Source organism: Pogoniulus pusillus, chromosome Z (genome assembly GCF_015220805.1).
Source record: "Pogoniulus pusillus isolate bPogPus1 chromosome Z, bPogPus1.pri, whole genome shotgun sequence".
NCBI lineage: Eukaryota > Metazoa > Chordata > Aves > Piciformes > Lybiidae > Pogoniulus > Pogoniulus pusillus.
Window position 1 is genome coordinate 35,776,241 of NC_087309.1, and position 144,179 is coordinate 35,920,419.

Sequence of the window (144,179 nt, forward strand, 5' to 3'; positions counted from 1 at the left end):
AACATTATAAGCTAACCATGAAAAACCCAAGTGATGGCTAACAACTTAGAAAGTAACTTTTGCCAGATTGGTCTTGAAGTGCTTCACAAACAGAAAGTGCAAAATACACCCAAGTATTCTAAAGCATTCCCTTGGTTAGTCCTCCTTTCCTGTCCTATTGTCTTGCTCCCAGAATATGCCTATGGTCCAAAGAAAAAGAAAATTTTTGAGGCTGTTTAGAACCAGGACCTTCTCTTTCCTTCCTGCACAGGGCACTGGAAAATCTCCTTTCCTCTCCCCACCCCTGACTATTTGCAAGGGCAAAGGGGTTCCAAGGTGCTCACTCCCTTCCCTACTGATTTCTACTTATTTCTGTGGACTTACTCCAGGCAAAAATAAGGAGAGCAGCTGCTGCCTTCAGCAGTGCTTTCACCTCTCTCATACTGAAGAGAAACAGCATAGTTTCTTTTTAATTTTTTAAACATTTTTTTCTACTTTTTTATTTTCTTTGTCCTATTTTTTTTCATCTTCTCTCTTCCCCTCCCCTCCTCTCCTCTCCTCCTTTGCCCTCCTTTTTCCTTCCTTCCCTTCCTCTCCTCTCCTTTTTTATCTTTTCTGTTTTCTTTTATGTTCACTTTCCTTTTTCTTTTTTTACTTCCCCCTACTTACTTTTTCTCTTTTTTTTTTCTTTTATTTTTTCCCTGTTGACACCGCAGAGCCTTGAGTCCTCTTGTGTTCTCAGATTGCGAGTGCACACAATCTGACTGGTCCAATGTGACCAAAGCAGTAGGTCCCGAAGTTCAGCTGGCCTCAACACTTAGGGAAAGGCCCCAGAATTCTACAGATAGGGAATAACTTTTGAGATGCCCTCAGGAGAGGAGCTTCACCTCACCACAGCTGCAGGATGGTGGGGAGTCTGCCTGGGGAAAAGAACAACCCTCTCCCACTGCTAGGACATGTCTTCAAAACAAAAATTTAGAAAAATCAGATACTAACACATACAAGAAATAAACAAACAAACAAACTAATCAACAAACAAACAAACAAAAAAGGCAAACAAAACCCCACAAATAAAAAAAGACTACCCAAGAAAAAAAATCTATACAAACAACAGGAAAAAACCCAAACAGACAAACAAAATTATTAAAACATTAAAAAATTAAATAACAACCCCAAGAATAAGAGGAAACAGAAGCAAAGAGGAGGACAGAGGAGGGAGGATGCTGTGAAGTCTCTGACTCATTTTCCTAAAAGGTCCCACAGGCTCAGGAGCATCCTTCCCTTCTAAGCCACAACGGTCAGATTGGGAGGCCATGTTGGTGTCAAGCTAACAATAGCAGAGAAAACATGGGGTTTACTTATTTTAAAGCAGATGTTGTTGCTCATCTTACTTCAATCCACTTGAATCGGAAGGAGTTGCAAAAAAGAAGTTATTTTAATGTGAGATATTGCATTAATGGTTGTAAATGAAATAAAATTCTCTTTTGCTCTGAAGAAAGCTCTCTTTGCACAAAATATTTGGAGTATTAAAAAAACAGAGCTACACTGCCTGAATAATATCTGTGACCCCCATCCACAGAACAAAGTTCTGCTTTGTGGCATGTGCTACGTATGCAGACCACATCAAGTTTGAATTTCTTGGGGTTTTGATAATTGTTTTCATTTAACAATACAAGATATTTTCTAGGCCACAGATATTTCAGGTTTTATAAAAATAAGTCATTCCAATGAGAAAAATTGTGACATAAACCCCTGTATCTTTGTCTCTGAATTGTGGTAAATTAATAATGAAATACAGGTGTAAAAGACACTATAATCTTTTTTTCTTCTTAAAGAATAAGCTGTCACATAAACTGACCTGTTCTTTTTGCTATAATCCCTTTCAATTAAGGAAGATTAATTTAATTAAAACAGAGTTTATATATATTTTCCTCCAATTTGCTTTCACTTGAAATCTCATTAAGACATTTTACACTATTTTGGAACAGAATGCTTAAAAGCCCTTTCAAATATACTTAGAAGATAGTTAGCTTTTTAACACACAGAATAAACCTTACTTTTTTTTTTTTAATATACCAAAAACTGGCACATAGAACTTGTTAGTATAGCAAATATATTTATCTACACGTTTATAGTCATAGCAGAATGTAGAGTTTGCAATCAATCTTCATATTTAGCATTCAACACTGTCCCTCATGACATCCTGGTAAAATATGGGTTTGATGGATGGACAACTCAGCAGACTAAAAACTGGCTTGGTGGCCACACCCAAAGAGTGGCTGTCAATGGGTCCATATCCAAGTGGAAGAAGTGATAAGTGGAGTCCCTCAAGGATCACTACAGAGACCAGTCTCATTTAACATCTTTGTCAGTGACATGGACAATGGCATTGAGTGCACCCTCAGTAAGTTTGCCAGTGACACCAAGCTGTGTGGTGCAGTTGACAATGCTGGAGGGAAGGATCCACCCAGAGGGACCTTGGCAGGCTGGAGTATCATGGAGGGCCTGTAGGCCCGAACAGAGGCTTCTTTATGCCCCTACATGCCTGGACATGTTTTTCTGCCAGGACCCCTGACTGTGAACAGGTTGTATAAGACACACACACTCAGCTCATGTATCCCTGGGGCAAGCCCATGTGATCCCCATATTTGGGAGAGTCCAGGCAAACAGCTTCTACCTATTATGGTAAGGTTTGGCTAACTGCCAACCTGATTGGTCACTCTGGTGGCCAAAGGGCCCATTAATCTCGGCCCACAGTCCATAAAGATGGATGCACAGATGCACCATGTGCTCAGCTCTCTGACCCTGCCTGCAGCATAGCTCAGCCCTCCCTGACTCATCTGCAAGGCCCAGAGTCTGTCCCTCACTTGCAGTTCATTGAGGCTCATTGAGGCTCAGACCTCATGCTTTGATTCAATTTGCAGCTAACCTGACTGCGTACCTTAGATGCAGAGCTCATTCAAGCCTGCACACACATACATATATAATGAGACAATAGCCTCCTAAAACCCAGCTGTGCATATCTGCAAGCTATATTACTATCAAGACCTGATCCTGATCTTGCTTTATCTACTGAGCTCCTACTCCCAAGCCTATTAAGAGAACCAGAAAGCAGACTTCTGGATTGCCTGCACACATACACACGGCCTGCTACCCGTGTGAAGGAATCGTGCCAGAGACAGCACGGATATTCTTCTCCTATTCCTGGAATCCTGCCAAGCTGATAATCCCTGGACGCAGTATCCAGAAGAAGGCAGCAGCATCAAGGCAGAGATTATCCCACACCAGGAGAACAAAAGTTTAAAGAAACCTGTTTACCTCAGAGACTGGGAAGATTTACCACTTCCCCTCAAGCTGGGAAGATTCCAGCCTCACAGAGTCCACAGGCAGAGTCCCTGAAGTCTGGGCATTGGGCACAGGCTGTGACACAGCCCCAGGAAAATGATTAATAATTAATAACAACACTTATAAGTAAAGCTTTAATTCCTCTGTAATATAAGTTGTCTCTGCCTTAGAGTAGAAAGAGTTTCAGCCCCTCTGCTCTCAAGCGGCACTTAGCCAAAGGGAAAGTTCCTCTCTCTGTTTATAGTTTGAATGTTTTACTAGTTATTAACCAAATCCCTGCATATATTCTATCCTAATTGTTTTCCTAACTTTGCACAGAACTAAATATTATTACACAGTGGTTGGGGGTGACGAGAGTTCATAAATATTAATTTTAATAAATTATATTTTTATATAAAATTTATATTGCCTCAAATTAATTTCTCACTTCCGCCAAATAGACGTGGGCATAGAGAATCCCCTCCGCAACAAGGAGAGGTGGGCACAAGCCAACCTTATAAGGTTAACAAGACCAAGTGCAAGGTACTGCACCTGGGTAGGGACAATCCCAATTACTGATGTAGACTGGCTTGAGAGGAGCCCTGAGGAGGAGAACCTGGGGATGCTGGTGGATGAGAAGCTCAGCATGAGCCACTGATGTGCACTTGCAGCCGAGAAAGACAACTGTATCCTGGGCTGCTGTTACAGAGGGGAATTCTCAGTACCTACACCTATTTTAGCGAAGGGGAGAAAATAATTGGGGTGAGATAATTTTGTATAAAAATATATATTTATTAATATCAATATTCTGAACTCTCACCACCCCCAGCCACTGTATATTAATATTAAATTTCGATACACAGTTATGAAAACAATCTAGGATAAAATATGTACAGAAACTGGTTAATTAACTAGCAAACATTCAAACTATAAACAGAGAGAGGAGTTTTCCGCGTGGCTTAATGCCACTTGAGGTCATATGCTATTCACCCAGCAGAGCAGGCTGAAACTGATTATGCTCTACGGCAGAGACAACAGATATTTACAGAGGTATTAAAGCTTTCACTCACAATTCTTATTAATTATTAATCACCCTCCAGGGGTGCGTGACAGCCTGTGCCTAGTGTCCAGACTTCTGGGGAAATGGTGTTCTCTAACCTTGGTCTCCTTGGCGAAGAATGCTATGTCTGCCTGTAGTGCTGCTGCCTTCTTCTGGATTTTTCTGTCTGGGAGTTCTCAGTTGGCAGGATCTCAGGTATAGGAGAAGAATATTGTGCTGTCTCTGGCACGGTTCTTCACGGCTAGCAGGCCATGGGTGTGTGTGCAGACAATCCAGAATCTGATTCCTGGTTATCTCAGCAGCAGATATTTACCAGGCAATGATAGGCAGTGGGCATGCAAAGTGTGCGCGGCTGATGGGAGCTTGAGCTCCATAGGTAAATGCAGGATCTGGTCCTGATAACACCGTGGCATGCAGATGTGCACAGCTGGCTTAGGAGACTATAGGCTCCTCATATATATATATGTGCAGGCTTAAATGAGCACTGCATCTAAGGTATGCAGGCAGGTGAACTGTGAATGAGTCAGAGCAAGAGGTCTGGGCCTCTGAGCATAGAAACATAGAATTATAGAATCAACCAGGTTGGAAGAGATCATCCAGTACAACCTAACACCCAGCCCTAGCAAGTCAACTAGACCATGGCAGTAAGTCCCTCATCCAGTCTTTTGTTGAACACCTTCAGGGACGGTGCCTCCACCACCTCCCTGGGCAGCCCATTCCAATGGCAAATCACTCTCTCTGGAAAGAACTTCCTCCTAGCATCCAGCCTGTACTTTCCCCGGCACAACTTGAGACTGTGTCCCCTTGTTCTATTGATTGTTGCCTGGCAGAAGAGGTCACCCCCCACCTGGCTACAACCTCCCTTCAGGTAGTTGTAGACAGCAATGAGGTCACCCCTGAGCCTCCTCTTCTCCAGGCTAAACAGCCCCAGGTCCCTCAGCCTCTCCTCACAGGGTTTGTGTTCCCGGCCCTTCACCAGCTGAACCCTGCACTTGACCTTGTTCAATCTCATCCCATTGGCCTCTGCCCAACCATCCAGCCTGTCCAGGTCCCTCTGCAGGGCTCTCCTACCTTCCAACAGATCAACACCTGCTCGTAGCTTGGTGTCATCTGCAAACTTACTGATGCTGGACTCAATGCCCTCGTCCAGGTCATCAATAAAGATATTGAACAGGACTGGGCCCAACATTGATCCTTGGGGAACACCACTAGTGACTGGCTGCGAACTGGATGTGGCACCATTCACCACCACTCTCTGGGCTCTGCCATCCAGCCAGTTCCTGACCCAGCACAGAGTGAATCTGTCCAAACCATGAGATGCCAGCTTGGCTAGGAGCTTGTTGTGGCAGACAGTGTCAAAGGCTTTCCTGAAGTGCAGGTAGACTACATCAACAGCCTGCCCCACATTCACCAGGCAGGTAACCTGATCATAAAAGGAGATCAGGTTGGTGGGGCATCTGAGTGGCTGAGCATCTGAGCATGGGTCTGAGCTGCAAGTGAGGGTCAGAGCACTTTGTTTACCTGTGCACCTCTATTTATTGAATGCAGGCCAAGATTGATCGCCTCTTTGACCAGTGGAATGACTAACCAGGTTGGCAGTTAGCCAAATCTTACTATAATAGGCAGAAGAAAAGAAACCAAAGAAACCAAACAAAAAATGTGAAATGAAATAAACAAAAAAAAGACAAAAAAACCCCCAAACCAACAGAAACCTACCAAAAAACTCCTCAACAACTCCACAGACTCAAGTAAACAAAAAATGGCAACTACTGCAATGAAATATAGAAAAACCCTAACAAAACAAAAACCCACAAACCAACCAAAAACAGTAAAACAAACCCAAACAAAAAACATGTAAAAAAAAATCCCACACAAAAATGAATTAAAAAAACCAACAAAAAAACCCCAACAAAACTCCCAAAATAAAAAGCAAAAAGAATAAAAAACTTACCATAAAAATAAGTTTTAAAAAAAAACTATAAAAAAAAGAAAAACAAGAAGAAAAAAACTCCACACAAACAAAACAAAACAAAACAAAAGAACCAGCAAGCAAACTAATAGTATTAACACAAATATTAAAAGTATGAAAACAGTTAAAAGTATTAACACAATTAAATTAAATTGTCCTTCCTGCAATGTTGTGAAATTCTGTTGTGGGTCAGTAGAATCTTGTTCAAGCTAAAATAGAGCAGACAGTAGGGGTGGCCATCACACATGTAGACCATCAAAGTGATTGTTGATACTTCCATAGTAATTTTGTATGGTTTCAGGAAAATTCTCCAACAAGAATAGGTTCATCCACCCTGTCTTCCACATCAGCCAGAGGATGCATCACCACTCACACGGTGTTCTCAGCAGCCTTTGGGACAGATTCAGTTCAGTGGCAGGGATGTGGAGAGCCCTCTCATCCCCTAATTTGCTAAGAAATTGATTTTGTTATGTCGTGGAGGGCCTGTAGGCCCAAAAAGAAGCTTATTTATGCCTATTCTTGCCTGGACATATTTTTCTGCCAGGACCCCTGGTTGTAAACAGGTTGTGTAAGCCCCCACACACCCAGCTCGTGTCTCTCTGGGGTGAACCCATGTGATCCCCGTATCTAGGAAAGTTCAGGCAAACAGCTTCTGCCTATTATGGTAAGGTTTGGCTGACTGCCAACCTGATTGGTCATTCTACTGGCCAAAGAGGCCATTAATCTCGGCCCACATTCAATAAATACGGGTGCACAGGTAAAGAAAGTGCTTTGACGCTCACTTGCAGCTCAGACCCACACTCAGACACTCAGCCACTCAGATGCTCAGAGGCCCAGACCTCTTGCTCTGACTCATTCACAGTTCACCTGCCTGCGTACCTTAGATGCAGTGCTCATTTAAGCCTGCACATATATATATATGAGGAGCCTATAGTCTCCTAAGCCAGCTGTGCACATCTGCATGCCACGGTGTTATCAGGACCAGATCCTGCATTTACCTATGGAGCTCAAGTTCCCATCAGCCGCGCACACTTTGCATGCCCACTGCCTATCATTGCCTGGTAAATATCTGCTGCTGAGATAACCAGGAATCAGATTCTGGATTGTCTGCACACACACCCATGGCCCGCTAGCCGTGAAGAACCGTGCCAGAGACAGCACAATATTCTTCTCCTATACCTGAGATCCTGCCAGCTGAGAACTCCCAGACAGAAAAATCCAGAAGAAGGCAGCAGCACTACAGGCAGACATTCTGTCCCTCACCAGGAGACCAAGGTTAGAGAGCACCATTTCCCCACAAACTGAGAAGATTTATCCTTTCCCCTCAAGCTGGAAGGATTCCAGCCTCAGAGTCCACAGGTAGAGACCCTGGAGAATTGGACATTCGTATAGGCTGTGACGTATCACGGAGAGTGATTAATAATTAATAAGAATTGTGAGTGAAAGCTTTAATACCTCTGTAAATATCTGTTGTCTCTGCCATAGAGCATAATCAGTTTCAGCCTGCTCTGCTGGGTGAATAGCATATGACCTCAAGTGGCATTAAGCCACGCGGAAAACTCCTCTCTCTGTTTATAGTTTGAATGTTTGCTAGTTAATTAACCAGTTTCTGTACATATTTTATCCTAGATTGTTTTCATAACTGTGTATCGAAATTTAATATTAATATACAGTGGTTGGGGGTGGTGAGAGTTCAGAATATTGATATTAATAAATATATATATTTATATAAAATTATCTCACCCCAATTAATTTCTCCCCTTTGCCAAAATAGGTGTAGGTACTGAGAATCCCCCTCCGTAACATGCTAAAATAGAAACTTTATAGAAATATGTAACAACTGATCCTTTTTGTTTTCTTCATAGAAACATGTAAAGTCAGATCCATTTTCTTTACAGATGCTTTCCTTATAAATAACCTAACAGCTGGAAAGTTTACCTGCAGAAATCTTTCTAAGTTGGGAAAATCACTCTGCTGCAACAGTCCAGGGAGACTGCTGTGGATGCTCCCTCTGCATATTCTTCCTCCAGCAGTAAAACAAGTTTGCAGTTGTCTGTGGGATACCCAAATGTGGATCAAAATGAGCAAAGTATGAAGGTGTTTGTTTTGAGTGTCATTGCATGGCTGAGTTTACATCCTCAAGCCTTCTCTGCCCAGTTAGTGGAAACATAATGCTTTAGAATGTGAGGGGTATTCTGCATGCTAGCAGCTTGCAAAGCCAAGCTTTCACTTCATCTTTTTAGAAGTCATTGGTGCTACAAGCAAGAGCCTAAGCCAAAAAGAGAGAAGACTGGAGGAATCCTCCATCACTCTGCTCCAGCTCCTTTGCAGCCCCATGAGATGTGCCGTGATCATGATACAACCTGAGAAAAGAAACAAACCCATCAGTAAAAAACTGTTTGTTAATAATTGTCAAACATCAAAGTCAGCTAAGGAATAGCATAGCCTGTTGCCATGGTTAGCCCTGCAGGCAGCAGCAAAGCAAAGCCACAGATAGCAAAGCCTTCCTTCCCCCTCCTTTCATTCATTTTCAGAAGGGTTGTTAGTTTGCTTACTGCAGAGCTCACTTAGAGTCCATAGGAGTTGTTTCTTAAATTCATAAGCCTGTAACTGTGCAACAGTCTGAACTTATACAATTCAAAATAGCCAAGGAAATTTTTTTTGCTTTGGTGAGTCAGGCCTTGTTTGAAACTCCTTGTTAAACAGCTGATTAAAGGTATAGAAATACAAAGATCTTAATTATTTTATTCTCCCCAAATACCTTTGATTAGTCTGGAGAAAAGACATTTTCAGTTTATTAATTAAGGGTAATTAATTATGCTTTATTAAGGGTATTTCAATTAAGCACATTTAATTATGCTTAACACAAAACATATGAGTAATCTCATTGCCTTCATCATTTCTTATACTTAAGTCACTTGCAGGGGAATGGGGAGATGCTGCCATGGCATTTCCCCGTCAATTCCAAGAGAAACTGGAAGGACAATCAGGACTCTTGGTAGATACTTAACTCCTCTGGCCAAGGGACCCAAAATAAAAGCTGGTTGAATGTAGAGCAAAGTGTATATAATGTAGTGGCTGAAAATTATGTCAGCAACTTCAACTAGCTGAGAGTTTTATTCCAAGCACTACTATTTTTTGTTCTCTCTTAGAGAAACATAGGAACAGATTAAAATAACAATAACAATAATATAAACAATATAATAACAATAATGTAAACAATATAATAACAATATTATTAATATCAATAATAATAATAGCCCCTGCCTTTGGGCCACTGCTAGGATGACCACGTAGGTCTATTCTGTCATCCTGAGGTCTCATGAGTAATTCACATGCCATCCTGCAATGGTCTTTAAAACCAGGCTGGTCCTGCTACTTACAGCTCTGAGACTCCTTGTCAAAACAAAGATGTCATCTGTGCTTAAAGTATCTCGTCAAACTCTTTCCAAGAGTGCTTCCTAAAGCCACCCACAAGGAGCAGGCTATCAAAATTGATGCAGTTTTATGTTCTACATGAAGCATAAGGTTTCCAGATGACTTTCCTGTTAGCACTGTCATTTAAGCACAAAGATGTCAAAGCTGTAGTTCTCATTTTATTTCCCTCTTACTTGTATTATCTTTTTCATTCTCTGTTGCCAAAACAGCTTAGTGCCTCATGGCAACAGGGCCAAGCCAGACCTAAAATGGGCAGCACAGTAGTTATCTGCTATATCCACATCTCCAGGTGTGTGCTCTGGATCTCTCAAAAGCAGGTGCAGGGACTTAAATTATCTCATCTCAGATGCTGATGGCTCGCTCCTCATGCAAGGAGACATGTATACATTATCTAGGCACCACCAAGTGCATAACCATTGTGGAATAACTTAGTGGGGAAATAAGCATCTATCAATCAAATCCCACTGCTGAGGCTACAGCTCAGCAACTTCCAGAGGAGATTTCGAAGGAGGAATCTGACTAAAAACTCACTTGGATAATTTTGCAGGGAGATATATGAGGTGACAGCAGGTCTCTGCCTTCAGAGGGAGGATGGTAGGATGTGAAGAGAGGTGAGTCATTTTTCTGGCTGTGCTGTCCTCCCTGTAGTTTTTTCTTCTTTATACACACAACCCTACACATACATGTATATTGGAAAAGATCAGCCTCCAAGAGCAGGTGCAATAATAAGTGATAACCTGCAAGGGAGTGACTTGCTGTGGTCTCACAAGATGCAGGTTACTGCAATGAAGGGAGAAGAGCAGGGGTACTGATATCAGTGCTAGTTACTGCAGTAAAGAGAGAACAGCAGGGGTACTGACAGATAGTAGGCTGAAGATGAGGCGGCAGCGTGCCCAGGTGGCCAAGAGAGCCAATGACATCCTGGTCTGTATCAGGAACAGTGTGGCCAGTAGGACAAGGGAGGTTATTCTTCCCCTGTACTCAACACTGGTCAGGCCACACTTTGAGTGCTGTGTCCAATTCTGGGCTCCTCAATTCAAGAGAGATGTTGAGGTGCTGGAACATGTCCAGAGAAGGGCAACAAAGCTGGTGAGGGACCTGGAACACAAACCCTGTGAGGAGAGGCTGAGGGAGCTGAGGTTGTTTAGCCTGGAGAAGAGGAGGCTCAGAGGTGACCTCATTGCTGTCTACAACTACCTGAAGGGAGGTTGTAGCCAGGTGGGGGTTGGCCTCTTCTGCCAGGCAACCATCAATAGAACAAGGGGACACAGTCTCAAGTTGTGCCAGGGAAAGTATAGGCTGGATGTTAGGAGGAAGTGCTTCATAGGGAGAGTGATTTGCCATTGGAATGGGCTGCCCAGGGAGGTGGTGGAGGCACCGTCCCTGGAGGTGTTCAAGAAAAGACTGGGTAAGGCACTTGGTGCCATGGTCTAGTTGACTGGATAGGGCTGGGTGCTAGGTTGGACTGGCTGATCTTGGAGGTCTCTTCCAACCTGGTTGATTCTATGATTCTATGATGGAAACATCACTAGAGCAGGTAGATGCATCCCAAATGATAATGATGCTCTAAATAAATTAAAAAAAAAAAAAAAAAAAAAAACCCACAGCTCTGAAAGGAGTGCCCCTTGGGATGTGAACTTGAACAAGCTAGAGAAGTGGAAAATAATTTTGACAGAAGAGAGAAGTGACAGAAGAAGGTCCCATGAGGATGTAATTTGTACAAGCTGTAAAACTATATTGTTGGAAACTCCAAAAGGGACCTAAGGAGTAGGAATTGTTGACTTTTCAGGGTACAGATGAAGCTCTGAGACTGAAGCAGGACTTTGCAAGGTGTCTGCCCCCAGACCATGGGGGAAGAAAACATCTGCAGCATGCCTGATCATGCAGTACCTTGTTGCCACTTCTGATGAAGCCCTTCTTTTGCCATATTGCACAAATTCTCCCCTGGTCTCACATTACTTCTTTGTTTTATCATCGGGACTTGCATCCTCATTGTACTGCATCATGTTCCAACTATGCCCAGCACTAACAGTAAGGATGAGCACAGGGTGGGCACCTATAACTGAAAGTCTGCTTTACTTTGCCCACTGAGCAAACTGACTGAGCATGCACAATTGAGATTGCTAATCAAATCAAACTATTTTCATGCTGCTTTGCAAAATGAAGATTGAAATTGAGGGAAAGACATGATTTACAGTCAGAATGCCCGAATTATGTCATTGCATAATGGAACAGTTTCTCCACAATACCTAAGACTACTCTGAATGAGAAAGTAACTCCATGTCCATAAGAGTCAGCAAGAAAGTGATGCTTCAGTACTGTCTTCTTTAAGTGTGCTAGGATACTTTTCTTTAATAGCAAGCTTTTCCTGATCTTAGTTTAATTTAGTCCTTAAACATATCAGAGTGAAGTGCATCCTCTTTATCCACTGCAAGGAGCTGATGCATCTTTAACATGACTAACTTCACCATCAGTATCAGGATATTTTTATTACGGTATACCTGCAGTGCACTTCCTTCCTTTCACCTGGGCCAGGCTGAAGCTGTGTGGAGGATGAGGATGCTTCTGTGGAACAAAAATGTTGGTATTAGCAAAGGGAGCCTTAGGGGCAGCAGCACCAACATGCAGAAAGGGTAAAGGAAAAAAAAAAAAAAAGGAAAGGAAAATCTTGGGAAGATGACAAAAGCATTTATAGGTTGTGCATACTAGGATACTAAAAGCCCTACAAAACTTATACTACAAATTGAAGCACTTTACAGAATTTGTAGCTTTCCAGTAATTTTGAATTGCTCTAAAATGCTCTTGCTCCAAACCATAAAGTCGTTCTTAACCACTGCAGATGTATAAAAGGAGCATCATCAAAATGAGGGTAATCAACTCCTTCAATCTCAGGTGTGAAATTGTTCTCTATTTTTCCCTTGTCATTCTTGTTATTCACCAAGCACACACACACACACACAAAGTGGTCATAAGGACATAAGGGGGGAAAAAAAATCCCTTTTCTGGTTTCTTATTGTGATGACTTGGGTGTTACCCACCCACACACACTTTGAAAAATCACCCAGACTAGACTCAGTCAGCTCTGGAAATTGAATGAAGCTTATATTTACATCTTAGCACAATACACAAGCAGATATTTACAGTATATACAGTTATATACAGAAATATGCAAGGTAGAAGGTAATACAGAAACACAACAGCCCTCCCAAAAACCTGAGTCTCCAGGAGGGGCTCCCAGCCACCCTTCCACCTTCTCCCAGCCCTCTCTACCTTATCCCAGACATTGCCTTACGCCCAAGGAAGAATGGAGGGTCAGCCAGGGAGGTTAGGAAACAGGTGGATCAATCAGAGAGATGGAAGGTTAGGTTAGAGTGAGAAAGATGCAGCCCACAGCCTGGACAGAGAGTAATACCCTTGTCTATATTTGGATTCTTGCTCTTAAACATCTCAGCAAGCCTATGAGTGAAGTAGACATCACCCCTGTTTCCCTTTCACAGGCTGTAATCTGTTTTTTTCTCACCAAAACGTTCTGGTTAGCTTCAAACTAGCACACTTCTGCAAGAAAATTCAGAAAATCTTGTGGATAAAAGATATTTGGTTATCTTACACAATGTTGGCTAAGCAATCACAACCTTTTTGTTTTAATATTCACCCCTAAAAAAACAAAAAAAAAAGCAAACAAACCACAAAGCAAAACAAAACAAAAACATGAAGAAAATTAACCATCTCCAGAGATTTTCCTCTAGCAGTGAAAATATTTTATGGTCAGGAGAAGATGCATACTTTGGTAATGAAAACTTGTAAACATGTTAACAAAGGTGTTCAGATTAACATTATTTTCCCATAACCACAGCAGAGAGCAGCACTGCAGCACCTGCAGAGGCAGGTCAGGCACTCACAGCTAGGAAGCTGTGTGAATAATGGATACCTTGGTGTAGCCAAGAAAGCATAAGAACATTGGGGTGTGTGTGAGGGCAAATGTCAGAATAACTCAGTAGATCATGAAAATATAACTCAGATTCAATTAAAAAATATCAAACATCCAAATCTCCAACTTAAAGGGTTGGAACAAAAACCCAGAAAACCAAAATAAGTTTTTTCCACAGCTATTCACTTAATTCACAAGTATTACAGTATCTTGAACAGAACAAGATCTTTTTTCTTTTTTTTTTTTTTTCTTTTGTGCTAGTTTGAAGACAGCTAGAATGTTTTGGTGAGAAGGGCTAGATTACAGGCTGTGAAAGGAAAACAAGGGTGATGTCTACTGCCCTCATAGGCTTGCTGAGATGTATAACACCACGTAACACCATCCTTGGCTTGGAGAGACAAATCATGTGGAGACATGGAACTCCAGAGAGAATTGAGTCAGACAATGGTACTCATTTCAAGAACAATCTTGTGAAAAACTGGGCCAAAGTGCATGGTACTGAGTCGATCTATCATATACCCTACTATGCACCAGCTTCAGGGAAGATTGAGCACTACAACAGTTTGCTGAAAACCACCCTAAAAGCCATGGGGGGTGGAACTCTAAAAAACTGGGACAAACATTTAGCACAAGCTACCTGTTTGGTAAATAGTAGAGGTTCAGTAAACAGAGCAGGACCTGCACAATCAGATTTGGTCCAAACAGTAGACGGTGATAAAGTTCCTGTTGTGCATGAGAAGAATCTGTTAGGGAAAACTGTTTGGGTATTTTCTCCTTCGGGCGAGGGGAAACCTGTCCGAGGGGTGGTTTCTGCTGAAGGTCCTGGTCATACATACTGGGTAATGCAGGAGAATGGTGAAATCCAGTGTATTCCACAGAGAAATCTAACCTTAGCTGAGAGAGTTTAAATTAAGAGTGTATCATACAAGCTGTTAGGAGTTTTCTGTTCTAGGTAACATCAGCGTCCAACACTGGAAGAATCTCCAAGAGAATCTACAGTACATGAGCACGAACCCAATGTCACCTGGGAGTCCCTGTTCTGTGCTTTTGAATCACCTACATCTGAGATAACCGGATTGAAATGTGAACTGAACTTGTAATATTCATTAGTGTAAATATTGGTTTAGATTAGATCGGATAATTCTCAGCGATACTCTGAGTGAAGTAGACAGGGGTGGATTGTGCTAGTTTGAAGCAAGCTAGAATGTTTGGTGAAAAGAACTAGATAATTGGCTGAAAAAGGAAAACAATGGCTGTGTCGCCTTCTCTCACAGTCTCACTGAGAACTGTGGGAACAAGAAGGGTAAACATTAGATAACATTCTCCATTTTGTGTCATTCTGCTTTTGCCTTCAGACCAAGCCACATCTCCTTAACCTCACTGCCACTAACCTTCCTTCTTAACCTCTTGGCTGCACCTTTATTCCTTTCTCAGGATTTGGGGTAAGGTTGAGGGGGCAGGGGGAGGTGTTGGGGTGGTTTGAGAACCCCTCCTGGGGACTCAGGTTTCTGGGAGGGGAGTTGTGTTTCTGTATTACTTTTCCTTGTATATTTCTGTATATAACTGTACATACAGTAAATAGCTGCTTGTATATTGTGCTGCTGTAAATAAATAGCTTCATTCATATTCCTGGAGTCCCATCTGAGTTAGCTGGGGCAGTTACAAAAGTGGGGGGGGGGGGGGGCGGATAAGATCCAAACCATCACAAAGCCAGATTGGAAAATGCCTTGGGCAACCACATCCAGTTGAGAGATGTCCATGCCCATTGCAGGGTGGTTGGTGTAAGTAGTGTGTGAGGTCCCTTCCAACCTGAGGTATTCTATGACTTTGTAATCATGATTCTATGAACCCATTGTATCCTAGTGTCCTGGAGTCCTGTATACCCCTAAATTCCTCTCCCTCTGTGGCTTGAATGGGAGAGGAAAAGACACGAAAAGACCTATTTCCCCCCTCTGCCCTGCAGGCATGAAGAGGGTGAGCAAGGGGCCCTTCCGGCACGAGGGGTGCTCTGTGCAGTGCCTGCGCTGGAATTGGGCTGGGGATTGGCTGCGGTCTTCGTGCCTAGGAAGTGGTAACTCTGCTCTTTGTTTAGGAAAGGTGTAAATATTGGGGGACTTCCTGCCCTTGGGGTTCCCACCTTAGAGATTGTGCCTGATTGAGTGTTCATGTCTGCCTGAGACTTCTCCCCCCCCTCACCTGACCTGGATAAATTCTGCAGCAGGAGCCCCTGGAGCTCTGCTCTAAAGGACTGCTTCACCCATTAATGCCTATTAAGGTCTTAACGACTCTTCTGCGGCTTCTGAAAGAGAACCCGAGCGGACAAGCAGCTGGACCACCCTTTTCAGCCAGCCCAACTGTGAGTTGTTTGGCTCAGCTTTATTATTAAGAAAAAACGTTATAATTTAATAGCTAAAACTTCCAACTTCTGACTTCCAAAATAGTCAAATTATCTATAGCATCCTGTAGATTTTCTCAAACAAGCTGAATCTGCTAATTGAAACTAAATTAATTTCTGTATATAGTTTTGGGGGCGGGTTTTCGGGACAATAAAATAACTCTATTTTTATATAAATTCCTAACTCGGCTACATTAGTTGCCTGCCTCCACAACACCTGGATAGCTTTTCCTCCTGGGACCATTGCCCAGCCCTCACCTAAGAGTTGACTTTTCATGGGGAAAAAATAAACAAGAATCAAGCTGCATAGAGCTCAGTGCTATGACATCTAACTTCAGTATCAATTTGATAACCTTAGAGGTCTTTTCCATGAGTTACAAAAATGACCAAATTCAAAGGTCACAAGACCATGGCAGATTCATAGAGCTTACCTTGAGGTAGACAGAGTTGAAGACTTTGTCCTGTATGACTCCCTCTCTGTGCTTCTAACCAGACAGTGGTCTGGTATTTACCTACTAAACAAACCTTTTTATATTGCTAATTCAGATTCATTGCAATTTTGTTTGGCCAAAGAAACTTAATTTCAAAACCCTTTTAATTGAATGACCTCTTAGGAGTATATTAAAGTGATTTCATTATTTTAAAATTTCCTAAAGGAAAGGTCATTTGCATAGTGATCATTTTTTCACATGCACCAGCAGCAGCCATTTTTCAGCATTAAGCTTCCACCCAGTCCTCCCTCTCTGGCATTTAATTTTACACCAGATAGCAGACAGCCTAAACAGACACTGAAACCACAAAATCCACTCAATTCTTTTTAAAATAGAGTTTTAAATGGAGTTTAAAAGTTAATACTAGGTCATTCTTTGGCTTTGCTTTATGTTTTCTTCCCTTCACAGCATGAAACCACATCAGGTCAGAGTGCACTGGCTTACAAGGGAACTTAGAGGTCGTTTAGTCTATCCCCCATGCAATAAGCAGGGACAACCCCAACTAGATCAGGTTGCTCAGAGTCCCATCAAGCCTGACTTTGTTTCCAAGAATGGGGCCTCCACCCACCTTCCTGGGCAACCTGTTCCAGTGTTCCACCACCCTCATAGTAAAGAACTTCCTCCTAACATAAAAACTAAATTTACCCTTCTGTAGTTTAAAACCATTGCTGCTCGTCCTATTGCTGCATGCACTGGGAAACAATCCCTTCCCAGAGATTCTCAAAACTAAATAGGCCACAGAAAGATGGAGAAGAGTTTATGGAAAGCCTCAGAGGACTGGTAGACAAATCCCATGAGTAGGAGGCGTACTGGCTGAAATCAAGTGTCTGGGCGAGATGTGCTCATGTCCTAGGAAATTCATCCCCAGTTCTTTGCAGAGAAAACAGAACAGTAAGGTCATGGCTGCAGATACTTCAGCAGGTGAATTTAAGTCCACCTTTCCCATGCTCTTCATTACACAGGGAGCTTACCCTCAGATCACTTGTGCTCTTCAGCTTTTGGTTTTCTTATAGACAAAAGGTGCTTCATCCATGCTGCATTTTCACACCAATGCTGCCACCAGGCATTTTCATTTGAGTATAGAACAATGAAACCATCAATAAATACACACATTCAGTCTGTACCAGTTGCATTTTTATCTGTGGCAGAAAATGCTTTGAAACACATAAGCAATATCATTTCTTTCAATGTTTTGACAATCTTTTTTTTTTATTAAATATGTAGTCGTTTTCTCAGGTATAACAACCACCTCCTAGCACACAGCTTACAAAAAAACCCCAGCCTTTTACACTTTTATGCAGTTGAATAAAAAAAAACAGAAAGTGGAAGTAAAAGCAAGACTGAGGGGGTGGATGGAAATCCAGAAAGGTATTTTGTGTAAACAGCACATGCCCTGACCACTTCAGAAGTTATCTCACAGTGTTTTGGAGTGATGTTAACATAGTCTACTTTGTTAAAAAGTAGAAACACCACCAAATCCACTTCAGCAACAGCAGCTGCACTGCTTAATATATATCTGCATTAGAGACATCAACCACTGAATTTGGACATAGTCATTCCTATTTAATGCCTTCCATGGATGTTGCGAAGGGGATTTCTCTTATTCCTCCTCTGTTAGGGGGAGGTGAGAAATTAATTTGAGGCGGTATAAATTTTTTTATAAAATTATTTATTAAAATTAATATTTACAAATAATCAAGTTCTTTTGTGCAAAGTTACGAAAACAGTTGGGATATGATGTATTTACAGGGATTGAATTATTAATTATCAAATTAAAACAACTATAGACAGAGAGAAAGATTCCCTTAGGCTTAATGCCTCTTAACAACTATGCTGTCTGCCCAGCAAGGACTGAAACTGTGTCTGCTCTTAAGACAGAAATAACTTATTTTACAAAGGAATTAAAGCTTGCTTAAATGTGTTGCTCTTAAGCATTAATCATTAATCACCCTCCTGGGATTGTGTCACAGCGTGTGCCCAGTATTCGGGTCTTGGTGAAGCTGAAATCTGTCCTGGCTTGCAGGAGAATGATAAGTGTTCCCAGTCTCTGGGGTAAAACAGGATTTCTCTGACCTTCTCTCCTGGAGTGAAGTGGTCTCTGCCTCAGTGCTGCTGGTTCTTCTGGATGCCGTGTCCAGGGATGATCAGCTGGCAGGATTTCCAGGTGCAAGAGGAAGATTTGTCTGTGCAGCTTTTAACACGGTCGTCTGTACAGCTAGCAGGCTGTGTTTGTAGGTTTTGCAGACAGTCTGGAAAGTCTGCTGAGCCTGGACTCTCCAGGCTTACAGGGCAGCTGGCAAGCAGGGTTTGCAGGGCTGCAAGGAGACTTGAGCTCCATAGACAAAAGCAAGATAGCAAGCCAGTATGTACGGCTGCTCTAGGCTTAAGCAGGGGGCTCTCGGCTCCCCACATATGTCTCAAAGAGTTCACAGACAGCTTAACTGCGCCTTGAGATCAATGCAAGTGAGTGAGTAAGGGCCTGATCCTGTATCTAGGCCATGCAAGCAGGTCTGTGCTGCTATGTGGATCAGAGAGCTGAGCTTGAACCTCTGAACACTCTGAACACTCTGAACACGTGGTGCATCTTTGCACTCTTCTTTATAGACTCTGAGCCTAGATTCATGGCTCATTTGGCCATATAAAGTGACCAATCAGGCTGGCTGTAAGCCCAAACCTTACCTTAATAGGCAGGAGCTGTTTGCCTGGACCCTCCCAATAGGGGATCACCTGGGTGGACCCCGGGGATACACGGACTGGGCGTGTGTGTGTTACACAACCTGTTTACTGCCATGGGTCCAGCCAGAAAAACATGTCCAGGCATGTAGAGGCATAGGGAAGCCTCAGTTTTGGGACTGCTGCCCCTCCACCACAACGGAAGACTTCTGCCTTCTTTGCCACAACTCTACAATGGAAAGAAAATCCCTGCAGGATTTTTGTGTTGATTGGGAAGTTAAGATAGCATAGAGGCAAAGCATCATTCATCAAAATCTGGTAAAAATCAAGATCATCCGCTGAAAGCAACTACTTATTCTGTAGAAAGAATCCTTTGAGGTAAGTTTGGAATAAAACTAAAAAGCTTCATTAATGAGAACAAGGGGAAATCACTACATTTGTTGCTGTTGTTATAGAAGCAAAGACCAGAAACTTGAGGAGCTGGTAGAGTCTGGAGGTTAAGAAAGGCAGCATGGCTGTACTTTACATGCTTCCCCAAAAGGGTAAGTTTGTGCTGTGGGGTGACTTTAACTCTTGTAACAGTTCGTTCTCTCAAATGTATAAAGAAAATGGCTTCTTTAGTGGGATCAAAGAGAGATGGTAAATGAAAGCCCTATGGAAGTACAGAAGGAACCAGAGTGAAAAGGAAGCCAGGTTTCATTCACACCAAATTCAGAGCAAAACCAGGCAAACAACAGCACACAAATTAGAGGAAGCATTAAAAAGCAAAGAAAGAAAGAAACAAACAAACTAAAAGCACCACAGCATGAAAAAACCTACAACAGGCAGAGAGAGACAAAGCAGTAAAAACTAAGAGTAGCTAAGGGACAACGGAAATAAGAAGGAAAATTAATAGCTATCAATTAGTTAATAGGGAAATTAAACAAATAAGCTACTGGAATGATACTTAACTTTTCTATTTATTTTTCTCAAAGCAGGATAGAGAAAGAAAAGTTAGATGTCTTTAATCAGTAGTGCAGAGGAAGGCCACGGGACTACTTCCTGCACTGGCCAAAACTGTCACCACACAATTATTGACCAACCCCCAAAAAGTTGATGGAGGACAAGGAGCTTCCTGGGGCTCTAGACAGGGTAAATATGACACCTATTAGCTGAAATTGTAGGGTAACTGGAGTTATTAAATCATCCAGGCAAAAATCCCACAAGGATTTTAATCAATTTGTGAAGTCTGAGAAGGTGAAGCAATTACAAAAGCTGACACAGACCTGCCATGTCAAACTAACCTAATTTCCCTCGTTCACGCAAGTGTCCTGATGGGGAGGGGGAAAATAAGAGATTCTGTCTGTCTTCTTGTTGTTAGGATATTTGAGGCAATCCAGCAGGAAATTTTGATAAACAGACTAGAACATATGGATTAAGAATATGGAACTTGTACATATCAGTCAAGACATTGACTTAGAAGAACTGCTATGAGCATTTCACTGTTAGGCAGGGGGTATGTAATAGTAGTGGTGTTTATATATTAAAACATATACACATAGACATGCACAATCCATGTGTGTGCAACACACCTCAATGTTTTCCTTAGCATTATGGGAGTTGGATTAGATGACCTTTAAAGATCTCTTCCAACCGAAATAATTTCATGATTGTATGATCTTAGTATGTTAATTTCAAAAACTTAGTAAGTCTAATGGACTTATGTTGAGTTGGCCTCACTTAGGCCGCGCAGGAGCAGGAAAGACACTGACTCATACCAGTATGGTACACAGGTGGTCAATCCGTTTATTGAAGCTAAGCATGGTGCTTATATCATGGAGTTCAGTACAGGGGCGTGTACTTCTGATAGGCTTACATAGCAGAGTGTGAGTTGTCCACACACATAGAGGCAGACCTGACCAACTACCCCCCCTTAATCCCCCTTTGTGCAGCTAGCCACAACATTTCCCAGAGCTCACCAGCCTGCCCTCCTCACACAGCTCAGAGATTTCTCAGCTTTTCTGCTAGTCTTCCAAGGCTACTTTTCTGCAGCTGTGCCTCCTCGTCATAGAATCATAGAATAAACCAGGTTGGAAGAGACCTCCAAGATCAGCCAGTCCAACCTAGCACCCAGCCCTAGCCAGTCAACTAGACCATGGCACTAAGTGCCTTACCCAGGCTTTTCTTCAACACCTCCAGCGATGGTGCCTCCACCACCTCCCTGGGCAGCTCATTCCAATGGCAAATCACTCTCTCTGTGAAGAACTTCCTCCTAACATCCAGCCTAGACTTCCCCCCAGCACAATTTGAGACTGTGTCCTCTTGTTCTGTTGCTGGTTGCCTGGGAGAAGAGGCCAACCCCTACCTGGCTACAACCTCCCTTCAGGTAGCTGTAGACAGCAATGAGGTCTGCCCTGAGCCTCCTCTTCTGGGCTGGACAACCCCAGCTCCCTCAGCCTCTCCTCAGAGGGTTTGCGTTCCAGGCCTTTCACCAGCTTTGTCATCCTCCTCTGGACACATTCCAACATCTCAACATTTCTCTTGAATTGAAAAGCCCAGAACTAGACACAGTAGTCTGTGCAGTTACTCAGCCCTGCTCAAACCCCAGCAGACCTAGTTTACAATTACTTTGAAGTAACTTTGATAGACCTGTGAAATTTTCTAAAACTAGTATTTTATTTTAAACACAAACAAAAAATCCATTCCACAACCAAAAAAAAAAAAACCAAACAAACAACAAAAAACCCCATAACAAATGAAGAAAAAAACTCACCACCACGACAACAAAAATCACCCACAACTCCCTCCACAAATTGCTAAGTTCTGCACTTAATAAAAAAGGAAATAGCTTATATATAAAAATAGGAAATAATTTTCTTGCAGCAATACCAAAGAAAAGCATCTGGGAAATATCAATTATCCAGATAAGAACCAGTGTAGTTGCAAAACTAGGAGGCAGAATTAATTATGAGACACATTAACAGAGCTGTCTCATTAATGCTTGAGAGGTGATCATCTTTTTTTTTGTGGGGGGGGGGGATTGAAAAAAATGGGCTTGCTATCAAAGGCAGGAGGAAAACAGAACACAGTCGTAGTCTGTACATGTACATAAAAACTGTAATAACTGGCTCAGCCTGTAGCTACATATTTGTGGAGGAGTGCCTATGTATGGTGTCTTTTTCCATGGGTGAGATGGGGACATGTATGGGATGCTGATGGGAAATGCGTGCCTGGGATGGCCAGAGATGAAACCCCCAGCGTAAGGACACTGTGCTCAACTGTAGAGGTGGCGCCACTGAAAACAAGCCCTCTCTTCTTAAAATTGTGCTCTAGAGAGGAGACCCCACAGTGAAAAATAAGATATGAGGGGAAGATACAGCTTCAAAGTAAAGTTTCTTGCAGAGGGACTTTTCATAAGGGTGCCTAGCAATAAGACAAAGGGGAGTGATTTTAAGCTGAGGGAGAGTAGGTTTAGACTGGATCTTAGGAAGAAGTTCTTCAGTACAAGGGTGGTGACACTCTGGAATGGGCCCAGGGAAGCTGTGGCTGCCTCCTCCCTGGGGGTGTTCAAGGCCAAGTTGAATAAGGTCTTGCGCAGACAGCTCCAGTTGAGAAGTGTCCCTACCTGTGGCAGGAAGGTTGGAGTAGATGACCTTCAATGTTCCTTGCAATCTAAGCTATTCTAAGTCTCTATGACAGATAAGAGAAGTAAAGTTTCTTGACAGTAGTGAATAAGTCTCAACAATAGAGCCACCAGAAGTTGATGACAATGATGATGACAATGATACATAGAGGAAAAGAACAAGATTATTCTTCAGGCATTTAAGAGGTGGAACCTTAAATTGCTCAGACTGGAAGCCAGTAACAGCAACAAGTCTCCTCCTAACAACTTCTGCCACTTTGGAAAACCAAAACTTGAACTACAGTCTAAGTGCCAGTTCTTTATTGCTCGTCTAGCTGCTTACCTAAGGAACTCATCTGCCCTATTTTAAGCTGAGAAGCAACAGTCATAAAAATTTAGCAAGAAAACAAAAAGTTCCAGTACTGAATACACTTTTAACTTTGCAAAGGTAATGCTCTGACTCCACTCTTGACATGGAGTTCGGTTTAACATCTTTTAGAAAATTAATTTCTAGAGAAAGTTTTCTTTTGCAAGATCATCACAGGATCACAGGATGTTAGGGGTTGGGAGACACTTCCATAGAGTCCAAGCCCCCTGCCAGAGTAGTACCATATAATCTGAAGCAGCCTATATAGGAATGCATCCAAATGAGTCCTGAAAGTCTTCAGAGAAGGAAACTGCACAACCTTTCTGGGGAGCCTGTTCCACTGCTCTGTGACTCTTACAGTAAAGAAGTTCTTTCTCAGGTTGAGGTGGAACTTACCACAGAAGCAACCGGGTTGGAAGAGGCCTCCAAGATCATCCAGTCCAACCTAGCACACAGAAAGTAAAAAATAACAGTCTTTGCCATGCAGAAAAATGGGAATATTACTGTTGCTGAAAGCAAGGGCTACACAGAGAACCAGTGTAGACCACTGGTGGCATCAGCAGATGCAGTTTGTAGTTAAAAAAATAACATTGAAATTACCTCACTTGGTCTTACCATTTGCCCACAGAAAACTACTAATTAATGAAACAGCAAGAACTGATCTCAAAGAGGGATATGCTGTTTGTTTTGGGACACAGACTGCAGTTTCCCAGGCCTTAATGCAGGCGTCACCCATTGCCTGTTGGCCTATCACAGGGCACAAGGGAGCAGAGGCTGTCCCTGTCCCTTCCTTCCTGACATCCATCCCTCAGATAGTTATAAAATCCCCTCAGTCTTCTCTTCTTCAGGCAAAAAAAGCCCCAGGTCTCTCATAATATGCCTTTAGACAGTCAGAAATTTGTACCTATTAATAGCTCTTTAATTTCAAATTTATCTTTTTTTTCCCTAGATACCAGCAAAATCACATTTAAATATCTTTCATCACTTGCAACTTTCTAAAGGCATTAAAACTTACACAGTATATTGAAACAAAAACAAAACCACTACATGCAGTCTAGGTTAAAGAAAATTAATTTGTACATTTCCTGCTAGTTACATGGTAATCCAGCCACAGCAGTACCAATCCACAACTCCAGTTTTTAGGCAGCAGTTTCATTGTTTGTCTTATGGTTGCTTTACCTTTTGTGAGTTATTTTTGTATTGAGAGCAGTAACTTGCTCACCTACAGCAACTTACAGAGAGAAGGTCTAAAGACAACCCAGTGGAGAAGTCATCAGTTCAGGTTGTAATGTAATTAAAGACTTTTCTCTGTCAACACCACATTTTCTACTACTGTAATTTATCTAGTGCCAGCCAGGCTCCAGTCTCTGGTTCCTGTTGTGTCTTCCTCTAAGATTAGAGTCCTCTACATTAAGGTACTTTAACCTCTGAATTGTTCCCTCTGATGTTCTGCAGTTTATACATTTCTCAAAAATATTTTTTTCAGCCCTTAAATCCTCCCCGCAGCATTCCCAACTTTTCTCATTAAAAACAAGGCATATCACCTTGCCCTCCAGTTTTATTGCAGCAGTCCCCCCTTATCCTGTGCTACACAATTCTTCAACTCATCCTTTCTTGTTTTTGGTCTGACATTGACTCCCTACCTGGTGGATGATTTTCAGCAGCATAGATTGAACAGATGAATCACCACATTGGGCTTTCCTGTGGCCACAAATCCCTGTTCACACCAACTGCTTTCTGCATCCTTCGTTGTGTAAATTGAAGCTCAAACTCCTTGATACAGGACTTTGTCATGCCCCACCCTGCTTCCTTTCCCGCTTACATGAGCTGATGTGTCTGGGAGATGACAGCTAACAGCTTAATGCGGCCATGTGAACAAAAGAACAGAAGAGCTACAAATCTGCACAAAACAGAGATGCTTGGGATGAAAGTTTTTAATATTTTACTCTAATAATCCAGCTGGAACCAAAATTAGTAGGTCCTCATATAAAGAATAAAACTGGATTTTAGAAACAAAGCTTGCTAGTGTGTTCTATTCCAAATTATACACCAAGTGAAAAGGAAGCAGCTGTACACCTGTGATCCTGAAAGCCCAGATGTACCCAGTTCAGACTATGAGATTATATATTTTTAGTTCTTGACACGAATGCTTTGTACATCTGTAAAACCAAGCATTTCAGGAAACACACAAGTTCTACACTCATGCAAAACTACTTTCAGATCTGACAGGTGGGAAGAACATGGGCATTGACTGGTTATCCAGAATCACTGACATTAGCTTGCAAATGTCATCACTCAGAGAGGAGGATGATTGATTTACAGCTCTCGTGAGAGACAAAAATCACAAAGTGGCTCCATGCTTTTCTGCCAGAATCACAAGGGCTGCACACCCTGGAAAGCAAAAGGCTAACCCCAGTGAACAGTGTTCCAGAGAGATCTTTAGTGAGTCAAACATCACAAGAATCAGAATACCTCACAGGACTCGAGAACAAGGAAGTTCTTTTTTTATTTTTTGATGTAATTTTTAAAAGAAAGTCAACATTCCTCTGAGCGATCTCTCCCTCTGCTGCATGCTTTTGGCAGTCGACCAGTTTACAGCCTGTCTAGAAGCAAGGGAGAAACAGTAATTGTGTTAGACCTTCTTAGAAAAATCTTCCTAAAAAAAAGGTTATTTTCTCTCAGCTAGCAGGGAACAGGTGCCAGCTGCTTTCCCCCTTGGCTGGAGAACACTTTCAGGCCTTCTTTCACCACAGAACATACTCTAATGAAGGTAACATTTAAAACATGTGGGTATTTCCCAGGTAATTGTACTGAATTGTGCACACTTGCACTTCAAAGGAGAGGTCAGCTTTGCTAGCTTTCCTCACTGAAGACTTTTTAAGTCAGCAGGGCTTTAGAGTGTGAATTTGATGGGTTCAACAGCAAAGTTTCATGTAACCCTTCAAATCAAAGGCTCACTTCCACTCCAGAAGAGCAGAGCAGCTTCTTGGTGCAGCGCAGATGAAGATCTAGAATAACAGAGCCCACGCCTTCATGGCACCCAGGACTGGGTGCTTTTTCCAAGCAACTCAATTACCTGAGCTCTGCAACACATGGAATATTTCACAAGAAGAAAAGATGCTAGAGTCAACAGCCCAAGTACTTTGCAATCAGTATGGCCCCAGTCAGTGTTGCTTTGAAGGTTAATCATGGCAAACTTTGTAGTGTATGGAAACCTAGCCTTGAAAGTCTTGAGAAGTGCCTGCATTGTGTGGGCGCTTGAACCCTGAAGTAGCAAACTAGTGTCAACACATCCAGAGCAGAAGCATGGACTAAAAATAAACTGCTTAGAACATGCTGGGCTAAACACTCATTGTACTACAAAGTCTTGAGGACTGTAGAGCCTCAAGACAGTCTCAAGCTTCAGTTTTCATGTGAGAAGGCTGCTGAGACATGAACAAATATTCCATCACCTCGAATATCTCATTAGCTGATTTTAAATTCACTCCATCAGTGAGGCAGGCCAATCACTTTCAGGAGGGGATCTCACAGCTCAAATACCTTGTACACTTCCACATCTTCATTAGTTCTCTTTTTTTCTGGGATGTTGGTGAGTTGTTTGTTTGTTTGTTTTTCCAAGACAGAATACCTATTTTTAAATGGTTCACATTCAGAAGAACAGACAAGAAAGGTGATGAATCTTGTGAAAGTAATGGGAAACTCAGTATTCCCTCTGCTCACCAAAGTGCACACCTGGTCTTTTCCCCAGTAAGTTAAATTCCTCCCAAATTTTAGTTTTGAAATAGTCAGAAACTAAAATATTTATATCATATGTGTAATTTGTATCAAATCTTTGAGCAAACTGATGTTCTGGTGAATATGGTATTTCTGCTTTTATACCAGAAAACTGTTCATTCTGCTTGCCTCAAACAAGGAAGGGATAAAGGGTCTAACCCAATTATTTCTCAAAAGGATAAACAATTTAGGTTAGCATAGAAATCAAGAGAAGAGCCTGACCCCCACATGCTCTCTGGTCAGCCTGGAGATTCTGCACAAGTTGTTAACGAGTGGGATGTGCCATACAAAATAGGAGAAAAAATAAATAAAATATCACACTGATAGACAATAAACATTTATTGATCTTTGGCTTTAGAAATTGTCCTAGTTTGGATATGGGAAATACTATATAAAATAATGGAAGGGTTTTTTTTTAAACCTAGAATAAGTACTGTAGAACAGTCTATTCCTTTTACAATGCACAAATGCAAGGCATGCAGAATACATGTAGGGATATTAAATTACTATATGAGCATCACTGCAGCAGACATGAGATGTCCAATATGGATCAACACTTTACAAAGACAAGCAGGTTGATAGGGCAGTTGATGTACAGCAGGTATCACAGTTTGTCTTAGATTGGCTGTGGTTTTATTAGCAACTAAGAGATATAAATTTAATTACATGTGCATTATAAAAAAAAACAAAGTCAAATTATAACATTTTAACAGAAGGAATAGGGAATAAGAAAGCATAACCTCGCTTCGCTTTGCGGAATTTACTGATGTTGAAGAAATTTAGGTGTGTAGACAACAAATCAATTCTTACTGTTTTCACATTAATTAAAATGCTGCCTCAGACATGGTAACATTAAGTGAGACAAATCCAGCTTTCTAAATACTCTACAGCATGTAATTTCTTACACATAGTGTAAGGCAATGTGCAGTAAGCTTACTGGAGCGGATTTTCCCCAACAGTGTACTATATACAGTACAGATTGCTACAGCCATGTTTTAGAGCCAAAAGCTCGAAATGCTTTTACAAGCCTTCCTCAGAGAAAGGCTTCCTTTGGTAGATTTGAATCTGCCACATCATCTCCACTTACAAGCACTTCACATTTAGAATGCATAATTAACTCATGAGTAGGCACCTGCTGTTTCCTCACACTATTTCATTTCCTTGCTGAACCTGACCAGGCAGGTTCCACCTTTTGGTTCTTGCCATGCTTTTGGAGGCAGGGAAGTTGTTGAAAGGTAGGGGTGGTTTCATTGTTCGACACCCTAACAGCACTCCACAGAAATCAGTACAAGGCCGAACTTGTGCCTTTTCTTCTGGAACTGCCTTGCTTGCTGAGTGCCAGCCAGCCACATTACAGACTTTATGCCCCAAATCCATATGGGTGTGGTGAAGACTAGTGCGGCTTTTCTGAGTTCCAGCAGATCTACTTACCTGGCTGAAGGCACCCACGTGTCCGTGCAACTGTGGCACACCTAACGCCCAAGGTGTGTTTAAGCCAACTCTTTCAGAACCAAGTCCTTTCCTCACTCATTAAAAAGAAAGAAAACCCAATGTGTAGGTGGCAGTAGGGTGTTATATTACCAGTCATGCAGTGGGCAAAGCTGCTAAGTTATCATTGTAGCGAGAGGAATAGAAAATATTTTTTTCAAAATCTTAACTTGCTGCCGATGTGCAGTAATCCATAAACACACATGGACATTCTGTATGCCAAAAGCTGTAAGGAAATCATTTTATAGCAAACTCCATTTTAACAGCTGTCAGTCCTTGTATTTTCCTTCCTGAAGTCTACCTTCTGTTATGTAGCAAAATAATAACAAAGGTACACAAAATAAATCTAAAGCACATCTTCTGAGACCACCCACATTCAGGCACTTTACAGTGTACAAAAAGAACGCAATGTTACTGCAGGCTGTTTATTATTTGTAGCAATTGTACTCAAGTATTATTCACACCAACTGAAAAAGGGGGCGGGGGAAAGGAAAAAAAAAAAAAAGGAAAGGGCAAAATATAGCCAAAGAATGCCCACAAAATACCCAACCCAAAACCAGAGCAGCTTTCCCCAGATTTTGCAACATGTGCTGCGCTCTCCTGTTTGCAGATCCCCATTGAAAGCATAAAGCAAACCATTTTGTTTTGAACAGCAGAAAACACAACACCAGTCAGGATAGGTCTAAATAACGCAACAACCACCTGACGCCATCTTCACTGTGAAGCATCACAGTCTTAATGCTCGTAAAGCTGTAACTATAAAAGTTGTTTCAACAGTAACTTAGCAGTAAGAGGAAGCTAGAATTTACATAAATAACATCAGAGTCTTTCCTGTTTGCCAAATACTGAAATGAAATGAGAGGAGTCTTTTTCACAGTAGGAAGTACTGTGTGCTTTTCACTTAAAGATAAAAAAAAAAGAGAGAGACTATTAACAGAACAACATCACTGAATTTGTGCTCCCAGAAAAAAGGACAATATTTACAGCTTAGAGAATGTTCCCTATGTAATTCATAACAAGTCTACCTCATGATAAATTTCAGGCTTATTTAATAGCATCTTTACATGAATATTTGCTCACATAAATGGGAAGACTGAAACATCAGACAAAGTTTCCTGTGATTGCTATTACAGAGTGTTTCCCAACTTGTACTCATCCTAGAAAACCTTAACACATCAGAAAACCAAGCATAATTTTTAACAATGGGACAAAGAAATGACTGAAGACAGGAAAAACAAAAACTTTTTGTTGGCACATTGTGAATATGAACTGTAGCTAATTTTTTGGGTGCATTTTTCTCTGCCCTAGGATTTTTTTTTTAATAAAAAATTACCATAAATACGCTTTCTTGATGCTCAGAACATATATGGGGAGCAGAGTTAAAATAAGCAGAAAAAAAGAGAAGATGGTTGACTTTAAGCAAAAGATAATTCAAGCCAGGCCTTAAAAAACACTCAGCAACATCATAAAATAAGTAGAAAGTCTACTACAAAGGAGGTTGTACAAAGCTTCTCTTAAAACTCTACTGAGGTGTCTGTTTTACAAATAGCAGAGTCACATGGATAGCATGCTGTTGAGGGAAATGCTGCAAATCCAAGTAAGGATTCTTGACTGATGCATGGTCACATACAGGAAGAGTTTGGTATTTACAGGTGGATTTCACGTTTCAATATAAAACTGCATACTTGCTAACACTTCAGTCTGGGCATCAAGTTCTGAAAAAAAAATTAGTATAGAAGTATTTGACTTCTAGTTGCAGGCACTGATATTAATTTTAAAAAGGAAAAAAATGAAGAGATGATCCATGGTATCAGGATTAAATATAATTCCCACTGAAACACCATTGAAATCAAAGCTATAAAAATACATATACACTGGCATGCAAAACAATGTCCAGTGCAGCATTACCTCTCCTGGCAGTCCACAGTGAGAGACTTGGAAAAGTTAAGTGCAGCATATACAGATGTCAGTAAAAGCAGCCTGGAAATCATATCTTGGCCTCAGGATCTCTCTGACAAAAGAGGAGGAACTTGCAGCCTTATCAGAGGTGGAGATTGGACATGCCACCCATGTCAGGGTGTGTGCTGCCAAAGCCACAAAGCATGGCAGACTTTTCTAAAGAAGCTACAGAAAAATCACTCCAAAGCACAGACTGACTGCTCTGCATCAGCTTGCTTAATTAGATTAGACATCTGGCTTCGGTACTTGTTTCTTTAGAGTAAATATCAGTGAGGTCAAAATATTGCTCTTAATTCACCATTTGGGATTTAGGACTTAGGCTGCAGATGCTGAAAATAACAGTCTTATTTACTCAAAATGGTAAACATTCACTTTTAATATCTGAGTCAGGATACATGTGACCTGCTGTTGCTTTCCTCTTAAGATTCTTCTTGGCCATAATAGACAGATTTCTCCAAGAGAACACACAATTTTCTTTGGTCTCATTTCCACTCAGTATTTCCATTTTTCCATGCACTAAACCTTCAATCTTAACTACAACTTTCTAGTAACTTTGTAGTGGAAGGTTAATTTTGGGGCTTTTGTGGTTAACAAATAAATGCATAAACTGTGTCATACGACAAAGTATGAAACAGAGCATTTAAAAAACTGTTGAGAATCCTCTCTGGAGAAACAAGGAAACATTCAAAAGGAAACCACAGGTTTCTGAGAATAAAGAGGCACAAGGCCTTTTATCTTACAGACTGTAACTTTAGACTTTCTATGTGGCACATCCAAGACTTCTACTACCATCTACTGATTGTGACAAAAGACAAAGCTTCTATCTGCTCCTCTGAAGTTAACCAAAATGTCTGCACTCAGTAACCATTTTAAAGACTTAAGTTATGCTACTTAATTGTTGTGTTGATGTATCCTGGTGGCATTTTCCTTTGTGAATGAGTTTGACTTCACAATCAAAGTAAGCATTTGTCTGTTCACAAATCCTCCAGTACTTGTGACTCAAAGAAGAGCAGCACTGCCATAGAAATTAATTTTCTAAAGTGTGTCCCTCTGCACAAGGACATTTTTCTGTATCATCACTATCTGATTTTCCATCCATTACTCTATCTGTTGATTCTTATGCAAGAGAAATCTGGAAGAAGGAAAAAACTGCAGCTAAAAACATCTCAAAACCTGGCAAACCCTATAGCTTGAGAAGGTATCAAAAGAAGACAAGCGGTGCCTGAGAACATTCCCTGCACAGTGGAAGAATAGGCTTGTTATAATCTATTCCCCTTTTGCTAATTAACTTCTCTAAGCTCAGAAATAGCCCAAGTGTTAAGGTTGGACTTCCCTGAACTTGCTGGAAGACTTTGATTTTTCATTGTCTTAACACTTCATCTAAAGGGACATCCAGGATAAAAGTGCAATGTCTAAACAATTGTTGACAAATCTGTATGGAGTTCAACATTATTTAAGGTATTTAAAAGAACTAATCCTTCAAAAATAGATTAAAACCAAAATAATTTTAAAAAAATCAAAATACAATCCTCAACTAGTTTAGCCTGGTCAGTTCTATGCAGGGAATGTAGGGGGAAAAGCTGTGGACAGAAATAAGAAATCAGGCTAAGCCACATTACTGGAGTGAGAAAGAGCTCTGAACTAAGGAATAAATAAATATTGACTCTTTGTCAAAGGCAGCTTTCCTTCTAAAATCTCTTAGAAATGAAGTAGGTAGTGGGCAAAAGGCAAAACAAAAAAAAAAAAAAAAAAGAATCTTGAACAACAACTACCACATTCCAGCCATCTTTTATCTGCTTTTCCACTTCTGCAAGATGCTTCCTCCAACCACACCCCTTGAATGCTTCTAGTAAGTCTCCATGAAAAAAACAAACAAAAAAAACCACCAAAAAACCACTACCACCCTAAAACCAAACCTAAAACTCCGAAACATTTGTCAGCTGCTGCTTTAAAGGAACTTTAACTAAAGTAGTCAGTAGCTATTCCTTTGAAGCTTATGTAAGATACATGGAAGTCAGGACTATCAGGGTTGCTATTTTACTTTAAATGTCACTTTTGAGCACATCATGCTGTTGTAGGAAGCAGTGCTCACAACCATAGCAACATGCTCCCTCCAGTTTCACTGTCACCTCACATTTCAAAGGTGTTTATTGCTATATTTTAGTTTTTAATAAGCCTCCTAGATCTCCCACTCATCTCAGACTGCTGACCAGAAGGTCAACTATTCAGCTGCGTAAACAACGAAACAGCAATGACCAAAAGCATTGATCTTAACGTTAGCAACATCCAGGTGCCTGTTTTTCACTGCAATCACTGTGACACCTGAAGAATAAGAGCATGAGCTCCTACCAACAGCACTGTGAAGCTTGGCTGCGCACACAATCACCTTTGCTGAATGCAACATTCTATAGCTACAGTGCACTTTTACTTATGACCCCTCAGAATAAATACCTCTGCCAACAGAAACTCTCCTACTTAACATCCTTTTTAAGTCTCCTCCAGTATACCACATTTATTCCTGTCCTTCTGATTGCAACAATAGGTTACATTCCCACACAGTGAGCTTATCCAGCCAACTTCACTATAGGAACCGAATTGCACTATGTTGTTTTACCTTCCTCAACAAAACATTAACATTGGATACCTAACTATAACCTAAAAGCTGGCCTTACTAATTCTATTAGTAATGACACACCTCCAACTAGCAGAAAATGGATCCAGTATGCTGGACCAGTCGTATTTTGCCACGCCATTCACCTGAAAAGACATTTCCGAGGAATGTTCTGAGATCTGAGTCTATAAAGTCAAACATTTTCCTTTAGGCCAATGTACACAGTTAAGCCTTTGTCCCTGTTAGTTATGAAAAGTTGATATGAAAAAATAAAAAGCTTGTAGCACTAGTAGCACTGAAACACTATACTGCAATAAAACAACCATGCAAAGTGGTCTCAGATATCCCCAACACATGCAGTAGGTACTAGCTGGTGTACATAAATCTTTCCCTAGTACCTGTAAATGCAATTTAATAAAAATGACAAATAATTAAAAGGCATCTGACATAGTAAGACAGTTTATCACCAGCTTAAATTCTTGATTTTCTGCATTTGCTGACAGTTTTTCCATGTGGTAGATTTGCTACATATTAAATATTTAGTTAAGCTTCTTCACTTATAAATGCTTATCATATGCCATAGCTCTACACAAAGTCAAAAGAACAGTAACATAAAACCAGCTACTATTAGTTAAAAAAACCCACTGACCTCTGTGAAGTGTAATATTGACTTTTTTAAAAAGCTGCTTCATATAAAGTCCTGTTCTTGTTTTGCAATTACACAAAACGTCTCAAAAATTGTCATTCTGTTTTGTTTTACAACGGTTTTGTACTTGTGAAGTCCATGTTTTACTCCTCCTTGCTGTTTCACTATACTATTTTTGAAGATATATTAATTGTTACTCTGTGGCCAAGTTAAAACAGACTGGAGTGACAAAAGATGATTATCTGACAGAGCAGAAACATCAACATTAGTAATTTAAGCAGATCTTTTCTTCCCAAAAAGCCTAAGTTCTTTAGTATAGCTAAGTACCTTTGAAGAGGCACCAAAACCAATAGCCCTTTCAACTGAACTTTCAAAACAAAACAAAAAACAACAAAAAAAACCCCAACCAAACAAAGCCAATTTAATTTCAAAAGGGATCTTGAAATTACTAGATACAGATATATCCCCCTTCCACGGTCCTGTAAGATACATTCAGTGATTTAAAATAAAGATTCCATATTTTATAATTTCATATATATATTATATATTTAATATATAATATATATTTATATGTACATTACACAGATACATATACACTCTCAGTCAGCAGGATTAAACTGTTGTGTTTTGAAATGTTTGATTGGTGTCACTAACCTTCTCCTATTATTTTGTGCATTCAATGAAAATAACCTATTACCTGAAAAGAAGAAATTTAAAAGATTCAGATGGAATCTGTGGATCAATATTAGCACCAATACGGATGGCCATTATTTCAGAATGACTGCAGGGACTGAAACTATGTAATTTTTTTTTAAACTCTCCTCTTACTGCACAAGCATTCCTGCAAAATATTTAGGCAGCAATACCTGTCAGGTCTATATATCTATTCTTGTTAAGTTTAAATTTTATACAACTTTCCTTACTGTAATATACAGTATCTCTTTTGTCCTGTTGGATTAATTCATTTTTCATGGAGAAAAGTGATCCATAGCTATCCAACAGAATTTAATAGTTTTTTTAAATCCCCTCTCTCCTTCTATTTTATGGCTCAGTTTCAAGATTTAATCGATAGGCAGCCACCATCACCATAACCAGTACCCTTCTAACACAGTCCAGTCACTGACTGTTGATGTTTCAAACACAAAGTTTTGAGGTTGGCTTGCTGTTTATGGAAACCAAGATACTCGGAAGTTGTATCTTTTCAGCATGCTCACCACTTGTCATACAGCAACGTCAGCCAGTATTCAAAACTATAATTCAATTAGGTACCTACCATTTGGGTAACAAAAATAACAAACCCAGTTGCAATTTTAAACATCATTAAGAATATTCACCCTGAGAACACAGAGGAAGTATTTAAAAATTTCTGATATGTGTTTTCTTCATATATAGTTTTCTTCTCTTTTTTTTTTTTCTTCATCTCCATTTGGGTACCTGGGTTTGTGCCTAGTATTTGACCTCACTTGCTTTGTCAGAAGACGTGTTCATGCCACAGTCAGGTACTGGTGATAGAAAAGCCCGAAAAGGCTTGTAGAAAAGAGGCAAGCAGCAATCCACCAGGTGAGGAAAGACAGGAGTCCTCGGAAGAGGAGAGGAGTGAAAATATTCTTTAGGCTTCCCAGAGCCATTGTTATTTGTACTACAGTTACTTTCATCTTTCCATCAGCAGGTGGAGACTCAGAATAAACTGAACTGGGAAGCAGACTGTTTTCTATTGGAGTGTCAGAATTCAGTTCCGGGTAGATGCCCCAAGAATAATTACCTGTTAAAAAGAAACAAGTAATATGTTTTTTCAGAATTAAATTCAAGTTCTTTTATTTTTACTGCTCTACAGATCATCTTATATAGTCACAAATAAACAAGCCTGAAGCTTAAGTTAGTAAGTAGTAATTGTATTCATCTCCATGGCTTCCTGATCATACTAGAAAGCTGTTACTGTAGGAGTCATCTTACCTTTTGACATTCTAACATCTACGTGTGACACAGTTGCCTTGGGACCCCTGTCAGTGCTGGGTATGAATCACTTCACCAGATGTAAGTGTCTACTCCGACACAGGATGCATCACAGCCTTTTAATAAAGCCTATCCCTTTCCACTGACATTTTGCAAGAAGAATGCCATGACTGCAGGGCAGGCTGTGAAAACGTGCCTCAAAGGAAAGGAATGAAGAAGGAACACCCACCACCCCAGAGTGACACCAGATGTCCCAGTAATGAAATGAAGCCCCTATCTCACAAATTCCATTCAAAAAGCCTACCTAAGAGTGGAAAGCTGGGAAAAAAAAAATCTTTTTACAGATGCTCATAAGGTTAAATCATCAATGCTTTATGTAGGCCCCTTTTGAAATACTCTGTAACATAAAGAAAAATGTTTCAACAGAATAGCTTAACTGCTTGTATTACACTACTTTTCAGAAATAAATCAAATAAATGAGCATATAATTCAAAGATGTCAAAAGCAACAACAGAAGAGGACAGTTTAAAAGCTGCACATCGGTATGTTTTAAATTGCAGGAAACAGCAATGTATTTCTGCATTGCAAGTACCCACACATGCTAATTTCCTTTAGCCATCTGCACATATAAAAGCCCTGTGTCGAACAGAACAGATTTTTGTTGGTCCAATTTTACCTACCTAGTGTTTTCAAGAGCAGAGTTGTGTGAAGGAGCATTACCAATGGTGCAACATACTGCAGTGCAATTACACAAAGATAATAGAATACTCGAGCCACCTGGGAAAAGAGAGATTAATTCATGAGTTCTGTCTGATCAAAGCCAACCTGTATGAACATGTCTAGAAAAAAACCCGAGTAAATTATTAAAAAAAAACCAAACAGAAGTTATGCATATATGCTGCTTTAAAAGTTTTTCAGCACATCTTGACACATGACAGATTTCTTCAAAAGTTGTAATGAAGAGAACCCCAAAATGGAACTCACATTTCAAGACATTTACCAATCTGACAGGAAGTAGAGAAAGGAAGTAATTACAAGTAACACTTCTGTTAAAATAAACAGAATCAATTTTACTTCTGCAAACTGCATATCACCATTCAAAGATTCATATTTCAACACATAAGAATGAGCACCAAGTATATATTTAAAGTCCCCAGTGACCTACAAACGAAATCACATTTTAAAAATGAAGTAGTAGTCTCAATATGAAGTCCCATGAAGAGTAAGTGAAAATTTGGTTAATGTTGCAGTTCCTTAAAAGCCATTTTCTTTTTAAAGATTTCCAACTGTGAAATACTAGTATTTTAAAAACAATGATAATATGACTTTCCATTAGCAGCTCATCAATAACAGTATTTAAATGATCCTTATTTCAGAGATACATTCTGGTGCATTGAAATCCACTTGGACTTATGCCTTCCTTTGCCCCCATTCTGGTCCATCTTTCTTAGTTCTGTTGTACTACATGCTTACATAAAGTTTACATGACTAGACCAAATAAGGAAGGAAGTCATAAGATCAACAGCAAAGCAAGTAGTGAAATAAAGCTAACTGGATTTTAAAGAACAAAATACATTGTGGACAAAAAGATGAAGGCACACATGACATTTTTGGAAAGAATGTAAAATCTCAACAGACTTCATGACAAGTAAGAATCAAAAAACTAACATGAGAAGTAGTAAGACACTGACAGGTAGAAAATTAAAAAATATGACACAAAAAAATACTGTAGCTGATGAAATATGGTAGAAAGATCAAATTAAAAAGTAATGATCATTGTAGGATGACAGATAGAAAAGACTTCACAGGCAGAAGTTCCAGAGGAAGATGAAGCAGACATGTCTAGTAAAACAAGATAGGACTTAATTTAGCGTCTCTGGTCTTCTCAAAGAGAAGATACAGTGATACTGGATAAACAGATTTAGGGAACATCACAGAGAAAAGATATTATTGTTTTGTGCATAGGATGACAGCTCCCAGAACTAAAATTATGCATTCCTATCCTTATTTCTGAAGCAAACTACTACCCACTATGTAAACAACTACTGCATAGCCTACATAGGACCTTCAGATATATAGTGAAGCTAAGGACAAGACTCTAAGTGATTGTGACATACCCAAGAGAGGAATCTTTGTCTTGTGGCACATTTCAACATTCCTCATCAGCATCATGAGGCAGAACCATCAAGCAACACCAGAAACGTTAAGTTTATTTTGCAGGCAACATGCAAAATAAAATGTCCTACACTTTGGTTTGTTGATGGTGTGTTTTGGTTTTTACACTTAATTTTTTTCCTTTTCCCATAGTAACAAAATGGGCAGACAGTTTGGTAAGCAGGACAGTGCACTTGAGAGTGGTCTGACAGACCATGACAGACATGTCTTATTTTATCCCAGAATATGTAATTACCTTAAATTTTGCCTTGGTTTTAAAAAAAAATAATCAAACAACAACAAAAAAAAATCAAAATAAACCAAACATAGTTTGGATTAGGTAACAGTACTTTAACTCCTTCCTGCTTCAGCTACTGATCACCACTCATTCTGTGCACTCCAAGACCTATTCATGATGAAGAGAAACACATCTTTGTAAAGAACAATTCATTAAGGGCTCTGTTGAAAGAACAACTGAATCATTTTAGAAAAGCCATCTGTATAATATAGATGACACATTTCTGCACAGTTTGGTTTACAGAATTTCTCTGTAATGGTGCTATTTTTATAGAAGATAAAAGTTTAGGAAGTTTCACTCAGATTTTAGCTTCACTGCCAGAGAAGACATAGATGGAGAAAAAAAATAACGCATTTGTACAGACAGAGCACTCCAAATATGTAATCTCAGTGCCACCATACTTACCATTTTCTGTAAATCAACCATACTTATTCTGCCAGCTTCCTTTTTCATCTGATCCACACTTTTCTGGGCTAAATTCAGATAGGCCTGTAAATGATGACGCATCATGGCCAACCGTAAAGCACACAATAGGATTATTATCCACAACCTCACAGTGTCAAATGTATCTTCTGACATTCTGTGGAGCAAAAACCAATGGGTAATGTTGTTTTCTGAAGATCACCTACTGCTACAGAGTTGTTTCATCTATAAAAAAAGATGCTGAAGCATGCTGTCAAAAGCACTTAATGCACAAGCTATAGCCATCATGTTGAAGTGAGTTATATTCACTTTTGTCCTCTGTCTCTCTCTCTCTACTGCTGCTTCTTGATCCAAATTAGCAACCATTCGTCTGTACACACGAACAGCTCTTAAATGCCAAATTCTGAGTAATGAAGACGGGATACTAAAAAACAAGCTAACTCAGATAATTACAGGCTTTGAGAGATACAGTTCTAGCAAATGTGCACTTGAGTTGCCCTAGACACCCCATCACAGCACAACTCTTATTTTAAGATTAACTGTGGAACAAAATTAAAGTACAAAATATGCTTATTTGCGATATTTAGTGTGATAGTTCAGTGGTCACAGAATCACTGTAGAAGCATATCTCAGATCTCTAAAGCAATAGAGGTGTTAGTCAGTGATACCCATTTCAAGCGTATTACTATTCCAAATTATCTATTCTGTTAGCAACAGTCACCTATTCTACTTACAGAGCATTTATTTCGGATATTATTCTCCCTGAAAACTCTTCCTATGTTCTGAATATTTCAGCTATCAATTCACAGATCTAAACACAAATCACTCAGGACAGTTCTCATGTCAAACAGATCTTGACTGTCTTCAGTAAAACTGCTTCTCTCCTGCCACCAATATGTATGACGCAAGGCTTCAGAAAGTGGCAGCAAGGTGGTATTCAACCCTCAGAACAAGCAGACCACCATTGTCAAGCAGACACCAGATAACAGCAGCTTTTAGAGAAGCACCACCTTAGCATTCATCAATCTGCATCTAATTCTCATTTTTCTGAAATATCAGAAGCCTTTCAGAGTTCAGCTGCAATTTTCACAGTACCTCTGCCCACAGATGCTGTTAACTTTTAAGTCTTTCATGTTTCTATGACTTCCACAAGGTAGTACTTAGACTTAAAATACCCCAAAAAGAACTTTTAAAGGGACTCTTACAAAGGGATGCTTTCTTTGCCCAAAGGTGGGTTCATAATGTAGTCCTTTGTGATTGGTTTTACCCACAGTAGAACCATAAACAAAGGTGCCAAGAAGTTTATATGTAGCAGTGTTCTGAAAGAAGGAAAAAAAAAGGGAAAGTTATTAAACACAATTAACTCATCACCAATGGTAAAGCCAAATCCCTATGTTGAAACTGGATGTATAGATTGAAAAGGAGAAAACAAAATTTTGAAACAACTGGGAGAAAGGTAATAATAAAATTACTCTCCTATTTGATAGGTAAGACTTATGTTTCAACAAAAAAATAGTGTTACATACTGTGAAACCACACCGTGGTTTAAAAAACAACTGCTCTTAGAATACCTGAGAATTTGATTTATTTCAAACAATACAACCAAAGAAGCTGCTTGCATATGCCACGCTACACTAAAAGACAGCTGTTGGAAATTTACATATGATGACATAACAGTGAACTGCACCAGATACTACAGTTTAATCTAGAGAGACAGCATCTGGGATAATTATGAGAAGTATGCTGCTATATTATTATTTTTTAACTTGTTTTAATATAAATGTTCTCAAATTCACTTATATGATCTATAGAGACCAAGGGAAACAGTTCTCAGTGGTCAGATTTCTCAAATTAACAAAGATTTTTACTTAAAAACCTTGACTAAAAGAAACTTTGCACTTGCATTCATTTAAAGATACTGAGACAAAAAAAGCAAAGCCAGCATTGTACTAAACTGCATCATTAACAAAGAGTAGTAACTTTTGTAATCTTTTTAAATTCTGATGATTTGTATGCAAAGAGGAGATAGCTTTATGGATTTTTTTTCCTGAAATTAATATCTCATATTGAGACCATATACCCCCAAAATTTTTTATTACTAAAACGAAATAGAGTTGAAGACTTTGGTGTCGCAGAACTGCTGTTTTTTCTAATGCAGTGTTCCCTCACTAAGAGAATCAGCTTGTCTATGCTCTCATTACCAACCAGAGTGCTTCTACACTATACAAAAAAATGAAGTAATCAAAAGTTATTCTACAGAACACAAGACCTTACTGATTTAAACTATGAAGCTTCCTAAAACCATTAAAATGTTCATGTTTCAGAAGATGGCCTCATGGACACATTTAAATCACTGGTTTCAAATGAAGAAGTATGAGAAATCAGCACTGCCAGTTACTCAGCGTTGCTAAGGAACACACCACCACCAAATAAACAATTCAAGGCATTTCAGTAACTTGTGACAGCATTTTACCTTCTACTTAATTAAGACATTCTACTAAGTTAATGGCTGAAAGACTTTTGAAGCAGGGTCTGCAAAATAAGGTAATGTGTATGAAAGTGATAATAATTGATTAAGAGTTCAAATTATATGCAGGGAAAGATACTGCTTCCAAATTAAAATATCAAATCAGCCATGAAAACAGAAAAGGGCACCTGATTATTTTTAATTTCTTTACAAAAAAAAACCAAAAAACCACCAACCCACAATAAAACCAAGCCCTTACTTCCCTATATACATAAAACAACCACATTAACAATTTTGAACATATTAGTAAAGTGGCAGTTAACGATTAACTTTTATTCTGATCACTGTTCTTCAGTATGGTGTTTTGGAGTTTCATTTTGTTGTGGTTTTGGGGAGAGCTTGGGGTATGGTAGTTTTTTTGGGAATGTTTTTTTGGTTGATTTGCTAGGTTTTCTTCTCAAAACTGGACCATATGTTTGGTAGCAGAGGAAGACTTTTTTTTCTTCTGGCACCCAAACTAAACAGTGTGGTATCAGTGACTTTTTATCCTCGTGTCCCTTTAGTCACTGTCAAACAACTGGAAACAGTCAACAGTGATCTATTTATTGATAAAAACACCCCACTATGGGCAAACACTGATGTCTTCAAGCCAATTAGCACACATCAGTTGAAAATGATTCTTTGTTTATAACTGCATTATCTAATTAAATTAATATCTAAGTTTAAATCCATTTAAATCTATATTGCTCCAGTTGAATAGTTTAGGTATTGTCAGACTTGAAAACAATTAGCTTGGCATTGTACAAACTTATTTTCAACAATTAGTTACAATATTCTCTATACATTAATTTAGAGGAGACTTATTTTTCACAACTCCATCCTAGTGGATACTAATTACTCTTTTAGTTCTTTACTAACGAACTTGTGTTTCAGAAATCTTGTATTTCTGCCTAGGATCTCATGAAGTCAATGAAGACACTGGAAAATTAGAGGATGTTTAAAGAAAAGGTGTAAGAAAATCTAAAATATTGAGAATAATAAAAAAATAAAATTAAACATTTATCTCAAAAGAAGAGATTAAGAAATGACTCAGTCACAGTCTACACAGAAACTTAGCATCAGATACAAGCCAATGGCTTGCAGCTGCAGATGAATGCATTCATCTGCAATGACTGCAAGTACAAAACAGAGAATGTAGTTATAAATCTACCAAGAATAAAGAACCCACTTTAAACAGATTAATTTTTAAGATGCATCATACTAGGGGGAAAAACATAAAATATTTTCTTATCAGAAATATAGAATAGCTATCTTCAGAAAGTGACCAGACAAAATGATCACAGTGGTCTGTGCTTCACAATCTGTCATTACAACTATTAAATAAAAGCCTAGATCTGTGAAAGACATTTGGAGTTTCTTCTTCAACCAAAGTATGCTGAAGGAAACAGTTAGAGAAAACATTTCACTACCAAACTCAAGGCTGACCAAAAGTTAAAATATTCCCTTAAACTAATGTTAAAATTTTACTCTTTTCAAGTATTCTGGATCATTTTTTTTCTAACATTCCCTACACTTCTTAAAGACACAATGCCCATCTGGAGGTAGGAATGGGAAGAATAAAAAAAACCCACAACACTTCTTGCACTTCTTGGAAATTATCTTCTCTTTCAAAAAGATATTATAGGGGAAAGGAGGCAGTAAGTAGAAACATTCATGGCGGAGCTCTTGCAAAAGAAAGGGAAAGCTCCTTTAATTGGGACTCTAATTACAAGGCAAAGAATGTAACAGACTGGCAGAGCACAGGTTGAGCAGAAAGAGGCAGGTGGCAATTCTGCTCAATACGGAAAGCAGGCATCAGCGGAAGTCTTAGCCACTACCTTGTTGGAATAGTTTCCTTTGCTTATTTTCAGACATTAAAGATTTAAGACTGAGTAGCATATACCTATGTGCACATATTTTCTCTTACTGTGTTATTTTTTCTGTTGCTAAATTCAGAGCATCCAGATGCATTTGAGCCAGTCGCAAGCCAGGGAATGTCAAAAAAGCACCAATAAGTGAACACAGAACAGCCAGGAACAATTTGAAGGTTAGTTTAGACACAGGACCCCTAAAAGAAAAGAGAGGAAATAAGCATTTTCTTTGGGAGGAAGTTGGGGTGGGGGTATCAGAGACTACTTTCAACTCAACAGTATCTAACATTTAATCAAAAGAAGTGAACAGTATTCTATACTTTTGCTCTGGAATATCAGCATTATTGCAAATCAAGTTAAGATTTAAGTCACCTATGTATTTCCTAGAAAAACAAAAACCAGGGTACTGCCTAGAAGATGAAGTTTGTTAGTAGAAAAGAACCAAAAAGGAATAACTTTAAGTGGCAATTAACACAAATTATACAGCAGAAACAGCTAGTGGAATGAATTCAATGATTACGTTTATGGTAGGAATACAAGCATCCTAAGTTTAACTGGTCAAAGGCAAAATGGATATTTATGTTACACTACTGACATTTTAAGTTTATCCATTAAAAAGCTCTACCAGACTGTTATTATTGCAAATTTTCACAGATTTATCCAAAAACATACATGTGGCCAATTAACATGTCTCTTCCAAGTGATTAATATAGTTTGTTTTAAAGTACTAGTAAGTATATTTTAAAAATACAGAAAAAATATCCCATGATCAGCTGAATTACAGAACTAACATACAAAACCCATTGCAAATTACATAAAACCCACAAAGTGACATGTAACGAACACAGATTAAAGAGGAACAAAACCAAATCTTGTGATCCACATGAGTTTCAGATTCTTAATCTACGCCACACAAATTGTGAAGACACCATCAACCCAATTGCTGCTGTAAGCAGCCAAAGCACTGCAAAAACTCCAAAAAGAAACAAACATATAACAGGAAAATAAATACAGACATTAGCACACTTGCAATGGCCTAGGAAGAAAAAAAGTGAAGAAAGGCTAAGAAATGTTCAAGATTCAGTCATGTTTCCCGTGGGAAACATGGCACCTCAATCTAGTTCAGGAAACATCTGTTCCTTGAAAATAGAGATTCCATAGCTCTGCATGACACATAGAGAACTTCCAAGCGAGAAATCCAAAGCTGTGCTCTCCCAGTGATGACATCTCCCATAAATGCATTTCAGAGCACGTGTGTAAGGAAGGAATTGCTGCATAAATCCAACTAACAATACATAAAGGCTGTTCACAACAGCAACTGCATGTCACAACCTATGGCATGTTCAACAGTTCATACAAAACTTGGATATCCTGTAGCAAGATCATGTTTCTGCTGAGTAGGAGAACATGGTTACAACCTGAAACCAGGACTGGACACTAAAATTCCCTTTCAGTGCCAACCTGTTCACAAGCTCCCTGTGTAGCTTTTGCATGCTCCTCCTCTGCTTTATCACAGGAATGGCAAAAAAAAAAAATCTATCACCTGTTTTAAGCAATCCTACAGCAAAATGTCAGGGTAGAAAATACCTCCAAGTTAAAAAAGAAAAGCATAAATGCAACATAATTTACTTGTGATTATTGCTTTCATTAACCTCTCTTCAGATTATAGAGATTATAAATATGCATAAGAGCAAAACATGTAAGACAAATGCTGGCTAAGAAAATCCAAGTGGTTCAGACATAATTGCACATGTAAAACAGACAAAACTTATTTCCAGAAACTTACTGGGACTCCAAACCCTGTTTTTCAAGAAACTGCATAGCACTTTCTGAGAAATTCGAGAATCCTGCAGAGACACACAAATTATATGTATTTTATTACATTAAAATGCAGAACTCTCTTTTGTTTGTTTGTTTTTTAATGAAATACTACATAACAGATTATCTTTTAAACAAATAGTCATATGTCTAGCACAGCTTTTATGAGCTAATTAGCATGCCATCATGCAATAAAAACGATTAACACCTTTGGTATTTGTACACTTCAGGAACACAAAATTAACATTTAATTAAAAAAAGATTTTTTTTGGAGTTTTTGGTTTGGGAATTTTTGGTTTTTTGTTTTTTTTTTTTTTTTTTTTAGTAAAGGAGTTTGGGTTTAGTAAAGGCAAGATAAGTTAAATGTAAAACTGGAAGACAAGTACCATTAACAAAGCAAATGGTCTAAGCAAAGATTATTTAAAAGAAAGCAGGGAAAAATATATACAAGATATCCTTCAGAATCTGCATTCCAAACAAAAATGTCTTAGAACTCTACAACATATAAACACAGGTATTCTCAAAAACACCTAAATGACTTATTTTTTTTTCAGCTCATGCAACCACTATAGCTGTTGCAAACATCAAAGACAGGAGTTACCTGATTCCAGTCCAAACTCGAGATAGTTTTCTGTCACAATGAGAATTGCCATTGCTTTCACGAAGAAGAAAAAACCAAAGGTGACGCAGACTGATCTTTCACCTCCATCCTCTACTTTGAAATAATGGGTAGTCAATGAAAACAGTACCTTACTACACAAGAAAAAGGTCAAGGAAAATTAAAGTTTCCTCAAGTATTTAAGATCTATAAAATTATTTTGGTCATGAGAACTGCACTATGAGGTGCCTTTTTTTTTTCTTTTAAGTAATGTGTCTTCAGCCAATTTCAGGTTAAAATGACAGAATACTGTAAAGTATAATCATCACATAACTGGTAACCAGGAATACTCTATACCAGAGTAGTTGAGTTAGGCTTACTTAGTGAATATTGCCACAAGTGACTGTATCAACCTGGGGCAACTCACCTGTGTTTTAAGTATAAATTATTAAATAATCTTAAATGACAAACAAAACATTAAGACTATTTTACTATCAATACAAAATACCGAGAAAAATAGGAAATATTCCATCACAGAATGGTAAGGGTTGGCAGAGACCTCCAAGACCACTAAGTCAAATTCCACTGTCACAGTAGGATCACCAAGGGCAGGTCACAGGAATGCATCCATACAGGTTTTGAAAAGTCTCCAGAGAAAGGGACTCCACAACCTCATAGGGCAACCTGCTTCAGTGCTCTGTCACCCTCACAGTAAAGAAGCTTCTCCTCGTGTTGAGCTGGAGTGCATATCCATTTCCTTTTGTCCTATCACAAGACATCACTGAAAAGAGACCAGTATCTTCCTCTTGATATCCACCATTCAGATACTTAGAAACTTTAGTAAGATCTTCTACCAGTCTTTTCCAGACTAAACTGTTCCAGGTCTCTCAGCCTTGCCTCATCAGACAGTTGTCCCATCCCTTAATTGTCCTCATAGTCTCTGCTGGACATTGTCTAGTATACATCCCCTTCCCTCTTGAACTGGGGAATCCAGAACTGCACATGACACTCCAGATGTGCTCTCACCAAAGCAGAGTAGAGGGGAAGGAGAACATCCCTTGACCTGCTGGTCACCCTCTTAATGCACCCCAGGAGACCATTGGCCTTCTTGGCCACAAGGGCACACTGCAGTCCCATGGATAACTCAAACTACGTAACTCAATATCAAACATTTCAAAATCCAAAGTATTGCTTTTGAACATAACAACTGTGATGGTAAAAAAGCGGATGGACACTTTTAAACCTTTTTTTAGAAAGTACTTTTAGGTGCAGATTACAGGAAAACATGTTTCAGAGAATCTAGTCAGCAAAACATTTCAGCAGCTGACCTCCCAAAAAAGATGTATGATTATGCAATATCACACTTGCAGCACACACATTGCTGCATTTCACGTATATGCAGAGGTAATCATATACACACAGTTGTGGAGTCTTAGCTTTGCATCTAATGTCTCCTAAGTCCACTGTAATCAACTTAAGCTCACTTCACACTTCACAGAATGAACAGATTTAAAGATAGATATAAATCATGCTCAAAAAAAGGGACATAACAGGTCATGTAAACTGTTTTCTGGAAAGCTGTGTCTCCAATAACATATTCTTAAGCCGAGTGTCTTCTTACAGGTAGGAACTCAATCACAAACTGAAAACACATTATTTTCAAATATTGAAGCTACACAAGGGTCGTCATAAAAGTCTGTGATCAATAGTTCTAAACAGACTTATAACCCCTCAGATGCCTCAGTGTTTTCAACTATGGATTATGCCACAACAATGGCAATGCATGGAAAAAGCAACTGGGAAAATGAAAGTACACTGGCAGTAAATTCCAATTATAGTCTAGATTCAGAACCCAATAAACTAACGATTATTCAAACTGTATGTGATCAACACGCTGCTGGCTGAGCAATCACCATTGCCACCTGTATTAGGCATGGAGAAAATAAAAGCATTATAGTTTACTTCATCACTTCCTTTCACTGCTTGACTTACTGAAGAACAATTCTAGAGTACACAGTTACCACTCTACCTTTTATTCCTTTTTTTTCCTCACCTCACGAAAGATGCTATTACTGCAGAATGGCATACATGTTTACAGAAATAATTTTATCTTTTACACTGCTGCAATCATGTGCTTTTTTTTTTAATTATATAATCTACTGTCATTTACATAAGCACATGGTTGAAAAAGATTCATCTTCTGTTTCTAGGAGAATACACAAAATCTTCAGATCCACAACTGAAAAACCAAGTTAACTCCTCTATATTATTTCTAGTTGCATGTGTGTGGAAAAAAATAGTTTATGGATGAGAGTTTAGTTTAAGGTTTTTGATGGCTGATTTTGCTTAGATAAGCCTCTAGTCAAGTTAAGGAAAGACTGTCATTTCCTTTACTACTCCATCAGTATGTTTTCCAAAAGTAGCCACGTGCTGAAATGCCAATGAAACCAAGGTAAAAGACAGCCTCCCAGAGGAGAAATTCCTTGCTTGGAGAGCTGGAACTAAGTGATTTTCAAGGTCCCTTCCAAACCAAATCATACCATTCTATGAATCTATGAAAGCTAGTTCAGACCACTTGTTTGTTTCCTTTGTATGATAAATGTCTGTTCAGCTACCTAGCACTGCAACAGCACTTGTACAAGATTACACCTGTACATGGGTTTCCTATTTCCTAGAATATGCTTATTTCAGAAGGCTTGTTCCTATATATCAGGCCACTATTTCTCTAGACTGTGTCAAATTTCTGTACGTTGCCACATGATGTGCCACATAAAGTTTAAACTTCAACTTCTCTCAACCAAGCAAACTGATTGAAATCCTTAAGATTTTTCTCCAAAAACCTCAAAACAATATTGGTCCCTTAGACAATAGTTAGGTACAAAAATGCTAAAGCATGCAATTAACTGTTCAGAGCTTATGAAATAAAATCTAGCTAGCATATAATATCCTGCTTCTAATAGTATTCCATCTGATCTTACTTCCCTTTAAGTCATGTAGGAAAGGAATGAGAAAATGTAGCTAATGAGTCTCAAACATGCAGAGACTATTAGATGTTTTGATCTCCTCGAGGTCCACCTGTGCAATTAGATCTTCAGTGCTTCAGACAGATTAGGATAAAAATGGAAATTACAATTTAGGTTCAAATACAAGTGGCAAGTGCAAGAGAAACAATCAAAGAGAGACCCTAATAGCTACTTGCATGTTCACACTACTGAGATGCAAAGTCTGCACTGCCAGAGAACTTAATCTTTAATTTCTGCATTTGGGTTTGCCCTGGTGACCAAATAAAGTGGTGATTAGGCCTGTAGGCAAATACCACTGCAAGAATTATTGCAGTGGATTTTCCTACAATATGTAATTCACAATTCTGTCTCACAGCTGCCATCACCATAGTGTTACTGAAGTTGACTACACCTCAGATTTGAAAGATGAAGCAAATGGGGCATTACCACCTCAGTTTAAGAGTGCTTGGAGGCTTCAGTATTTGAAGCTGCATTCTCCAGTACAAGTCACAGAATCACAGAATGGTTTGGGTTGGAAAGGACCCCTAGAAATGACCGAGTCCAGCCCTCCTTGCAGTAAGCAGGGACTTGCTCAACTAGATCATGTTATTCACAGACTCATCAAGCCTAACCTCGAATGTCTTCAGGGATGGGGTCTCCACTACCTCCCTGGGCAACTTCTTCCAGTGTTCCACCATGCTGACAGTAAAGAACTTTTTCCTTACGTGCCATCTAAATCTACGCTGCTATAGTTCACATTCATCCTATAAGCCCTTGTAAACAGTCCCTCCCCAGCTTTCTTGTAGGCCTCCTTCAGGTACTGAAAATGTGCTATAAGGCTTCCCTGAAGCCTTCTCTTTTCCAGGCTGAACAACTCCCAACTCTTTCAGCCTGTCTTCATAGGAGAGGTACTCCAGTCCTCTGATCATCATTGTGGTTTCCTCTCAGTCCGCTCCAGCAGCTCCGCGTCCTTGTGCTGTGGTCCAGAAATGGACATGGCATTCCAAGTGAGGTCCCACCAGAACAGAGTAAAGTGGCAGAATCAACCTCTCTCAACCTGCTGGCTATGCTTCTTTTGATGCAGCCCAGGATGTGTTGGGCCTTCTGGGCTAAAAGTACACACTCTTGGCTGATGCCCACCTTCCCATGCATCAGCACCAAGTCCTTTTTTGCAGGGCTGCTTTCTACCAAATTTCCTGGGCTGTACTGATGATGAAACAAATGTTACAGTTGATTCTTTTTATGGTTTAATATTGTCCGTTTGCTAAATATTCTACTTTTGTCTCCTCCAGTTTTGGAGGGGAAGTTCAGCCTTTCAGAGCTTTCAAAATGGATCATTTCACTTCCTATAACTGTTTTCTGTTAACTTTGTAAAATGCATTTTAAAAACTGAATCCATGCCTGCATCTTTGCAATAAAGTAGTATTATAGTGTTAACTCTAAACTAGCACAAGACTCCTAAATTATAAACAAGAAATAGGAACTTTCTGGACATTTTTTAATGGCAAGTAAATAGAATATAGAGGATTGGTTATAGAAGAAAAATAACGTCTACATAATTTTATTCATTTGCTGAACTACTACATAAACTGTTGCATAAACTTGTTCTTTCTGCTGCTTCCTGCCTCCTCCTTTTCTTGTATCCAGTGCTGGCTGACCTTGCTTGGCTACACTCACCTTGGCTGAGTAGATAACAGTTGTGGCATGTGTGCTGGTTTGAGCCTAACTGGAATACTTTAATGAGAGAAATTGGATCATTGGTTGTGAAAAGAAAATAATGATGAAGTCTGTATCACTCACTGGTTTGCTGAGAGGGATAAAAAGCCAAAATGTCAGCAATTTGTCCCACTTTGGTCTGGGACACTGGATCTATTCGCTTCCTCCGTCGCTGTGATGAAATACCTTTTCTACTAATCTCAGCTAACAGAAAACATCATTTATCCTCTCTTTCTCCCTCTACTTATCCAGATAGACAGTTTCAAGCCCCTTCTAGGCAGCTTTATTTGTCCTGGAGGGAGTTTGGACTTCTGTATTATTTTTAATTTTTATATGATTGTACATACTTGTAAATATATTCTGTATATGTGCTTGTAAACTTTGCTTTGCTGTAAATATAGCTTTATCTTAATTCCAAGCCATCTGAGATAGTCTGGTAAATTTCAATAGTGGGGGAGGGGCCTGTCAGGCCTGGTTTTCTTATATAGAGAGGAGAAGGTGGCTGTTACCCCCTTCTGGGTTTGTCCAGGGGGGACCTCTTTGTTATTTCTAAATAGTAAGTAATTGTTAATATACATAAATATATTTTGCACGTATGCATTGTATTATATACTTTTAGATTTTAGCTTTCTATAAATATATATCTTTATCTCACTTCCAAACCTTCTGAGCTACTCTGGTGATTTTATGTAGGTGGGTGTCAGGGGTAGTTTTCTACCACGAGTAGGAAATAGCACATTGCTGTGCTATTTTGCTTTGGAAGTATCAAGATTAAACACAATGCAAACAAACAAAAAAAAAAGCCTGCAGTAAATTGCACACTCCTGAAAAAGCTCTGAACATTTCTGTACAAAAACTGTTTCTAATTGCTTAGCTACACAAAACCACTGCAAGCCACAGGTGAGCATTAACTGCATGTTCATATGCATCTATTTTTAATACAAATGGTTTGGTATTAATGTCAACATGCTACTGGTGTCAGCATGTACAGTATATATATTACTCAGCAATGTCACTAACTTACACCAGCTTTTTTCAAAGTCCCATATAGTTGTGTATCCTCAAATCACAAAGTGGTTTGGGTTGGAAAGTACTTTAAAGATCATTTAGCTCCAAATTCCCTGTCATAAGCAGGGACACCTCCTACTAGACAAGTTTGCTAAGGCCCCATCCATGTCAGCTTTGAACACTTCCAGACTTCAGCATCCACAGCTTCTCTGGGCAACTTGTTCCAGGGTATCATCACCCTCATAACAAAGAATGTCTTCCTAATGTCTAATCTAAATTAAGCTTCTTCCAATTTTAAGCCATTACTCCTCACCCTGTCTAAGACTTTGCAAAAAGTCTCTCTCCAACTGTCTTGTAGGCCTCCTTCAGGTACTGGAAGATTGCTGTAAGGTTTCCCTGGAATGTTCTCTTCTCCAGGCTGAGCAACTCCAACTCTCTCATCCTGTCTTCACACAAAAGGTGTTCCAGCCTTCTGATCATTGATGTTGCCTCCTCTGGACCCTTAGACTTCCATGCCCTTCTTGCTGTCAGAGCTCCAGAGCTAGACAGTGCTCCAGGGAGGGTCTCATGACAGCAAATTATCAGGTGATCCTTGACCTGCTAGACACATTCCCTTTCATGTAGCCCACGATTCTGTTAGCTGAGCTGCAAGCACACGTTGTTGCAAACTCATGACGAGCTTCTCATCAGCTGTAAACCTCAAATTCCTCTCCTCAGGACTGCTCTCTCTCCATTCTCCACCAAGCTTGTGCTTGGGTTAGCTCTGACCCAGGTGCACTTGGCTGCGTTCAACTTCATTCAGTTGGCACTGGCCCACTGCTGCAGTCTGCATAGGCCCCTCTGACACCCATTCCCTCCAGCATCTTGACCACATCACACAAAATGGTGTCATTAGCAAGCTCAATCACACTGTCCATGTGCGTCGATCTCACAGTCCATGTTGCCAACAAAGACATTTAACACCAGTCCTGCCAATCAACAACACAGAATAGTGCAAACTATTGGCAACAGACAGAGTGATTTAAGAAAAGGATACACTGCAAAAGCCAAGACAAGGAGGCACCACACCACACTGATGTTCATTTCTTGTGAGGGCTTCACAATACTGTAGTAGGCTTCTGTCACCACATACACAACTGTAGCTGCAACAGTGAAATCCACCAGCCACTGATATTCCGGAAAATAATGCAATGCTGAAAAACACAAGTTTACAGAAGTTAAACTGCTACTTTAAAGGCAATTACTGACATATTTAGAATGGAGTAACAACTTTAAAATGTTTCCAGTTAACAGAGGTCTAGGTAGACCTACATCATTCAAGTAACAAGCAGCAACAGCAAAAAAGTCAAGTTTTTTTTCCACTCAACATCCTTAACTTCAGTCTTCGCTTCTGTATTTCAATACTTAAATCTATAATGCTACAAGATGTACTATTTTATCATCTCAGCTTTTACACATTCACATCCTAAATTCAAATAAGCATATTCAATTTACATCTCAACATCACAACACAAAATGGTTCTCCAACAGAGCCCAGCTGTAATTCCAGTGAAGAGGGTTTTTTTATTGTCTTAAAAGCTCATTGGCAAGTATTTAAAATACTACATATAATCACTTGCTCTAAGATACTGATTCTCCCAGATTCTGTTAGTATGTCCTGTAGAGCAATAAATCATTGCATAAAATCCACCATAAAAGTTCTGGAGATCATACTGTGTTCAATGAAAGCTGAGTAACTTTTGAAGGCAGAGCTCTACAGGGACTGGGAACTGCAAAGAAAAATTTGTGACAGTGAAGTGCAGCCTGTCACTTGAAAACACCTTCCCTACATCTACAGGGTTAAAAAGTCACAAAACATCACTGAGCATTTGTCTGCTGACAAGCTACTCCACGTGAAAAGTAAAATAGGCCAAACTCAGTTATTTCGAAGTCCTATACTTATTTTGAAATATCTACCTGGTTGTATTCAACAGGAGTTTGTATGAAAATAACTTAAAGACAACTAAACTTCACACTATATCTTAAAACTATCTGTAAACACTCAGGAGGAAGTTAAATTTCAAGGAAAAAAAAACACTAATTGAAACTTGTGAATGCTTTGATTATTTATGTACTAGTCTGGAAAAAACAAATGAACAAACAAAAAAATCAAAACTCTGCATTTGTTAAGTTGTTCTCAACATTATGTCTGAAAATTTAGCTGAGAAATGTCCTACAAAGGACTACATTTCCTTTTATGCATAGAACACATGTATATAAAAATGAAGACAGGAAAGAAATATCACACAGATACATACCCATGTGATAGATTTCTGTAACAGAATGACTTGTTAGGACTAAGGAATGAAACATTACTGTTTAAAAAAGCAGCAACTTGTACAACACAATGTTGTCTATTTCAGAACTGTCACTTTTGGTTTCTAGGCATTTTACCTCAGTATTTCAGATGTGTAGTTGAAAGATCCAACACTACAGCACATTTCCTATTTTAGATGAGCAGAAAAATGTTTGTTTCAACACCTGCCAGTTGTCATTTTCTTGTAAGAAGCTACTGATTCTACTTCAAATAGACTGTGATGTGATTCTTTTGGTTTTGTCTCATACTGATAGGGATGCTTTATACAATAATAGATGTGCTTTACGCTGGATTTCACCTACTCATCCTTTTCTCATAGCACTGCTATTAAGATGTCACCCAAGGAACAATAAAAGAAAGTGAGTTGCTTATTTAATATTATTATCAGTTCAATTTCATTCATTGTCTATTAAAAAATACATAAATAATGTTCCATCATTTACCATAAATAAACACTTCATAGAAAGAATTATTCTTACCAATAGTGTCCCTTTCAGTCACAGATTTTGTTTCCAGGTGGAGATCAATGTCTTTTGGAATAGTTAAGGGCTTGTTTTCAATATGACCATTATATTTTCTGTAAAAAGAAATAATTAACAGATAATACACACATGGATATGACATACAGGCTTTTTCAATTAATAATACCATTTCAGATGCAAGAAAAGCGCAGACTACCTTTTTGCCAAAACCAAACATTTCTATTTAGATAGCTAAAAGCATTCGGTCCAGGCCAAACCCTGAAAAACAACCAGGCATGTCAACTATTCCCAGCTTCTTTTTGCAAAGCTCTAACATACTGTCTCAGTTCTAGTTTAAATTTCCCAGAGACTCCAAATATGTATGACTAACAGAACCAATACAATTATAGAATGCCTTCCCCTCTCCCCATTTTTGGAAAGAAAGGAATTAGATTTAGAGGGTAAAAAGTAAAACACACCCAAATAAGTAGTCTCATTTCAATTTGGAAGTTAAAAGAGAAAACTTAACAATAAAGGTATTTGAGGTAGGGGAGTTACAAAGAGGTATAGGGAAGTAAAAACAAGATAATATATATATATAAAGTAAATAAAAACAGATTGATGGCAGTGGGTTTGTCCACCTCACAGAAGGATGGCCACGTGGTAAAACAAAGAGTAGCAGGAACAAAAGGGTGGTGCTGGCAGGCAGGGAGCCAGGGCAGGAGAGATGGAAAGAGAAGAACCTCTGTTTTTATAGGGGGCTAGACAGGAAGTGTGAGTGGGCTAACCACTACACCTGGGGCCAGGTTTAGGCCCACCCCTAGGGAGGAGTCAGGAGGACCTGGGGTCATGGTCAAGACCACTCCCCCCAGGAAGGTTAACCCTTTACACATACTACTGTGCTATGGATCTAAACAGCTTCTATAGATGCATCCTAAGCATGTATTAGGGTAAGATCTGGTGGACACTATTTGCTTCATCCCATGGATTTTCTCTGCTCAGGGAGCTGCAGGGTGTTCTACTAAGTTCCCACAACCTCAAAAGTTTTGTGACACAAACATCTACCTAGCAGAATATATCCACCCTGCCATTGAGACACCCTGAAGAAAGCCAAAGCTGAACTGTGACTTTTTAATCAAGGTCTAGAAAAGAATGCTGAAAGACAGGAGTGTTACAGTCTATGGATAGCAAGTAAGTAAAATTGACACGCTTGGCAGTGTTAATTTATTGAATGTTTACTGGATCTATCTTGGAAAACAGTGGGTAAGAATAGAATAAAAAGCAAATCTTTTAAAAAAAAGGCATTAGGCCGTTTTGTCACAATGGAGTACTTAGCAAGTTTTGTCACACAAACTGGACTAACCTAGATCCTTGAAAGATTCATTCTACTAGCCATCAACCAAAGACAACTTTAAGATGATTTTCTAATCTAAAAGGCCACATGTGTATAAATACTGTAGACTTGTTTCAGTTCATACCCTGATGATGAAAACAAGGGAAAAAAAGCCAAACAATCTTATTGCAGTGTTACTATCAATTCTAGAGATCCAATACATCTTGAAAAGCAGTAATTCATGAAGCACTCTCTGGGAAGGCAGACAAGACACCATAGTACAACACCAGGACTCAAGAGCTGTTACAGGTTTTACCCATTGCTACAGAGCAAGACAAATATATATGTGCTGATACACACACACATACATACATACATTCACATGCACATACACAAAGTAACATACAGGAGCTCCATAAAAATCAAGACAGATTCATTTACTCCTTTCATACAGGTGGTTACTTAGACAAAGGATGAGATTTAACAAGGCCAAGTGCAGGGTTCTGCACTTCGGCCACAATAACCCCAAGCAGTGCTACAGGCTGGGGACTGAGTGGCTGGAGAGCAGCCAGGAGGAGAGGGACCTGGGGGTACTGATAGATAGTAAGCTGAAGATGAGCCAGCAGTGTGCCTAGGTGGCCAAGAGAGCCAATGGCATCCTGGCCTGCATCAGGAACAGTGTGGCCAGTAGGACAAGGGAGGTTATTCTTCCCCTGTACTCAGCACTGGTCAGGCCACACCTTGAGTACTGTGTCCAGTTCTGGGCCCCTCAATTCAAGAAAGATGTTGAGGTGCTGGAACATGTCCAGAGAAGGGCAACAAAGCTGGTGAGGGGCCTGGAACACAAATCCTATGAGGAGAGGTTGAGGGAACTGGGCCTGTTTAGCCTGGAGAAGAGGAGGCTCAGGGGTGATCTTATTACTGTCTACAACTACCTGAAGGGACATTGTAGCCAGGTGGGGGGTGGCCTCTTCTTCCAGGCACCCAGCAATAGAACAAGGGGACACAGTCTCAAGTTGTGCCAGGGTAGGTATAGGCTGGATGTTAGGAAGAAGTTCTTGCCAGAGAGAGTGATTTCCCATTGGAATGGGCTGCCCAGGGAGGTGGTGGAGGCACCGTCCCTGGGGGTGTTCAAGAAAAGACTGGATGAGGCACTCAGTGCCATGGTCTAGTTGACTGGCTAGGGCTGGGTGATAGGTTGGACTCGATGATCTTGGAGGTCTCTTCCAACCTGGTTGATTCTATGATTCTATGATTCTATGATAAGGCAGCCAAAGGTTGGTCTTTACACTGGTAAACTCTACCTGACTTCAAGCATGGAACAACTTGAGGATAATCTGAGGAACTGCATCATCTGAACGGTCACTTTTCAAAATTTACAGGAATTTGTCTAATCCCTTTCTGAATCAGTATAAAATTTGTTGAGCTCCATAGAGTCTTGTAGCATTAAGTCCCACAACATGTGTCCCTCAATGAGAAGCCCTTAAATCTACTCTACTAAGATTCATTTGGTGCTTCTTTGTACACCACACTAGGTTTGTTACTATCCACACTCTATGCACACTGGACACACACTTGTTGCTAAATTCTTCCCCAGTCAGTCTCCAGACTAGTGAACTCCTGCCTGTGTGAAAGCCTTTCTTCTAGCTCCCCTTATCCAGTCCCACTTAATCACCTTCAAAACACTCTATAGACAAAATTAAATACATATGAAGGTGTGTGTATATATATGAAGGGATATATATATATGTATGAAGGTAGATTATGTTTCCCAAACTATTAATTAGCACTAACATATCTTTAAGGAACTATTTTTCACAGAAACCACAAAAGATTACATATTTAAAGCAAAAAGCTCTGAAACCATATCAGCACCATGATCTTCACTTTCCTGACAGTAACTCAAAAAACTAGACTTTAAATTGAACGATGATCTTAAAAGAACATGAACAAAGTTAAGCTACAAGAAGTTGGGCCAAAAAAACTTCCACAACTGAAGTAAAATTTACCTCACCATCATTAACAAAACAAAACAAAACAAACAAAAAAAAAAAAGCAGCCAGACAATGATCATTAAGAAGGCAACAAAAAACCCCAACAACCAAAAACTCCAAAGCTTTAAATCCTCAAACTGCCAGAATGAAACTGAACTCTGCCCAATTTTACACTACTACCTTTAAAAAGGAGAGGGGGGACTTTTCAGAGACAGGCTGTGGCAAAAAGCATTAAAAAGGAATTCTATTCATATCTATCAATCAATCAAATAATTGCGAACCTTATTTTTAAGGAACGAGGCCCTCTAAGCTGCTGTGTGAGATGAAAATACAAGAGGAAAGCATTAGTAATGTTTCTTTTGCTGGTTATATGAACTCTTAGTACCATATGAAGCACAAGAATTTTAATGAATAAACTGAAAGCTAAAGGCAGAGATCTAAAGCATTACTCAAAAAAAATATATCTGCTCAGATCTGAACACGAAGTCCCAAACACTGTCCAACCACGTAAGTGTCTGCAAGCTTCTATCTGCACTCCTGCTCTCAGTTGTACACTGGTGTTGTCCTGCACCCAGGACTGACATCACCTTGAGTGCAATCAGCACTGTGGTAACTGAAGCCACTGCAGCTCAACAAAATTTCGTGTTCCTAAGTTTTAAATATCCATGGTGACCCATAATACAAGAGACAGAATGTACATAGGATTAATGAAAGCTTTAGTTCACTGATTCATAGTAGCCATGCACCTTTTCATTACCCTACCAGTTTAATATAACATAAATTATTCTGAAACAGAAAGTCTGTTAGTTATGTGCTGTTAGTTATGTGCTGTTATAACCTACAGTATAATATACTGATTTTAGTGGAGGGTCACACAGGCCCCAAATGACCGTGTTTACAAATCTATTCATGCTTGGACATGTTATCCCCCCCGAAAGGTGATGCCCTGCCCAAACTTGGGGAAACAAATCAAGGGGGACAAAGGAGCACAATAACACTGGTGCCTTCAAGTCTGGCCTGGACTGCTTGAAGGTTGAAGCAAACAAGTTATGTAAGCTCATGCACCTAGGGTGGGGATCGGCCTGACCCCTATCCATATTTGGGGGTACCGGACCCGTGAATTTCAACGTATTTGGTATGTTTTGGCCTGCTGCTAGACCCCTATTGGAGAGAATTGTGGCCAAGGACCATCAATCTTGGGGTCATGCCTCACAAAAGGGACAATTCAGTGTTCCTGCCACCTCTCTCCTCTCCTCCAGCACCCACCGCTCCTAGCTGCTTTGCTGCTTTTGGGACCACTGCCACTGCATGATTCCAGCCCACGGCACCTCGCACCAGCCCAGGGAAACTGACCAAGGCGCTCCTGGCCAGCCGCTGCTCCAGCCCTTTGTTCCCAGCTTGACTGTGCCCATGGAAGCTCCAGACAGCGCACCCCAATAATCCCTAAACTGAACTACTCAGACCCATGAGGGTTAACAACATGGCTTGGCCACACATACTTGGGATCATGGGAACTGACTCCAGTCAGTGAGTAACTGAGCAAACTCGATTTAAACCAGCATGGACTCTCAGTAATTTTACCAGTGGCACTTTCATGCCACAGGCCCTCTACCTAAATCCTTTCAAACCTCTGCTAAATTCCCAATTTTGCTGTGTATAGACATTGTGTAATATAATTTCCCAACTGCATACAAAGAACTTGTGTGGGGCAGCTGCATACAGTTTGGGGAAGGAGGGGATTCCTTGTGTATATAATATTAAATTATTTAAACCCTTTTAAATTTGGCCTCATATTTCATTCCCCCAAAACCCAGACAAACCCCTTCACAACACTGATACAAGTTGAACAAAGTGGACTACAAGTTCACACTATAGCTGTTTCTATGGCTAATTTTTCAAGCAAGTTCCTAGTTTCCTTTTTAACTGTTCAAATTGGAAAAGTGTTTCAATAAGGAAAAGGTACCACCTTTTACAAGACTATGGGCCTAACAATGCCAGTTATCTTGAAAAGACAAGAAGAAAAATCAAATTATGTCTTTATTTCCCCTATACCATCTGCTTCACATCTCCCTGGCTCAAGGGAGATCTGCATTCCATTTTATGCAACTTAAAACACTACATCCAAGCAAATTCAATATGGACAATTCCTACTTTAACCTACAGCTCTTCTCCAACAACAGACACCTCTTTAGAGGACATAGGTATATTTATTGACTAAGAAATAAGCACATTATTGACTCTGTCATTAAAACAGCAAAGAAAGCATTATTTAAGCTTCCAAATTACCATCTTTGATTCTTTGAAGTTTCCTATCCCTCTGTGATTGATATTTACACTAGCACTAAAAGTACCTACTGTATTCTCTTGGTTATGTGTTAACATAGTTAAGATAATTCTATCAATCTTAGAACAACTAAATCAAACACACAAAATGTGACCACACAGAGATGATAACACTGGTACACCCAATGTGTAACTATAGCAACAAAATAAGGAACTCAGTGCACGTACAGGCAACTTGGGGTACAAATTCCTACTGAATTTCACAGTACATTTTCCAAACATTAAGATTTAAGCTAATAACAATAACGTGCCATGATTCCATTCAGCTGAGAGCATGTAATTGCTATGGTGAAGATAAGAACACAATTTTTGGATGGTGAAAGACTGGAAAGGCTAAGGAAAGACAGTATGAACAATGTACGATTGTTACTTGGCAATGTGGACATGTGTTTCTGTTTATCACTCCTATGAGTGAATTTAGTTACAGTTACATAATTAAATATTATTGTTCACATAAATACCACTGGTTAAATGAACATCTATAAACTGCAATGCTATCTACAATTAGCATGTCTCAAGTTGTAACAGGAAAAGTAGATAAAATGAGTTTCTGAATTTGATACACTACTCCAACATGTAAAATTAGAATCACAGAATCAACCAGGTTGGAAGAGACCTCCAAGATCATCCAGGCCAACCTAGCCCCCTGCTCTAGCCAGTCAACTAGACCATGGCACTAAGTGCCTCATCCAGTCATTCCTTGAACATCTCAGGGATGGTGACTCCACCACCTCCTTGGGCAGCCCATTCCAATGGCAAATCACTCTCTCTGGCAAGAACTTCCTCCTAACATCCAGCCTATACTTCCCCTGGCACAACTTGAGACTGTGTTCCCTTGCTCTGTTGCTGGTTGCCTGGGAGGAGAGACCAATTCCCACCTGGCTACAGGCTCTCTTCAGGTAGCTGTAGACAGCAATGAGGTCACCCCTGAGCCTCCTCTTCTCCAGGCTAAACAACCCCAGCTCCCTCAGCTTCTCTTCATAGGGTTTGTGTTCCAGACCCCTCACCAGCTTTGTCGCCTTTCTCTGGACATGTTCCAGCACCTCAACATCTCTCTTGAATTGAGGAGCCCAGAACTGGACACAGTACTCAAGGTGTGTCCTGACCAGTGCTGAGTACAGGGGAAGAATAACCTCCCTCGTCCTACTGGCCACAATGTTCCTGATAAAGGCCAGGATGTCATTGGCTCTCTTGGACACCTGGGCACACTGCTAGCCCGTGTTCAGCCTACTATCTATCAGTACCCCCAGGTCCCTTTCCTCCTGGCTGCTCTCCAGCCACTCTATTCCCAGCCTGTAGCGCTGCTTGGGGCTGTTGTGGTGAAAGTGTAGTACCCTGCACTTGGCCTTGTTAAATCTCATCCCATTGGCCTCTGCTCACCCATCCAGCCTGTCAAGGTCCCTCTGCAGGGCTCTCCTACCTTCCAACAGATCAACACCTGCTCCTAGCTTGGTGTCATCTGCAAACTTACTGATGCTGGACTCAATCCCCTCGTCCAGATCATCAACAAAAATATTGAACAAGACTGGGCCCAGCACTTATCCTTGGGGAGCACCACTAGTGACAGCTGCCAACTGGATGTGGCACCATTCACCACCAAATTAAATTAAAAACTAATAATAAAATGAAAAAATAATAATTAAAATAAGTTATTTAGTATTATAGGAATAACTTCATTCTTTACTCCAAAGGGTAGCAATTAAGGTTGTTAACCATGTAGATTAGAATTACAAAACAGAAGAAAGAAAAAAAAATGAAAATGAAATCACATTGCAATGAAGAGATGAGACGTGCAGTCTATGTATTAAGACAAATATTCACAATTATAAAAGAGTTCATTATGGAATAACAGCACTAGAGGACACCTCCTATGTCACCAAAAGGAAAGCTAAAATGGTGGGTTGGTTTGTTTTAAAAATATCTAATTCAGAAAACTTTTATTAATATACTCAGCTCCACCACCTCGAGATGTCTTGGTTCTTGCCACAGCTGTACTTCTGGTAAGGCTGTTCCAGAACTTCATGCTTTAACACCAGAAATCTGTTTGCAGCTTGAGATGATACACAATTACCCCATCCCTCTCAGTCATCTGTTAGCCAAGCTCCCTTAGCCTCCACATCCATAAGCCTGGATGATCTTAGCAGCCCTCTGCTCACCTGTTCACATACAAGTTAATTTTTCTTCAGCATGAGTGATCAAAACTGTATAGAGTAGCCCAGATAAAGTTATGCACCAGTGCCTTGTCCGAGAAGACTTGCATCTTCCTATCTCTCCCATTAGAAATACATCACATAATACATTCCAGGAGCACATTTACATTTTTTACAGCTGTGTATGATTGGTGCCTCATTATAATTATATTTTGAGCTAATATACTTAAGCATTTTTTCTCTCTTGCTTCAGTATAAACAGCTCCAATCCCATGGATTTGCTTTCCTCAGTTTTCATCTAAATGAATACATGCACAAAAAAAAAAAATCCTTGCTACCAAATTAGCAATTTCACAGACCAATTTTGTGGACCAGAAATGATCCAGTTCTGCACAATTTGGTAATGTTCAACTCTGTTAAACCAAAAGAACACAGGTCAGTAGAGAGTCCTGACAACTGCAGGGCAGTGGTACGCAATGAGCAGTTTTTAACTCACACAAAGCGAAGAGTCAGCAAAGTTCTTACATGCATCATGCTGAAAAAAAAAAAAAAAGAGAAAAAAGAACAAGAGAAGGTTAAAACAAGTATTTACCTATCTTTTTTGCTCTTCGCCCTCTGTTTTCCTGCAAGAATCCGTAGTTCCTCCTCAGTAGGATGCTGATACCACCTTAAGCTGAAGAAAAAGAAAATCTCAAAGTAAAACAGTATCAGAATTGGCAATTCAAGTGTTTTTCTACAAAACCCAAATAGCAACACAGAACTGTATGCTTATCAAGACACCAGACATTGCACCACCTAGGCAAACACTCTTGTGCGCAAGTAGCAACCCTGCCCAAACTGAACAACCACAGCTACACTTCCATTTTCAGCATTTGGTTTTGATTGTGTGTGTCCCAAGGGGCGGTGCAGCTGTTTGCAGCTTGTTGGGCAGGGTGCTGAGCCTGTGCCAGTGCACTACAGAATTTCACGCATTTAGGGTGACCAGCCCTCAAGGGGAGTGGAGGAACAGCTGTGTGCAGGAGAGAGCAGGGCAAGTGGGAAGCAGCAAACAGTGATCAGTACCTAGGAAGGCAAGGCTCATTGTCAGAGCTTTAAACTAGGTATGAAAGGGGACTGTGGTGAAACTGAGGTCACTAGAAAAGGAGCCTGAATGTGACATGCCTGTGGGAGAAGTGTTGGAGGTGAGAGCATGTGCAGGACTCGCTGGTAAGCTGGTGGTCATGGAGGTGGCTAAAAACGGTCAGATGGCAAGAGTGAAAACTAATGGATTAACTTCCTCACTGAAATTATTATATACCAATGCATGGAGCATGGGGAATAATCAGGAGGAGCTGTAGATCTGTGTTAGGCTGCATGACTAATTGCAATCACTGAAACATGGTGGGACAGGTCCCATAAATAGAATGTTGCCATGAATGGCTATGTACTATTCAGGAAAGACAGACCAGCCAGGTGAGGTGATGCTGTTGCTCTTTGTGTGCAAGAGCAACTGGAATATGTTGAGTTTATATCCGAGAGGAGGTAAAACAGGTTGAAGGCTTTTAGGTGAGAATTAAGGGATGTAGAAAGAGGGATGAAACTGTTGCAAGTGTCTACTATAGACCACCAAATCAAGCAGAAGAGGTTGATGAAGCCTTCTACAGTCAACTGGAGATAGCCTCTAGAACACACTCCTAGGGCAACTTCAATCACCCTGATATTTGCTGCAATGCCCACACAGACAGACACATTCAGTCCAAAAGGCTCTTACAGTGTATCAATGGGAACTTCCTGATGCAGATAGCAGAGGAACCAACAAGGAGAGGTGCACTGCTGGACCTTATATTAAGTAACAAAGGACTGGTTGAGGACATTAAGGTCAAGAACAGCCTTGGCAATAGTGATCATGACATGGTGAAGTTTAGTATCATAGACGGGAAAAGCAGGGCAATAAGTAGGATTATGAACAGGTAGATTTGCTGGGAGACATACATGGACGAGCAAGGAGCTTCTGAAGATAACCTCATAGAAGAAAGCAGCTCACAATTCATGGAGGAAGGGACTTGTCACTTGGGAGAACTATAGAGAATTTGTCAGGGAATGTAGGAAGGCAACAAGGAAGGCCAAAACCCTCATGGAACTAAAACTGACCAAGGAAGCAAAAGTGAACAAGATGGGCTTCTTCAAATACATCAGTAGGAAAAGGAAGAATAGGGAAAGTGTGGGCCCACTGCTGAATGAGAAGGCAGGCCTCACAACTGAGGAAACAGAAAATTCAAAATTGCTAAATATCTTCTTTGCTTCAGTCTTTTCTCCCAAGACTGAACTCTCCTATAAGCTCCAGCCCCTAGACGAAGGAGAGGAAACCTGGAAAAGGGATGACTCTCCACTAGTCCACAGTATCACAGTATTATCAGGGTTGGAAGAGACCACACAGATCATCAAGTCCAACCCTTTACCACAGAGCTCAAGGCTAGACCATGGCACCAACTGCCACATCCAAACTTGCCTTGAGCAGCTCCAGGGATGGTGACTCCACCACCTCCCCGGGCAGCCCATTCCAGTGTCCAATGACTCTCTCAGTGAAGACCTTCCTCCTCACCTCCAGCCTAAATTTCCCCTGGCGCAGCCTGAGGCTGTGTCCTCTTGGTCTGGTGCTGGCCACCTGAGAGAAGAGAGCAACCTCCTCCTGGCCACAACCACCCTTCAGGTAGTTGTAGATAGCAATAAGGTCACCCCTGAGCCTCCTCTTCTCCAGGCTAAACAATCCCAGCTCCCTCAGCCTCTCCTCGTAGGGCTTGTGCTCGAGGCCTCTCACCAGTCTCATCGCCCTTCTCTGGACACGCTCAAGCTTCTCAATGTCCCTCCTGAACTGGGGGGCCCAGAACTGAACACAGCACTCAAGGTGTGGTCTCACCAGTGCAGAGTACAGGGGCAGAATGACCTCCCTGCTCCTGCTGACCACACCAATCCTGATGCAGGCCAGGATGCCATTGGCTCTCTTGGCCACCTGGGCACACTGCTGGCTCATGTTCAGGCGGGTATCAATCAGCACCCCCAGATCCCTCTCTGTTTGGCTGCTCTCCAGCCACTCCGACCCCAGCTTGTATCTCTGCATGGGGTTGTTGTGGCCAAAGTGCAGCACCCTGCACTTGCAGCTATTGAATGTCATCCCATTGGACTCTGCCCATCTGTCCCGGCGGTCAAGGTTCTGCTGCAGAGCCCTTCTGCCCTCCAACCCAGCCACATCTGCCCCCAGCTTAGTGTCATCTGCAAACTTGCTGATGACTGACTCCATGCCCTCATCCAGGTCATCTATGAAGATGTTAGAGAGGACGGGGCCCAGCACTGATCCCTGAGGGACACCACTAGTGACTGGCTGCCAGCTGGATGTGGCACCATTCACCACCACTCTCTGGGCTCGGCCCTCCAGCCAGTTCCTAACCCAGCACAGAGTGTTGCCATCCAAGCCGCAGGCTGACAGCTTTGAATCATAGAATCATAGAATCAACCAGGTTGGAAGAGACCTCCAAGATCAGCCAGTCCAACCTAGCACCCAAACCTATCCAATCAACTAGACCATGGCACTAAGTGCCTCATCCAGGCTTTTCTTGAACACCTCCAGGGACGGTGCCTCCACCACCTCCCTGGGCAGCCCATTCCAATGGGAAATCACTCTCTCTGGCAAGAACTTCCTCCTAACATCCAGCCTATACTTCCCCTGGCACAACTTGAGACTGTGTTCCCTTGCTCTGTTGCTGGTTGCCTGGGAGGAGAGACCAATTCCCACCTGGCTACAGGCTCTCTTCAGGTAGCTGTAGACAGCAATGAGGTCACCCCTGAGCCTCCTCTTCTCCAGGCTAAACAACCCCAGCTCCCTCAGCCTCTCCTCATAGGGTTTGTGTTCCAGGCCCCTCACCAGCTTTGTTGCCCTTCTCTGGACATGTTCCAGCACCTCAACATCTCTCTTGAATTGAGGGGCCCAGAACTGGACACAGGACTCAAGGTGTGGCCTGACCAGTGCTGAGTACAGGGGAAGAATAACCTCCCTTGTCCTACTGGCCACACTGTTCCTGATGCAGGCCAGGATGCCATTGGCTCTCTTGGCCACCTGGGCACACTGCTGGCTCATCTTCAGCTTACTATCTATCAGTACCCTCAGGTCCCTTTCCTCCTGGCTGCTCTCCAGCCACTCAGTCCCCAGCCTATAGTGCTGTTGGGGTTGTTGTGGCCAAAGTGCAGAACCCTGCACTTGGCCTTGTTAAATCTCATCCCATTGGCCTCTGCCCACCCATCCAGCCTGGACAGGTCCTTCTGCAGGGCTCCCCTACCTTCCAACAGATCAACACCTGCTCCCATCTTGGTCTCATCTGCAAACTTATTGATGCTAGACTCAATCGCCTCATCCAGGTCATCAATAAAGATATTGAACAGGACTGGGCCCAGCACTGATCCTTGGGGAACACCACTAGTGACTGGCTGCCAACTGGATGTGGCACCATTCACCACCACTCTCTGGGCTCTGCCATCCAGCCAGTTCCTGATCCAGCACAGAGTGAATCTGTCCAAACCATGAGCTGCCAGCTTGGCTAGGAGCTTCTTGTGGCAGATGGTGTCAAAGGCTTTGCTGAAGTCCAAGTAGACTACATCCACAGCCTTCCCCACATTCACCAAGCAGGTAACCTGGTCATAAAAGGAGATCAGGTTGGTGAGGCAGGACCTGCCCTTCCTAAACCCATGCTGGCTGGGCCTGATCCCTTGGCCATGCTGTAGGTGCTTTGTGATGGCACTCAAGATTACCTGTTCCATGACCTTGCCTGGCACTGAGGTCAGGCTGACAGCTCTGTAGTTTTCTGGCTCCTCCTTACAACCCTTCTTGTGAATGGGTATCACACTGGCCAGCTTCCAGTCTTCAGGGACCGCTCCAGTGAGCCAGGACTGCTGATAAACGATGGAGAGTGGCTTGGCCAGCTCAGCTGCCAGCTCTCTCAGCACCCTAGGGTGGATCCCATCCGGTCCCATGGACTTGTGAGGATCCAAATGATGCAGCAGGTCCCTTACTTCTTCCTCAAGGATTAGAGGGGGACTGTACTGGTCCCTGACTCCATGCACCACTTCAGTAGTCCAGCTGTCCTGGAGACAACCTGTCCCACTATTAGCCAGCAGTCTGCTGTGGGGGACAGTGTCAAAGGCCTTGCTGAAGTCCAGATAGACCACATCCACAGGCCTCCCCACATCCACCAAGCGGGTCACCTGATCATAGGAGATCAGGTTGGAGAGGCAGGATCTGCCCTTCCTAAACCCATGCTGGCTGGACCTGAGATCTTTGCCATCCCTCAGGTGCGCTCTTATCACCCCCAAGATAACCTGCTCCATCAGCTTCCCTGGCACTGAGGTCAGGCTGACAGGTCTGTATTTCCCAGGTTCCTCCATCCGACCCTTCTTGTGGATGGGGACCACGTTGGTCATTTTCCAGTCTCCTGGGACCTCTCCGGTGAGCCAGGACTGATGGAAAATGATGGAGAGCAGCTTGGCCAGCTCAGCTGCCAGCTCTCTCAGCACCCTGGGATGGATCCCATCTGGTCCGATGGACTTGCGGGTGTCCAGGTGGCTCAGCAGGTCCTGAACTAATTCTTCATGAATTTCCAGGGGAACACACCGCTCCCTGACCCCATCCCTCACTTCTAGAGGCCACTTGCCCTGAACTCCTCCCTCCTTACTGTTGAAAACTGAGGTGAAGCAGGCATTCAGGACCTCAGCCTTTTCTTCGTCATCAGTTATAGTGTTCCCTTCCTGGTCCAGTAAGCAGTGGAGGCTCTTCTTGCCCTTCTTTTTAGCATTGATAAATTTATAAAGGTGCTTTTTATTATCTTTCAAGGAAGTGGCCAGCCTAAGTTCTAGATGGACCTTAGCCTCTAATTTTTCTCCTGCAGTCAATGAAGACTGGGTTAGGGATTAGTTACAAAACCTGAATATTCAAAAGTCCCTGGGCCCTGACAAGATACACCCAAGAGTTTTGAGAAAACTGACTGATGTTGCCGCTCTGCCACCCTCCATTTTTGCTAAATCATGACAAACAGGAGAGGTACCTGAGGACTGGAGGAAAGACAGTGCCACTCCAGTCTTCAAAGAAGGGTAAGAAAGAGGTTCCAGGTAACTACAGACCAGTCAACCTCACCTCCATGCATGGGAAGCTCAGTCTGGAGGTTACCTCTTGGCACTGAGAGAAGACAAAGATTATCAAGAGTAGTCAGCACTGATTTACCAAGGGGGGAATCGTGCTTGATTAACTTGATAGCTTTCTGTGATGCTGTAACCAGATGGATAGATGCAGAGATAGTAGTGGATGTAGCCTACCTTGATCTTAGCAAGGCTTTTGACACTGTCTCCAATAACACCTTTGTGAGCAAGCTCAGGAAGTGTGGGATAGAAGAACAAACAGTGAGATGGATTAAGAACCGGTTACACAATATAGTGCAAAGAGCAGGGATCAATGGTCATGTCCAGCTGGAGATCTGTAACTAGTGGAGTCCCCTCAGGGATCAGTGCTGGGTCTGGTCCTGTTCAATATCTTCATCAATGACATTGATGAGAGGACAGACAGAGTCTGCTCAGCAAGTTTGATGACGATACCAAGTTGGGAGGCTTGGCTGACACATTTGAAGTCTGCGTGGCCAGTCAGTGAGACTTGGACAGACTGGAGAGCTGGGCAAGGAGGAACCTGATGAGGTTCAACAAGGGTAACTGCAGAGTCCTGCATATGAGAAGGAACAACAAACTGCACCAGTACAGGCTGGGAGACGATCTGCTGGAAAGCAGCCCTGTGGAGAAGGACCTGGGAGCTTGGTGGACAACAGGCTATCCATGGGATGGCAATGTGCCCTTGTGGCCAGGAAGGCCAATGAAATTCTGAGGTGTCTTAAGAGGAGTGTGTGGAGGGATAGGAATCTACTTGAGAGAGTCCAATGGAGGGATATGAAGATGATTACAGGGCTGGAGTGCTGCCCTGTGAAGAGAGGCCGAGGGACTTAGGGCTTTTTGGTCTGGTGAAGAGAAGACTTAGAGAGGACCTAATCAATGTTTATAAATATATGAGGGCTGGATGTCAACAGGGAGGGGACAAACTCTTCAGTTTCACCCTGTGATAGGACAAGGGGCAATGGGCATTAAGTATAGCACAGGAAGTTCCACCTCAAGATGCAGAAGAACTTCTTTACTGTAAGGGTCATGGAGCACTAGAAGAGGCTCCCCAGAGAGGCTGTGGAGTCTCCTTCTCTGAAGAATTTCAAGACCTGTCTGGATTCATTCCTGTGTGACCTGCCCTAGATTCTATGGTCCTGCTCTGGCAGGGGGATTGGACTCGATCTCTGGAAGGCCCTTCCAACCTCTATCATCCTGCCATCTGATGAGCATTTGAGATGCTTAGTCACCATTAGAAAGCTTTGCCACTTTCTCACTCAAGGGAAAAACGCCCTTTACATCCCAAACCAATAAATTTTCAAGTTATTATCAAACACTGAAAACAAGGTTGCACCAATATTGAAAAAAGCTCCCTACAATAATTATACCATTACAGTTACACATCAGAAGCATATTGTAAATGATTTTATAATGTATAATTATGTCTCTCAAAAGCCCAGTAATTTTCCAGGATCTGGAATAGCTATTATCAAATAACCATTATCATTTTTTTTCTTTAGGCAGAGCAGATTGTTACATCAACATTCCTTTCCTAAACACCTCCTCTGTGATACTTTCAACTCCTACTAGAAAAAAATGCTATTAAAAAATAAAGTACAAGTCACTGATTTTAATGGTTAACAAGTTTTCCCACTTTTACAAGTCAATGCACCATTCAAAGCTGATTTATTAAAAAGCAGCAAGTAGCAGCCAGGAAATTCTAAAGAGGAAAGACATAGACAAATCTCCAAGATGGTACATTTGACCTCAATCTCTAAGCATGTTGAGAACCTTAGCAGCTGAAACGAGGCCTTTTCCACATTCAACAAGGGATCTCCACTCTGAAATACTGAGGCAAAGCAGCTCAAGCATTAACCAGAACAGACCCAAGAAACTTATGTGCAAGTACTTTTCTAGAGTAGGAGACCACTAGTTGGTGACAAGGGCGATGACAGACTAATAGAGATAATAGAACTCACAACAACTAATACATCTCAGATTAAGAAAACTTCATCAAGTAGGCCCATTCAAACATACACTGGCAAACTAGAGATCATGTTACAACCAATATGAAAAAAAAAAAAAATAGGGCAAGACAAGTTTGGAAAATAAACACCAAACCCAAACAATCTCAAGCCACTTGATAGCACTCAATCCCCAGCTCTGCTCTGAAATGGCTTTCTGCCCCAAATGGAAATCTGATCCACACATCTTCATGTTTGCAGGATATGGCCTTTCAAGTAACTGTAAAAAAAAACTGTCAATCTTTACCAAACAATGTCCACACAACAAATACTGAGGGAGGACCAATGCTACAAGTCTCATGATAAATGTAGAAACAGATGTTACTGCAAGCAGCCAAGAGCAAAATTATGTATCTTCCACCTTCCTTACTATGGCATAGACAGTTCATGTGTGCACACGTGCTGCGAGAAACACTGGATATAGACTGCAAGAAACAAGTTTAGCTGCTGGTAGTCTAATTGCTGGTATAATGAAGCATTAAACAGGCAGCTGCATAGAGCTGATGGACATCATCTTTAAATAACTTAAAAACTAGTGTAATGGGTAAGACCAATATTGCAAAGAATACATACAAACTGGTTAACAGAAGGTTCCCCAAATCTGTGTTAATAGGCCCCACTGGGATAAAGAATCACTTGGTGCTGCAATTTCCTTAAAACAAAAGAATTTCACTACCATCACAGAGACCCAAACCTTCACACACTGCAAACTTCCCCTGGAAGAATTTGCTGCCAGTTCAAAACCTGAAAACTACTGCAGATTTTGCATAATCAAGAACTTTATCAGAGGTAGAAGAGGGTCTGAATTTTATTTGTGAATTCTGAGGCATTAGTAGGAGTGGAAGCTTTGTGGTCTCAGTTGAAAAGTTTGCTGTTTCCAAGCTTTGCTGCAAAAGACTTCATTAAGACTGACAATTATGCAGAAACCACAACATCTACCTTCTCATGTAAGACAACAAATTACATTGGAGAGACTAACTTCTCACTACCTTTTACACAGGAAAGCAGAGAAACAGTCTTCTGTTTTGCCATTCACCATCTCCCAGACCTGAACTTGGCATAATGAGTAGTTCTGTAAATCATCTGTGTTCAAAGCTCATGTTTTACAATCCCTCATGCAGAGATAGAGAAACAGTACCTCCTACAGCAGAACAGACAATATTATTGTTCTTCATAACATGCTAAATCAAATCAAACACTTAAACCACGGTTTGGTCTTCATTAACACTGCAGAATTAAGCTGTAATTCATAATTACATTGAATAAGACACAAGAGTTTGGAGATGTTTTAGTTAGTAAATCCTACACAACCTGCATTTAAAATCACAAACCCGAGATCTGAACAAACATTTTGATATAATTGGAGCTCGAAAAAATCATTTTAATCCACTTTAGCTTGCATATGTTTAAAACTGAGACCCCACAACTGATTACTTTAGCTTTGACATATCCAAATTAGTCTGAATAGCAACGGCAGCACAGATATGCTCCAGTTAATCTGAATGAAGATCATTAATGAATGCACCACAGAACACCCATTTTCTTCTGTCTTCCTGAAGTGGCCTGAAAATAGAATGTAGCTGAGCAACTTAAAAGAAACATTTTAGAAGACAATGTTTTATTGGATAATAAATGTGAAGGACTTTCCAGATATTTGGTCTGCCAATTCACTTCAATTAACAGGAATACTTAAATTCTGGGCAAGCTCTGAAAATATCTCTGATTGAAAAAAGTTTGTATTTCTTTACAAATTCCAATAAATAGTTGTCAACAGTCAGTGATAGATGTTCATTCTGCATACAACTAATTATCTATTGTCTATCTGTTCTAACAATTCTTTTAATTTTCCAAGTGTCAAAGTTTCCTTTTCATGGACTTCGAAATTACACAGAGGCATCTTGAAACCAGCTGCTCATTTATGAGTTTCTGGCTTGTTTGGTAATGAGCTTATCTTTCCTTTCACTTGGCAAGTCCCATCTATAGACATTTCAGATTATCTTGCTTAGAAAAGCCTCACAATGCTTTGGAAGACACTTCAGATGAGTAGTTTCATCAGTTTTGGGAAAGAAAGACTAGCTGAAGTATACTGACTTCAAGGAGGAGTAGGCAGTAACTTTTTCTAAGAAAGTTGAACTGCTTAAAGAGCGTGTCTGCCTGCGCAGACACTTCGAGATTTTTGAGCTTAAGATTTTATACAGTTGTGTATAAAATTCTCCATCAACCCATCCATACTAGTCTGTCAAAGAAAACACTGCTAGCAAAAAGACAGCACTAAGGACAATGGGTTAATTTGAAAGATAGTTTGCCAGCTAAGCTAAGAGAACTGTTTTGCTTTCTGCCATTAAAATTCAAATTCTTCTTGCTGTAAAGCTTCTGACTTGCACTAGAATTTACCTGAAGAACACTGAAAAGCAACAGATTTTCAAGGATACTAAACATGAAAAGCAATAATATGATGCCAATTGATATCAGTGGGAGCAGAATTTCACAAATACAAGTGTAGAAATCCTGCTTTATGTATTTACCGATCTACAGTTGTGCAAAGATAAAAGGATTATGAAAAATATGTGAAGAGCAAACCTCTCCCTACCACTGTGACAGAGCATGGTTTAGAACAAGGATACAAAAAGTGAACGTTTCACAAGAATGAAGAACAGACACAACATTGAACAAATCTTTAAGAGGAGTAATTAAACATATACATTTTGAAATAAAAAAATGAAACACATCTTTTAAATAAGACATAAAAGGTAGAAAGTGTCACTTGAATAACTGCTGATGGAAAACACTGTGGTAGTAACACACCTTAAAAATACATGACATGGAATCTCATGTTTGTTAATGTGTCCCGGGTTTGGGCTGTTTCCTCCCCCGGAAAGAAATTCACAACACAGACCCACCCCCCCTTTTTTTTTTTGAAAGGTCAGGGAAAGATGAAATTGTATTTTCTTATAGTATAACAATGTAAAGAGAGATAATAACTAGAGAAGCAAGGAAGAAAAAAACAATAACCTTAAGGGAGATGGGAGAGGGGTCAAGTGGCGGCAAAAGCAGCAGAAGCAGCAGTAGCCAAAACAGCAGCCGGGGAAGATAGGTGAAGCTGCAGAAGCCAGCGGGAGAAAAGGGGGAGAACAAGCTGTGCTTCTAGACATTGAGCTCTTGATGCTCCAATGAAATTATATTAATTCATCTATTGTTGCTATTATTTGGCCTATCCCTGGAATGTTCATCTTTCCCCTATGTCTGAGCTAGAGGATCAGCTCAAACGGCCACAATACACCCCTTTAATATAATTTACCATTGCAGCATCAAGTCATTCTATGTAACTAGGGATAACATCAGTATCGTAGATGGTCATTTTCGAGGCTTCAAGCATCTTTCTTCAATTTTCCATCATTCATCTTCTCATTTCTGTTTATCTCAGGCATTGGCTAGCTCAGTGGTTTTTTTTTTGTTTTTGTTTTTTTTTAAGAACAGTCAGATGTTTTCTTCAATGAGTGGAACAGAGCAGGACTCTTGACACTCTCAGGGCTCATGCTCATGGATAGCGGGCTCTTCATGGCTTCTGGGCACCACAATCATCTGCAAAAGAACTCATAACAACATATCTACATTCTTTCTGCCAATGTCAGATTCTTTTGTGGCACACATTGTATTTTACCGTTTTTCTGCATAACCCAATATGTATGACCAGGTCCTTCAGCAGAAACCACCCCTCGGACAGGTGTAGCCTCCCCCGAAGGAGAGAATACCCAAACAGACTTGCCCAACAGATTCGTTTCAGGAAAGACAGGAACCCTCTCACCTTCTACCTTTTGTAAGACCTCTGAATGACCTGGGCCAGCGCGGTTGGTGGAACCTCTACTATTCACTACCCAAGTGGCTTGCGCTAGATGTTTCTCCCAGTTCTTTAAGGTTCCTCTCCCATTGCCTTTAAAGTTGTTTTCAGCAAGCCATTGTAGCGTTCAATTTTCACAGTATCACAGTATCGTTAGGGTTGGAAGAGACCTCACAGATCAAGTCCAACCCTTTACCACAGAGCTCAAGGCTAGACCATGGCACCAAGTGCCACGTCCAATCTTGCCTTCAACATCTCCAGGGACGGCGACTCCACCACCTCCCCGGGCAGCCCATTCCAGTGTCCAATGACTCTCTCAGTGAAGAACTTTCTCCTCACCTCCAGCCTAAATTTCCCCTGGCGCAGCCTGAGGCTGTGTCCTCTCGTTCTGGTGCTGGCCACCTGAGAGAAGAGAGCAACCTCCTCCTGGCCACAACCACCCCTCAGGTAGTTGTAGACAGCAATAAGGTCACCCCTGAGCCTCTTCTTCTCCAGGCTAAACAATCCCAGCTCCCTCAGCCTCCCCTCGTAGGGCTGTGCTTGAGGTCTCTCACCAGCCTCGTTGCCCTTCTCTGGACATACTCAAACATCTCGATGTCCTTCCTAAACTGGGGGGCCCAGAACTGAACACAGCACTCAAGGTGTGGTCTCACCAGTGCAGAGTACAGGGGCAGAATGACCTCCCTGCTCCTGCTGACCACACCAATCCTGATGCAGGCCAGGATGCCATTGGCTCTCTTGGCCACCTGGGCACACTGCTGGCTCATGTTCAGGCGGGTATCAATCAGCACCCCCAGATCCCTCTCTGTTTGGCTCTAGTGGACTCGTAGCACGAGTGACAGGCATAGTGTACAGTGATACTGACAGTCAGAAACAGGAGAGAAAAAAAAAAAAAAGCTCCCAGCTGCAGGCAGGCTGCTCTGCAGCCAAAATGGCGGCAGGTGCAGCACGCGGTGGGGTTTCAAATCTCCCGCGGCTGACATCACGAGACCCCGTCACAGCCTCGCTCTCTCTCGCGAGACCATAGCCCTGCCGACCCCCCCTGCTTACATTAGCTTCTCTCAGAACCACGGAGAGCAGCAGAAAGGAGCAGAAAACCCGATCCCAGAAGCACTATCTGCAGTGCTTTCACTCTCTCGGCTCAGCAGCCAAAATGCCTGAGGCGGGTGCATAGTAGGGGATGTGATAGATCCACTCAATGCCATGCTCTTTGGCCCAAGATTTTATGAGATTATTTTTAAAGTGAGTACCATTATCTGATTCAATTCTCTCTGGAGTGCCATGTCGCCACAGGATTTGTCTTTCCAGGCCCAAAATGGTGTTACATGCAGTCGCATGGGAAACTGGATAGGTTTCCAGCCATCCGGTGCTTGCTTCCACCATGCTCAGCACATATTGCTTTCCAGTCCGAGAACGAGGTAGAGAGATGTAATCCATCTGCCACGCTTCACCGTATTTGTACTTTGCCCATCGCTCATCATACCACAAGGGCTTCAGACGCTTGGCTTGTTTAATAGCAGCACAAATATCACAGTCATGTATAACTTGTGTTATGGCATCCATGGAGATGTTGATTGCTCTGTCCCATGCCCATTGGTAGGTAGCATCTCTGCCTTGATGTCCTGAAGAATCATGGGCCCATCAGGCTAAGAACAGTTCACCTCGGTGTTCCCAATCTAAATCCAGATCACAATTCACATCGGTTTGAAACACCTTGGCAGCCAAATCTGCCTGATGGTTGTGCTGATGTTCCTCAGTAGCTTTACTTTTGGGCATGTGAGCGTCTATGTGTCGTACTCTTACAGGGATTTTCTCTAGACGGGTAGCAATGTCCTGCCATAAGTCAGCAGCCCAAATTGGCTTTCCTTTCCATTGCCAATTATTTCTCTTCCAGTCCTTTAGCCAACCTCATGCGTGCTCGCTGTGTTATGAGAGCCATCCACTTAGACCAGGTAACATCGGTTGCGTGATGTGGCGATGACCCCTTTCCCTTAAACATCCAGTTCAAAACTGGTAATCTGGGAGCCAAAAGAAGCTGAGAGTCTGTTCCTATTACTTCTGAAGCAGCTTTCACACCTTCATAAGCAGCAAGGATCTCTTTCTCCATTGGTGTATAGTTTACTTCTGACCCTCTATATCCTCTACTCCAGAAACCAAGTGGTCGACCACATGTTTCTCCTGGGTCTCTCGCCATAGGCACCAGGTTGGACCATTATCACTTGCAGCCATATACAGAATACTCTTAATGTCTGGATCAGTTCGGAGAGGCCCCAAACCCATTGCATGAACTACTTCCTGTTTTATCTGATCAAAGGCTGCTTGTTGTTCAGGTCCCCACTGAAAGCTATTCCTCTTTTGAGTTACATCATATAAAGGTTTTACAATTTGGCTGTACCCAGGGATGTGCAGCCTCCAAAATCCAACTGTTACCAAGAAAGACAATGTGTCCTTCTTATTTGTGGGATTTGCCATGGCAGAAACCTTATTTATCACATCCATTGGAATGTGACGGCAACCATCTTGCCAACGAGTTTGCAAGAATTGAATCTCTCTAGCAGGTCCCTTCACCTTGTTTCGCTTTATGGCAAAACCTGCCTTCAGCAGAATGTCAATTATTTTGTCACCTTTCTCAAAAACTTCTTGTGCTGTGTTCCCCCAGACAATGATGTCATCAATGAACTGCAGATGCTCTGGAGCTCCACCTTTCTCCAATGCACCATGGATTATTGCATGACAGATCGCTGAGCTGTGCTTCCACTCCTGGGGCAAAAAATTAAATGTGTACTGAATTCCCCTCCAAGTGAAAGCAAATTGAAGCTTGCATTCTTCTGCTATTGGAATAGAAAAGAAAGCATTAGCAACATCTATGGTTGCATACCATTTGGCCTCCTTGGATTCCAGCTCATACTGGAGTTCTAATATGTCCGGCACAGCAGAACTCATGGGCGGAGTCACTTCATTTAGGCCATGAAAACCAACGGTAAGTCGCCATTCTCCATTTGCCTTTCGCACAGGCCATATGGGACTATTGAAGGTGAATGGGTCTTTTTAATGATGTCCTGGCACTCCAGACGACAAACCAGATCATATATGGGCACCAAAGAGTCACGGTTTGTTCTATATTGCCTGTGGTGTACAATTTGAGTAGCAACTGGCAACTTCCCATCCTCTACATTATGCTGCCCAACAACTGCAGACTCATCTGAGAGCTCAGGCCTAGCAGACAACTTCAGTTTATCTCCAACAGCTTCTACAGTTGCTATTCCAAAGGTCCACTTAAAACCCTTGGGATCTTTAAAACGCCCTTCTCTCAGAAAGTCAATTCCCAAGATGCAAGGTGCATTTGGACCCGTTACAATGGCATGCCTTCGCCAATCACTCCCAGTCAAACTCACCTCTGCCTCTAACCTTGTCAATTCTTGAGAGCCTCCTGTAATTCCAGAAATAGTAGTAGACTCCATTCCTTTACAGTTTGAAGGCATCAATGTGCATTGTGCACCCGTGTCCACTAGAGCCCTGTATTTCTGAATTTTCAAGGTACCAGGCCATTTAACATATACATTCCAGTATATCCTGTTGTCTTCCTGGTCCCTGGCCTCCGCCTGGTAAGAGGCAGGACCCCTCTAATGTTGGCCATTACAAGTGCAATTGGCACAGTGTTTAATGGTGTTAGTTGAATCATCGCCAGAACCATCTGAGTCATGTGGGGAAACTGAGGCAACTACTCTTTTAGGCTTCTCACTCTGTAACTCTCTCACTCTTTTTAGGAGAAGTGAGGTAGGTTTTCCATCCCATTTATCCATGTTTTCACCAAACTGGTCATGTAAGATTAACCAAAGAGACCCACATGACTGTTGTCTATTTTTTAGTGAGTTAGGCTGAATTGGTCTTCTAGGAACACACCTATCCCTGATGGCCGAGACATGTACCCACTCTGATGGTGAAGATGAAAGGTCACTGTCCTTTGCCAACTGGGATAGGGAGGTTTTAAATTCCTCCTTGCGTTGTTTCACGCTATCTTTAATCTCTTCAGTCATAGTATTTATGGCTGACACCATAGCATTAACCGTAAGGCTATCCTCCATTTGCCTCATTTGATCAGTGAATTTACTCACAGTCATAGAAGCTGTTGCATCATCTTTCCCCACCATTTTACTTGCCAATGTATGGGCATAATTAGAGGGGGCAAGCTGAATAAGTTTCTTTAGGAGAGCTCGGCTCATAGGTATCTCCTCAGGGTCCTCCATTGTATAATCTCCATTGATTGGCTCTCTTATGGCCATCTCTCGCAAGCACTGAACCCCCTGTTCAATTGTATTCCAGCGTAAGGGTCTCTAGGGTAAATCATCCCTGTTAGGGTACCGCAGTACCACAGCTTTCAATATGCGTGACCAGAGGTTAGAGTTGCCCCCGAGGTGTCCTAAGTGCTTATCTATGCCATTGTCTCTCGAGAAAACTCCCAACTGCCTTACTGTCAGAGGGTTTATTTTTATGGTGTCCATGCCTCCATCCCGGCATCTGTTCAGCCAATTCATCAGCAGTTCTCGCTCTTTTCGGGCATAGTCTTGCCTAATATGCCTGACCTCCTTCCTTGGCAACGGGGCTCCCTCCTCATCATCACTATCATCCGTCTCCTGAATATATTTTTCCTTTGCTTTAGCCTTTCCACTCCTTGTGCCCACAAGGGTACTGGTCTTCACATCAGCCGATGTACCTTCTCCTGGATCCTCTTCCCTTTGCTTACCCTGCTCTGGTTTATCCCCATCGTCATCTGAGCTATCTCGACCCCCAAGGCTAGCTGCCATTTTTCTCCTCATTTTAACTGGGGCAAGGGAGACCTTATCTACAGTAAACTGTGTCTTACTCTGGGAGGTGGCTTTTACCGAATCATCTGAGTTTTGTTTGTCTGCCTGGCTCTGTTCCACAAGCGGTAGTGGGGCTGAGGCTGAGGCAGAAGGACCCTTCCCCACAGCAGCAACAGCAGCCGGCTCGACGAAGACAAGCGGGGCTAAGGCAGGAGCAGTGGCATTAGCAGGCTTGATGGCGTTAGTGGGTTCGCCTTCCGAGGACCCCGCCACCTCCCCCGGTACCGCTTCCGGTCCCCTGGTTGCTGGCGAAAGAGTTTTTGCCTCAGCAGCCTCTCTGCTGGCAGAGGCTCTGGTGTCAGCAACCCTCCTACAGATCAAAACGTTCTAGCCGCATTTTCCACAAACCAGTTCCTCAACTTCATCTGTCCGAGGAACTTTGCCATAGCCCACACCGTCTGCAGCCAGATCTGCCGCCACCGCAGCAGCCCTTTGTGACTGCACTTCTGCAGGGGTTCCATCGCCTCTACCTTTACTTTCCTCTGTTCTATTAGGTATGAATGGGAACCAGATTGTTTCCTGCCTCCATGCTTCAGGGTCAGTGGGGTACGGGCCATGTCCAACAATCTTTTCTCCTCTCAAAGGCTCCGAGGCAGGACGTTTCGCTGCTCTGCGAGCAGTCCGTCTGCCCGGTGCCGTGGCCCTCCCTCCCCGCTTCAGACGCAGACTGTTTCTTTAACCCTTAGCTCCATGCTATTGCCTCCGGAGAAGGTAAAAACTTCACTTACAGCCTGTTTGTTCCTGCATCTCTCTCGTCTCCGCACTACAACCAGACATACAATAGCAGCCAAAAACATCAAGTTCACACATATTAGGCATGCTACTGGGTAGCTCAGCTCTTCCAAATAACTCCTAGTCTCTGACACCAATGTCACATACGGCACACCCTCAATGACATTCCTAAACCCTAAAACATTCCTAACAACATATCCAACCTTCCTTAGCACAGCTTTTACCAAGTCCCAGACCATCTTAGCAAAGAATGAACACACCTGGTAGTGCACCATAGCTGTAAAACACTGCTGAACTAATAGAGTCACAATTGAGGCAGTAATAGGCCAGAATATATCAAACAACTTCATTTTTCCCTGATGTTCTCATTCTGATTATCAATCAAAAGGGAAAAAAAAAAAAAAAAAAAAAAAAAGAAGCCAAGATCGTGCCCCACGTTAAGGCGCCAAAGATTCTGTCCCAGGTTTGGGCTGATCCCTCCCCCGGAAAGAAATTCACAACACAGACCCACCCCCAACTCCCCCCTTTTTTTTGAAAGGTCAGGGAAAGATGAAATTGTATTTTCTTATAGTATAAGTATAACAATGTAAAGAGAGATAATAACTAGAGAAGCAAGGAAGAATAAAAACAATACAATAACCTTAAGGGAGATGGGGGAGGGGTCAAGCGGCAGCGAAAGCAGCAGAAGCAGCAGCAGCCAGGGAAGATAGGCGAAGTTGCAGCAGCAGAAGCCAGCGGGAGAAAAGGGGGAGAAGAAGCTGTGCTTCTAGACATTGAGCTCTTGATGCTCCAATGAAATTATATTAATTTATCTATTGTTGCTATTATTTGGCCTATCCCTGGAATGTTCATCTTTCCCCTATGTCTGAGCTAGAGGATCAGCTCAAACGGCCACATTAATGCAATACGCTTTTAGAGCACCAAAAAGGTCATCACTATCCTACAGACACAGCCAATAACGAAACTTCACATAACAAGTTACAAATATGATTCCTGTTCATATTATTCACCTGAAAATTGCTGCTTTCCATTACATCTAACTGGAGGTACCTAACATACACCACCTAAATAACATTTAGAGGAATTTTCCCAAAGCAACTCTTTCAGTGCCAAAATAGAGAAAGCTATAAAGTTATCAATTCTGAGAAGCAGAGGGAAAAAGGCAACAGAAATTGGTACAAAACTGGTTAAGACTCCTATGGAGTACATTATTTTGACACAAGGATACTCCTTTAAAGATTAGAGAGCAGAGACTGGGCATCCTCAAAATTTTAACAATTACCAAAGACAATACAATACCTTCTAATTATAAAAAGTGCTTTTCTTTTCAAATGAAAGAATAGTGTATATATCTTCAAAATATTGATACATATTCAAAACAGCTGCTAGTTTTTGTTGTGATTATGTATACAGCCACACAGGGAATGTTCCCCTTGCAGCTCATTATTATCTGTTTGATCTGCTGTTTCAAGGAATTACTGTATTGAAATTTATACTAATCCTGTCCTATGACTTTTTTTTAAACAGAAATTTTAATAAACACCTAAGCACTCTTTGTATGCAAAACAAATCAGCAGGTGGATTGCCAAGAACACTGAAGCAGAGAAAAAATCCTTCTATTCCTCAGTGTCTTCCATTGAGTTTAGCTTTTTAACATTAAAGTATGAAGTTTGTGCCTTTAATAACACAAGAGCTGGACAACAGTTAATGTTAACTTACACAAATAGCAACAAACAAGTCTGTTCTTTAGCACCACACTGTCTTTATACCCTGAGCCCGGAAGGTGGGTGTCACAATGTTTTGGCAATTAGTTTAATAACAGTAAATTAATTATTTTTCAAGAAAACAGAATTAGTATATTTTGCTGTTACTACTCTAATGCATAATTGCATTACCATAGTCACACACAGCACAACAACTGTTTCTTATCTTACCTGCCACTACAGAGAAGCCAACGAGCAAGAGAATAGTGAGGTATGATCTTCTGTATGACACTGGCCATTACCATGGTAACCACCAACTGTACACCTATCACACCCTGTAAAGGAATAAGTTAATAACAAGTCAATTTTTGCTTTAGAAAAGTGCTGAGGTATCTTTTTTTTTTTTTTTTAAGAAATATGAAGGAAGTTGTTTTAAGTAGTCACGTATTTCATTGATAGGAAAAGGCACTGCCAGGTCACAAGGCCACTCACATAAGTCCCCTTCTTTCACAAATGGACATGGCATTTCACAAGACATCGTGCCTTAAAATTACATCTCTGATTACAGCCTTGGTTTTTGTGGTCTCCTCAATTCTGGCATGATTTAACAGCTGAGACCACACAAGCCACTTGGAATTCACAATAATTTACAACATCTGTGTGGTGAAATTTCAGCCTTTGACTAGCACAAAGCACTCTTTCCTCAATGAACTCTGGGTATAGGAGGGGAAGGAAAGGGAGAAGGCACAGGAATCAGCATAACTTCACTTCAAGGTCCAGCCCTTGAATAAGATTTGTCACTTAAGCACAGCCAGCAGCAATGTCATTTCCAGTCACTCAGCAAGCTTTCATTCCGAGTTATCAGTTAGTTTGGTTTAATAAAGCAACATTAAACATCTAAAGCTACCCAACAATGAGTGACATGTTGCATCATATTACTTTTATTCTACATATGATGCTCTATCAGCTAAATGCTATCACCACATTAAAAACCAGCATGAAATATATACACTGTATTTCCTTGTTTACAAGAAAGACTTTTTACGCTAAACACATCACAAGCAACAGCAAAAACTTTAAAATATCAAATACATATACACAAGGGAAATCTGCAAAACACGCAAGTGAGAAGACACTAGGAATCAACCAAATATACTATTTCTAGTTATTTAAACTGGTAGGGTTTTTTTTTAGAATATTTTTTCCTGAGAAGGAACACAAGCACTTCAAAACACTAGTGCCATATTTAAGTAGTGACATATGAAAGTTCATATTCAACTTCCATTTTCAGATTCCATTCTGGACATTGCCAACAATATTTTGAAGGTAAAATATTTCCCTCAACAGTTGCAGATGATGGAGATTACACTTCACTAGCTTTGTACTGAGGCAACATGCTATAGTAGAGTCATGAGGCAAGCATAATTTTTGCACATGGAAGCAGTATCCCATTAGCTACTAGCCAATAACACAGAGGTTACCTCACATACTTCAGGAGCATTTTCTCCACAATACCCTAAAGGAAGATCAGTCCTTCAAGGACACATTGCTAGCAGCACAGAACGCACTACCGACACTATTCAAACATCTTCCCCACTTGTTCTTCTTAGAAGATGTTTCACCACACATTATTTTTACCTGAAGTTTCTATAAAGTAAAGAAAACCCGGGAAATAAGAATTTCTACAAAATGCTGAAACAGCTGAAGCTGGAAGAGACCTCTGAAGATCAGCTAGTCCAACCTCCTCCTTCTCCTCCTAAGAGAAGCGTCAACTAGAGCAGGTTGCTCAGAACCATATGTGCAGACAGGTTTTGAATGTCTCCAAGAGCACTCCGCTGTCACAGGCTGCAATACCATAGTATCAGGGGGTAGAGACAGCGCAAAGGCCTGATACAAGCCAATCCAAATCCGAATCCCATCCAAATCCCTATATTGCACCCCAGACATGGGGTAAGATACTTTTTTATCAGAAGGCCACATAAGAAGGATTACAACATCATGTTAGATTCTGATTGGTTATACACACCTGCATTAGGATTACACACTACTTGGCATAGACATTCTTCGTATTCTCTCAACAACACGTATTGTGTCTGGCAATTTTAAGACAGCAGAGATAGGCGAAAACCACAGACTCCAGGCTTACACTTTTTTACATTTGCTACACCAGTCTCTAAGGTCATTCCAACTCTCTATCAGCACTTACTGAACTCTCTCCTGTCCATGGCTGGACAGTAGCTGCACCACAGTGAGACAATTATATAAATTTACTGCATTTAATATTACCATATCCAATGCTCCGCAGCCACTTAGGGCAAATTGTGTCAGTGTTTGACCAGTCTCACCTTAAATATGTTGGAATTTTTTCCTTTCTTAAGCTTAAATGTGTTGTACCCATTGCCTCTTGCTTGCTCACTAGGCACCACTGAGAAGAGTCTTGCTCCACCTTCTTTATTCCTCCCTGTGTAGTATCCATCCACATGGATAAAATGCCTTCTGAACCTTCTTCCTCTCTACCTCTCCTCTTACAATAGATAGTCCATTCTCTTTCTAATCTTTGTAGCTCTCAGCTGAACTCTCTCCAGCACATCCATGTGTCTTGTACTGGGGAACCCAAAACCAGATGCAGAACTCTAGTGTCTCACCAGGTGATCAGCCTCACTTTGTGTCAGTAGCCACAATATTTTTGAGCTCAGCACCTCAGTCAGTTTTTAGTCCACTTCACTACTCACTTACTCAGTCTGTATTTCCACCAGTTTGTCTACAATGCTGTTACGGCAGACAGTGCTAAAAGCTTTACTAAAGTGAAAATAAACATTACTCACCATTTCACTTCTCCCCCAAGCCAGTCATCTCATTATAGAGTGCTATGAAGATGGCCAAACATGACTTTCCCTTTGTAAATGCAAGCTGACTACTCCCAAACCCATCTTGTCCTTTGGATTTATTTTCCAAGCTTATTTACTTTATTATCTCCTCAGGGATCAAGGGGAGGGCCATCAGCCTTCAGTTCTCCTACTCTCACTTTCTGAAGCCAGAACTGACTTCTGAGGTCTTCAGTAACATCTCCTGACTGAGACAACTTTTCAAATACATCTTATCAGGACCTATAGACTTGCTGATATATAATTTATTCAAATATTCCCTAACATGACCATGTTCCATGAAGGGTAAGCCTTCATTGCTCTGGATTTTCCTACTAATCTCAAAGAGCATGGGATTTCAGAAAAACTTATTCAGTGAAGTCCAAGTTTGCCTTGGTCAGTACTAATATCTTGGTCTTTCCCATGTCCTTTGCCATCAAGTCTCTTACCCTCATTATCAGCAGGCCTGTGTTTTCCATCACAGTGTATTTGTTTGCTATTGATGTCCTCTTAGAAGGGTGTATTGTTGCCATTCATGTTTCACACCAAAATCAAGTGCAGGTGGACTTTGGCTTTCCTAAACCTATAAGCACATGCTCAGACAGTTTTCTCCACGTTTCTCCTAGATGACCTGACTCCATTTCCACCATTTGCATACTTCCTCTTTGAGCTTAGTCACGAGGACCACATCCATCCATGTACAGCAGGGTAGACTGCAGGAGGTGGTTCTTGAAATTTTCCCAGACCCCTCTTCTCCCAAAGACCATATCTCAGGATTTTTCCAAGCTGAGGCCCAGTCATGCCAAATCTGCCCTCCTGTTTCTTGTCTTGCTGTCTTTTCTCAGGATCCTGAACTCTACCTTTCCATGCTTACTGAAGGAAAGGCATATCATGAACCACTTCTACCACATCTGAAAGCATCAGACCCAGCACAGCACCTGTGTTGGAAAACTGCTCTCATAGCACACAAAAAAATCTCCTGAATTTCTTGTGCTCTGTGTCATTCTCTTCAGAAGATACCAGGGTAGCTGAAGTACCTTGTGTAACTGGTCCTCAGAAACTTGAAGATTCTTTCCACTATCTCATGATGTCTTTATCTTCTACTTCTTATTAATTAAGACTATCTACAGCATAAACCTACCACAATGCCATCCACACTGCTCTACCCTCTAATCCTTATCCATATGCTTTCAAATAGTTCATTATTCATTGCATGGTAGACTTCTCTGCATCTCCGTTGTTTTTTCACTTCAGAGCAACTTCACCTCCTTGCTATCCTAGCCTGTCCTTTTAAAGACGTCTACGTAAGCACACTAAATATACAAGCTATCCCACCACAACTTAGTTGTCCCAATGAATTCTTAGCTCTGCAGCTTCATACAGTCCCCTACTTTCCCATTTTCTTCCCAGGCTGCATGCATTAGTGTACAGGTAGGTCAGAGATACACCCAAGTGTGCCAGCTTCCCAGAAGAGATGCAAGAGTTTCTCCTCCATACTGCTGGCCTAATCTGTTAATTTCTTGCTTATGTATACTTGTGTGGAATCACATCTGCACTGTTCAGTTGCTCTCAAGGACTCCTCTACACATCACCCTACATTCTGATCTTACAAACCCAGTTCACCACCTTTTTCTCTCAATTTCTAAGTCATCATCTCTTCCCTCTCTCAGTCCCATGTCTAAAGTTCTCAATTAACAGTTTTGCCAGGCTATAGGAACAGACTGGGTCGGGCAGGTGCTGTCCCTCCCTAGCAGTTTTCAAACCTCAAGAAGAGTCCTATGGTCACAGGCCAAGTCTCTGCAGTCAACAACTGCTACACAAGCAGCTGTCAATTCACAACATCTACCACTCTTGGTTAACCTTCCTTCACCAGCAATATCACCTTTGGCTTTATATACAGTGCTAAGGTAAGCACTTTTATTTTCTCTCCCCCCACCATCTTTTTTTTTCCATTTAAATAAATCAGCAACTACATCAATACTGCAGATGAAATGTTATAGATTATGCCCCATATCACTCTTAATAAAACACAATTGAAGGTGATTAAGATAGCATAAATTACCGGTCAACACTTATAAACACTTTCAGTATGTTAGCACACATCTTAAAACAATGTATCAAATACCATTTAGAAGTACTTGTTATATTGTTATAATTTGAAATAACACTCTTGGCGTGGTGTGGGGGTTTTTTTGTTTGTTTGTTTTTGTGTTTGTTTTTTTCAGCCATCATTAAGCTTCTTCAGTACTCCAGCCTTTTTTTTGCTAACTCCTCCTCCCTCCCTGAAATTTCTACTGCTGCTCTACACTGGTGCTATCAATTCTTCCAGGTACCTCTTAAATCCCCACTTGCTTATGCTTCATGTCATCAGGACTGAAAAGTGTATGATGCATAATTGTAAACACAGTGCATTTATTAAGAATTCTTCACACCTTGCAGTCCTCTGCATGAGATTACTCAAATCAATTCCCCTTCTAAGGGGAAATGTACTTAAAATGAAAGAAAGCAAAAAGAAAATGGCTGCACAATATATTTTATATATTTACACTACTAAATTGCTCAGGAAGTATGTATTCTTTAATTTGTTTACAAAACAAGTGGTGCATTTTAAAATCAAACATTTATTCTGACCACCTCATGCTTAACCATGTCCACCCAACATAAAAAGAAGCCATAGTCCTAGCCAACGTCATCAGAATTCATTCAGTACAAAGGTACATTAATATTTCTCTAGAATTATGTTTTCACTAAAAGGACAGTCTAAACAGATGCCAAAGTGTCTCTTCAGTTAGTCCTAAGGCTCAGTACTTAGAAGGGAAAGAAAACTCCTTTTCAACTCAAGACAACAGTAGGTCCAGTACCTGAGATAAAATACTCTTTTAAATTACACCTTCTTCTTTAAGTGAAGGTTGCAAGCTGTAACTGAACCCATTAGGATCATTTCATCTTAAGCCACTGAATACTGCTCCATGTCTTCATCACTCATCTGAAATTCACCATACTTACTCCTGTGAAGATCACTTTCTTTTTTTTTTTAATTTAGAAATGCCTACAAAAAATTCATCTTACAACTGAAAACAATCTAGCAAATTTTAAGCCATGAAAAAAATAAAACCACCAACCAACCAATCAAAACCAAAACAACACCAACATCCAACATGAACTGTATCTCTAATCTTAATTTTAAATCTAATTTCATTGTGGAAATACCCCTCAGATATTTTTATACACTTTGAGCAATTTTTTAAAAAAATGTATATATGCATTCATTTGATCATGGCATTTTTTCTTGATTCCTAAAGTCTTGTAATCAGCTATGAGCAGTACATTAACAGAGTAAAGCAATGACATGAAAAAAAAAAAATATATACTGCGTTAATCTTCTTGCAATCAGACAAGAACACATGGCACAGGAATACAGTAGGTGATGTGCCCACTTAAAATTACATGCTGTGTGCAAAGCACAACATGCTGGCAACTCTACATTTCTGCCTGGATGTGGTTATTCACTACTTAAATGTTTTCTAATACAGTCTAGAAAAATCTACAACATCCTGAACTCTCTCACATTAAAGGACAAAAACACATCTTTTTTTCTTCACTCCTCAAAAAACCCACAAAATATAGAGCTCATTCAAATTCAAGTTGTCCAGATCAAACTTCCCATGTGCTTGAGTCTTCACATTATCACATATATCAGTTTAAATTCAGAACCACTCATTTCAAGAGTAAGAATGAAGATCAGGTGCTGGTTCCCAACAATGACTTATATCCTCTAATTGCCATGCTCCAAATTACAGGACACATGGAGTTTAGTGAGAAATTTACAACTTTTGATAATATTTATAGCCCCGCTCAATAGGGCATAATACATGTTTCAGCAAGAAGATGCTCAAGGGCAAAGTCCCCAACCACATGAGAGTTTTGACAACCTCTGGTGAATGAAGCCTGGAACCCATCAATCTGTGTGAGCAGTGGTTAAGTAATTGAGCGCACAATCCTGAACAGGCTTGACTCAAAAGCAACAGAAGCATTATTCACCTCTTAGAGATGAAGAATTGCTGAACAGATTAAGTAAATTGTCTGCACTTAATGCCTGTACAGAACATCTTGTAGAAAATGACAGTATGGGAATCCATTTCATAGGGATTTGGCACTGATTCCACACATACCTGTATCCTCTATCATGCTTCAGCACCACAGCTTGGAATTTTAAATCCAAATTCAAGATACTGGGGAGAGAAGTCAGAATCTGGCTGATCAAGAGATTTCTGTCAATCTGCACAAGTACTTGGCCAGAAGAAAAGGCTACCACATAGGAGAGGCCAGTTTCTCTTCAAAAAAGAGGTTGGCAAGCAATCTCATGGTCAGACTGGAAGGAATACACTGTCTAATAAACTGCAGCCTGGCAGTGCTTCTGTAACAGAGGAAAGTCTTTGGTTACAGGTGTCCTGAAATTCTTGAGCACTGTGCTCATTTACAGGATCTTCAGCTAGGAATGCCATTCTTACTTTTCCTTCTGCAACAGCACACGTTTTAGAAGAAAGCTTTTATTAAAACATAGCACAGAATATGCAAGTGGGCGACAAGTAATGTAGCAACAGCTACTTTAAAGAGAAGACTAACAGGCATCTTAAAATCATGAAAAAGAGACGGCAGTTCTAAAAGGCAACAGTATAACAGCAAATGAAGTATAACCTAGATTTGTTTTCAGTACATACACCTTTTATACTACATACCTGGTGACACAGTTGCTGATAATTAGAACTAAAACGTAAGAGTAAGAAATTAACTTGTAGATAGGCATAACTTTATCTAAAGTGTACTTAAAATACAGTGCTTATCTCAGAACAATCATACAAAAGGAGAAAAATAAACAGAAGGGAAAAAATAATAAATTTTTAAACACTTCTGCCTGAAGGACATTTTTCTTTTCACCATGAATTGATTTACAGAACACATAAAGCAGAGATAGCCAAGGTCAACAGCTTTATGCCAAGATACCAATCCAGTGTCCTCATTTTGACCTTGCCCAAGGTTATATTCTCACACCTGTAGTAACAGGTCAGGGTTACTTACCCTATTTTTCTCCCTTGCCACATTCCTACATATAAGGAATCATTCAAATGCCAAACTTTACACAGAACTTTGAAACTACTTGTTCTCTAACAGTCATCTCCTCCACTGAAAGACAAAGGCCTTGAGTTGATGCCAACTACCATGTGCACCACAACTGCAGCAGCAATACAACTGCATGCCTGAAAAAGCAGCTGGTAGAATCCAGTTTACAGCTTCACCTTCAGAAATGCAATGCTAGCTACTCACTTTCTGAAGTGGCAGCCTTTTAAAAACAAGATTTTTTAACAAGAGCATTCTAAAGATGTTAATTCAGGGCATATCAATCTCTGTCAATGATAGACACTAACAAGGAGGATATAATACTCCTAACCTCTACGATTCCCATAGTGCAATGATATTTGTGCTATCTAGAAGCTAAACTGATGCAACCTCTTTAAAACACCATTTAATCAATGACACATAATTGCTCTTGATAATGGATGAGACTTTCCCATATACAAAATTCTCCCCATATGAGTATTTCCATGCTCAAGCCACAGCTTGCAAAAGCAGGACAGCGCCTTCTTGAAACACGGATGCTATTCAAAATTGTTTGCTGAGCAGCAGACAACAGCATATGGAATGGCCAAAGAAAAGTGAGCTCTCCATGCAAAGTCTATAAATGAATGCTCTCTATGAAAAAGGCTGTCTTCACAAAATACCCTTACACAGAAGGACTACTTAGTAAGACCTTTAACTGCTTCAAATGGCTGATTTTACAATCTGTAAAAATACAACATGCATAAAGCTAAACTGACAAAATAAAGCTATGCCAAGGGAACTCTTCAAAATGTAGTAGGTTGGGGAGATTTTGTTTGTTTGGGGTTTTGTTTTTTTTGTTTTGTTTTTTTTTTTTTTAGGGGTTTGGTGGTTTTGTTTGGTTGCTTGCTTGGTCAGCCTAGGTTTTGGGGGCTGGGTTTTTTCCACCTTTTTCATAGTCAACTTTTTTCCTGAATTTGTATCTTCCTACACTTGCCACTGTGTACAGCACACCAGGGATGAACAAAAGATGCATGAAGCACCATGAAGAATACACAAGGAATTTGGGAATACCACCAAGCTACTCACCTTTGTGGATCTCTCTCACTCAAAGGTCACTTCTCTCTTGGCCAGTATCTTTCAAATAGGAGCCATAAACTGCTAGATGGAAGCAGTCACCAGTATCACAACTCTAGCTGAAACAAGGTGTTTGCTTTGAAACTAAAACTACATTCCAGACAGTCTGCTGAATTTTACCCAACAATCTGTTTTTTCCACTGAGGCCCTCTAGGCACAAGGATTACACAAATACTGATCATCGGGCAAATTAAGTTATTGATATACACATCTCCTAACCAGAACAAGGGCACATAATTGCCACTACTACTGAAGAAGCCAACAGAACATCTACTGTGCAGAACACCAAAAAATTTCCAATGTATTATGAAGTGAGAAGTAAATCTAGTTCAGAGAAGATATCCACTAGAAAGGCACAAAACAAGGTTATATCATATTATCACTATTCAAAGATTTTGAAAACACAGTTTACTCATGCTTCTCCAATTAACATAAGTAGGAACTATGGAAGCTTTCGCTCTGCAGAATATTTGTTTCATAAATAGCAGACTTTGCCACTACATGAATCCTTCCAAGTATATAATTCCTTTAATGCCTCTACTGAGCAGTATAAAACACCATGCCCTTACATGACATAAAGGTACTTATTTAAAGCTGTGCGCACAACTGGCACTGCATAGAGGAGTCCAAGTCCTGGCAGTCCCAAACTGCCAGAAGACTGTTGTAAATAAAGTCATCAGAAAAATTTACTAAGGCTTTGAATGCAAAAGAAACTGATGAACATTTAATTCCCCTGTTGCTCTGGATCTGGAGAATACAGCATACAAACAGTATAAAAGTAGACTATCACCTTTTCACTTTGCTGACGTCATGGAATCACACACAAAGATTATTTGTTCACATTGCCAGCAACTAGCAAAGAAAATTGGACCTGATTTTAAAACCTCATCAGGCAGCGGAAATAAGCACTCAGTTTATTTAAATAAAGACCAACACAAAGAGGAAAAAGTTGTGTTCATTTTCAACTTTGCAAAACTTAGCTTTGCATATAGAGCTGTAATACAGCACCTATGGACTCTTGCAAATGATAAGAGGTTGAAGTCTTTGATTAAATATTCTAGCTGCCACAGAAAATTAGAAGAAAAAGAAAGAATCAGAGAAAAGACATAGTATGAAAAAACTAACAAAATTATTTTCAGCTTTCAAACTAAGTAACTAAAATTACTTTAGGAGAAGCAGATAAAGCAAATAACTAGATTTCACTCAAAGTACAGCTCTAAAGTAGATTCATCAAGCAAGAGTTTCAACATTAAGTCACCATAACTAAAAATATATACTTACATTCACATCCATATGGAGGAGAAACATATCAGTGGTACATATTTTGTATGTTTTTATACCTGCACTCACTCGCTTAATACTATGGCATTCCACACAACATTTATCTATAAAATAAATATGCTAAAAGCAGAACCAAACAACTTTGGTGTTTTAAACTGCAACTAACACCTAAATACAAAATCCAGCATATCTTTATAGAGGAAACTGATTCATTAAATACTCAGCCTCTATCATTTTTAAGCTCCATACATCCAACAAGTTTATACCATTAGCAGTAATCCATAAAAATCACAGTATTATCTAGGCTGGAAGGTATATTAAATATCATCTAGTTCCAACTCCAATGCCATGGACAAGTGCACCTTCCACTGGAACACGTTGCTCAAAGCCCCATCCAACCAGCACGGCACCAAACTCAACTGCTGCTATCTACTTCACAAGTGCTTTATGCCGACTGCATTAAGTAGTCTCAGTGTCCAAATATCTACCAAGAAAAGTAATCTCAGACAGGATTTTTTATAAACCCAAGGTATTTACATACTGCTACAGCATAAATCGCTACTGTGATATAACCCCAAGAACTGAGAACTACCTAGCACTAATGGAAATCAAGGCGTTTGTCACTCAAGACCACAGCTAACTGAATGATTTATTTACAGACGACCTACAAGTGATGTAAATAGACAGATCTACGTATTTATTTAAAACACATCTTAAACCTAACACAGGCCACTAAATCTGGTGGCTCATTCTACTTCTCAGCGGAAAAGCAGCAAAAAGGGAAACTGACACTGGGCAATAAAACTGCGTCGGTGTAACGTCCCAGAGAGGAAGCAAATAGCACAGTATTTCCTAAACAAGGGTCAGTAACATATCAATGGTCTCCTCGTTACCACCACCTCTCTGCTTCCCCACCCTCCAGGAGTTCTCAAGCCCAAGAAACAGCAAGACTGGGGACGGCAGAGCTTCAGTCCCTAGCTCCAGGACATCGGCGACTGCAGCGTGCCCCTCGCCCTCGGGACTTAGCAAGGTTGGCCTCACCCTGCAGCCCCCACCGGCCCATCCCATGCTCCTTCCCCCTCAGTTGCCCCACTCACCATGGTGCTCGAGCCGGCCCCAGCCCCGGCCGCCGCTCCAGCCGCCCAGCCCGGCCCCGCTCACAGCACATAAATCCGCCGCTCCGCTCCGCTCCGCACCGCTCCACTCCCACTGCCCCGCCAGGCCCCGCCGCGCCGGCTCCCGCCCGGCGCACGCCTCGCCACGGAGGTCACGCAAGGACCCCGGCAGCTCAAGGCCAGCCTAGACTGCTGGCCAAATGCCTGTATGGACAGGGCGGCGAAGTGCGGAGATGTGCTTCAGAAGCCACCTCTGAGCCCTCGCTTTTGTCTGGAGGAGTGGGAAGAAAAGCGACGGTGGAGATGCGCCTTCTGACCCTCACCGCCCGCTTGCCTTTTTGCACTAGTCTCGCCAGGCGTTCTGCCGGACAGCCGACACCGTGCGCGGCGCCGGCACAACCCCGATCACGTGACTCGCGGTAGTGCCCGCAGCGCTGACTTCCTCGCTCGACCCCAGAGGTGGCGGAGCCGGCGCTAACCGGGCGATAAAAGGGGTGGCGGCAAAGCAGGGCAGGAGCTGGGGGTAGTGACAGTGAGACAAGGGAAAGGAAGGAATGCAGCGCGCTTCTGCGCATGCGCCCCAGCGCTGCCTGCCGTAGGGGTGAGTATCGACCACTGCGCATATGCAGCGCTGGCGGGGGCAGAAGCCGGAAGAGGGGTGGAGGTGGGCTCTCAGTCTGTGCTGCCGAGGGTTGCTGGTAGCTATCAGTTTACGGGGCAAAGTCCGTCCTTACGCCCATGGCGAAGCAGCCTAGGGGAGAGGTCGACGACTGTCGGTCATCACTGAAGGATGAGACGGCGTAGTGAAGCCTTCCAAGATGCCTTCTTCTGCCTGGAGGGACCCACAGGCGGCCTGAGGACAATGGGATCCATCGCTGTCTCAGTGGCGCGAAGGCAAGAACCGTCGCACAGCCGTTTGACCCGAGGAAAATACCGTGTGTCTGCGTTTCCGCAGCGCTTCCGAGACAAAACAATACTCGCCTTTTGATCTCTGGTCCCATTAGCGCGCAGCTCTTGTTCACAGTAGCCCCGTTGGCTCAAAAGGGGAGGTGGTAAATCATCGTGTATCTAACAGAACTAAAAGCCACTTTCTTTTAAACCCTGCCGTTTTAGGTGTACCGCCATGGTCTGTCGTGCGTTACCTGGGAACAGAAGAACAAGCGTTCAGCTTGAATGGAGAAATTGTATTTTTATAGAGAAGTACTTGTCTGTAGGACAAGGCAAGATGCTTTAAAGCTGAAGATCGGGAGTAAGTTTAAGGTTGTTTTTTTTTTCACAGTGAAGGTGGTGAAACTCTGGCACAGGTTATGCAGAGATGTGGTGGAAGCACCTCAGGAAATTTCAGGTCAGGCTGGGACAGGCCTCTGAGCAGCTTACCTAGTTGAAGATGTCCCTGCTGACTGCAGGAAGATTTGATTAGATGACCTTTAAAATTAATCAACATCAACCACTTCATAATTCTGCTTCTCTAGAGCTGTTGGTATTTTGACACACTTCACACACCTCTCAGATAAGAAGGGAATTCACAGTCTAAATCTCTCTCCATACACAAATAACAAGGAAAAGATACTTTGGTAACAACTGTTATGAAGACTTGTGGACTCTGACATTCTTATATTTTTTATTGTTTCTCTGACATAAATGGCAGCTAAGAGAAAAAAACAGTAAAATGCACTCACCATCTCAAGAATGTAAACAGACTTCAGATTGAATCCTTTCAGATTCTAGGCAAGGAGAAAGACAAGATGGTTTCGACCTACTTAGAGCATTTAATTTTAGTCAGCAAATCTTGGGCTTCCCAGTTTATTGACACTGATTTGGTGATTGTAGCATGGTAGAGGAAAGCACTGTTAAGAAAATAACACATTTTAAAGACATTCTGTTTACACTGTCAGTCCTGTGTTCCTGGCAAGCAAACAATGCAAAGTTACAACTGGAAAACATTGGTCTTGCTAGTGTAAAAGTAGTAAGAGATCAGATGCATTTAAAGAGCAACTGAGCCATGCATTTAATGCTTCTGGATGTAAAAGCCTTAAAAGTGTATGTCTTAAGGGAAATTCGGAACTTGCTTGTGGAACTCTTTGGCATGAGGTTTCATTGCTGAAAGAAATTTGATGGCATTTTATGAAAAGTGGTAAGAAGCACACCAACTTCATTAACTGAAAGAAGAATTGCCTCCTAGTTAAAATCAACTCTTAACAAACATATGAGTTCAGAACCCTAGTATTTTGGCATTGCTGAAGGGATGTTAACAAAACCAGTTGGTATTCACTCAAAAAAAGGCCAAAGTTGTAATCACTATACAAAAACATTTTAAAATTAATTAATTCAAGGGCTGAATAGGACATTTGCAGGAACCAAGCCATGTATATGCTGATGCAAACACCATCTGCCTATGCTGGTGCTCTCCTAGACCCTTCTGTCTCACATGGCAGGCAAGTTTCAAGAAGCCCATTAGAGCAGACACAGCCTGTGCCACGAGGATACAAGGCTAAGTGGAGCATTTTGCAGGAAACAGAGAAGGATCTCCAAATCTACTTATCCATTTCTAGACTGTCAAATGTCATCTTGGCAGCTTTTTTATTCCACTAAGCCTTTCCTCCAAGCGACCATTTGCTCCAGCACACAAATTATTCTTTAACCTCTAAAGGAAAAAAAATATTTATTTGCATGTGTGCAGTATGCTTGTTGTGGAAGGCCAAGACTGGTCTAAACATGTCCTGGCTTGTTCAGACATGTTTCCATGTTCCTCGTCGCTCCTGTTGATTGGAGAAGCAACCATGGGAAAGAAAGACAAAAGGCCTGGTGCTACACCGTTCCTTCCAAACTTGTTAGCAGGGTACCCGCACATGTTTATTTACTGGTTTGTGTTATGCCCTAAAGAGGGCCCTAACTTTACCTAATATGGTTAAGTTTAGCCAGCTGCCATTCTGATTGGCTAATATGTGAACAAAGAACCGTTAGTTTGAAGCTACATTGATAAAAAGAAATGAGCAGGTAAACAACATGTTCTTCCTTATTGTGCTTCTGCCATTATTTCTGCTAGTGCTCTGCCTTACTGTGCTTCTGCCTTTTCGTGCTTCTGCCTTTTCGTGCTTTGGCCTCATTGCTCTCTGCCATTGTACCTGCCATGCTCTACCTGCTACATAGTAGCAAGCCCTGATACATTGGGTTTGTATACCTGGAAACTCCTTTGCCTCAGGTTTACCAGGTAGTAGGCATGAAACGGCTTGCTTAGCCAGCACAATATTGTGCCCATTCTACACATCCACAAGACATCCTGCCTGCACATTTGCAAATCTTCATGCCAAGTCTGGAGTCTCAGAGGAACCACAACCAGGTCAGAAATCATCTGCCTCTCTCCCAACACCCTCTTAGAGCTTGTGAAGACTTAGAAGCCTCAACAGCTTACAAGACACTGACAGAACTCTCTCCAAGTGTTTGGGTACTGTCTGGAAACTGTAGTTAGCCCCAGGAATCCAGAGATAACTTTTGTAAGTTAATACTCAAAAGCTTCTTTGCAAAACTCTGTAAAGCTCTAATTGAATCCAACTCTCTTCTGCCTTAAGCAGAAAGCCGCTTCTTGAGTCCCTCTAGTGGACAAGTGGTACAATTGACCACAAGAACCTCGTTCCATCTCTTACTAGTTTAATGTATGTTGTATTAACGTTAATTGTTTCTTAAGTGTTCTAGCTTTTGCCTTTCCCTCTGTGTAATACTTTTCATGACCATTGCAAAGAACCTATTACTAAAAATACTGGTCAGTGGTGAGAGTCATCAATATCAAAATTAATATATTACATTAATTTTGAAATAAGATCTCACACCTTTAGCCATTGCAGTGCTATATGGCAAGTGGCATGACTCAAACTCTACTTAGCTGTACACAGGCATAAGCTTGCCAATTTTGGCTAGTGTATGCTAAGATCACATTAGGAGGGAATCAGAACTTCTTTGTATGCATGGAAAGGAGTGAGACTTAATGCTGACAAGCTCTGAGAAGATTTTTGTTACGTTCTCTTTGGAATCCTTCCTTAAACTTGCTATCAGAGCTGGTAACTGTCCCATCTTCTTTACAAATAATATTTCTGCTGCTGTGGTTTGAGATGAGCTGGTTCATCAGCAGTTAAAATGCATGAGACCATAGTGAAGCTGTGCCATGGGCTTCATTCTGCTGCCATGACCAGATGGGTAATGACCTCCAGTAAAGGAAGAAAGGGAGAAAACATCATCAGATTTAGTGAGAAAATATCTGAACAGTCCTCAGCTTTCAAAGATTTCACCTGATGTCACAGTTAATGTGCTGTCAGGGGTCACCCTTACATTTGTATCTAGCAGACCTTTACATCATTTGAGTTATGAATAAAGAAGGGCTGTGAAACACCTATTTCCAGTGTCCAGCATAGCAGTGTTTGCCATCTTTGATAAAGTAGCAGTCTTGCTCCAGATAAAGGGAGAATCTCAATGAAATGAAGAGCAGGAAAACTTCTGTCAAGGAGATTCCTTTTTCCAAGTCAGTTGCTAAGATCTAATCTCCTGGTTATCTGCAGAGTGGTACTTTGCTGTAAGGAGTTGGGAGGCTTCAATGACTTCCATCATTTGAAAGTAAAATGTCACCATCCTCATCACTTGAAAGTGGTAAAATGTTATGAGTGGTTTTGGAGATGCCTTTTATCTCACAGCTTCCCACACAGCAAAAAGCCCAAGAAATCTTCCTCTGGAAAACAAGCTTGGGAGGAGCTGAAACACTTAAAAATGCTTGACAAGTCTGGAATGTGATGTCAGAGCAAAGCAACTGGGCTGCTGAAACAAAGTGCAAAAGGGAGTCTTTCATTTTAATACCATCTACAGTCCCTGGATGACTGAAAAGGAAACTGAGAGTAAATTTAGATCAAAAAAGTTCACATAATTTTTAAATATAAAATTTAAAAAAAAAAAAACAGAATATAGATACTAAGCAGCATTTTAGGGCAAGTTGCAGGAAATCTCTTTTTGATGGTCAGCAGCAATAAGACAAGGAGTACCAGCTACTGTTGGAACATAGAAAGTTTCACCACAACATGGGGAGAAAATTATTTATAGTGAGGATGACAGAGCACTGGAACAGGCTGCCCAGAGAGATTGTGGAGACTCCTTCTCTGGAGACTTTCAAAACCCACTTGGATGCATTCCTGTGTGAACTACCCTAGGTGATCCTGCCTTGGCAGGGAGGTTGGACTCTATCATCCCTGGAGGTCCCTTCCAACCTCTATAAAATTCTGTGATTCTGTAAAAGAAAGAGTTCCTAAAATGTGCTGAGATTTGGTTTTTTTAGCATAAGCCAAAATGTAAAATTTAGAAATTTCCTGTTTTCTTCTGAATCAAACATAGTTAAGGAACCTTTTCTTCCTGCTGCACCCTTATTCAACAAAGAGTGAGCAAGCGCTACATGCAGAAATGTTCCTGTCTGTTTTCCCAGATCTGTGAGAAAAATTATAAAGCATCTTTGCCTGCTCTGAACAATTTGTTCCATGTAGTGAAGCAGAACCAGCTGTAAGATTTAAAAAAAGTGATATGAAGTCTTATAACAGCTTTAGCACTTGCAGTATAACCATAAATCTTATGGGTCATGTTTGGACAGATTCCTAAGTCTATGGCTAATTACTGAAGAGGCTTATCTGTCTCTGGCAGGCATTCAGAGATATGAACTGGATACTGAATAATCTGCCCCCAACTGACCCGCTGATATTTGGATCCAGTTTGGCCACCTGAAATTTTTGCCTTGTGTCCCCTGGTCCCATCAAGGCCTAGAATGCACCAATAGACATTTCTGTTCCTTAACAGTGCTGCAGCATAGGAACCCCTCATGTGTCTGGCATTATTTTACCCACCAGGTAAGGGAATTAGATACTATTTTGTGACCAGAAATGTGAGATAAAGCCATTGCTGATCTTTTTTTAAGTTCTTTAAAATCACTGAGTTTCTTTGTATGTGAATAGAACCCTGTGTGTGACCATCTACAGTCCTCTGTCAGTACAAAATGAAGGGAACAACAAGAACAGCACCTCATTGTAAAATGTGCTGTTTATTCTTAGCTTCCCTTTTTGGGAGGTACTTTCTGTATTTGTTAGATTAAGACTAGTAAGAGACTCACCTAAAAGCCAAATTCAACACAAGAGGATACTGAAGAAAAATTGTAGGAAAAAAAACCATCAAAATCTGTTCCAGAGATGACTCATTAGTTTGTGGACTTTTTTGAAGTCAGCATGTCAGACAGGAAAATTTCTATCTAAGTAAATAATTCTGAATCTTCTGAGTAAAATAAAGATTATTTTCCAGCATTTGAAAATAAAAACATTGAGATTTAGGATACAAAATAGGAGAGAGTTTACTTGGTGGTTCTTTTGGCTTAGGTAGGAGGCTGTGTCGTGGACAGCCTGTAGGCCCGAAAATTGGCTTATTTATGCCTGTGCTTGCCTGGACATGTTTTTCTGCCAGGACTCCTGGTTGTAAACAGGTTGTGTAACCCACACACACCCAGCTCGTGTCTCCCTGGTCTAAGCCCATGTGTTTCCCATATTTCGGGAAAGTCCAGGCAAGTGCTTTTGCCTATTATGGTAATGTTTGGCTGAGTGCCAACCTGATTGGTCATTCTAGTGGCCAAGGAGCCATTAATCTTAGCCCACATTCAATAAATAGGGGTGCACAGGTAAGCAACGTGCTCAGACCCCCACGCTCGGACTCCATTGCATAGCTCTGATGCTCAGAGGCTCAGACCCTCATGCTCTGACCCACTTGCAGCACACAGCCTCCCACTATCACATCTCCTACCAGCCATTTTGGCTGCCGAGCCGAGAGAGTGAAAAGCTCCGCGGGGGTTGCTGCTGGGTTCGGTTTTGCTGCTCCGTTCTGCTGCTCTCCGTGGTTCTGAGACACGATAAGGTAAGCAGAGGGGACGGCTGGGCTGTGGTGTAGTGATCACGAGTTAGTAGAGTTTTCAATATACAGGGAGGTAGGGAGGCACTGCAACAAAACCTACACCTTGGACTTTAGGAGGGCAAACTTCAATTTGCTCAAGAAACTTATTTCCAATGTCCCCTGGGCAGCAGTCCTCGAGAACAAAGGGGTCCAGGATGGTTGGACCTACTTTAAACAGGAGCTCTTGAAGGCACAGGAACTGGCAGTTCCCACGTGCCGAAAGATGAGCCGCAGGGGGAGGCGACCAGCCTGGATGAGCAAAGAGGTCCTGAAGGAAGTGGGGGAGAAAAAGAGGGTGTATCGCCTCTGGAAGGAGGGGAAGGCTTCTCCTGATGTGTTTAAGGAGGTAGCCAGACTATGTAGGAGAAAAATTAGAGAGGCTAAGGCTCAGCTAGAACTTAGGCTGGCCACTTCCGTGAAAGTTAACAAAAAACACTTTTATAAATTTATCAATGCTAAAAGGAAGGGCAAGAAGAGCCTCCACTCCTTACTGGACCAGGAGGGGAACACTACAACTGATGATGAAGCAAAGGCAGAGGTCCTAAATGCCTTCTTCGCCTCAGTTTTCAACAGTAAGGAGGGAGCAGGAGGTGGCAAGTGGCCTCTTGAACTGGGTGATGGGGTCGGGGAGCAGTGTGTTCCCCTGGAAATTCATGAAGAATTAGTTCAGGACCTGCTGAGTCATCTGGACACCCACAAGTCCATGGGACCAGATGGGATCCATCCCAGGGTGCTGAGAGAGCTGGCAGCTGAGCTGGCCAAGCCACTCTCCATCATTTTCCAGCAGTCCTGGCTCACCGGAGAGGTCCCAGGAGACTGGAAAATGGCCAATGTGGTCCCCATCCACAAGAAGGGTCGGATGGAGGAACCTGGGAACTACAGACCTGTCAGCCTGACCTCAGTGCCAGGGAAACTGATGGAGCAGGTTCTCTTGGGGCCAATAACTGCGCACCTGTGGGATGGCAAAGATCTCAGGTCCAGCCAGCATGGGTTTAAGAAGGGCAGAGCCTGCCTTTCTAACCTGATCTCCTTCTATGATCAAGTGACCCGCTTGGTGGATGTGGGGAGGCCTGTGGATGTGGTCTATCTGGACTTCAGCAAGGCCTTTGACACTGTCCCCCACAGCAAACTGCTGGCTAAGCTGTCAGCCCATGGCTTGGATGGCAACACTCTGTGCTGGGTTAGGAACTGGCTGGAGGGCCAGACCCAGAGAGTGGTGGTGAATGGTGCCACATCCAGCTGGCGGCCAGTCACTAGTGGTGTCCCTCAGGGATCTGTGCTGGGCCCCATCCTCTTTAACATCTTCATAGATGATCTGGATGAGGGCATGGAGTCAGTCATCAGCAAGTTTGCAGATGACACTAAGCTGGGGGCAGATGTGACTGGGTTGGAAGGCAGAAGGGCTCTGCAGCGGGACCTTGACCGCCTGCACAGATGGGCAGAGGCCAATGGGATGGCATTCAATAGCTCCAAGTGCAGGGTGCTGCACTTTGGCCACAACAACCCCATGCAGAGATACAAGCTGGGGTCGGAGTGGCTGGAGAGCAGCCAGACAGAGAGGGATCTGGGGGTGCTGATTGATACCCACCTGAACATGAGCCAGCAGTGTGCCCAGGTGGCCAAGAGAGCCAGTGGCATCCTGGCCTGCATCAGGATTGGTGTGGTCAGCAGGAGCAGGGAGGTCATTCTGCCCCTGTACTCTGCACTGGTGAGACCACACCTCGAGTACTGCGTTCAGTTCTGGGCCCCCCAGTTTAGGAAGGACACTGAGATGCTCGAGCATGTCCAGAGAAGGGCTACGAGGCTGGTGAGAGGCCTCGAGCACAAGCCCTACGAGGAGAGGCTGAGGGAGCTGGGATTGTTTAGCCTGGAGAAGAGGAGGCTCAGGGGTGACCTTATTGCTGTTTACAACTACCTGAAGGGTGGTTGTGGCCAGGGGAAGGTTGCTTTCTTCTCTCAGGTGGCCAGCTCCAGAACAAGAGGACACAGCCTCAGGCTGCGCCAGGGGAAATTTCGGCTCGAGGTGAGGAGAAAGTTCTTCACTGAGAGAGTCATTGGGCACTGGAATGGGCTGCCTGGGGGGGTGGTGGAGTCGTCGTCCCTGGGGCAGTTCAAGGCAAGTTTGGATGTGGCACTTGGTGCCATGGTCTAACCTTGGGCACTGTGGTAAAGGGTTGGACTTGATGATCTGTGAGGTCTCTTCCAACCTTGGTGATACTGTGATACTGTGATACTGTGATACAGCTGCATACACTTAAGCCTGCCTATACATGTATGTGGAGCTTATAGTCTCCTAAGCCAACTGTGCACACTTGCATGCCACTGTGTTATCAGGACCAGATCCTGCATTGCCTGCCTTTACCTGCAGAGCACAGTCTCCCACCTTGTATGCCCGCTACCTATCATTGCCTGGTAAGCGTGCCACTACCACTAAGATAACCAGGAAGCAGACTCTGTCTGCACACAAGCAGCCTGCTAGCTGCGTGAGAACTGTGCTACAGACAGCACGATATTCTCCTCCTGCACCTGAGATCCTGCCTGCTGCATAACCCAGGACAAAGCATCCAGAAGAAAGCAGCAGCACAAGGTCAGAGACTGTCATTTCCCCTGAAGCCAGAGGATTCCAGCCTCAAAGTCCACAGGCAGAGACCCTGGAGAATTGGACATTCGTTATAGGCTGTGACATAGCCCCGGAGGGTGATTATTGATTAATCCGAATTGTGAGTAAATTCTTGAATGCCTCTGTAATTTTTATTACCTCTGCCATAAAGCAGAAAACAGCTTTCAGCTCACCCTTGCTGGGCAAATAGTATATGACTCCCAAGCGACATTAAGCTTCGGGGAAAACTCTCTGTTAATAGTTTCAATGTTTGCCAGTTATTCATAAGTTTCTGTAGATACATATCCTAGAATGTTTTCATGACTGTGTAAGAACAAATATTAAAGTTCAGTGGTTGGGGGTGGCGAGAGTTGAAAATACCGAAGTTAATAAATACATATATTTTTATAAATATCCTCTCACGTTAATTAATTTCTCCCCTCCACCACAATTGGCGTAGGTGTCAGAGTCCCCCTCCGTGATAGGCTGCTCAGATCATTTAAACTAAGTGAATAGCGGGGCTATTGAAGCTAGGTTTCCTGTGGATTTCTGTCTCTTGACTGACAGAAATGCAAGTTTCTGGTTTAAGATTGTGTCTGAAGCATTCACAACACCTGACACATGGGCAGTGTAATTAAGATTGAGAATTTTACTTTGCAAATTTGATACAGGCCAGTGAGTTCCAAATGGAAGGAAAAAATACTTAGCAATATACAGTTTCACATACCTGCATGAGTTTACAGATAGCCACACCACAGGACCATGTATGCCTGATTTTCATAGGCAAAAAGAAATTGGCCTGTTTCTGTAGACCAAAACAAAACCACTTGTATTTGTGCCAGCAGTGCCTTCATTTCACATATTTTACCACACCTTTAAGATAAAATGTGGTGACTGCAAAACCTGTGGTTTTATTCTTGTGTGCATCTATGTGGTAAATTGTTTCACCACAACCTAGCCTGTCCTCATAGGAGAGGTGCTCCAGCCCTCTGATCATCTTCATGGCCCTCCTCTGGACTTGCTCCAACAGTTTGATGTCCTTATGTTGGGGGCTCCAGAACTGTACAAAGTACTCCAGGTTGAGTCTCACAGGAGCAGAGTAAAAGGGGAGAATCACCTTCCTTGCCTTGCTGGCCACACTTCCCTTGATGCAGCCCAGGACACAATTGCTGTCTGGGCTGCATGTACACCACTAGCTCTGTTTTAGAGGGGTTTGAGTCTGCGCTTGGGGTTAGATATGAGGCCGATTTGAAAGGTTTTAAATAATTTAATAATATATATGCAAAGATAATTTCCCCAAAACTTCTGTACAGTTAACCCACACAAATTCTTTGTACGCGGTTAGTGAAACTATTTTACAGAATGTCTATTTACAGCAGGATTAAGCAATCTGGTAGAGGTTTGGAAAGGTTCTGGTCAGAGAGTCTTGTGGCATAAAGTGCCACTGACTATGTCAATGAAACTCCTTAGCTACTCAAATCGAGAGAGTTCAATTACTCACTAATTGGAAGACTCAGTCTCTGTGGTCCCAAAATATGTGTAGCGAAAACCAGCCACGTAGTTGATTCCCGAGGAGCTAATAGTTCAATTTAGATTTTGGGGCGTGCTGAGGAGATTCCATGGGCCTAGTTGGGCTGATATGGTGAGCTGGAGTGGCAGCGGACTGGAGCAGTGGCCAGCCGGGAACGCCTTGGTCCATTGCCCAAGGATCGGTGCAAAGTACCATGGGACAAAGAGTCATATATAGCGGATAAAGGTAGTGGCCCCAGGCAATGAGGATGCTAGGAGAGGTGAGTGGAGGAGGTGGCAGAAGGCACTTTGTTTACCTGAATCGCCCTATTTACCAGATGTGGGCCGAGATTGATGGTCCTTTGGCCACAATATTGTCCAATAAGCATCTGGCAGCAGTCCAAAACATGCCAAATAAGGGTCTATAAGTCTGGTACCCCCAAATATGGGAAGAGCAGAAGTGGGCCACACATTAAGTGCGTGGGCTTATGCAACCTGCTTACATCAACCTTATATAACCAGGGCAGGCCAAACTTTGTGGCACCAGGGCTGTTGTGATCCCTTTGTCTGTTTAATATGTGGGCAGAAAAACACGTTTGGGTGGGAAAACTTGTCCAGGTAAGCATAGGCATATGTAAGCCTATTTGGGCCTATGTGGCCCTCCACCACAAGCTCATATTGAGCTTTTTTATCAACCCAGACCCCCAGGTCATTTTCCTCAGGGTTGCTCTCCAGTGATTCGACACCCAACCTGTATTTGTGCCTGGGTTTGCACTGACCCAGGTGCAGGACCTTACACTTGGCCTTGTTCAATGTCATGGGGTTGGCCTAGGCCCACCTCTCCAGCCTATCCAGGTCCCTCTGGTTGGCATACCTGCCCTCTAACAAGTCAACTCAACCACACAGCTTGGTGTCATCTGCAAACTTGCTGAGAATGCCCTCGATTCCTCTGTCCATATCACTGACGAAGATATTAAACAGCACTGATCCCAGCACTGACCTCTGAGGGATAGTTGTCACTCACTGGTCTCCAGGTACACATTGTGCCATTGATCACCACTCTCTGTGTGCGACCATCCAGCCAATTTTTATCCAGCAGTGCTCCACCCATCAAGTCTGTTTTTTTCCAGTTTGGTGACCAGGATGTCATGTGGGACAAAGTCAAATGCCTTAGTCAGGTCCAGGTAGATGATACAAGTTGCCCTTCTCTTATTCACTGAAGTGTTTGAAAAATAGACTCCTAACAGCAGCAATAAGAACATAATAATAACAACTGTGTGTTAGTACATTCTGCGGTTTCCTGAAGCAGCATTCACAAGTGAGAAATCTTATAGGGAGCAAGCATACTACAAATCTGTCAAAGTGTTGCAGATATGTAATGCAAAAAAAAAGTGAAAGTTTGGGTGTTTTGGTACTAGAGGTAGCAAAGATGTGCACCTATAACTGCAGTGCAAGTAAGTAAAAAGGGATTAGAATCATAGAATCGTAGTGTTTTGGTTGGGGAATTATAAGTCGTCAGCTGATTCTGTTTGTAACATTAGAAAAAGTAGATAAAAAATTGTTACCCCGAGAATATTCTCCTTTATGTCTATGAATCAGATCAAATAAGCAGCATTTATAGACTAAAAACAAGGAGTCCTCCACTCCAAATTAACACTTGTGGCACATGCCTTTGCATATCTCACAGAAAGGGTGACTTGTAGTGCTTAAAACTATGAAAAGAGCCCCAAGATGAATGACTGTGAGTGTGTAGGGGTTAGTGTGGTGGTTTGGCTGTTACCCGCCCCCCTACACTTTAGAAAATGCCCCAGCTAACTCAGACAGACTCTGGGAATATAAATGAAGCTATTTATTTACAGCAGCACAATATACAAGCAGCTATTTACAATATATACTCTGAATTTAGATTCTCTCAGATAAGGTTAGATTTCTCTGTGGCACACACTGGATTTCACCATTCTCCTGCATTACCCAGTACGTGTGACCAGGACCTTCAGCAGACACTACCCCTCAGACAGGTTTCCCTTCACCCAAATGAGAAAATACCCAAACAGTTTTCCCTAACAGATTCTTTTCACATACAACAGGAACTTTATCACCGTCTACTGTTTGGACCAAGTCTGATTGTGCAGGTCCTGCTCTGTTTACTGAACCTCTACTATTTACCAAACAGGTAGCTTGTGCTAAATGTTTGTCCCAGTTTTTCAGAGTTCCACCCCCCATGGCTTTTAGGGTGATTTTCAGTAAACCGTTGTAGTGCTCAATCTTCCCTGAAGCTGGTGCATAGTAGGGTATGTGGTAGATCCACTCAATTCCGTGCTCTTTGGCCCAGTTTTTCACAAGATTGCTCTTGAAATGAGTGCCATTGTCTGACTCGATTCTCTCTGGAGTTCCATGTCTCCACATGATCTGTCTCTCCAAGCCAAGAATGGTGTTATGTGCAGTAGCATGTGGAACTGGATATGTTTCCAGCCATCCGGTACTGGCCTCTACCATCGTCAGCACATACTGCTTGCCAGAACGAGATCAAGGTAAAGTGATGTAGTCAATCTGCCAGGCTTCACCATACTTGTACTTTGACCATCTCTCACCATACCATAAGGGCTTGATTCGCTTAGCTTGCTTAATAGCAGCACAAATGTCACAGTCATGAATGACTTGGGTGATAGCATCCATGGACAAGTCAATTGACCTATCACGAGCCCATCGGTATGTTGCATCTCTGCCTTGATGTCCAGATGAATCATGGGCCCACCGAGCTAGGAACAGTTCACCTGGTGTTTCCAATCAAGATCAAGATTAGAGTTAGTATCAACTTGAGAAATCTTAGCAGCTTGGTCTGTTTGCTGGTTGTGGTGATGTTCCTCAGTGGCTCTGTTCTTAGGCATGTGTGCGTCTACGTGCCGCAGCTTCGCTGGAGTTCTCTCCAGCTGTGCATCAATGTCCTGCCATAGATCAGCACACCAAATAGGCTTTCCTTTCCTCTGCCAACCATGCTTCTTCCAGTCCTTTAGCCAACCCCATAGAGCATTGGCTACCATCCACGAGTCGGTGTAGAGGTAAAGGATAGGCCAATTCTCACGTTCAGCCACATCAAGAGCAAGTTGAACAGCTTTCACCTCAGCGAACTGACTGGATTCTCCTTCGCCATCTCTCGCCTCAGTAACTCTCCTCGTAGGACTCCAGACTGCTGACTTCCATCTTCGCTTGTTCCCAACAAGACAACAGGAACCATCTGTGAACAAAGCATAGTTCTTTTCCTGATCAGAGAGAACTCCATAGGGAGGAGCTTCCTCAGCATGAGTTATTTTCTCCTCTGGAGGTTTGGAACAGTCTGTGCCTTCCGGCCAGTTGGTGATCACCTCCACCAGACCAGGTTGGTCAAGATTATCCATTCGTGCTCATTGGGTTATCAAAGCCATCCATTTAGACCAGGTTGCATCTGTGGCATGATGAGGTGATGAACCTTTGCCTTTGAACATCCAGTATAGAACTGGCAGTCTAGGAGCTAAAAGCAATTGTGACTCAGTTCCAATCACTTCAGAAGTTGCTTTCACTCCTTCATAAGCTGCTAGCATCTCTTTCTCTGTTGCAGTATAATTTTTCTCTGAACCTCTGTAGCTACATCCCCAGGAACCAAGTAGACGACCACGTGTCTCATTTGGAGCTCTCTGCCAAAGACTCCAAGTTGGACCATTATCACTGGCAGCCGTGTACAGAATGTTCTTAATGTCTGGACCAGATCTCACAGGTCCCAAGCCCACTGCATGGACTATTTCTTGCCTGATCTGATCAAAGGCTGCTTGTTGTTCAAGTCCCCACTCGAAATTGTTTCTCTTACGAGTTACATCATACAGAGGTTTGACAATTTGACTGAAACCAGGAATGTGTAGTCTCCAAAATCCCACCACACCAAGGAAAGAGAGTGTGTCCTTCTTGTTGGTGGGAACTGCCATGGTAGAGACTTTGTTGATCACATCCTGAGGAATGTAACGGTGACCATCCTGCCATCGCACTCCCAGAAACTGAATTTCTCTGGCAGGTCCTTTGACCTTGTCTCTCTTAATGGCAAAACCTGCTTGCAACAGAATTGTCAGAAAACACATTTGGTGGAGCGCTATGGGAAAATGATTCTTTGGTCACCAATATGGTTACATGGTCAAATCCGCTTTATTTCCGTGATACAATGACTTATATGCACTTCTAGCAAGAGGCGTGCTCCACCAAGATTGGTTACAGTCAGAGGGTCCAGAGTTACTTGTAAGGCATCAATAGGTCAGCATATCATAACAATCTGAGGGTCAGCCTCTGGGGCTGGCTAAACTCTGCCCACCTACAGCTGCACTCCACCCCCTGCAGCTGCATGTGGGGGGAAGCTACCCTGTGCCTGCTATCTAAACTCCCAAGATGGATTCAAGGACATTCCCAGCACAGGTTGCTCATTGTTTATCAGTTCTTGCATGCTCTGCTAACAAGAATTTCTCCAACACAGAATGTCAATGATTTTGTTACCTTTCTCGAAGACTTCCTCAGCAGTTTGGCCCCACACAATGATGTCGTCGATGTACTGGATGTGCTCTGGAGCTTTACCTTTCTCCAGTGCATTGTGGATGACTGAGTGACAGATCATTGAGCTGTGTTTCCACCCCTGAGGCAAACGGTTGAACTGGTACTGGATTCCTCTCCAGGTGAATGCAAACTGAGGCCTACACTCTTTTGCTATGGGAGTAGAGAAGAAAGCATTAGCAATGTCTATGGTTGCATACCATTTAGCCTCCTTCAATTCCAGCTCGTACTGGAGTTCCAGCATGTCCAGCACAGCTGTGCTCCTGGGTGGAGCCACCTCATTGAGGGCACAAAAATCAACTGTGAGTCACCAATCGCCGTTAAGTTTGTGCACAGGCCAGATGGGACTGTTGAAAGGTGAATGAGCTTTCTCAATGACAGTCTGACTCTCCAGTTGACGAATCAGCTGATGAATGGGAAACAAAGAGTCACGGTTAGTTCTGTACTGCCTGTGATGAACAGTTTGTGCAGCAATTGGCACTTCCAGATCCTCTATGTCATGATGTCCCACAACTGCAGATTCATCAGAAAGTTCAGGTCTAATGGACAATTTCAATTTACCATCCTCAATCTCTACAGATGCTATTCCAAAACCCCATTTATGACCCTTAGGATCTTTGAAACAACCTTGTCTCAAAAAGTCAATTCCCAGAATGCAAGGCACATCAGGACCAGTTACAATAGTATGTTTCTTCCACTTTTTACCAGTTAAACTGATCTCAGCCTGCAACTTAGTTAACTCTTGAGATCCACCAGTGATTCCAAAAATAGATATGGACTCTGTCCCTTTGCAATTGAATGGCAACAAAGTACACTGAGCACCTGTGTCAACTAAAGCCCTGTATTTCTGAACTTTTGAACTGCCAGGCCACCTAATGAATACATTCCAATAGATTCGGTTCTCTCCACTATCCCTTTCCTCCTCCTGGCTGGAGGCAGGGCACCCCTAATGCTGAACATGGCATGTGGAGTGTACACAGTGATTGGTGTAGTTGTGAGAGAAATTGCAATTGTTGGAATAATTGCAGTTGCTCTCGGGAGCTGAAGAAGTGACATCTACTTTTCTGGCATTGGCAACAATGCCTCTGTTTCTGCCACTCTGCAGTTCCCTGACTCTCTTTGAAAGAGCTGAAGTAGGTTGACTATCCCACTTGTTCATGTTCTCACCATATGTGTCACACAGAAGTATCCACAGTGACGCACGTGATTGCTGATGTCTAGGTGGAATTTGTCTCCTCCTGGGATAGAATTGCCTTGCAGGAGCTGGGAGGCTGTCAGATTTCCTGACTGCAGAAACATGCACCCATTCAGATGGTGCAGGAATGGTATCCTTTACCAGATTGGTTATGTTTCTGAGATACTCCTTCAGTTCTTTCATGCCATTTCTAATGCCATTCTTAATGCTATCCTTTACCCCTTTCATCTCTGTAGTCATAGTTTGCATGACAGAGACTAGGCCAGAATGTGACAAGTTGTCCTCTATCTGCCTGAGCTGGTCAGTGAACTCACCAACAGTGAAAGACCTTCCATTATCACTCCTTGATAGAAACTTGCTGGCCAAGATGTTAGCATAGGATGAAGGAGCAAGCTTAATCAGCTTCTTCATGAGACCTGGATGTCATCCTCCTCCTCTTCCTCCTGCTGACCTTGTTGTCCCTGGCCTAGAAACAGAACCTTCCTCATAGCACTCTTAAACTCATTGGAACCATCCTCTTTCTTGACAGCCAACCTCACAGCGCTCTTCTCATTTGAGTATTGGCATCTCAGCATGTTTATGAGGTCTCGCAGACTAAATGCCTCCTCTTCTTCCTCTTGCTGATCACCAGAGTTCCCCTCTCTTACATCTCCTGTGAACCACACTTTGTCAAAAACTGTGTCTTGGCTTTTTCCTTAGCAGGTGCCAAAAAGGCCTGCACAACAACAGACTTTGATGTGTCTGCTGGAGGGTTTGAATCATTGTGTGATGGTTTGGGGGTTACCCCACCCCCCACACTTGTAGGTACCCAGCTAACTCAGACGGACCCTGGGAATATAGATGAAGCAATTTATTTACAGCTAGCAGAATTTACAAGCAGCTATTTACAATATATACAGTTATATACAATTATATACAGAAATATACAAAGGATAAACAATACAAAAGCACAACTCCCCTCCCAGAAACCAAGGTCCCCAGGAGGCGCTTTCAAACCACCCCAACACCTCCCCCGGCCCTCTCAACCTTACCCCAGTTCTCAGGAAGAAGAGAGGTGCAGCCAAGAGGTTAGGGAGCAAGGTTAGTAGGAGCAAGGTTAATGAGATGTGACTAGATCTGAAGGCAAAGGCAGAAGTGAAAAGACAAAATGGAGAAAGTTTACGTCTTCTTTCCAGAGTTCTCAGCGTGACTGTGAAAGAAGGAGATACCATGTTTTCATTCCACTGCCTGTATCAAGTTCTTTTACCAAAACATTCCAGCTTGCTTCTAACTAGCACACATTGGGGGTCTGGCCTGGAGTCTGTGAGTTCAGATCTGCCTTAGATCTAACAAGATTACGGTCTGCTGGCTGGGAATTCGAACTGGCTGAGCTGGTGTTATCAGTAACATTCTGGTTTTGAGCCTGTACTCCTGGGACGCCTGCCAAACCTGGCGCATTGTTATTGTTTTGGTTTCCACCAGGAACATTGGCAGCCTTCCCAGAATCTAAAGAGGAGGGTGCAGAGACTGGCTGGGGGGAATGAATTTGAGATGCTTTCCTGGTTGCTTTTGAAACAGAAACCTTTTTAGCTTTTAATTTTTGCACTACATTTGAATTTTTCACACATAATGCCAAAATTAATATGAAAATTAAACCCATAAGACATAGATTAAAAATTGAGAGAAACAACACAGTTTTACATGAGCAACCACCTAGACAAACGTCTGGCATCCCAGTTCTCGGGAGAATTACCCTCATGATGGCTGTGGATAAAGCAATGTTTCCATTGCCTGTAATATTATTAACAAGTGCCCCTGTAATGTTACTGGTTAGATTTTCAGTGACATTAAAACCAGCATAACCAAGAATAAAATCACCCCAAGACCAAAAAACGTCTGAAACTTTAGCTTTAGCCTTCTTATAAGCTAAATCAAGAAAATAAGCAACAATTTGAGCTTTTATCCAATTAAATGCCAAAAACACGAAGCCAGACCAGAGTAACGCTCCAATCAAATACAATAGCTGCTTTACTAGCTTCATTTTGATTCCCAGAGTTAATTAACAGTCACTCAAATGAGTTTGCCCCACGTTGGAGAAGCCAAATAAAAAATGTGGTGGTTTGGCTGTTACCCGCCCCCCCACACTTTAGAAAATGCCCCAGCTAACTCAGACAGGCTCTGGGAATATAAATGAAGCTATTTATTTACAGCAGCACAATATACAAGCAGCTATTTACAATATATACAGTTATATACAGAAATATACAAGTAAAAAGTAATACAGAAACACAACTCCCCTCCCAGAAACCTGAGTCCCCAGGAGGGGCTCTCAACCACCCCTGCACCTTCCCCCTGCCCCTCTCAACCTTACCCCAATCCTGAGAAAGAATAGAGGTGAAGCCAAGAGGTAAAGGAGCAAGGTTAGTGGCAGTGAGGTTAAGGAGACGGAGTTCAGTCTGAAGCCAAAAGCAGAGTGCGAAAATGGCGAATGTTATCTAATGTTTACCCTTCTTGTTCCCATAGTTCTCAGCGAGACTGTGAGAGAAGTTGACATCACAATTGTTTTCCTTTTCACAGCTAAATTATCTACTTTGTCTCACCAAAACATTCTAGCCTGCTTCAAAATAGCACAGTCAGGCAATGACTAGTTTTTGCTCTAGTCCTGTTCTGTGAATGAAGCAACACAGGTCAGGAGACAAGTTCCCTCCTACCTCTGCTAAGAGAGAAGACCATGATCAGAGATGAAAGTTTTCCCTGTGCTCTCTGTGAAGGAAACAGAGCTAGTCCACTATATACAGACTGCTGCATGCACATGAAAATCAAGCAGCATTTAATTTTTATTGGTTCTCTCTGACTACCTTTCCAACAATACCCAAGCAAACCCATGTGTAATCTTCTCTTCACAAAAACCCTCAAAAGTCCAACAGCAGGGAAGCCATCACACCACAAGACCTTAAGAAGTTATCTGTGGTTGTAGCTGGAAGCACCACCACCTTCCAGTGAGCAAGAGTTAATAAAATGAAGTTTTAAACCAGCACGAGATGTGAGTTGTCCTGTGTCCCATAGATGTTCATTACATATTGTTTATACCCAGTACTAATGACTCATGTTGTTTCAGCAGCATTAGCTGGGAATGATGCTCTGTAATTGCAGAATGAAAGCTATTGAGGAGTTTTGTTGCCTCTACGTAATTTATATTTGGATTGATTTTTCCCCTCTGTTACCATATCAGAGTGTAATTTACAGAACCAATTCCTCACTCTGTTTAAAATAAAAGAAACTTTGAAATAATTTCAATACAGGCTGGTTATTATAAAGAAAAAGGGATGTTAGCATAACGGGCTAAATGAATAATGGCCCAATACAGATATATGCTCAGGGTGAATAAGAGTAAAAAAATGTCTAAAATAAATGTAGTCAAGATGTAAGGCTCAGATTAAAAAGTGGAACAGAGCTGCACATCTGTTGAGTACTTTCAACAGTGCCTCCTGTGCCTTACTGTGATTCCAGTATAACCCTGGGGTAAAAATGTGAAGAACTTTACCATCCTTCCATGTCATGAAGTGTCAGAGAGGCAGAGTTAGAGTCAGTTCTCTGGTACACTAAGGAAAGATCAATGAGTTTCATAAACTGGTTTTGGGTAAATGGTGCTTCTGTGTGAATTTGGAATAGGTAGTTGTGAAAGCCAGGACCCTTGAGTTTTGGGACACATTTGACAAAGCTGAGTGTTTTCAGTCATAGTTTTATAGTTATCTGGGATTAAAGAGAATAATAGAAGTTAAAAAAATATATACAAAAATTAAAGAGTTCTACTGGCTAGCTCTCAGCTATAAACTGTTTCTAGTCACTCTACTTTTGTGTGTGTGTGCATGATGGTTTCAGTTATTCTTTCAGTTACATGCATGCATTCTAGCTCCTTGTATGATTCCTACCAAACAAGTTCTCCCAAATGTGATGAAAATGTGAAGCCAGTGTCAAGCAGAGACCCTCATCATTGCTACCCACTACAGTGTGCACTCAGGTCTTATTAAAATCTACATGGAAGAGCACACTATGCAGGCAAAGCATCATCTGGCCATCATGTCTTATTCAGACAACAAATCCAAGCACAAGACACAAACGCAAAAGGGAGTAGGGTCCATTAGCTCTACTGCTAATGTGATATTTGTACTTGGGCAAATTCGAGTCACAGAAGAGTTTAGGTTGGAAGGGCCCTCAAAGATTACCTAGTTCCAACTTTGTCACTTAACAGCACTCTTGAAAAGAAACTTGCCTGTTTTAAAATCCCTTTTTTTCCCTTTTAGAATCTATGCACTGTCTTTTATGCAATAATCTGTGAGGTGTTCTTCACACATGTTAAAAGACATGCAGATATTCATCATGTATACGCACATAGAATCATAGAATCAACCAGGTTGGAAGAGATGTCCAAGGTTATCCAGTCCAACCTATCACCCAGCCCTATCCAGTCAACTAGACCATGGCACTAAGTGCCTCATCCAGGCTTTTCTTCAACACCTCCAGGGATGGCAAATCCACCATCTCCCTGGACAGCCCATTCCAAAGGCAAATCACTCTCTCTGTGAAGAACTTCCTCCTAACATCCAGCCTATACCTCCCCTGGCACAACTTGAGAATGTCCCCTTGTTCTGTTGCTGGTTACCTGGCAGAAGAGACTGACCCCCACCTAGCTACATCTTTCCTTCAGGTAGTTGTAGACAGCAATAAGATCACCCCTGAGCCTCCTCTTCTCCAGGCTAAACAAGCCCAGCTCCCTCAGCCTCTCCTAACAGGGCTTGTGTTCCAGGTCTCTCACTAGCTTTATCACCCTTCTCTGGACATATATAGATGAAAAGCTCTGATTCATGTGTATACATATCTACAAGTGTGTTTGTTTATAATTGTGTTGATAACCTGTATGTGTTTACAGGAAACAAGACAAAATGCTGTCACCATGCTCTTAGTTAAAATTTTGACAATAGACTTCTCAGCTGAGTAACTTTACCCTTAGACTCTAGCAAATGCTAGTGAGTTTAATCTTTGGAAGGCAAGACACTTAGATGATCAAAAATCATATTTATCAAAATTAATTAGGTATCAGTATTAGTTGGGGACTGACCTGTTGGAAGACAGTGGAGGGGAAAAGGATCTGGTGGTCCCAGTTGATGGGAGGTTGACCATGAGCCATCAATGTGCTCTGGTGGCCAGGAGTGCCAAGGCCATTCTGGGGTGTATTAAAAGGGGTGTGGCTAGTTGGTCAAGAGAGGTTCTCCTGCTCCTCTACTCTGCCCTGGTGAGGCTGCATCTGGAGTACTCTGTCCAGTTCTGGGCCCCCCAGTTCAAGAGGGACATAGAACTACTTGAGAGAGTCCAGCACAGAGCCACAAAGATGATTAAGGGAATGGAACATCTCTTTTACAAGGAGAAACTGAAGGAGCTGGGGCTCTTGAGCTTGGAGGAAACTGAGAGGGTGATCTCATCAAGATTTATAAATATGTAAAAGGTGAGTGCCACAAAGGTGGAGCCAGGCTCTTCTTGGTGATGCCCAATGACAACACAAGGGGTAATGGGTGGAAGTTCAGGCACAAGAAGTTTCATTTAAACATGAGGAGGTTTTTTTTTCCACTGTGATGATGACAGAACACTGGAGTAGGCTGCTCAAGGGGGCTGTGGAGTCTCCCTCTCTGGAGGTATCCAAAACCCACCTGGACACATTCCTGTGTCATCTGATGTAGGTGATCCTGCTCTGTCAGATAGGTTGCACTGGATGAGCTTTCAAGGTCTTTTCCAGTCCCTGATGTCCTGTGACTCTGTGAATTTATGTACATGTGCAAATATTGATCATCAGGCAGAAGGACTGCATCAGGGAACTGCTTCTCCTCCCTTCCATCCTCTGTCTCGGGTAAGTAGCAGGATGGACCTTTATGAGTCCAGCATGCCTGTGACATGAGGGGACTTGACAAAAGAAGTGTTTTCTCAATTACAGCCCAAAGACTATGCCTGTCTATATCAAATGAAACATAACTTAAATCTAAGACTTCAAACCCATGGATCTTCTAGTGGCAAAAGCCTCCTCCAAAAAAATATGTGTCTTGATTTCCTAACACGTGTGCTCCTGCATCGTCTGTAAATGTAAGACTGTTGAAAAGTTAGATTAATTAAAATTATTGGACCAAAAGTGTGCATGGCAGCTTAGCAGTGAAGGATTCTGACAGGATTTTCCTGCACAAGTCTTTGTTGTCTATGAGAGTAAAAGGACTTAAGACAAGGCTAATGCTTAAATAGCCCCTTGTCTTTCAAATTGCTTCTCTGTTCACTGCAGCCATTTGAGGCATTTTCCCCCTTTGTCAATGTTTTATGAGTATTTGCAAGCATTTGGTTTTGTTGTCTATAGAGGGAAAAACAAACAAACAAACAAAACACAAAACAAGCAAGCAGAAAAAGGCACCATCAGTTCTCTACAAAAATGTTTGAACTTAGCCTGGCTACCCAGCAAGGAAGTATTCATAATGGGATGTTAACTCAGAAATGCTTTGCAGATAGTAGCATCAGTTATATACAACTGTGAACAAGCCCAAAAGACAAAGTATTTTAGTTGTGAAAGTAAACAGATGTAATAGTGAATATATTTGCATGTATTCTTGATGCAGTTTACCCATATAAATTCTGAATGACTGCAGAGAATGTGAGGAATGTGAACTCTACATCCAGTAATCCTCCAGTAGCTGACAGAATTTTGTCAGTGTTAAATTATGAGGAAATGAAATGGCACCACCTCTTCCCTCTTTGAATCTCTGTTCACGTGACACAAGAAGTATTTTGAGTTCATGCTCCATTTCAGACTCCCCTCTATAGCATCTTTAGGAGCACAACTGTTGCATCAACATTTATGCTAAGGTTTTTTGGGTGTGGGAGAATTTTTTTTTACCTCAAAAAGGATGTAAACCGTACTGGCTGTCTGGGTAAGAAATGTCATATTTAAAAAACATATTACAAAAAACTGGAGGAAATTGGACCATCTTGCCTTTAGACATGAGGTAGGGAGGTTTTAGCCAGGTGGGGGTTGCTCTCTTCTCCCAGGTAACCAGCAAGAGAACAAGTGGACACAGTCTCAAGTTGTGCTGGGGGAAGTATAGGCTGGATGTTAGGAGGAAATTCTTCACAGAGAGAGTGATTGGCATTGGAATGGGCTGCCCAGGGAGGTGATGGAGTCACCGTCCCTGGAGGTGTTAAAGAAAAGCCTGGATGAGGCACTTAGTGCCATGGTCTAGTTGACTGGATAGGGCTGGGTGCTAGGTTGGACTGGATAACGTTGGACATCTCTTCCAACCTGGTTGATTCTATGACTCTATGATTCTATGATGAGGAGCACGTAGCTGAGATGCTTTTCACACCACTTTGAGTGTTATTTTTTCTGACACTTTCCTTGTGCTGAAGAATTACTGTAGCTTTAGATCTCTCTCTTCCATGTGTCTTTCATTCTAATATCCTGAAAAAGAGACCTAATAGCTAAGTACTAATTATTGATACAAACCAAACAGTAGTGCTGGGAATTTGGTTGCCAGCTCTTGTGGGTAATACATTCTTTAAACTCTCTCTTTCTTTCTTCTTCTGTCAAACTCAATCAGTGTTTGGGTATAATTTTTAAAAATTAATTTTCTGTAAGAAAATAGATACAAACAGCTGCCTGAACGTTAGACAGCAGAGGAGAAGTGAAGATGACATGCTGCCCTTTTGATATGTCTATTCAATATTTACTGTCAACTTCAACTAACATTTATATAATATGAATATTTTAAAACAGACTTATTACTACACTCAAGTACTTACTAGAGTAAATATGTCACCATCAGCTCCACCCTCCACTGTTCTTCTAAGTGAAAGAGCTGGTTGTCTGTGTTAAGAAAGAGCAGAAAATCAGGAAATAAGGGAAAAGGAAATTAATATGCTAGATCAGATGTGGCACATTGTTCCTTCTGATGGTTTGGGTGTTACCTCCCCACACACACACTTTGGAAAATCACCCAGGCTAGACTCAGTCTTTCTAGAAATTGAAGAATGAAGCTATGTTTACAGCTTAGCACAGTATACAAGCAGATATTTACAATCTATACAGCTATATACAGAAATATACAAGTTTAAAAATTAACACAGAAACACAACAACCCTTCCAGAAACCAGAGTCCACAGGAGGGGCTCTCAACCACGCTTCCACCTTCTCCCCACCCCTCTACCTTACCCCAGACCTTGCCTTATGTTCAAAGTAAGTTGGAGAGTCAGGCATGGGCATTAGGAAGCAGATTAATTAGGCAGGTTAGAGAGAGAAGTTCATGCAGCCCCAAGAGACAGAAAGTGACTCCCTTAACTATATTTATGTTCTTTTCTTACACATCTCAGCAAGCCTGTGAATGAAGTAGACATCACCATTGTTTCCTTTTCATAGCCTATAGTGTAATTCTTCTCACCAAAACATTCTAGCTAGGCTCAAACTAGCACACTCCTTCATAGAAAGAATTGTTTCTTGTTTTTTACCAGCAATATTGTTGCAGGTATTATCATAATGATCAGAATTGGATTTTTTTTTTAAATTACAGTTTTCCAGGTTTTGTAGGAACTTTGGCTAAGGCATTTTGGTGTACAAATAGGATAAATTCAAGGGAATCTGTCCTGGATCAGTGTGATGTTTGTATGTATGTTCAAGAGTTATGGCTGAGCTTTCAAACTAAGGTTGGTACCCAGAATGAAGATAGAACTACAAATGACAGAGATTATGGTGTGCACTTAAAATTACTCTTCTTCCTCTCTTATCTTCTACAAGGTGGATTTTTTTTTTTTTTTGTGACTAGCTGAGAGATGCTATGAGGTACATAAGGTTTTTTTAGGCAGTCATTGACACCAAGATTTGTATCCTTTTCTACATACCTATTCCCATTGCCTTTGTTGAGAGGTTCTTTGCCTATTTGCCTATGCAGGTCACTCTGTCTCATCCCTGCTGTCTTGCAAGCTGTGTCTAGCTGAGTTTTTCCTTTGTGTACCGTAGTATGTATCTTTCTCTGATCCACAAGAAAACATAATTTGACGGTTTCTGTGCCTGGTACCTGGGCACTGTCAACTCAGTAATCAACACTGACCAAAATTATGGCTCTTGACGCAATAAATTGTATTGTTATCTAGAAAATGTGGGTTAGTACTTGTCACTGAGCCATTTCAGCTTTAGGTCATCCTTATGTATCACTATGTTCTGGTTTTGAGCTACATTGTTGGGGTTTTTTTTTTTTGTTGTTGTTTTTGGTTGTGTTTTTTGGGGTTTTTTTGCCTATCTGGTTGTTTTTTTTTCAGTGTGTACCAAGTGCAGATCCCCACTCATGAAATGCAATGGCTGTCATAACTCAAGGGGTGTAAGAACACAATGAATGTTTGTCACAGCATCACCTACACAGACTGGCTCTAAGTGTGAGCCCTACCAAAATAGGTCAGTTAACAGTGGATACTTAGCCTTTTCAAGGGCAAACATTTATCAGGAACAGCCTCCTGAGGTATTTATACGTGTTTATGATGGGCATGAACCACCATCACAATTCTTCCCATGGCAAGGGAGAAATATATAGTCCTTAATGTGGGATAACTCAGAAACCCTCTTCTGGTCAAAAAGAAGACAGGATTCTTGCTCAAGATTATCAAGTCTAACAAGAGGCTTTTAGAGATGAATGTAAGGTAGTTTTCAATCTAAGAGGTGAGGAATTGATCTAATTTGGAATCTGTTGACTGGTCCTGGAAGGCTGTTAGCCAAACAGCTCTCAGGTTGTGTGGGGAAGAGTTTCATATATATGTGCTCTGATGGATTTAGGAGGTTGTCATTAGCTGGGGACTCCTTTGCTGTAAAGGTTTTTTGCATATTCAGCAGTTTCCCATGTTTGGATACAGTTATACTCTTTGTGCTAGGTCCTTCATCACTGCAAACTGTGGTGCTACTGCTCCATTGGCTCACTCTGAATTATTTGGGATATGTAGTTCCCTCTTGTTTTTCAAGTTTCATGAATCAATATATGATTTTGATAGTGTGTGCTCTGCTCCTCATCTCTTCAAAGATTGTCAGCTGCAAATAAAGTATAAAAGATAATTACATCAGAAGAGAATATGACTGGTGGAAAATTTAAAACCATTATCCTTTAAAGTAATTTTTACTATTACTTTCATGAAGTTCTAATTAGTTTATAGGAAGTTTCCAGGTAAGCCATGTAACATTTGTTTTAGTTCTAACTGTGAAGAATAGAGAAAACAGCATGAAATTACAGAGATGTACAGTTATTGGAAGTGAAATAGTGACAGATTTCTCATTCTGTCATAGAATCATAGAATCAACCAGGTTGGAAGAGACCTCCAAGATCATCCACTCCAATGAGTAGCAAAATCAGAGCTCAGATCCACCTAAGAAATTCCTATTTGTAATTTCATCTGCAGAAAGAGATTTTGTGGGGGTTTCTGTTTAGGTGAGATGTTTTGGGGAGTTCTCTGCTGCCTGACTGCACTTGTTTATCAGAAAGAGAGTCAGGAAATCTTCCAGGTTGAAGAGGAGGGGGAAAAAAGAGAGAAAGGGAAAAGAAAAGAAAAGAAAAGAAAAGAAAAGAAAAGAAAAGAAAAGAAAAGAAAAGAAAAGAAAAGAAAAGAAAAGAAAAGAAAAGAAAAGAAAAGAAAAGAAAAGAAAAGAAAAGAAAAGAAAAGAAAAGAAAAGAAAAGAAAAGAAAAGAAAAGAAAAGAAAAGAGAAAAGAAAAGAAGAAAAGAAAAGGAGAAAAGAAAAGAAAAGGAGAAAGAGGAGAGGAGAGGAGAGGAGAGGAGAGGAGAGGAGAGGAGAGGAGAGGAGAGGAGAGGAGAGGAGAGGAGAGGAGAGGAGAGGAGAGGAGAGGAGAGGAGAGGAGAGGAGAGGAGAGGAGAGGAGAGGAGAGGAGAGGAGAGGAGAGGAGAGGAGAGGAGAGGAGAGGAGAGGAGAGGAGAGGAGAGGAGAGGAGAGGAGAGGAGAGGAGAGGAGAGGAGAGGAGAGGAGAGGAGAGGAGAGGAGAGGAGAGGAGAGGAGAGGAGAGGAGAGGAGAGGAGAGGAGAGGAGAGGAGAGGAGAGGAGAGGAGAGGAGAGGAGAGGAGAGGAGAGGAGAGGAGAGGAGAGGAGAGGAGAGGAGAGGAGAGGAGAGGAGAGGAGAGGAGAGGAGAGGAGAGGAGAGGAGAGGAGAGGAGAGGAGAGCAACAGGAAGCGCAACAGGAAGCGCAACACCCTCCTCAAGCACAACACCCTCCTCACACAAAATGAACAAATTCAAACCGATACAATAAAGGGATTTTCGGAATGGACCAAGTTTGGAGATTGTTTTGTTTTGGTTTTGCCTTTGTTTAGTTCGTTTGGGTTTTTTTCTTTCTCTTTAAGACATCCTGTGAAGGTAGCTGCAGAACCTGGAGGAAGCGGAGCACCTCCCTGAGCCCGGCCGTTAGCCGCGAGCCAGCGTAGGTGAAGTTAGTCCCGTGTTGGGCGGCCGGGACCTGAGAGCTGGACTCCATGTGCACGGGTTTGCAAGATTCACCGCTGCCTGTATGGGCAGAGGTTGCTTTCCTCCAGCAGTCTATGCCGGCCGCACCGCTCTGCGGTAAGTGGTGCAGGAGGGGAAGAGTCTGAGAGTCTGGGAGAGGATGCGGAAAAGTGAGCATGGTGCCATTGTGAAGACCTCCGGCACGATTCAGGCAGGATTGTTAAACCTGGGGTAGAGCAGAAAGCAAATTGCAAAAAAATTAGTATCAGAGATCCTTTCACAGCAGTCATCCCTGACTGCATGTCCACGATTCGGGGGTATGCTCCGCGCCCCACGATTCGGGGATACTTGAAGGAAATGTGAAGAATTCAGGAGGGTGTAGGTACTTTGCCAAGACAAACGTTTGCCTGAAAAATGCCCTGTGCCAGCCAGGGTTAAACTGTCTGAGGACAGTGCTACCTCCGCAGCGGAAGAAAGTGGATATTATGAGCAAATCGACTGTCACAAACGATTTGATAAATTCTGATGCACTTTTAGGAAAATGTATGTTAATCCTATTAGGGGAAGAGAGGGGGAGAGAGTGGGCACAGACTGGGTGTGTGGCTGCAGCCGCTGCGAAAATGTGGGATTTTGGGATGGGGTTTACTTGTTTATTTTGGTGTAGCCCTTCTCCCTCCCGCAGCAAACACTGTGAACTAGGGTGGCAGGAAGGGTAAGGGGCGGGCGGAAAGGGCGAGGGAAATTTAGTGTTTTCTTTGGCAAACTTTTCTGGGAGACGTTTGATTTCTTCCTGTTCCCTACCCAGCGGGCGGCGTGGATCCCTGTCTTCAGACGGTGCTGCCGGTGCCTTTATTTCTGCATCACTTCATCCATCCACACCCTTCAACCCGTCCTGCATCCCCTCATCCCCGCATCCTACATCAATTACATGCCCACCTCCCTTCATCCCTGTCCGGTGCCAGTTTGCTGGCAGGCGGGAGGGATGAAGTGCGGCTCCTGTTGTCAGAAGTGGTTTTCCTGCACCATATTTTGCATGCGTCGGATTTTCAGCCCCTGGGCGGTGCTGCTGGGGCTTCTTTCGGCTAACCGTGACGGTTTGCAACCTGCTGCTGCAAAGGCTGATTTTTCAGCTGTTTCTTCTTAGTATTGGTCTGTATTTATCGTCTATGCATGTGTTATGTACATGGATTCGGATCCACTGGTGTGGCTTTGGGGTTTTTACTGTCACTCTCACGCCCTTAATCGTTGTCAGGCAACGTTTTGGCGACGTTTTGGGGCTTTTGGGAAAGGCATCTGGGAAGACCCGAAGTTTAGGAGCAGGCAGAGGAGACGTTTTAGTAGAGGATCTCTGCTGGGAGGCGGGGGAGGGTGTCCTGAGAGGTGGGAAGAAGATGTGAGTGGGTTTGGTGAGCGATAGCCTAAATCTGACTCATTTGGTGCGCGGGGAACCCCTGCGCCGGGACGCCTCCGGGAAAATGTACGGCTGCTTTGGGGAAAAAAAAAAAAAAAAAAAGAAAAAAGAAAAAAAAAAGAAAAAAAAAGATAGAAGAGTTAAAAACGAAGCGGCACTGCGGCACTTGACGTGTAATCACTGGCTACTCGTCTTTCTCTTAAGCGTTAAAATACTGCGATAATTGTCGCCATCGCAGACGTCTGCTCAAGTTAGGGAACATATATATGTTTTTATTTCCCCCACATACCATGAGTATGTGTTCTACACCTCTCCCAAACCGATGCGTGCTCCTGTATTATCGTTTTGGTTTGATTTATTTGGCAAAAAGACTGGTGCGGGGCACTGTGGTTGTCTAGTCAGTTAGCATGATTTGAGAGTGAATCTTCAGCCTGCCCTCCTCAATCAGGCTTTAGGATAGCGGGGCTTTGATTACAGGAGTTGCCTTATTTGCGTTGATGAGGATGAACCAGCTGCTGCAGCATACAGAACTGCACCTGACACAATCACCCAGTTCAGGATTACCACAGAGAATCAGGAATCTACGGCGCTGTATGGCAATCTCAGCTCCACATCAGAGTTGCTCATGCAAAATGACCCAAATTTGCAACGAGCACAATTAGCAGTCCAAAGATGCACGTTAATTTAGAGGCTGACATTTCCTTGCGTTTTGCTTATTAAGTATAACGATTGTGTGCAGCTTAGAATGTACGGCTAGGGAAGATGAGCTTTTTACCCCCAACCCCCCTTCAGCCCTCCAAAGCATCCTAACAGTCTCTGATATTTAGGACAAGCAAGAAGTTATGTACTTCTGGAGTTTCCCCCCCGCTCTGTTCATTGTACAGTCGAATAAAATAAGAAGGGGTCGTAGGGGGGTGGGAGGGAAGAGGGGTGTGTATTACTCTTTTTTTTTCTTTTTTTTTTCTTTTTTTTTTTTTTTTTTAGCTAAACCATCGCTTCCAGCTTCCGGGACAAAACTCAAATCACCCACCATTCCTCTCTGTGGAACTGGGGTGTTCCATCAAACTTAAACCTCTTGAGTGAGAATATAATAAAGTAGTTTCACTAGTTTCTCTTTGCACAATCCCCACCCCGACCCCCCAGGGAAATCAGAAATAAAAATCTGAGTACTGAAATTCTCACCTATGCTAGAGGGGGGTTTGTGGGGGGTGTGAAATAGAAAAGGAGGGGAAAAAAGGAGAAAAGTGATATTTTGAAGCAAAACCATGCAGTTCAAAAGCTAGAGCTCCCATTGGAGAACAGAAATTTTAATGAGCTTTTGATGGAATGCAATGCCCAGAGTAGTAAATTATTTGTTAGTTGACGATGCAATCAGCATGCTGATTAAGGATGCGGGGTTTTTCCTCCCCCCTCCTCCCCCCCCCCCCCCCCCCTCCTTTGCGAAACATTAACTGAATGAAAATGGTTAGTCCTGGTTCTTCTTGGGGGGCTTTCGTGAAGCAAATGGACTTTCAGGACAGAGGCTGTCAATAAAGGTGAGTGTGCTCCAGGTGTCATTTGAATATAGTGATAAAATACTTCTGATAAATATCAAATATTTTAAAGCGTTTTAAATCTACAATGTTCGCCTATCTAGAACTCTGTTTAAAGGGAAGTGGTCCTAGAAAGGCCTTTCAGCAGTCCCTGTTTTTCTCTTGAAAGGAGGATATTATGTTTTATCTGGATTTTGTGTGTGTGTGTGTTTTGGTTTGGTTTTTATTTATATTATTGTTTTGGGCGTTAGTGTTCTGTGGGTTCTGTTTTTTTGTGATTTTGTTCTTGTTTTTTTGGGGGGTGTTTGGTTTAGATTTTTTTCCCTTCTTTTTTTTTTTTTTTTTTTTTGTTCTTATTTACCTTCAAAATGCATATTTGAATATAAATATGGGCAGGTTACTGGATGTGGAGACTGCGAGAGGAAATAAAAACCATCTAAACGGGAAATTACAATTGCCGTCTAGGTTAAAAGTGCAATTAAGTTACTTCTAGATCCACTCACAAAATTTATGCACTTAAATCAGATAATTTAAAAATATTATTAGGGTGGTTTTTAATAAAGAGAAATCCCTAAATTTTTACGATGGGACGAGATTTCTTTTTTACTCTAGTAGACTCGAAGAAAAGCAATCAAACGAAACTCCAGTGGCATTAATACTACAATAGGGAGAGTAGTTATTGTTGAGGTAGGTATGTTGACTGTAAATATTTACCCTATTGATTGCTCAGGCGAGCCTTGGATCGTGAAGATCAATACACGTAAGAGTATGCGCCGCTTTTAAGGCAGATTTTATCCTCTTGGTTTGCTTTGGTTTTACAGAGTTCTGAGAGGCAGAAGTGCGAATGGAAAGAAAAAAAAAAACAAACAAACAATGAGGTGGAAGCTTTGCATCTTATGTTAGCGGCGACAGAGCTCCTCTTCTATCAATCCAAATTAATTAAATCGTCGCGTTGTTCACTTACAATGACCAGATATCTTTAAAATCCGATAAATAACTATCTATGTGCTTTAACTATTCCTCTTTATGACCCAAGAGGTTAAAAGCCTCTGACTGGCATTTGACTTCTGACCTCATATAAATGTTATCTTATCACTTCCTGCTTGTTAACTTGTATTGAGTGCTTGTCCCTGATGGCTTTTAGATAAAGGGGGTTTTATTATATTTCCTATTGAAACTGAACCATTTGCTTTGTTCTTCGTCTACAGTCTCAGTCCATATAGTAACCTTGTAACCTACCAATTTTTCCTAAATAGACTAAAATCCAAACTATTTTACACTTTATAGGAAGCCTTGGGAGTTTGTAAAAACTCTCTTGATTTAAGCTGATATTTTGTAACATGATTTGGCTTTGGTTTATTATTATCCAGCATTGATCATTCTATTTACTTTATTGACATGAATGTTAATAACTGTAGATCTCGGCTAAGAGGAGGGGAGTTTATATGACCGTTCAAAGACATATTTTCCCCTCAAATTTGAGAAGACTGCCCAAAAGATATTTTAAATCGAGATACTTTTTCACACTGCATTCTCTTTCCTGCTAAATCGATGTGATGCAGTTGTTACATCTGACTACTCTAATTCCCCCTTTCTTGTTGAAGCAATCTCTTTTCTCTCCTGTACCTCTCCTGTACTTCACTCGATATTGGTATGATGACTGACGTGAACAGGAGGCGTTGCTCCAGACAAACATATTTAATGTTCTGTTGTATTTATATCAGCTCAACCACATTTAATACCTTTTGTTACTACTTGCATGCACCTTAGGAAGCGTGACTGTGATTCTCTTCACTGGTTTGCTGAGAACACTTTTTGATTCATTTTCCTGCAGAAATTGAACTATAATCATAGAGCAAGAATGAAAAGGCAGCCATCTTGTGGGTGACACACTGCATTTTCCCACCTTTTGTATTTTGTTTTATTTTTCCTTCTTTCACTCTAATTTGCCTCGAAGGTTTGTAAAAAGATATATTCATGTTCCAGATGCTGCAGAAAAGTTGCATCCCCCCTTCCTCATGCAAACGTTGTCTGGTGGTTACAGGGAAACTACGTCTGCCTTCTATATTTACTCATGAATATGATGAAACATATTTTTTACTTCTATGTCTCCTGGTGATAACATATTTAGAAAAGTCAAATAAGTAAGGAAAATATTATTATTGCAAAAGAGACCAATTTTTCTGCAAACCAACATAAACCATTCAGGAACGATAAACCAGGGAATTTCCCGGATGCTCCCTTTCCTAATAAACTTCGTCCTCTGTAATATTGCTGAAATTTATTGGGTTTGATGAGCTCAAAGAAAGTGTTAGTGTCCGTTCTACTTCAGTATGTGGAACGTGTTTCAATAAAGAAATGCTTAATGAAATTCTTAAGGTTGTGCCTGGAGTATTTTATAATTTTAAAATACCGGTTCAAAAACAAAACACCCTTTAAAAAAATTATATATATATATATATATATATATATATATATATATATATATATATATATATATATATGTATGTATATATTGTGATCTAACAATCACACCAATAAGCACTCTTCAGCATCTACTTTCTCACATCTCTTTTAAAGCAAAGCTAAAACCTGAAATTCAAAAGTCTACCATCAAAAAGGTGAGAATAAGGGTGTGAAGCTATTTGTAAATGGAGTAAACACTGCCATTAACATACATACATTCAGATGCTGTTGCGCCACTATTGGCGATTTGCTAGTAAAATTTTACTTGCGTCTTGAACATAGCGGATTTAATTTTGTTTCCAAAGTTGTGGAGAAAACGGAAAACTTTTCGCCTAAAAAAAACCCCAAGAAAATAAAAAGTATCGAAATGCTAAACAAAATAGTAGCACTAATTAACGTGATTAACGTGTTTCTTCTCGAATGTAAAGAACATTTGAATTGCAGAGTATTATTAATAACTCTGTGGACACAGAGAATTTGTGACACTGGTGTTTCAGACTAATAATCCCCCTATATGCAGCCGCTCACATGGGCACACATAGAAAAGGAGAGGAAAAGAAGAGACAGAAAGAAAAAGAAAGAGCAAAAGAGAGGGGAAAAAAAGAAAGAAAAAGGAGGAGGGGGAGAAAAAAAAACATAAGAAAAGGAAATAGGAAAAGAAAACAAAGAAATATAAAAAGAAAAAAAGTTGAAGAGAGAAAATGGAAAGAAAATAAGAAAAAAAAATTAAAAGGGGGAAAGAAAAAAAAATAGTGGGGAAGTAAAAGAAAAAAAAAACAACGAAATGCTTCTTCTTTTTCCTCTTGCAAATATGACAAAACAATTTTTTATTCCCTTTGTATTTGGTGATTTATTTTTCATCCGCTAAGATATTTAAATTGTCTATAGTCACTTCAGAAAAGAAAAAAACAATGCTAATTAGGAGGAAAACAATTACCGCCTGTCGCTCTCCCTTTCCGCCACCGAAGTAAGGTACCATCCAGTCTGCTTTGGTGCAGGAATTGCCAAAACGCATCATATTTCCTCATTGCTCTTACTAGAAGTCTCCCGTAACACACGCGACTCCTTTTTCACCAAACTTAACCCCAAAATCCCTGCATGTTCGTGCCAGTTTTCCTTGGATGGGGGAGTGGGGGTGGATGTCTGCAGTATTTTTATTTTAAGTGCAAATAAACTAAATACGTGTCATTGTTGTTCCAATTATCATCACGATGATCCCTGTGAGAAGTTTCCCCCCTCCCCGGCTGTGCGGGGATCCGCGGGGCTGTGCGGGATCTGCACCCACCTCGCCTTGCTTCACCCTTCCTCGGGGACTGTATGGGATCTCTCCTCCTCGGGTAAGAGCAGATCAAATCCCCAAAACAGGTTGATTTCCTTGTATGTAATGATAATTAACTCATTCTTCTTCTAATGTCATTAGCGCCCGTGTCCTACAGAGGAGTGGACCTGAGACACCTCCTTAGACGTCGCCGATAGCACTCTGCTCGCTTCACTTTGGGCGGAGCAGACCCCCCAGATAGTTCACTCTCTGCGCCCGGGGTTGGGGGCTGCACACCCTTTGCCTTGAGACTCATAAAATCACACCTAAGAGGAGTGGAACAGGTAGTTTTTGAGTTGTAAATCTTACCCTTGGCTTTGTTCGGAGCAACTAGAAGGCGAAGACGGGGAGATGGGGGCGGAGGTCCCTGAGTTTTTAGATGTTGGCAGCTCCCAGGGTCTCTCTCTCTTTGATGTCCCCCCACTAGGTGCTGGCTTGATGTATTTGGGGAGCATTTCCCTCACCCACCCCAAACTACTCCACCACGGGGAAAGTCAAGTTAGAGAAACCTCGATTTTTTGGTGTCATAGCCGGATAATCCAAGACGCATATGAGCTATTCCAGCACAGCTTCCTTAAAAACATTATTTGATCTACAAAGGCATTCGTTTAGGGCTCAGGATGCCGCTAGAAAAGAGTCCTGCTATAAATTAGTAGCCTGTCCTGGTATTTGGGGAACAAGAATGACAATTTATTGGAAGTTCTCAAGGCATCATTTATATTTCACACTCTAGCAGGCAGCTGATTTGAGAGTGTCTGTTAGCATAACAAAGGCTCTGAGCCTGTGAACTTCAGAAACCTTTCGACCTCTTAGCTGCTGGCATGAATAGCCCCCAGCCCTGCCTATAGAGATCTCCCAAAGCTCCCCTGTTCGTGGCTAAATTGTTAATCAGGGTAATTTAATATAGTATTCAATATGCCCCATCTCTTATTGGGTAAGGTATTCACAGATCTCACACACACACACCATACACCATCCCCCCAGAAAGAAAAGTTCTCCTTTATTCAAGTGCAAGAGGGGCAGCTGCAGAGTCTTGACCACCTCCTGTCCTCTCCATCTTCTGCATCCCCGAGGACACAGGGTAGAAGGAAATTAGGCGAACACCACCATCACCCCCCTCAGCATCCAACACCCTTTTCTTACAGCATCTCACTATTTCACTCCCTCTTCCAATGGGGCTGGTGACTCCAAAAGTAAAGCTACACTTGCAGTATATATTTTTTTTCCTTTTGACATTTTTATATATTTGCTCCTAGTCCTCTAGTTTCTCAGTGGGCAGCACCTGAATTTTTCCTCCCTTTGATGTGAACAGGAGCTCGGCTAGCTTCTTTAAGGCATTTCTGGGCAGAGATGGAGGGGTTTATTTCCCTACCTGTTACTTGGGGGGTTCCTTTCTCTCCTTTGTCACTCATCCTGCCCAAAATTTCTGCAGAAAAAACTGAAGGAATGAGAGGTGCCAGTGTATGGGGGGAGAAGATTTTATTTGTTTGCAACATAGTATAGTAGCTGGACTATAGGCATACTTCAGATTTTGAGCTACAGTTTGTCAGACTTGGTAAATCATGAGTAACAAGCCCACATCATCTGTTTGCAATGTCATGCATGGTGCAGGCACATTGCAGCACGGATTTTTTCCATGGGCCAGAGCTGCAGGCTGTGTGGACCCTTAGTGTACCACATCAATAGCTACTGATGCACACTAAGAGCAACACTCTCTAAAATGAAGATATTCAGGGTAGTATTCCTTTAAAATGTCTAAAATCACATTTGAGTCCTGTTTATTTTATTTGCATGGCTTGACTTCTACATTACATCTGTGGACATCAGTGACACAGACAATATTCTTAATTCCTTTAGGGTTTTTCTCCTCCCTTCTTGAAAACCCATATTTGTGCTCAATTTTCTTGATTTTTTTTCATAGATTTCTGATTTTCCCCATTTTCTTACAAAATATATAGAAAGAATTTAAATCAAGATTAAGTTGGTCCTTCCAGTATTTGTCAAATACCACTTGAACAGTAAAAGATTCCAAATAAAGCTTACCACTTCACAGAAGTTCAAGAATAACCACTGTTTTCTTTTAATTTTAGGAAGGTAAAATTACACATTTTTCCTTACTTTTTGCTAACTAATGCTTTTCCTTTTTTTCCCCCCATTGAATTTTTCCTTCATTACAATCTATGATCTGTAACTATCACTTTACTTGCACATCTCAATTTCAGTGTTTCTTTTTCTTTTCTTTTCTTTTCTTTTCTTTTCTTTTCTTTTCTTTTCTTTTCTTTTCTTTTCTTTTCTTTTCTTTTCTTTTCTTTTCTTTTCTTTTCTTTTCTTTTCTTTTCTTTTCTTTTCTTTTCTTTTCTTTTCTTCTCTTTTCTTCTCTTTTCTTCTCTTTTCTTCTCTTCCCTTCCCTTCCCTTCCCTTCCCTTCCCTTCCCTTCCCTTCCCTTCCCTTCCCTTCCCTTCCCTTCCCTTCCCTTCCCTTCCCTTCCCTTCCCTTCCCTTCCCTTCCCTTCCCTTCCCTTCCCTTCCCTTCCCTTCCTTCCCTTCCCTTCCCTTCCCTTCCCTTCCCTTCCCTTCCCTTCCCTTCCCTTCCCTTCCCTTCCCTTCCCTTCCCTTCCCTTCCCTTCCCTTCCCTTCCCTTCCCTTCCCTTCCCTTCCCTTCCCTTCCCTTCCCTTCCCTTCCCTTCCCTTCCCTTCCCTTCCCTTCCCTTCCCTTCCCTTCCCTTCCCTTCCCTTCCCTTCCCTTCCCTTCCCTTCCCTTCCCTTCCCTTCCCTTCCCTTCCCTTCCCTTCCCTTCCCTTCCCTTCCCTTCCCTTCCCTTCCCTTCCCTTCCCTTCCCTTCCCTTTCCCCTTCCCTTCCCTTTCCCTTTCCCCTTCCCTTTCCCTTTCCCCTTCCCTTTCCCTTTCCCCTTCCCTTCCCTTTCCCCTTCCCTTCCCTTCCCTTCCCTTCCCTTCCCTTCCCTTCCCTTCCCTTCCCTTCCCTTCCCTTCCCTTCCCTTCCCTTCCCTTCCCTTCCCTTCCCTTCCCTTCCCTTCCCTTCCCTTCCCTTTCCCCTTTCCCCTTTCCCCTTTCCCCTTTCCCCTTTCCCCTTTCCCCTTTCCCCTTTCCCCTTTCCCCTTTCCCCTTTCCCCTTTCCCCTTTCCCCTTTCCCCTTTCCCCTTTCCCCTTTCCCCTTTCCCCTTTCCCCTTTCCCCTTTCCTTTCTTTTTTCTTTTTTTCTTTTGTGAGAGTAGTGAACCTACAGGAGAAGACATATTTGCTTCATGCTCATGTGAGGTTGTATTTTCTTCCTCTGCCCTCCAAAAATATTTTAGATTCTCAAAATAATTGTGCTTTGACTGAAAGTGAAATTAATTCCATTCTGATAATAAATTGTGTATTTTAAAAAAATGTTCTTCTTGTTTGTTTGTTTGTTTTTTTCCCTTCCAACAATTAAAGACCAAGTTTTCTGTGCATTAGGAGATACTTGCTTAGGTTGTTGTTTCAAAGTTGCTTCCATCTAATGGTGCAATGTAGACCTATTGTACTGAAAAAAAAAGGATCTATATTTGGGGTGGTGTTTGACAGGGGGAATGAACGCAGACTCCAGAACAATTATATTAAAATCCCATTGGGAATGCCAGCACCAAATTTAACCAGACTGATGGGGCACTGTCTAGACGGTCCCTTTTGTGTATCAGCTGTTTTTTCCCTGCTTTATTGTCCAGCTTGAATATATGGCTAGAGCCTGCATATGGAGCCCAAACATAACCATTCCTACAGCTATACTTTGCTGTAAAACCCTGCAAACCAAGCAATCATGCTGTAAACGTGCTGTAAATCAAACAAAACCCCTGCAAACCAAGCAATCATGTCAGAATAGTTATCAAACAGAAAAAAAAAAGCCCAAACCCACCAAACTTTGATTTTTTTCCCCCTAAAACTGTATACTTGTGCCCATATGTTCTGTAATTAAAAATTTAGCAGAATTATCACTTGAGGTCACAGGTGGATGCATAAGAAATCCTGTCTGGGTCTTTTCTATGGCAGGGGAGCTAGGCATGTTTTTAGGGGGAGATGAGGATAGGAATGCTGCTGTCTTTTGATGTCTTCCACCTCTCCTAAAAGGACAGAAAATAAAGGAAAGGAGCAGGTATTGTGAGGAGACAAGTGGGAGCTGCTGTACACATAAATTACAATCTTTCATTTTTGAAAAGGGCAAAGAATGAAAAGAAGGAATATTTATTAAATGTTTACATTACACTGTAATTAGTAGCACAGACTGCTCAGCTTTACATTTACTGAAGTTGATACTGGATCTAGAACTGGGCCTCTGGTAAAGATTTGTAGGACCTTTCCTTTCCTTTCCTTTCCTTTCCTTTCCTTTCCTTTCCTTTCCTTTCCTTTCCTTTCCTTTCCTTTCCTTTCCTTTCCTTTCCTTTCCTTTCGAGAAAGCATGAGAAGCCTATGAGAAAGAAATGACTATTGAATTTAGTTTCATCATTTAATATACATCTTGTCACTATCTCACAAGGGGTGTATTTGCCACTAACAGCTGAAAGTCATATTATCCAGAAAAAGCTGCTTTATTAAAAAAAAAAAAATCCAACAAATATCCTGTCAAAATACTGTGTTGAAGAATTTTTAGGAACTGCACCACAAATAGTGTAGGAATAATCTATGAGTTTTCTCTGCCTGCCTCTTTATTATCTGAAAATTACAATCTATGGTTAGGTGCTCTCCAAGATGATTTTGTCTGGTTGTGCTAGTTTGAAGCTAGCTAGAATGTCTTGGTGAGAAGAATTAGATTAGAGGCTGTGAGAGGAAAATAATGATGGCGTCAACTTCACTCATAGGCTTGCTGAGATGCATAAGAACAAGAATACAGGTATCGATAACAGAGTCGCTCTCTGTCTGGGCTTTGGGCTGCATCTCTCTCTAACCTAACCTGCCGTCTCTGTGATTAATCCACCTCCTTCCTAATCCCCCTGGCTGACCCTCCAATCTTCCTAGGGTAAGGTAGAGAGGGGTGGGAGAAGGTGGAAGGACGGTTGTGAGCCCCTCCTGGGGACTCATGTTTGGGAGGGCTGTTGTGTTTCGGTATTACCTTTTAACTTGTACATTTCTGTATGTAACTGTATGTATTGTAAATATCTGCTTGCATATTGTGCTAAGCTGTAAATATAAAGCTTAATTCAATTTCCAGAGCTGCTGAGTGTAGTCTGGGTGATTTCCAAAGTGTAGGGGGGCAGGTAATACCCAAACCGTCACAGTGGCCTTGGCAAGATGCCTGCTATCTATCAGGCTGAGCTATAATGGCTCATTTTCCACTCAACTTATCTACCTGTGTTCACTGTTTGTTCTTATTCTTTAAATTGGAAATACATTGAGGAAATTTTTGGTCTAATTTACAACAGTTTTTAAATTCTAATATGGATTATGTTGAGACATTGATAATAATGGACTTCTTGATAACACGCTTAAGCATCAACTTCATTCACTACCAAGAAGTGCTTTACCATGGTCCTTCTGCACTCATTTAGACTACTCGCTTTTGGACTAAATGGACTCTGTACCTAAACTGATAATACTACTTAAATTTATAATATTACTTCTGAAGCATCTGAGGAGGTCAAGTATGATGGTTTTACAACCAAGTTTCATGTGCTTTTCTGTTAATCAGTACTGAACACAGACGGGTCACACTGTGGAATCTTGGCCTGGCCTGAGGATGAGGAAAGGTGAGAAATCTTCACCTCAGCATCTATCATCCCTGGAGCAAAGGGCATGCACTGCATGGTGTATTTCATTCCTCTGTCTCTGCAGATGTCTCTTCGTAAGTCAGTTTTGACAAGAGCTTTGTGGAGCTCTGTCCGATGGCTTGGAAGCAGGCATGTAGAAAGGGTGAATACTCACCAAATAGATATCTGTGAAAGCAAGTGAAGAGCTGATGAGATCTGGCAGAATAATACAGCTGTGAGTTGAGTTTTGCAAGTGGGACACCACCAGATTAAAATAAACATGTTAATTAAAATTAATCTATAGAACCTTAATAATTACTACCAATCTATGTTTTCCTCTTACCATCATTGTGACTCTGAGATCAGTTATGTTGTTCCCATAGAGCACATTATATCATCTATTTACTTTCTCCATTTTTTTCCATTCTTCTCTTTCATATTTCCCTGCCTGAGTGTAAAGATGGTACCTCTGAGGCTGAAAATTAAAGAAAGCACCTATGTGTCATCTGTGTGCACTGCCCTTGAGCTGAGGATAAACATCTGCTTCTCTATTTTTCCAATCCACCATGCCCTAGTTCTGCCTTCTCCCTCTGGGCCTCCAGCTGTGGAGCAATTAGGTTCTTATTTAAAAAATCCATAATTTAAATAGTTTGATTCCAGATTTTGATGAACAAAGAAGGCTGTACAAACCTGCAGAGTGATTTACCACTTATTTTTGGTGTATCAGGAACGTTAAATAGCTGTGGAATTATTGTTAAGGTGGTAGATGCCCCATTCCTGGAAACACTCAAGATTAGGTTGAGGATGTTCTGAGTAATCTGATCTAGTTGGAGATGTATGTCTCTGCTAAATGTAGAAAGGTTGGGTTTTTAAAGATTTCTTCCAACTGAAACCAGTGTTGTGATTCTATTATTCTACAATTCTTTGATCCTGTGATTGCAGTTACAGGACTTGGTGGCTGGAGACAAAAAAAAGTTCAGAGCGGCTGACGGCCATTAGGGTGGGTACCAGGATGTCTGATATACCAGTGCGAAGCCAGACACATCCTGCTAAAGCATTCATCAAGGAAAAGCCACTTTGTGGGAGAAGAAAACATCTACTGGTAATGGGGAGGACTTTGGATGCCTGGATGTAGTTGGGCTGTGTAGTTAGTTATCAGCATGGCACAGGTTCAGAGTAATTTCAGCTAACTTCTCAACAAAATGTATTTGTGACTTGGTACCACTGCCACAGTAAATGCTTGAGAAGAAGAAAACTGGGAAATTCACATGTGTGAATGCCCTGTAAGTTGCACATCTTTCATGTATGAATGCCATGCATATGAATGTGTATGGACACATCCATCTGAGTTCAGAATAGCTCCAAGGATGGAGAGGCTTCAGCTGACCTGAGTAGTTTGCTACCTTTATGGTAATAGATAAATAAATACAAAATAATAAAAATTAAAGGCAATACAATGTCATAAAATACAGTAAAAACAAAAAAAATTAAAGCCTCTTGCCCAACATAATGGGTTACTGCCCCACAAATCCTAGCATGCCTACTACAAGCATCAGAGCTGTTTTCAGGTAAGGAGCTCCTCCTTCACCATACAATTAAGTGTCCAGCTGAGATTATAAGTAAGAAACTGTAACACAGAGTCAAAAAAACTCAGGCATGATAGCAGCTACCACAAGATAAGTGGCCAAAAAACCTACACTGGTAAGCATTGTTTTAATAAAAAGCTCAGAAGCCTCCCTAAACACTAATCTGGGTTGAGAACTGTGTGTATAATGCACCTATTTCCATATGTGACAAAGCTGGAGCTATGAGAGCGGGCATGAAGCTCAGCCATCACCTCCATCTTTGCTTCCTCACCACCCAGCTCTCCTTTCTCCTCCCTTATTCCTTCCTTCCTTCCTTCCTTCCTTCCTTCCTTCCTTCCTTCCTTCCTTCCTTCCTTCCTTCCTTCCTTCCTTCCTTCCTTCCTTCCTTCCTTCCTTCCTTCCTTCCTTCCTTCCTTCCTTCCTTCCTTCCTTCCTTCCTTCCTTCCTTCCTTCCTTCCCTCTTTCTCATTCTTAAAATAATCCTTTCACATCAGCAATGATAATAGAGCTTTTATCAACCAGGACCCCCATCTGTTGTAATTCTGTTTTTCCAATCACTCTGTTTGTTCAGGTTAGAATAAAACTATGTAAATTAGTTTCCTGTCATCTTCACTTATTTATATATAACGTGATTTACATGCTTGTGAGCTGTCTGCTGTGGGCACAGCATTACTGAAAGTTTTTCTTTGGGGATTACACCACCATTTAAGTTTATTTTCTTGTTTTCCACATCATGTTTTGATATCCTAAAGGAAATACGTTATTCTCTCTATCTTCTTCCTTCTCCTTGTGATAAAAATGTGCACATTTGACTACATTTACTTAAGGGAGTAATGTAGTTTATCAGTTTGCTTGTTTGGAGCTAAAATTGGATTTGCATTTGGAGACTGTATGGCAAAATCATCTTTTAAATATTTTTTCCCCACTGTGGTAAAAGAAATTCAGAAGATTTTTGTCTATATTTCCTGCTCCTAATGCCATTTGTTTGGTCCAGAGTCTGATCCTCATTGCACTAACATAAAGCTGTTTTATTTCCATTGAAGGTGGTCGAGGTAAAGATGGTGATAGTAAGTTAAAATTACCTGTGGGCATTTCCAGCAGAGTGAAATGATTGCAACCCAAAATAACCACAAATCTGAATCTGTCCCATCATGTTTACTCCCTATGCTGAGATGAACTGGATTGTTTCTTTTATGTGGATAGTTGGCATATCTAATGAAAGACTGTCAGTAGATACCGTGTAATCTGACATGAGTTAAGGATGAGCTAACAGTTAGTCCCCAATCATTCTGCATGACCACCAGCCATTTTCCACAAAAAGATAAGTGTAGGTAGGCTCTTTTTTGTGGGTTTTGTTTGGTTGGTTGGTTGGTTGGTTTTGTTTAGATTTACTTGAAGAATTTCTGGTCTTGCAGCCCAGAATGCCATCCACATCCTGGATGAAGGAGGTGATTCTTCCTCTCTGCTCTTGTGAGACCCCACCTGGAGTACTGTATCCAGTTCTGCCTTCCCTAACATATGAGTGGCATGGAACTGCTGGAGCAGGTTCAGAGGAGGGTGGTGAAGGTGATCAGAGGACTGGAGCCCATCTTTAAGGGAACAGGCTGCAAGAGCTGGGGTTGTTCAACCTGAAGAAGAGCAGATTTGGAGGAGACCTTATAGCAGCCTTCCACTACTTGAAAGGGGCCTATAAGAATGCTGGGAAGGAACTTTTTGCAATGATTCATCATGATAGGATGAAGGGTGATGGACTGAAGTTTGAGGAGGGCAGATTTTGATTGCAGACTAAGAAGAAATTCTTTACAGCAAGGTTGATGAGACACTGGAACAGATTGCCCAGGGACATTGTGGATGTCAAGGTGCTCAAGGCCAGGTTGGATGAGGCCTCAGTATACCTGGACTAGTGGAAGATGCCCCTGCCCATGGCAGGAGGGTTAGGACTAGATGATCTTTCAGGTCCTTTGCAACACAAACCATTCTATGAATCTATACATTTTTCATGTATGCATAATGGGAACCTCTCCAGCCAGGACGATTCTGTTTTAGGTGGACACTGAACACTTCATCAGGCTCTTCTTTTTTAAAAACATTGGTCATTGCACCAGCTATGGAGATTGCCACCTGCTTGCAGACTTTCAGCTGTGCTAAGAGATAGGTCCCCTTTGTAACTGTGCCACATAGGCCCAAGTAGGCTTACATATGCCTTGCCTTGCCTGGACATGTTTCACTGCCCAGACATGTTTTCCTGCCCAAACCAGAGGTAAACACATTAAAGGGACAAAAGGGGCACAATAGGCCTGGTGCCACAAAGTCTGGCCTGCCCAGGGCCCAGGTTGCATAACTGCTATGTAAGTGGTTGCATAAGCCCACGCGCTCCGCGTATGGCCCACCAGGTGCAAGGGCCATGCTATCCCCATACTTGGGGGTACTAGACTTGTGGACCCTTCCTAATCTGGTGTGTTTTGGCTGACTGCCAGAAGCCTATTGGATGATATCACGGCCAAAGGACCATTGATCTTGGCCCACATCCGATAAATAGGGCAATCCAGGTAAACAAGGAGCTCTTGCCGCTCTCTCTGCTCACCTCTCCCTGCCTGCTCCCTGGGGCCACTACCTTTGTTCGCTTTGTGTGACCCTTTGTTCCACAGCTCTCTACACCGATCCAGTGGATGATGGAATGAGGCGTTCCCGGCCAGCCGCTGCTCCAGCTCACCGCATCAGCCTGATCGTGCCCATGGAACCTTCTCAGACAGTGTGCCCCAATTCGAATTGCACTATCAGCTCCATGTGAAATCAACCAGGTGGCTTTCACCGTATATATTTCAGGACCACAGATACTGAGACTTCCAATTAGCGAGTATTTGAACTCTCTTGATTCCAGTTGCTAAGGAATTTCATTAACTTCACCAGTGACACTTTATGCCACAAGACTCTGACCAGAACACTTCTAAAACCTATTCCAAGTTGCTCAATTTGGCTGTAAATAGACATTCTGTAAAACAGTTTCACCAACCATCTACAAAGAATTTGTGTGGGTTAGCTGTATATAAGTTTGGGGGAAATTCTCTTTGTATATAATAATAAAATATTCAATAACCTTCGAATCAGCCTCATATCTCATCCCAAACGCAGACTCAAACCCCTTTATAACAGCTTGTGCTAAAGTACACTTAATTTTGTATATACAATTAATATTTAACAATTGGGTTTTAAATATGTATACATATAAAATAACAAGGAAAAAACAGTGGTAATGAATTTATGTCAAAGAGCTTAAATTTTTAATTTCCTGGTTATAACAACTGTAAGTGACAATAGCCTTCTAACTTTATAGGAATCAAAGATTTTACATTAAAAAAAAAAACTAAAATAATATACTTGAGCCTGCTTGTTTGGTTGGTGTTTTTTTTTGTTTTTGTTTTGTTTTTTGTGTGTGTGTGTGTGTGTGTGTAAGTAATTAAAAAAATATATATACACATATATATGTTTTATTTTTCTCTGTTGTGCATTCTGCACTATCAAATTTACTCCACTTTACAAGGAGGCTATAATAGGACAGTTTGTTATGCCCTTTTTAAAGGCAACTAAGTAGGAGAAAAAAACCCAAGGACAATAAAAAATAATTAAAAAACCTCAACAAACACAAAGTGAAACAAAGCAAAAACACAAACCACCAGAAAGTTCACAATAATCCTGAATTAGCAAAGAGATTAACATGTTATTTAAGTCATTCCTACTGCTCACTGATAATTCTGCACAAGACACTGGCTGTGGGAGTGTACATGGGACTGCCAAAGAAAGAATGTGGGTGGAAGGGAGCCTCGACTGATTCTGTTCTTGTGCCTGCCTTGGTTGGTACCTTCAGGCAAAACATTTTTGACTCCTTATAAGAAGATGCTTTCACACTATTTTTTTTTTCTTTTTCAGAAACTACCTCCTTCTTTTCTTTTGCCTACTCTATAGTACAAGGAATGTAGAGTCCCTTAAAAGTCATCGAGTAAGAACTACTTTATTCAAACAACTTGGTTGCTAATCTATAGACTGCAGCTTGTTTTCGCTTCCTCAGATAATCTGAGAAAAACAAGTGACCAGTGAATATATCAAGTCTAGGGAAACAAAAGCCTATTTAGAGTATAATGCACTTTTTCCCATAAATACATATTTTTTTGCAATACAGTCAAGGTTTCACTTTAAATAATTGAAGACTCCAATTCTGGAAAGCATCCCTGTTTCAGTAAGGGTGTTTCGGGACTTGCTCAGAATTAAGAAAGTGCTCAAGCACCTGGAAAATCAGTGGGACTGAGAAAATGCATCAGGTGAAGTCCATGAGCAGGCCATTCATGTCCTGGCTCTGCACATGCCATTGTTGTCATAGAATTTGGCATTCCTGATCCCAAAACAGTTTGCCACACTGCCCTGATTTTTGGAAGTGGTGCTGGGTATTTCAGAACTGGATTCACAGCATCCAGCACATACTGTGGAGTTTCTGTTTAATCATCACTTAAAAGTAGTCCTCACTGAAAAGGATGTCACTTTTTTGCAGTTTAATGTAAGATGTAGCAAACAGATAATTTAATATGTGTCCCTTTACTTATATAACCTTCCTGCCAATTACAGATCCATCTCCTCCAGGACTTGTTAACATTCTACCACTTTAAAACCAGAAAATTCTCTCTTTCCCTCAAGTGTAAGTGACATATGCACATGCCTCACTCCACCCACCCCTCAAAAAGAAGATTAAAAGAGAGAGAGTGAATTTCTTCTGCAGTTTCCAAGTTGTCTACATATCCAAAGATATGATGATCATAGATTTAGTTTTTACCACCCTAACTGAGGTTGAAAGTAGGAGTTTTATATCTGTATGCAGGGATTTTCCTACAGGGATTCATCAAGGGCTTCCAGCCCTAAAAAAGCCTACACTAAAGCTCTCCAGGCAGCATATATTTGTATGTAGAAAAGTTATGTTTGGCACTGATCTATCTAAGCCTGCTGTGTTTTGGCTGGTAATTATTTAGGGAATTTGCATAGGCAGAAGCAGACAGAAAAATAGTCTCTATGAAATATTTTAACACTGTCTTAAACACTCCTAAAGTAGTTGCTTTTTCAAGGGCATATTGCTTGTCCAGAATGCAGGATGTGGAGTGTAAGCATTTCATGGATGCTCATCTGCAGAGACCTGGAAGTGACCTCAAAAATCATTGTGTTCCAATCCCTAGCCATAGGCAGGGACACCTCCCACTAGAACAGGTCACTCAAGACTTCATCCAACATTGCCTTGAACACCCCCAGGGAGTAAGCATCCACAGCTTCCCTGGACAATCTGTTCTAGTATTTCACCACCCTCACTGTAGAGAAATTCCTAACATCTAGTTTAAATCTCCCCTCTTCCAGTTTAAACCCATTACTCCTCATCCTGTCATTACAAGACCATGTAATCAGGATGGAGTCAGTCATGTATGACATGGCGAGACACTTTTATATAGATAAAATCTGTATTTGAGGCTGCAGCATATGTCCTATGCATTTGTCCAATATTTTCTGCTAGTAAATATTAAAGAGGGAATATTCCTTCCAGCTCTCTGTCTTTCTTCAGCCACTTTTCATCCTGATTTATTCATCCTGCTGCTTCTGGGATCATCTTGGTTTCTCTTTTCTTGTTTGTTTGCTGTTCTGTGCAAAGTTTCTTGTGTTACTTTTCCTTCTTCTTCTGAACAGAGATGGCTCAAGGCTGAGATCATAGCCCTCAGCATTGGATATTAGAGAAAACTGCCTCAACAAAAGGGTTCTCAAACACTGGAACAGGCTCCCCAGGGAGATAATTGAATTCCCATTCATTAAGGTGTTTAAAAGAGGCAGAGATGTAGTGCTGAGGGACATGTTTTAGCATCAGACTTGGCTGTGTTAGAGAGTGATCTGGCTTAATGATCTTAAAGGTCTTTTCAAATTGAAGCAATTCTATGATTCTCTGTGATCACCTGGTCCAACTTCTAAGGTCAGCAAGATTCTGGCAACTCGCAGCTCCATCTGGCTTTCCAAAACCATCACAACACATCTTAAAGAAAATTTCAGTTCAGAGCCTATGATAAAGTATAAATGAAAAAGTCTCTGGAAGAACAGTAAAACTATGTGAGAGCAAATAATTGTAAAAAAGATCTTATACATACATTGGACTTGACTGCAATAATCACACATGGAGTTTGGTGCAAAAGTGGAATTGGCTGAGGTAAGAGTGACCTTGACCTCCTTTTATTTGTTGAGGGAATGAATGTCTTTTGTGAGAAAATGTAATTCTCTTTTCTTACACATACCTCACCATTTTAAGTGCTTACATATACACCAAAATACTTTGTTTAGGAAACTGCTGTTTGAATTCAACAAACCTCTAAGCCACAAGAAACCACTGTAATTTTTCCATGGTTGCTCACTGTATTGCATACATTAAACCAGAAATGCTTTCACTCTAATTTGGGATGTAGAAGACATCTCTCTAATGACCTCTTCAAAGTTCAGTAATCTGCACTTAGTATCTTCCCAGCACTTCAATGTCCTTTGTGGAGTTAGGGGCCCAAAACCAAATCCAGTATTCAAGATGTGCCCAGAGGCAGGATCACTGATGTTTTGTGTTGCTTCCAGAGTCTCCCTCTCTGGACATATTCAAAATGTGCCTGGACGCATTCCTGTGTGATATGGTATAGGTGATCCTGCTCTGGCAGGGGGATTGGACAAGGTGATCTTTTGAGGTCCTTTCCAGTCCCTGACATTCTATGATTTTATAATAGATATGGTTTCCTGTTGTGAACAAGTGTGTTTTCATGTAGACACATAATGGATGTCTATCTATCTGTAACTCCGTCTCTCCATTTTTCTCTGCTGGAGTGTAATCTAACCTCTCTATTTATACTATTATAGTCTCAACTTGTGTCTGTTTTCTAAAGCACTTGAATTAAGCAATTTGACATTTCCTTGTGCTAACATGCTTTCATCCAGAGAGAACCCTCTTTTGGAGGGAATATTAATATTTCTGTGAAGCAGGAGAAGAGAACAGGGGTGACAGGCAAATACAGTAAATAGCAAGCAGCTTTATGCAGTGGAAGCTTTAATCTGATGATGGCACTAGTCATCCCTCATGCCTGAGTAAGCAGGGTTATCATGATTAATGGTAATTACTTGGAGTGTTGTTATTGCTTTACTTTTCATGTTGCTGTAGGCTCTGTGGAAGATGCCATATGAAGATGTTATACTCATCCAAGGCACCTCTGGGCTACAGAGGGTTTATTTGGGGTTTACAGCACAATGGCTATACATCCAAGAACCCTGGTTTCAAATATGTTTCCTTAGAAATAAAATCAGACCTTTGGGATAGCTCCAGAGCTGTCCCAAAGAGAGATGCTCTGTGATAACACCATCTACATGGCAAGGAATAAGATGATGTTGTAAAACTGGCAAGTGATTCTGCAGAAATTTTTTATGACCTGTGGTTCTTCCTCCTTTTTTTCTGAGTGCCAGCATATTCTGTGTCACAGACTGCTTTAAATTGTTCCACGAAGGCTGCAGAGGTGGAGAACCAATTCACTTTATGCCTGTGCCACAGATTGCATTAGGTAATCACTCTCCTTCCAACACCCTCCATGCAGCAAGCCTTATACAGGGAGACTTTTGTGCATGCAGGATTTTGTCCAGTTCTGTCAGTTTGGCTTTTTATTCACATATTTAAAGCTCCCAGGTGGGGCTCTACTGATTTTAAAAGTTTAACTGTGTGGATGGATCAAAAACAGGGGCTGCAGACATACAGAAGTCAGAGATTCTACCATACAGGAAACTGGGATAGTGTCTTCTTGTATGAATTTGATGACAGAATTAGTTGGGAAATACTTACAGCTGGGCTAATTTATCTTGATTTCTCCCTCACATTCCTGGAGTGCAGCAGAGAGGTGACTGGATGAAACCTTTGAGCAGTGTTTTACTACATGACATCTAGGTAAAGTTGAAAAAAAGAAAAGGAAACAAGTTGACTTAAAGTAGTTTTGATTTCTTTTATAGAAGGTCTAGAATTAGTTTGGACTTGTCATAATTTTGGCAGGGGAAATAAACATTAAATAAAACCAAAGTCAATCACATTTCAACATTTGCGTTTTTACCATTGAGTGTGTTTACGTGAATTACCATCTTCTTACAGACATCTCTGCTTTGCTTTGATCTTGCACTACCAAAGGTATTTTATGAGAAGCAGTCATTAAAAAAAAAAAAAACAAACAAACACAATTATGACAATTTCTGTAAAGCTCATCAAGAAATATAAGGGCTTTTAATTTAAATTTTAATGTTAATGTACTGCAGTGTAGAATTAAAAAATAATGAAGGGTGGTAAAGAATCCTTACAGTTTACTTCTCCCCTAGTAGAGCAGTAGAGCATGTGTGCTTAATGTGAAGGATGATGGCAAAATGGACTAGGTTCCCTATATGACAGGAATATTTATAGGCTGGGTAAGATACCAAGTGACAAACCGGTTGTGCAATTGAGCTCATAAGAATAAAACACTCTGTGAAGCTTGTGAGCTGTTACTACAAACGCTTGTATAAATATGATTTAGTTCACTGCTACATCTAATTACATTTATGTGCAGTTCCAAAGTGCAGCTCTTGCTCCACTGTTGGAAATGACATTGTCAGAACCCACCTTTTCCATTTATTAAAACCTGTTTCCTGTGTTGTCAGAGAACAGGGGGAAATACATTTCTAATGTGAAACACAAATGGGTCAGGAAAAGCAGTCCTACTAGCAAAATAAAATTCTGCAAACACCACAAAAAGTTTGCAGTTCATTAGTTAATATATTTCCCTGTGTTGAATTCTTAGCTGTTTTTAAAGGTTAGTGCAACACTGACAGACAGTGTATGAGTACCTGAGACTTAACAATTGATCCTCACACTTTTTTCTTCTTCCGGTATGAAATACTATAGTTTGGCACAAAGGCAAAATAGACACATGAAATTGTCAATCATGTTTTCACAGTAACAAGTATACATATATAAATGTTAATGTGCATTAGTGACAAGGATAGTCATTCACCATCATAAATGTCACAAGAGCTTTTGACTTATGCTGTTGTGGAAGTTGTGATCTCTAGCTCTGAATTACTTCAGGGGAGTAGAGGTGGGGGGTTTAATGCAAGAGCTCCACTGGAATCTGCAGCTGAAATATCAAGATAAAAGCCTGAACCACTACTGATGCAACTCACAATCCTTTAAAACATCATAATCATATTGGAATATATAGGATTTTAGAGATGGCTTTCAGATTTGCAACTCATCAGCTGTTGCCTTGGCCA

General features: G+C 41.5%; 1 protein-coding gene and 1 long non-coding RNA gene across 7 annotated transcripts; one reads left to right on the forward strand and one right to left on the reverse strand.

Moving 5' to 3' along the window:
- Positions 1-29,519: 29,519 nt before the first annotated feature.
- Positions 29,520-92,560, reverse strand: TMEM161B (transmembrane protein 161B). Of its 6 annotated transcripts, XR_010309136.1 has the most exons (14): positions 92,485-92,560; positions 81,240-81,343; positions 62,280-62,360; positions 53,886-53,983; positions 52,087-52,243; positions 45,328-45,479; positions 44,695-44,755; positions 42,965-43,105; positions 39,737-39,850; positions 38,514-38,688; positions 36,337-36,433; positions 35,038-35,465; positions 33,142-33,203; positions 30,160-30,202 (listed from the first exon to the last, which is right to left on the reverse strand). XR_010309136.1 is itself a non-coding variant. In XM_064176770.1 (12 exons), the coding sequence occupies exons 1-12, from the start codon at positions 92,485-92,487 to the stop codon at positions 30,147-30,149; spliced, it is 1,239 nt and encodes a 412-aa protein (XP_064032840.1). In that variant the 5' UTR covers positions 92,488-92,560; the 3' UTR covers positions 29,520-30,146. The 6 variants fall into 6 exon arrangements, 3 of the variants coding, with proteins under 3 accessions (XP_064032840.1, XP_064032838.1, XP_064032839.1); XR_010309135.1 differs by lacking the exon at positions 30,160-30,202 and having other exon boundaries at positions 32,308-33,203; XR_010309137.1 differs by lacking the exons at positions 30,160-30,202; positions 33,142-33,203 and adding an exon at positions 35,961-36,053 and having other exon boundaries at positions 35,380-35,465.
- A 222-nt stretch (positions 92,561-92,782) lies between these two features.
- LOC135173530 (uncharacterized) lies at positions 92,783-94,888 on the forward strand. The gene is made up of 2 exons (XR_010301365.1): positions 92,783-93,103; positions 93,616-94,888. It is a non-coding gene; the product is annotated as an uncharacterized LOC135173530 (long non-coding RNA).
- Positions 94,889-144,179: the final 49,291 nt, after the last annotated feature.

Coding starts and splice junctions, on each gene's coding strand:
- TMEM161B (XM_064176768.1), bottom strand. Junction 62,361..81,239: donor TGGCTTCTCTGTAGTGGCAG/GTAAGATAAGAA, acceptor CTTTTTCTTCAG/CTTAAGGTGGTATCAGCATC. Junction 43,106..44,694: donor AAACAGGGTTTGGAGTCCCA/GTAAGTTTCTGG, acceptor CTTTTCTTTTAG/GGGTCCTGTGTCTAAACTAA.